The sequence below is a fragment of the Triturus cristatus genome, chromosome 4_1 (assembly GCF_964204655.1).
Source record: "Triturus cristatus chromosome 4_1, aTriCri1.1, whole genome shotgun sequence".
Lineage (NCBI taxonomy): Eukaryota > Metazoa > Chordata > Amphibia > Caudata > Salamandridae > Triturus > Triturus cristatus.
The window spans coordinates 984,917,988-985,055,021 of NC_140585.1; the positions used below are offsets into that span (position 1 = coordinate 984,917,988).

The 137,034-nt window shown below is 44.2% G+C and overlaps 1 long non-coding RNA gene across 1 annotated transcript; it reads right to left on the reverse strand.

The window, feature by feature from the left end:
• Positions 1 to 23,003: 23,003 nt before the first annotated feature.
• On the reverse strand, positions 23,004 to 113,315 carry LOC146855949 (uncharacterized). Its single transcript, XR_014980889.1, has 3 exons — positions 113,260 to 113,315; positions 36,827 to 36,915; positions 23,004 to 23,236 (listed from the first exon to the last, which is right to left on the reverse strand). It is a non-coding gene; the product is annotated as an uncharacterized LOC146855949 (long non-coding RNA).
• Between the last annotated feature and the right edge of the window lie 23,719 nt (positions 113,316 to 137,034).

Here is a 137,034-nt window from a genome sequence, read left to right on the forward strand (position 1 = left end):
ACCGCCCTGAAACTCAGGCAAGTCCACCACTGATAGAGGACAGGGAGTTATATGAGTATTGCTTATTTCCGTAATAATGTCTTTGACCTTAGCTAGAAAGAAGTCCTGTACGTTTGCACAGTCAGCCTGATTAGTGACCGTCCTTTGTTCTTTCATGTGACTCAACTCCTTGAGTACGTTAAAGATCTCTTTCTGAGTGTCTGTAGCCTCCCTAATCCTCACTTCATAGTACACAGATTTAGATCTGATGATTGATGCTTTATAGAGGGCTAGTTTTGCCTTATATGTCTCCTGGGATTCTAGGTCGTATGATTTCAGCCAGTGCCTTTCGCATTGACGGAGAGCTTGTTTTTCCCCTCTTAGTTCTTGTGTGTACCATGGGGCACCCTTCATACTGTTTGTTATCCTTTCCCTTCGGTCAGGAGCCACCAAATCAAAGGCTGTCCTTAACCCGGATGAGAATTTCTCGGACACCAGGTCCGATCCCAGGACTGTGATCCTGAATGTACTGTCTCATTTCGTACTTCCCTCAGCTTGGTGCCCTCTATCTTGCGCGAATTCTGTACCCCCCTCCACACTGGGGGTAAGTGTGTAGGGCGACTACCTACAGGGAATTCGAAGCTGATCATATAGTGGTCTGACCAGCTACATGGTCTGCACTCTGTATGTAACTTAGCTGATGACGTGGTCCAGATAAGGTCTAAAGTATGACCTTTCTCGTGAGTGGGGGACTCCACAATTTGTTGCAGCCCCAGCATGGTCATAGCTTCTCCAAACGTACTCTTGGTATCAGATCCCAATGGTAGTTAAAGTCTTCTAATACCAGAATCTGTTGGTATCTTGAGCACAGATCACTAACCACTTTGTGGAACAGATCATTAAATAGCGGGGTTGGCCGAGGGGGGCGGTATACCACTACCACTATCAGGCAGGATCATTTGAGCCCGATCTTAATCCCCAGTACCTCTGCCCCATCTAGGCTATCCTCAACTAATATCTCGGTGGTGAGTGTCCTGTGGCTAAATACTACGACTCCGCCCCCTCTTTTATTCCCCTGCCGGTTGTACATCAAGGCGTCATAATCTGGGGGGATGGAGGCCACTGCATCTGGACCAGAGGTCTACTCTAACCATGTCTCCATTAATGCGAGGAAATCAAGCTCCTTTTCCCGGAGCAGCATAAATATTTCTAAATTGTGCTTTTGAAGGGACCGAGTGTTCAGCAAAGCTGCCTTTAAGCCAAAGGGCGCCTCTAACCCCGTGTCGGTAGCCCTCTCAGGCAGCACACCGCTCCTCGGTGGGTCTCCGATGTCCACTTGCAGATTATCTAAACGGAGCCTCTCTACCAGAGAGTCCGACAAGACCGGCGTGTGGGGTACACTTTTTAATTTCCTGAGTTCTTCCATTGACTAAACCACTTTTTGACAAGGGTTCCTGGCCCCTAGTCCCTGTCGGGCGCGGACGGACGCAGAAGGGCTTGCCTTAGGTTAGTGTATGTTAACTATATTATACTGTACCCGAGCTTTAAACCTTATACCACCCTCTCGATCTAGCTTGCAGCAACCTGGCTGTGCATGTGAAGCAGATAGCATCAGAGGCCATGGGAAAGCACTGGTAAAGTGCACTCTCAGGGGTACCACCCACTGGCCTCTGGCAAACAGGAAAAGCGCCACTTAATGCCAGCCAGAGGGTTGATGTGGGAGATAAATAATATTGAATACGAAATATATATAGATGGGAGAAGGATATATTTAATATCCCTTATTTTTGGCTTTAAACAGACCAGTTCGAGACAGGCTCAATTTAACTTGATCTGTTTTTGGAGTATCCGAGAGAAAGGTCATAGGCTGTGTTTGTGTACATGACTGGAATTATGAGTAGATCCTTTGGGAGTTCAAGGAAAAGACTGGCCATTAAGTCAGATTTTCATAAATCTGAGAGTGCGCACCTCCTTATTAATATTAAGCGGATTAGACGCACTACCGGTGCGAAGCGTTTTACAATAGTAAATCGGTCTGAATTTCCTGTAACGCCAATAGCTGTATTTGTTCATTATTTCGCTCTCTTTATTCTGTGTGTGGTTCTTTTATTGGTTTAATAGATTATAGACATGCTGAATAAAACATTTCCTAAAATGTATAAAGCCACAGTAGGTTGGTCAATGCGTACATAAAAATTATTTTAAATGATAAAATCCCGCTCCTAAGAACGATTATCATATTAGTAAGCGTAAAATTCATGTGGGGTCATCAGGCATTTCATTGTTCACAAATAGACAAGACTGCATTCAAATGTGGCTACCTTATCGCTTCCCAATGCGAGATCCAAGCGCAGGGCGATGCAGTTCCAACTCCACCTGTGTGCCAGTGGAAAGCCGCTTCATAGAATCCACAAACTCATTCGACAAAGTGGAAGGAGGAAAATCGTGTACATCAATGACTGCTTGGTGGGGGGAAATGCCTGGAAAGCACGTCTAATCATTAATATCCAGACATACTAACAGTACAATATACCTACTCCGGTGGTTTGTCCACGTGATAAACAACTGATCTGAGCACGCGGCATGACTGAAAAACACATGACACTTTTATTTAACCTTATTTTCCTGGTGGGGAAATTTTTTAAAGCCCAAAAAGAAACATTTCCCTTACATTTTTGTGAAATGTGTGGTTGTACTCTTTCCTATCCCAGCTTGAAAATGACTTCCTTCTGCTTTTTTAAGGACTATTGCTCCTGGTTGCAGATGGGCCTTGACAACGTTAGTTAATAAACTAACACGTTTGTGGGTATTTACAAATTTTGTCTGGCAAACCACCCAGAAACACCCCTTTCTTGGGTGGGAGATTTACCCCAACAGTGAATCTGTACATCTGCCAGATTAAGTGTGGGAATAAATGCGGTCTGCAGGTGAAGGCAATGGGCATCCCCACAAATCTATTAGATATCTTAGTGCGGTTACACTTTGAAAATTATGCTCAAGTTAGGTGGGGTGCCAGTGGCCAACTGACCGAGCCCTTTAGTATCCAATGTGGAGCAAGGCAAGGCTGTGTCCTTGCCCGACACTATTCTCACTATGCATTAATGGGCTGGTTGAGAAGTTAGATAGGGATGGGTGTGACTCCCCCAAAGTGGATGGCCAGAGGGTGCCTGTATTCCTTTTTGCCGATGAAACCTTTTCACTTTACTGGGGGTTGACAACAGCTGTTATAAAAGTGTAATGACTTCTGTGTTGAGAGAGGTCTAGAGCTGAACAGTTCAAAGACTAAAGTTATGTTGTTTCAGTCTGCGTTCCATAAAAAGCAGAAAATACGATGTATGAGGGAAATAACCCAATTGAACAGGTATTATCTTTTGACCACCTAGGAGTAAGACTTACACCAAATTTAAATTGGGTTTCCCAAATTTAAAAACCTCACACTCTACAAATCCACCATACGTTGATCATAGCTAAGATCCACAGATGGTCAACATCTAAGAGGGTGGCACCTGCACTTGAGATATATAATATAAAGGCCCTAGGGGCCTTTGGGGGTGAGCGAACACTAAGGACCCTATTATGAGTCTGGCGGTCCTCGGACTGCCAGACTCGTGGTGGTGCGGCAGATCCAGCCACCGCCACACCGGTGATCGATCTGCCTGATTACGACTCGGGCAGTTGGCCTGCACTGGGATTGCTAGGAAAACGACATTCCATGGCATAGGAGCGGCGGTCAGAGGCTGCAATATGCTTAGTGGGTCCGCCACGGTCCTGCAAAGCATATTACGAGTTTCTTCTCCGCTAGAGTTTTCATGGTGGTTCCTCTACCATGAAAACTCTGGTGGAGAGGAAACAAAAGGGGCCCTACAGGGTCCCCCTGTGCCTCAAACATATGTGGATGCACACACGGGGCATAACATGTGCCCCCCTGTGTGCATGCACATAAGAACCCGCACGGCATTGACTTTTGAGTCCATGCCGTGCAGGTACCATGTAGTGAGGTCCCATTGCTGTGCCTTTGTTAATGGTGCCACTACCTTTAAAAGAGGCACGGCTATGGACTGCCACGCCGCCCACCTGCCAGACTACTCAAAAGTCTTAATCTGGTGGGCGGGCGATGTGAGCTTTGGCGGAGCGGTGGCACGGCGGTTCTCACCGCTGTGCCACCGCTCTGCCAAAAACTCATAATTAGGCCCTAAGAGTTTGTCAGCATTTGAAAATAAGTTAATTAGATCTCTCCTGGGTCTCCCATTTAGTACTCCAATGATCTCAATATGCTTGGATTTGGCTCAAAGGGGTACATCTCAGCAGACAGATTTTAGACTTTTGACCTTCTGGTATCATCTGTGGACTTCACCAACTCTAGAGCCAGGTGGGTCTTCCAGATCTTTTGTCTTCGACATATGTAAGGAAAATTCAGTGGCTGACGTGTTAAAACATTATTGGAAAAACTGAACATGGAGAAATTTTGGGCTTTCCCCTTAGAGATATGTGCCACCTCAAAAACAGGACTAAAATAAATTTATTGGGCGTATGTAGCTGTTCAAACAGTGGCCCAGTGCAGAGGAACATTATCATTGGACTTCGTAGATGTAAAACCATGTATTTTATACCAAACCACAAATGACGGAATTATTCCTCCTCTTGCACATAAATTGTATCTCCAGTTCGGATACAAGACTCTCCTAACAAAGGGGCTCAGTACGATGTCGGGCGTAAAGCCTCTGCCTGACATTGTCTCGGATTCGGGACCGACCGACTTGTGATTGGCGGTCCTGACTGCCGGATTACGATGCGACCAAACACTGTTCAGTTGGATTCCTATTGTTTCCTATGGAAGTGCGTGTTATGCCTGAGACTCTCCATAGATTTCAAACATCTTGAGAAAGTTTGGCCTCCAATGTGCACGTTCCAAAACAAATGTTCTCATTGAATACAATGAAAATTTTTATTTGGGTACATACACACCATAGACCCAATAAGAAATTCAGAAAGCACAGAAAGTAGAGTTTGCCTTTTTCCTCATAATCATCTTAGGGACATATGTACATGGAGGTAACGCAGCATTAGCGGCACTTTTCCGACGGTTTTGCGACGAGATTTCTATCACCTTATGTACAAGCTGCCGCTGACCTCTGTTGGCGGATGTTTTCCGGTGAAAATGTCCATTATAAAGATCGCCACTTCTGTTAGCGATAAGGACATGCAAGGGAGGCGTTCCCGAGCAAAAACGCCTCCTAACACTACTTAGCAATATGTAAAAGGGGATTCCTTAAGTTTGGAGGACCAGAAAAACTGCCTCTAACTGCAGTTAGAGGCAATTTTTTAAGACCAGAAAATAGCTGGTCTTAGAAATGGAGATAACCCTTGGTGCCTCAATTCAGCAGGTTTTGTTGCTGGACCGCGCTGCAAGCAAAGTTGCTGCGCTGCCCTGCGACAAAACTACGGGGCAGGACAGCGCACCATCAATAAGATAGTACACATTCCTGGGCCTCACTCATGAAAAGTGTTGCAGCGCTGTGACAAGACAGTGTTGCAACGCTTTCACTACCCCCTTCTTGCGACACCACGGATGCGCTGTATTTACTGGACAGCGCGCCATAACGCAAGTCATGACAGATGCGTCTGGAATCCAGACATATCTGTCTGCGCTAAAGTCACCTATTGCTGCAGTCACATCATAACCATGATGCAACTCCAGCAATGCATGGGGCCAGCTGATCCCTGTGGCACTGTGTCACCCTTACACCTGCCATCATGCAGGAGTAAGGTATTGACGCAGTGCCGGTTTTGAGGAGTGCCCGGGTGTCGGCGCTGTTGGAGATCCTTCTGTGGTGGTTGCACGCTGTGGTGTCATCGTCTGTAAGCGTTGGCGGAGTGGTGGTGCTGAGGGAGTTGATGAGAAGTACTTTGGTGGCGTTGATCCAGCTGCAAGGGGGGCGATGACGGCGGTTTTGTACAGTGGGCATGGTGAAGGCAAAATGCATACAATGATGGTTGGTCCAGGAGAGTCCAGTGGTGTGGCTGTAGTTGAAGGTCCCGATGGGGAAGGAGACATGCTCGACCGTGTGTCCTGCAATGTGGCTTGCTGCACTGACTAGCTGCTTGAGTCTGATGTTGAGGAGCTACTCCAGGAGGGCGTAGTGTTCTGGTCACTGGGGTTGTCCAGGTGGGACTTGAGTTTGCCGAGTAGGATGTCGTCAGTGGATGGGAGAGCCTGGTGTGCAATGAGGTCTACAATGGTATCGGAGAATGGGTGTCCATGGCCTGGGGGGCCTGCAGACGAGGGTGCTGCAGAGGATGGGGTTGGGGTTGGTCCGGATCTAGAAGTTGAGGTGTTCCATGGTCACCGTTGGGTCATTAGAGTGCATGGTCAGTCGGAGTGTGCTTCTGTAGATGATGGCAATGCCTCCTTCTGGATGGTCAGGGTCGTCCTTGCGGGTGATTTAGTAGCTGTCAGTGATGGCGATTGCGATGTCCGGTCTGGAGCAGATGTTGGTCCTGGCAAGCGATGTGGCATCCAGGATTGATGGCGAGGTGGGTGCTTGCGCCGTAGGGGTGGAGTGTCCAAGAGGAAGGGTCTTTGGTGCTGAGCACGGTCCAGGGGCAGACAGACGCAGACGGGCTTGCCTATTGAGACGTCCATTACAACACAGGCATTACATCGTAATGCCTTTAGAACAAAAATCCAACAACGCAGGTGCCTTTACATCGCATTCCATTACAGCGCATTGTGAGGTCAGTAATGGGGTATTTTTAATTTTTAGGGTAGGTATGGGTTTCGGGTGTCGGAGATGAAATGTGGGGTGTATTATGGGGTAAATGTGGAAATTTGAGGTGTGTTTTGGTGTCAATCATGAAAATTGGGGTGTGCATTTGGGTCAATTATGAAAATTGGGGGGTGTATTTGGGTCAAATATGATATTTGGGGTGTGCATTTGGGTCAAAGATGAAAACTTAGGTATGCATTTGGGTCAAATATGAAAACAGGCGTGTGCGTTTGGGTCAAATATGATTTTTATGGTGTGTTTTGGGGGCTCAAAGATGAATTTTAGGGTTCAGGGTTTGCTTTGGGGTTCAAGGGTCAGTGTTAGGGTTGCACCCACTGAAGTGGGAATAGTAATGTTTACATCTCCGCAATCCATCACCTTCCCTACTGTTGCAATATGCCTAGTATTAGTATGCATTGTAATGGAATGAGATATAATGGTATGCGTCGTAACTCCATATATACCTTTGGCATACCAGTGGTACACCTGCATTCACAGCGGCCGCCATTAAGAAGTGCTGCGGGGGGGACAGGACAGCTGGGAGGTGGGAACGCCGGAAAGAGCACTGGATGGGGCGTGGACGCGGGGGGGTGTGTGAGCGGGTGTTGTAAATATTTAAATGAGAGAAATCTTACCTCGATGTCGGGTCCCGTGTCTTCGTTGCTCCTGCTCTCCTGAGTCTGCTTCCAGGAACAGAAAATAGGCTGCCAGGCTCCCTCCCCTAAGCCAATGACAATGCTGCAATGCAGCATTGGGATTGGTCATGGGCGCCAGGACGAGGCATTCAGCCAGCGACTGGAGGTGAGGGCATGTTCTCCATGCAGGCTGTAATGCAGCCTGCATTGCAAACAGGACAGTGCGCATGACTGCTTTGTGCGGCATGAGCGGGCCGATCAAACAGTCACAGCGCACTTGAGTGGGCATGCCACTCCGCCCCTGTCCTGCATCGTGAGTGGAGCAGCCCTACCCACCCTCCCGCCCGCAAAGGAAACATGGCACGATAACATCAGGAAGTTATCATCATGTGATGATTGTTACTCTTCTTGCACTACTTGGAAGCAGTGGTGCGATGCTCTTCTGCCTTAGCGGATAAGCCAACACTGGGGGTGCATCATTTATTGGTGCTAGGCCTGGGCGACTCAACCCCCGGGCCTCCTACGCTACGTGTCCCACCTTCTCCTTACCTGGACATTGACAACGTGGCGCAATCCACTAAACTCTCTCCAAATGTGTGACTCACCCAGCAGGAGCCTCAGCCAGGTGAGATTTCACAAGCGTGGGTACAGCAGTCGCCGCCAAGTCTGCTGCTGAACCTCCTCATGCAGTTGATGCAGCAGGGCCCCCTTAGGTGTGAACTTGCAGTGCTCCTGCAATACAAGTTTGGCGCAGCTCAGGGGCCTCACCCTCCACAGTGTCCGGCCAGCACAACCTCATCCGGCCTGTGATGCAAAGAGGTGCCGCCCACCGTTGGTGATCCTCTATGTGCACCCCGGTCTAGTGGTGGATCGTAGCATGCAATGCAGACCTCCCTACGTTGGTGTGCAGGAGCGCCTCTACCATTCACAGCTCCAAGTGGCGCAAGGCGGTCTTCTCAACCAGGTCAGCAACGTGCCTCCATGCGACCGTCCAGACTTCACCACCAGGTACGGGCAAACGCCGTGCCTCAATTTCTACCACCACAGCTCCTCCGCATCCCACTCCAGGCTCCAGATGCAGATCCAGCGAGGCATCCAGGCTCCAGATGCAGGTCCAGCAAGGCATCCAGGCTCCAGACGCAGGTCCAGTGACGCATCCAGGCTCCAGGCACAGGTCCAGCGACGCATCCAGGCTCTCATCCTGGTCATCCTGAATGTTGGGTGGCTTGAGGGGGTTGTTGATGTGTGCTTCACTTGGCCCTGGCTGCTCCATTCTTCTTTCATTGTTTTTTGCCCATTTTCTATTGGAGGTTGACTGATAGGCAATTTTTTCCATTAGAGGCAAAATAACTCACGTTGGGCTGACTAATGTGCGTTTTTTTGCTGCTAATGGGCCTTTCGTTGGTTTTCGCCCGCTAACGCCGGAATTCCTTTCGCCATCACGCTAGTGTTAGCGGCAGTTTTCACTGCTGATCCCTGAGGCTATCGCCTTGTAGCGACGTCTTGTACATACGTCGCTAACAAGGCGATAGTTTTCAGCAGTACACAGCAGTAAGAAAACTGCTGCTAACTAGCGTTAGCGATAGTTTTCGCCAGTCTTTGTACATATGCCCCATTGACTATAAACACAATTGCAGGCAATAATACTGCTGCCAAAACGACAGACTATACACATAGATCTGCCGCCTCTAGTAATTTCTGATTCCTCTCAGTTTTGGTATACATATCACTATCACTTCTAAAGTAAGATACCGCAATGCACTCAATTTACCTAAACCAGGCCACAAGTCCCAGAATGCATGTGAAATGGAAGCCTAAGACTGGAAATATGCTGTCCTCAAGACATTGAGTTAAGTGCTAATCCTACATTTGATAATGAGGAGCACCTGTTTTCGAATTATGGAAAATAGTTGAAGGCTGGGAATTTTCTACTGGTTGGATGGTTGACTCCACACATTGTTTCTGGAACGTTTATTGGGCCATCTAACAAAGACAATGTTGGACAATAACTCTCTTCTTCAGTGTAAGTAACAAACGAATTAAATTGTGCTCCTGCAAAGGCACCAAATATAAGTAACTTTAAAAAAACAATGTAACGCTTTATGCCAGGCTTCTGCTGTTTCTAAGGCCCTCATTTCAAGCTGCCTGGTGAATGGCGATATGTGCAGTAAAACAGGAATGTCTCATACAGGACAAACAACACTCATGCAGAAAAAGTTCAAACGCCATAAGATAATGCGTTTGGAGTGGTATGGACAGGGCGTCCCTTATGAGTGTTACAACTTTTGCATTAATGCCAAAGCAACGAATGACTTGGAGAGCGAACTTATTCGGACCCATGCAATACTAAACGTAGGAGTCCAACAGGATAAGCCGACAGCATCAGCTCGGGCACCGTGAGAGGAAGGAAGACCTAAGTAGGTGAGGTAAGGTCTCTCAAAGCCAGTTTCTACCAAGAGAATAGGACATTGGGCAGGAAGAGAAGAGCATTGCTGGGCAAAATAGTCTAAGGGGCATATTATCAAGACAGGCAATAAAATTATCGCCGCTTTAGCGGCGGAAAACTGCCGCTAAAACGGCGATAATGGGCTTGATAATATGCTCTATGAAATTCCAATTGAATCCCATGTTAGATGTGAAGAAAACGGCGATATTGCCCTTGATAATATGCCCCGTGAGACGTTCTATAGAGGAGAGAAATCCTTGCTAAGACCTACTACTAATTTATTCAAGCCAGTTCTACTCCACAAGGCTGTAATTTGTTGATGTTTCTTTTAACAACTATCTTGTTTAAAAAAACAAAATCATGAGTGCCCACGATATAATGGTCTGCGGTTATACTTAACAGCAACTAGGCAGCATGGGCAACATGCACCTAGCTTTTTAGTTGTTGCGAATCGGGCAGTTTTCGACCTAACAAAAAGAGCCTTTTTGTATGTATGGAACCCTGTTTTGCAATTCGGTAACCTATTACTGAATCGCAAAATGGGTTAGCAATTCAGTATTAGCAAGGGGTGTGTTAAGGGTGTCCCTTCCTAACAGAGACTCGCAGTGCTATGTACGAATGCTTTGCAACTGAAATGCAGTCGCAAAACATTTGCATGTTGCCACCTACTATAAGTAGGTGGTAACCCAATAGTAAACAGGAAGGGGTCCCAAGTTAGTTGGCTTGGGTGATAGCTCTTGAGAAGTAATACATTCACTAATTTGTTAGGTCCAGGCAACGATTCCAGTAATTTAAACCTGAGTTCAACCCTTGATAGCCATGGCACATTGCAGACAGGCTCAACTTCGAGCAATTGTGTAAGGCATTTACAAGCAGCTAAAACAATTAAAAAGTCAAAAACACAACAAACTAGGAGGCGTGGCCAAGATGGCGGAGTGCTCGGACGCACTGTTCTCGAGCTCTGCTCCCGCCGGGCCTACCAGCACCATCAACAGCATCCCCAGCACCCGGCTGCCCCGCTGAGGACTCACCGGCAGGTCTGGAGCCAAGGGACACTGGCAGCGTGGCACCTTTTATCTCCGAACAGCCTAACACAGAGAACATCGGAGCACCCAAGGCTGGAGTGTGGCGGACGGGGCCACGCTGGGTCTGACGCTCGCCCCACCGGCCGGACTTTTGCGGCTGAAGGCCGGCACACCCTCAGGGGACTCGAGTGTGGTGCCTCCCCCCAGCTGCAAGCTCGGCGACGCATCGTTCCTGGCCCCCGCCTGGGGTCCTACTGCAGGGCGGTGACCCAGGCGCTAGAGAGGTCGGAGACACGTTGTGCGGCCTTCCTGGCCAGAATCCCTACGTGAGCTGCGGGCTCGGCGGCGGAAACCCACGACTGCCAGAGCGACGCTACATGGCACCAGACTTGGGCAGAGGGAGCCTTGACAGCACTGGCGGGACTATGCCCGGACATCGGAGCTACCAGGGCTGAGGTGAGGCGGTTGGTGCTGCGCTGGGCCTGACGCGTGCCCCAGCAGTGGGCCTCCTACGGCTGGTGAATCAACACATCTCCTGGTGGCACAGGTGTGGCTCCCCTCTGCTGCTGCATCGGCGATCCATGCTCCCGGCCCCCGCCCGGGGTCCTGTTGATGGACGGTGACCCAGACCCTGACGCAGGAGAGGCCTGAGGCTGGTGGTGTGGCCTACCCAGCCAGACTTTATACACGAGCCCACGGGCTCAGCAGCAACACAGGACTGGGCCAAAGGAAGGGTGCGAGACTCAGGACTGCACAGCAACGCTGCTTGCTGCCCGGCCCTGGGCCGGAGGAGGCTTCGATGGCACCCGATTGCCCGCGGCGGCCTACGCGGGACCGATACCCCCACTGGACTTCTGTGGGCAGACTGTGACTGAGGTGAGGTGGTGCGCATTCTCGGGGACCGGGGTGTCTCTTGGGCCCTTGCACCGGTGGGGTGTTGGTACCTGCCCCCACCCACCCTCCCTGTGGTATCCTCCTGGTCCTCTGGCGGGCGGTTCCCTGTGGGACCTGGTACGGCCCCCCGAGTGCTGACGTCGGAGGCCAGTATGTGCACAGGTGTGGAGGCGCACCCGGGGGGGGGTCAGCTTGCAGTTGTCTCCGCATGGTGTCCGGGGCACCAGCTTGCTAGCTAATTGACATCTTACCGCGGGGCTTGGGAGAGATCCGGTGACACCTCTGGGACTGCCGGCGTCCATCGCACCTTAATTCCACATCTGACAGACTCTGTTTATGGGGCTTTCCGTGAGCCTCTAAGCCCAACTGGTATTGGTCCTCACTGCCTAACGCCTGGTAGACATCTAAGCCCGCCATTGAGGCCCCGTCTGTATCATACTTTTGCAGGGCGCTGTGGCCCTCTGACGGAGATCCTGGAGGTGGGCGACAGTCTCACCGGTGCTGCCCGGCAGTTTTCGACCTAACAAAAAGCGCCTTTTTGTATGTATGGAACCCTGTTTTGCAATTCGGAAACCTATTACTGAATCGCAAAATGGGTTAGCAATTCAGTATTAGCAAGGGGTGTGTTAAGGGTGTCCCTTCCTAACAGAGACTTGCAAAGCTATGTACGAATGTTTTGCAACTGAAATGCAGTCGCAAAACATTTGCATGTTACCACCTACTATAAGTAGGTGGTAACCCAATAGTAAACAGGAAGGGGTCCCTAGAGGAAAAATATAGAAAAATAGTTTTTCCATCAGAAAAAAGGAAAAGTAGTGCACAATTAAAAAGTTGTGTGCATCAGAGGTTGGCTGCCTGAGCTGGCAACCAGCAGTGGGTTGGCACCCAGCAGCAGGCTGGTCGCAGGGCTTGTCTAAAGCACCCTACAGCGGGTTACTCATTAGGCTTTGTGATAGGCCAGGGCCAGCTCAGCCACTGCCATTGCACACAAATGAAGGCTGTGGGCAAAGGGCGCTTGCCTCTGAGGGTTGGGTGCTGGGCCTGGTCGAAGGCCACGCCTAGCAGCAAACCCCTGCTGTGCATGGCCAAAGTCCACATGTAGCAGGTGTTGGCGGCTCACACCAGATTGGACACTGGTCTATGCCAAAGGTCAGGCTTTCTGGCCAAGGCCCACTGCATATGACTAAAGGCCAAGCATGGTAGAGGTTTATTGATCATGATGGGTTGTGTGCTGGGCCTTACTAAAGGCTACGGCTTACACAAAAAAGTGACGCACTGTCGAAGACCACATTCAGCAGTAGTTGACAGGTTGCACTGGGCAGGTTACAGGTCCTGGCTGTAGGCTGGCAAGGGAATTATAAAAAAAACCTGAGAAATACGAATTTAAAAACAAAGTTATGGTTCTGGCTCTAATACATGCAAAACTACTGAAATTGTCCAGTTATAGTTAGCAATGCACAAAATGCACCCCATAACTCACTCCACCCACCATGCTGAAGACACTGCTTTATCAATACAATAGGAAAATAAGAAAGAGCATTTAGAGAAAAGCAAGGTGTGTGGTGTGAGCTGAGGCAACCCTCTGCTAGGTGCCAACCCCTGCTGCATGACTTTTAGCCTTGCACACCATGGAATGTCTGCAGGGCCTGGCCAAAGAACCAGTGCTCAACCTGGTATGAATGCACAACCCCAGCTGTACATGGTCTCTGGCCCTGTGCAGAGGGGTTGGTCACAAGACTTGGCCAACCACTAGGCCGTTCAACCAACCCATTGTGGAGGGAACAATCTGCAATTTGAATAATAGCAATGCAAACAAATGCAATGCTCCTGAATTCGCCCTTTTATGTAACAGGTGCAAAATAAATGTCATAAACGATCCTTCAGGTCAGATTACGTATCATTTTTACAGTAACACTATCAAAGAGACAACTTATGAGTATATTATAATCAATTGGTTTGAAAGTGTCATTGGCCCTAAGACCAACTCTTTGTTGTTAGTGATAGTGGCTGCCACAGAATTGTCTCTGTTTTGCCAAACCTCTCAGAGGCTTCGGGTGCATGGACCCACCTTTGTGTCAAAGGATCTGAAATGGATGAGAAGAAGAGGTACCCTCATCCAATCACATTACTTTATTTTGAAACTTTGTGGCATGAGCTGTTCTCAAACGTAGGTATGCATATTATCAATTCACAAATCTCTAACTTTTACCACTTTCAAGTCTACCTAACAAAAATATTTATAGATAAAAAACCATAACTACTCTATTAAGTAAACCCTCCCATGTGCTTATAATTACTAAAAGTTAACGTTTTGAAAAATTAAACTGACACATGAAACATGGTTGCCATCAGTTGAGTGATCACATGCCATTGCAACCAGATGTATTATTCTGCTGGATTTCTCATGGACTTTCTTTTAAGCTCACACTGGCAGATGTTTTAGAGCGAGAGCAAAAATGTATTTGGCAAAATATTAAGATAATCAGTACCATTCTCCAGATGTTTTCTATCTAATTACAGTGATAAATGCCTTTTTTTTTAGTTTTGAAATCTCACCCAGCTACATCCTTTATTTTGCTATCTGAACTCAACATGGGATGGCTTCGCATTACATTGGTGTGGAACCGGTGCAATTCAGCAGTCAGCACCAATGTTTACTCTACCTCATCAGTGGAAAAATAATAGTTTCCCTTACTCACAATTACAAACAGTACATTTTCATTAACAGGAAAGAGTTGGTGAAAATGTCATGGAAAAAACCTAAGTGGCACCGGTGCAAACACATTGAATCCAGTCTGTTGGTTTAATCAATCAACAGTAAAAGTGTAGCAAAGAGAAGAGCACTGTACAAAAATAAAAGTAACATCCAGACAAGGGCATTGATGTTGAAGTCGTCATTAAATTACAATCCCTGTGCAAGCACCCATTAGTGCAGGGATCACAATTAGAAGCAGTGTGATGTTTATCAGAACTGGTAATTTCCCTCAGATTTTTCAACAATAACTCATTGGGTAATTCAATGGCAACCTGAAAGAAAGTGAATTGTTAGTTGGCTTGGGTGATAGCTCTTGAGAAGTATTACATTCACTAATTTGATAGGTCCAGGCAACGATTTCAGTAATTTAAACCTGAGTTCAACCCTTGATAGCCATGGCACATTGCAGACAGGCTCAACTTCGAGGAATTGTGTAAGGCATTTACAAGCAGCAAAAACAATTAAAAAGTCAAAAACACAACACACTAGTAGGCGTGGCCAAGATGGCAGAGTGCTCGGATGCACTGTTCTCGAGCTCCGCTCCCGCCGGGCCTACCAGCACCATCAACAGCATCCCCAGCACCCGGCTGCCCCGCTGAGGACTCACCGGCAGGTCTGGAGCCAAGGGACACTGGCAGCGTGGCGCCTTTCATCTCCGAACGGCCTAACACAGAGAACATCGGAGCTCCCAAGGCTGCAGTGTGGCAGACGGGGCCATGCTGGGTCTGACGCTCGCCCCAGCGGCCAGACTTTTGAGGCTGAAGGCCGGCACAGCCTCAGGGGACTCAAGTGTGGTGCCTCCCCCCGGCTGCAAGCTCAGCGATGCCCAGGGTCCTACTGCAGGGCGGTGACCCAGACGCTAGAGAGGCCGGAGACACGTTGTGCAGCCTTCCTGGCCGGAATCCCTACGTGAGCCGGCGGGCTCGGCGGCGGAGCTTAATTGGGCCCGGAGGCGGTTACGAGACCCACGACTGCCAGAGCGACACTACATGGCACCGGACTTGGGCCGAGAGAGCCTTGACAGCACTGGCGGGACTATGCCCGGACATCGGAGCTACCAGGGCTGAGGTGAGGTGGTTGGTGCTGCGCTGGGCCTGACGCATGCCCCAGCAGTGGGCCTCCTACGGCTGGTGAATCAACACATCTCCTGGTGGCACAGGTGTGGTCCCCCTCCGCTGCTGCATCGGCGATCCACGCTTCCTGCCCCCGCCCGGGGTCCTGTTGATGGGCGGTGACCCAGACCCTGACTCAGGAGAGGTCTGAGGCTGGTGGTGTGGCCTACCCGGCCGGACTTTATACGCGAGCCAGTGGGCTCAGAAGCAACACAGGACTGGGCCAAAGGAAGGGTGCGAGACTCGGGACTGCGCAGCGACGCTGCTTGGTGCCAAACCCGGGCCGGAGGAGGCTTCGATGGCACCTGAATGCCCGTGGCGGCCGACGCGGGACCGATGCCCCCACTGGACTTCTGTGGGCAGACTGTGACTGAGGTGAGGGGGGTGCGCATGCTCGGGGACCGGGGCGTCTCTTGGGCCCTTGCACCGGTGGGGTGTTGGTACCGGCCCCCACCCTCCTCTCGGTGGTGTCCTCCTGGTCCTCTGGCGGGCGGTACCCGGTTGGACCTGGTACGGCCCCCCCGAGTGCTGACTGCATGCGCACAGGTATGGAGGCGCACCCGGGGGGGTCAGCTTGCAGTTGTCTCCGAATGGTGTCCGGGGAGCCATCTTGCTAGCTAATTGACATCTTACCGCGGGGCTTGGGAGAGATCCGGTGACACCTCTGGGACTGCCGGCGTCCATCGCACCTTCATTCCACGTCTGACAGACCCTGTTTATGGGGCTTTCCATGAGCCTCTAAGCCCATCTGGTATTGGTCCTCACTGCCTAACGCCTGGTAGACATCAAAGCCCGCCATTTAGGCCCCGTCTGTATCATACTTCTGCGGGGCGCTGTGGCCCTCTGACGGAGATCCTGGAGGTGGGCGACGGTCTCACCGGTGATGCCTGGCCTCCCTCACTGCTTTCCCCCTCCTCAGACTGGTGCGGTTGGCCCCCAACCTAGACCACTGTGATGGCAGTCGCCAAGGCCAAGAAATACTGGTCTGTCTGAGACCTCCTCCTCAAATCAGCCGGGGATGCTTCGGCCCTACCTCAACAGCGGGCAGCACCGGCCCGGACTCGTCGGTTACCAGGGAGTTTCTGGAGGCACTGTTCCCCTTCCAAAGGGAGAATATCCTGCCCATCAAAACTGATCTAAAGGCCGACCTGTGAGAGGTGCACAGGGACGTCGATGCCGTGGGGGAGCGTGTGGCCTCTCTGGAAGATTCGGCGACCGCCAGGGACGAGGAGGTAGCGGCACTCCAACAAGAGGTCTTACGGCTCTGTGAACAACACTTGGACCTCCAGGCACATGCCGAAGACCTGGAGAAGAGGTCCAGAAGGAACAAAGTTTGCATCCGAGTGGTCCGTACCGGGCGGAGAGAGACGACCTCTCGAGCTATCTCTAGGACCTCTTCTGCACGATCCGGAATGCCCCGGATGGCTCCACCATCAAGATCGACCAATGCCACTGTGTGGGCCTGCTGCGGCGGCCAAATCGCCCTCCTGCAGACATATTGGTGTGTGTCCATGACTTCAAAGTAAAGGAGGAGATTCTCAGGGTGGCCCGTTCGTCCCAGCCACTACACTTCCGAGACCACTCTCCCCAATTGTATCAGGACCTGGCTGCCAGTACCCTGCAGAAGAGCCGGGAGTTTTGCCCCATCACCAATCACCTGCGCTCTCAGAATATCTCATATGCATGGGATCACCCTTTCCGTCTCATTTTCTGCTCCAATGGGGGCCTACACCAGGTGTCCTCCCTGACCGACGCTTGCAAAGTCCTGGATCACAATATAGACTACCTGCCCTCTCTACCAGATGCCCTGGGGCCGGGCTCACAGCGGCTTCACGGGCCCGAGGGAACAAGGGTGTGAACTGCCTTTGCCCTGACTCCGCCACAATCAACAAGGAGCGGTCCGCCGTACTGCGGACCCTGCCCGGTGTGAAGGGGGACAGCATAGACTCTAACGATTGATGCTGACTGTTTGTGGGGTTGCATTACTCTCCTAGGCCTGGCAGGATTGGGGGACTTCCCTCGCCTTTTCTTCTGATAGGTGCGTGCCCACTCTCTTGGTTGACTCCAACATTCCCTAACCAATCTCAGGATGGACTTCACGAACTTGCTCAGGTTATTGTTTTGTTGTTTCATGTTTTGTTCTCTTTCTTCTGGGGTGGGTGGGGTCCTCTCTCCGGTGAGCTTTTTCTTTACTGCCTTTTTGTCAAGCCGTGCCTCTGCGTTCCCGTCCCAGGGCCCTTCCTCGACCCTTGTTTCTCAGCGCGCTTCCAGCGACCTCAGCTTCTGCTCTAGATGAGCCGTCTTTCACAAATGGAGGTCAAGGCATTTAGCTCGAGGCCTTAATAATCCTACTAAGCGAAAAGCGGTCCTCTCGCTACTCGAACACTCGGGGGATGTATGGCTCCTTCAGGAGACACACCTCCTACATAGTGACACACACCGTATGCAACACAGGGAATTCCCTCTACAGTTTTGGTCCTCTGAGAGAAATAAACGAGGTGGAGTGGCCATTCTACTCTCAAAGCGCTTTAAGGAGTCAGTGGTGGGTTCTGTTGCGGAGATCAAGGGGCGTCTACTAGCGCTGCGATTCAAGGTGGGGTCCTCTCATATAACTATTGCCTCCATCTATTCCCCCAATGACCACCAGGAGAAATTTCTGCACTGGCCGAAGTCCTCTATACACCTGATTCCATGGTGGTAGTGGGCGGCGACCTTAATATAGTTATGGATGCAGGGCAAGATCAGTCAGGCTCAAGGTCGGGGACATGGGAGCCTTATTGGTGAGGGGTGGTGCGTGGTTGAGTGACGGGGGCTTAGAGACGCCTGGCAGAGCCTACACCCAGATACACAAGATTACTCCTACTCCTCAACCGCCCACAAGACCTAAACCAGACTGGACCACTTCCTCGACACCCAGGCCGCTTTGGCTTGCACCTTAGACTCCACCATTGAAGCCCGCTCCCTCTCTGACAATGCACATATCACCTTGACTCTGTGCTTCCCAACCTCACAAACACCTGCCTCACAATGGCGCTTAAGGGACTCGCTGCTCCGATAACCGGCGATAGTGGACGAGATTCGATGTTGCTTGACCGACTACCTGGTGCTTAATGATAATGACACAAGGCCACTGTCTTCAGTGTGGGAGGCCCTCAAGCCGGTTACGAAAGGGGCCTTCATCGCCAAAACGGTAGGCCTGGGCGGTAAATTCCGTTCCACTTGCGGAATTTGCAGAATTTGGGTAATTTCGATTCTGCGGAGAATGCAGAATTGCCCAAAATTCTGCGTTCCTCGGCTTTGTGGAATTGTTTTCTTGTTCACGTTTTCAAAATGTGTGTTCGGGAGATATTTCCCCCCAAGCACGCAAACAGCGTTCGCGAACAGGAAAAAAGCATTGTGATCAAGCAATTCCGCGTCTTTGCAGAATTTCTGCGTGCGCATGAAATTTTTTTTACCATTTTGCGGAGCTTTGCATAGCGCGACTACGCAAATTCCGCCCACCCCTAAAAAACGTCCTATGAAAATAAGATGCGTCGGACCAAGCATGTGGAATTGAAGGCTAGAGTAAGGGAACTGAAAACCATTCATAAGCGTACTGGGTCCCCCAGAATTTGGCGCCAACTTGAGAGGGAGCGCCTTCAGCTGAGGCGCTTAGATCTGGACAGAGCTGAGCACGTTGTAGTCCGGCTGAAGCATAAATATTATTTCGGCTCTAACAAAGGTGGTCACCTGTTGGCCCACTGTCTCCGCGGTCAACGTGCTGCGCAGGCTATCAAAGCGATACAGCGAGAGAGCAGGCCCTCAGTTACAGAGGACTCCGGGATCGTAAGGCCTTTCGTTCATTTTATGAATCCCTACACTCCGCTGTCTCCCCAGACTTGGCGGATCCCGGCGAGTATCTTCCTGAAGCGGCGGTCACCCCTCTTCCACCCACCAAAGCGGAAGGGCTGAAGGCCCCATACGCGTGGAGGGGGGGATCTCTGCCATCACTCGCCTGAAGCACCTGAAGGCGCCAGGTCCTGACGGTTTTAGCGCAATTTTTTATAAGACTTTCTGCGTCGAGCTGGACCCCCTGCTCACCCGCTTATTCAATTCTTTTGCGGACACGGGCTCTCTCACCGCCTCCGTGCTGCAGGCTACTATCTCAGTCATCCCCAAACCGGGGAAACACCCGGAACTTTGCAGCTCTTATCGGCCTATTTCCTTGCTGAATATTGATGCAAAGCTATTCTCCAGCATACTGGCCCATAGACTGAACCCTCTCATGCCTTGCTTGATCGACCCGGATCAGTCTGGCTTCATACCAGGTCAGCAATGCTGGGACAATACCAAACAGGTTTGTCACTTGATTGACAAAGTGCGACGCCCTAAGGAAGAGGCTCTTCTCTTGGAGCTTGACGCAGAGAAGGCCTTTGACCGTGTGCACTGGCCGTACCTCTTCGCCACCTTTGAATGCTTTGGACCTGGGGTCAGGTTCCGAAAGTGGGTAGCGAGCATATCTAACGCTCCTTCAGTGGCAGTGAGAGACAACGGTTTGCTCTCGAGCACTTTCCCAATGGGGAGGGGGACCAGGCAGGGCTGCCCTCTCTCCCCCTTACTTTTCGCTCTGTATATGGAGCCTTTCGCTCAACGACTTTGAGACAACCCGTCTGCACACAGTATCCTGTTTAGGTCAGACCGCCATCTCATTAGTCTTTACGCGGACAACGTCATTTTCTCAATGGCCCACCCCCTTACCTCACTGCCAGCGATAGTGGAGGATTTACATGCCTTCAGCCGGGTCTCCGGCTTCAAATTAAATATGCAGAAGTCCCAAGTGCTCAATCTCACCGCAGCGCAAGTGACAGTCAACACCTTACAGACACACTTTGCCTTCGATTGGGGGACAGAGGGTATCCCTTACCATGGGTTGGACCTTTTCAAGAGCCTGGATAAGACTGCAGAGGTGAATTACACGACCCTCCTCTCACAAATCCACAAAGACGTGACATGTTGGCGGCGCTTGCCTTTGTCATTTTTTGTGAGGCTGGCTGCTGTTAAAATAAACATACTTCCTCGGGCCTTATATCTCTTTCAGACGATCCCCCTACAGCCACCGTCGCACTCACTTCAACACATACAAGCTGAGATCAAACGCTTCGTCTGGGGCCCGATTCCTCCTCGCTTACGGAAGTCCCTGTTGCAACGCCCTAAAAAGAAGGGTGGCCTCGCACTGCCCAGCATTGCCCGCTATTTTCAGGCCTCACTATTGCGGTACCTCGTGGAGTGGAATCGCCCCATGACAGAGAAGCATTGGGTCTTCATGGACCAGACAGTGGCGGGTCACCATATCTGGAGGGAAGCCTGGTTGCCGTGGTCCCCCGTGCATTGGGACTATACTCCTCACCGGTCACTCGCCCTACTCTGCCCGTTTGGGATAGGGTTTCCATGAGGGCCAATCTCACCACTTTCCCCACACCAATGACTCTGATCTTCTTAAACCCTGATTTCCCACCCGGAATGGACAAGGGGGTTGGCCAGCGGTGGTTGGAGCGTGGATGCAAACGACTGGGACACCTATTTGACATACAGGGCCACATCCCTTTCAAAGAGCTTCAAGACTACAGCCTTATTGATTCAGATCTCTTTTTGCATACACAAATGATGCACTGGGTCTCCAGCACCATAACATGACCGTTGGCCATTAGACCGATGAAGCCGTTCCAGAAATGGCTTCTGTACAAAAAAGATGATCACAAACTTATCTCCGAAATATACTCACTACTCTCCATGAACACTGAGAAGATACGCTAGGCAGGTCAGAGGCGCTGGGAGGCTGAGCTGGGTCGCACATTGTCAGAAAAGGAGTAGGAAGATATATTCTATAGAGCCCACCACACCGCACACTCCATGGGACCCACTGAAACTGCATTTAAAATTGTATCCTACTGGTATCTAACCCTGGCCCACCTAGCCAAGTGACACCCTCACTGCGACGGTCTTTGTTGGCGTGGTTGTGGTAGCCTTGGCACCCTCCTTCACCTTCTGTGGAAATGTCCGAAGCTTACGAGATATTGGGAGAGAGTACTTGATGACATAGATAGGGCCTTTAACACCACAATTCCTAGGCTTCCCGCTCTTAGACTTACACTCTTAGGACAGCCCAACGCCCTGACCTTCCCCTTGAGATCTAACAGAGGCAAACAGATGGCACTTGCACTGAATGCTGCTCACCGGGTACTGTTAACCGGGTAGAAATCAGACAGGATCCCGGAGCATACGCAATGGCTGCATCAACTATGGTACCTTTTAGGTATGGAGAGGCTGTTGATGGCTACACTTGGGAATAACTCGGAATATGCAAAGATCTGGGCCCCCTTATTTCCATTTTATCCACTGAATTCAGGGAGTTGTCCAGTCCTAACTATCTCCGAATATTGAATCTGATCCCCGAAAGTGGAGGGGACACATAAGTCACATTAGCTGTGAGAGAATCCATGACCCTTTCTAACACTGGGGGTTCTCATACCCCTTAGTTTTCAGGCCAGATTGTCTTTTTTTGTTATTAGTTTCGCTCACTGGAGAGGGACGGGGTGGGGGTGGGTTTACGAGGGTTCTTCTTCTCGATGTTCTTTTGGTTTTTCTTAACTGCAGACCCAATAGCACTTCACGATTTGTTGCAAAACTTTGGTGGGCTTCTGCGTTCACTACCCGCAGCGCACTGGACAATGCTACTATGCACTCAATGTGATCGTTAGGCCTACCAGTTATCTTCCTTTACCAACGCGGCCGGCCCGGCATGGGTTGTAGGCAACATGCTGTGTATCTCGATCTCATTGCCTGCCCTCCTAGCTTGTCACTGTCTCTGCCAGTCCGCTGGGCTGTAGGCGACACTGTGCTGTATTTTCCAACTTTGTGCTCTGCTAATAAAAACCGATTTAATATTAAAAACACAACACACAAAAAACTCCAATCTAGAACCACAGAGTACAATGTAACAAAATTACACCATCAAAGCAAAAATCCAATAAGGGGAACTCGACATATGAATTTTGAAAGATTTAAAGCATAAAGTGGCTAGAAAAAGTAAAGAGCTAATCAGTAACCACTGTTCATGTTTGACCAGAATGTAAGCTATTTCAGTTCAACTGCAATGGACATTGAGCATGGATACACCAAGCAGGTTCATCCCAGTCCAAGATTTTTCCTTCTGACATTGAAATGGCAGTTCATTTCCTTCAACAGGGCAAGGTTGCAAGCTGTAATTTTGGACCCAGAGAGCTGTTGAACAGATTCCCACTGAAGTTATTGTCTTTGGTGAGAAAATTCCCCCAGCTTTTCAGAGATTGTAGGAGAAGTCCAGTTAGACACAAAAGTCCCATCACCTCTAGGACGGACAGCACATGGGGGTCAGGACTCTCCAGCAGAGGCCAACAGCAGGGTCCAGTCCAGGTCCAGTTGGTCAGGTTGACACTTGAGGAAAAAGGCTTCCTGCAGCTTGTTATGTCTCATAGCCAGACAGTAGGCCAAACAGCTGACCCTTGAAGTCCATGTCTTTGACTTGGGTACATGTGGGAATAGGTCTCCTCACAAGTTTCAAACAGCAGGTGCAGTCCTTCTTCAGTTCTTCCTTGGGTCCTGAAACTATTGAAAAAAGGGTTACTTGTGTGTCACATCTATGGTTGGCACTAGTTATTAGGTGGGGCCAACTCTTGGCTCTTCCCTAACCAAAAGTGTTCAGGGGAATCTAGGTTTTGCAGCAGTTCCTGTTTTTCCTACTGCAAACAATCCCACAGTGCACCTTACTCATAGAAAAAAAATGGGAAACCCCTTTCTCTCTTGTGCAAAGACAGCGCCTCCACCCAGAGGTGTGTCAAGAGAAATGAATAAACCCCTCCCCCTTTGTGGTCACTCAAAACTTCTTCTGGAGGGTGGCTTTCCACCTGCTAGTTTGAGAGCCAGTCTTTTGGGGGGATTATGGTTTGGATTTCCTAGGTCTTACCTTACATTTATTTGTGAAAGCTATGATCCATTACAAGTTAATGAAAGTCCTGCAGCCTTTGTAACTGATCTTCCCATAAGGGGAAGAATAATATTTTCCCACACCCAGGCCAGTGTTTCTACACTGAAAGCAGTGTTCACACATTCTTTAAGGTCAAGGACTGACTGTGGCTCGGCAGCTGCTGGCAAGCTATTGCAAATTATACTTTAGGAGCTTCAGGCTGGAAAAAGAAAACTTTCTAAAAGTTACTTTTCCTCAATATTTAAGAAACACATCTGATTTCACAATTGAACCATATTTGTATTACAGAATAAACATAGTGGCTAAATAATCTTTCTAGATGGTCTTAAATCTGAGATAGCACCATGAATATTTTAAAGTGTACTCTATTTTTCTCATAGTATAGCCAGAACTTTCCACTCTGAAAATTGTTTTTAGGAGCATGTCACTTCAGGTACATTGTGACTTTAAAGGTCTACACAGTCAACATTTTAATAACATGCAGCCTACCTGCTGTAAAGAATTGTAATTATATTAATAAACACACATTCACAGATTTATTACTAAAGGGCAAAGGTCAAATTATTACCACTGTACAGTGAAATTATACTGGTATTCTAAAAGGTCATTCCATGATTTATGAGCAATGTATGAGAAGGCTCAACCTCCAACTCTAGTTCTGCGTATGTGTGGGGTGTGTGTGAGTAGGAGTCCGGCTGTTCTGAGGTGTCTGGCTGATTGATGGAAGGAGATGCAATTGTTCAGGTAGTCCAGTACTGGGTTCTGTAGTGCTTTGAATGTGTGGGTGAGAGGTTTGTACTGAGCATGCTTGTAAATTGGTAGCCAGCAAAGCTCTGTGAGGTCAAGTGTGATATGGGTCCTACATAGAAGTTTAAGGATGAGACTGCTTGCTATGTTCTGGATGGTTTGCAGTCATCAGGTGAGTTGATATCAGATTACATGCTGTTCCAGTAGTCCAGCCTAATGCTGATTAGGACTTGGTTGGTGGCTTTTCAGGTGTTGCTCAGGAGCCATTTGAAGATACTCCTCAGCACCCTCAGAAAGTGGAAGCAGGAAGCTGTGATGGGGTTGACTTGTGCAAGCACTTGCAGCTTGTAGTAAGTGATGATCCTGAGGTTCCTAACAAGAGCACTTTGGGTGGGTGTGGGTGCTAGGTTAGTTGGCCACCAGGTGGAGTGCTAGGACGAGGCATTTTTTTCTGAAGATCACTACTTCTGTCTTGTCTGTGTTGATCATGAGACAGTTGGACTTTATCCAGTTGGTGACCTCAGTCATGCACGCTGTGAACATGTTCAGTGTATCAGGGGATTTGTTCTAGAGGAACAGTATGAGTTGTGTCATAGGCTTATGAGAGGATGTTGAGTTTGTGGGTGCGTATGATGTTGGTTGGTGGAGTCATATGGGAGTGTGCCTAAACTTACATAATTGTGTGTAGTGTGATCAAGCAGAATTGGCCAAAAAGTATGCAAGATGCCACAGAATTGCATAAGAAAAGTAATTCTGTATTTGGTGCTATTTTCTTAGTACAAAAATGCCCCTTTGTGCCTTCAATGGACGGGAGGATGCATTTTGCGCTAAAAATAATGCTAAATGCAACAGAACATGAATATACTAGGGCAGTGGTCTTCAAGCGTTTTAATGCGCACACCACCCAGTGAAAAAAAAATCATCAGGCCCCTCTCAGAATTTTTCACAATTATACTATTAAATTGGCAATGTTTAAATATGTCAAGACTTATTTAAACATTGCATTTAAGATCTGTTACCGTTTGACAAAATGTACCGAAATGCAGGATTGCCACACATGCTATTCTGGTCAGGCAGGCCTTACTAATGTTTACAAGTACCCACAGTGTGATTATTAGAAATTGGGGTGGAGCTTTTGAACAATATTTGAAGTACCTTCTCTTTTGACACATACTTCCAGCTAGGATATAAATAACAAAAGATGTTGGTGAAGGCCCATTACAAAAATTCTTACTGCCGCTCATTTGTTTCTGCTTAAAACAAAGCTTTGTTATCAGCATAATGCTTCTTTTGGTCAGAGCCTGGTGCCCCCCACCCGAGATCACTTGGGGCACCCTAGTGGGGCCCGCCCCCAGCTTGAAGACTCCTGGCCTAGCGGTAGGATTTTCCCCAACACACAACTGGCATTCAGCGCTAGTTTCTTTGCACAAAATGCACCCTCATTTCTATAATGGATGCAAAGATGCATTTTCGATGAGAAATTAGTGCATAGCAGCATGAGCAGCCACTCACACTCTCTGAATGTGCTCAGACTGTAGGATTTTTCCCCCACAATTATTCTTGATAACGCAAACTGGCATAAATCGCATTATTATTAGTAATTCCCTGTTAAAGAGTAATGTGGAATTGCCAGCATTTAAGAAGTATTGAAGAGGTTGGGGCTGAGGGAGAAATCATGAGGCACTTTACATAATGGTTTTCAGGATTCTAAGGTGTATGTTGTTGGTCTGGCTGTTTTAGTTATTTCTGACAAAAAGTGGCAGATACATTGGAGAGCTGGTCATTGAATGCAGATCTTGTGTAAATATGGGGTGGGGTGTGATAACGTCTCAGTGATTGCCGAGAGGTCCAGAAGGATGGGGCTGTGATCTCTCCTCTTTCTAGGATCATGTGCATGTCGTCTTTAGAGTTTGTGTGCTGTGGTTGGGTGTGAATCCATACTGGATGCTGTCTAGGAGCTGGTTGTTGACAGGGTGATTGGTGAGGCATCTGTTGATGTTTTTCTCTAAAATCTTGGCAGGGCATGGCAGGAGGGAAATTGGTCAGTAGTTTGTGAGCTTGGAAGTGTCTGTTGAGGGTTGCTTGAGCTGGGCAGTGACTGTGGCGTGCTTCCAAGCTTCCAGGAAGGTGACCTAATTGATGATGGTGTTGAGCATAAGGGTGAGGGTTTCGCTGGTGCAGTGAGTCACTTGTTGAAGGTGTGGTGGAGCAGAGAAGTGACAGGGCCTTGGAGTGAATGGACTTCATGGTGGTGGCTGTTTTGTTTATGGTGATGGCAACTCAGAAGGTCAGGGGTCCTGGTTACAGGTCAAAGCTGCTTTTTATGGATGGGATCTTGTCGCAGAGGAGGTCCGATAAATTGTTGCAGAGGTCTTGAGAGGGGGTGATGTTGTTAGAGGTGGCTGCAGGTGTGGTGAACTCTTTGACAATGGCAAATATTTCCATGGTGTTGCTGGTGCTGGTTTTGAGGCAGTCTGCGAGGGCTGTGAATTTTGTTTTCTGTAATTGCTGCTGGTCACAACTCAGGGCGGATTTGAACAAGACTTTGTCCGTGGGGGGTCATATTTCATTCTCCAGTTGCACTCCAGTTGCTTACAGTTCTGTTTTGTCAGCCTAGATTCTTCTGTGTACCAACTGATTTTAGTATGAGTTATTGCTGCTTTGCCACACTTGAGGGAGTGCGAAAAGTGGTGATCCAGTTGTTGAAGTTTTTGATGTCTTCTATCAGGTTGCTCGTTGGTTTGGGTTGGTGCAGGGAGAGTGTAGAAGTCCATTACACTGTTTACTGATACACAGGGACATAACTCTCCTACCAGTCAAAAGGCCTCTTCGATTTGACCATATTCCACAAATTTAACCACATGCATCCTGGTTTTAGGTAAAAAATATTTTTTAAAACAAATATACTTGAAAACATACCATGCATACGCAACATTTTTAGATATGCAGCATGTTAAATTATATTTATTTCCATTTTTCTGGAAGAAGAGGATCATCATGAACCACACGAGCTTTGTCTCTCATAAGCCATGGCCCTTCCTCACACTTAAAATTGCATATTACACTCTGCATGTTTGCATATATTCAATATTGACTCGACAAAACAAGAGTTAAAGTTGAAGTGTGATTAGCTTTGGTTATAACATGTTAACATAGATTATGAACTTCACATGTCATCAGTCATGACATGTTAAATGAAGTCACTGCTGATGACTGGAACGTCAGCACTCATGACATCTTTTATGATGTCACTGATCACAACATTCATGATACTGCTTTGACATTATTTTAATGTTTTAAATGAGTAGAATGATGAAGTTTCATATTCATATTAAATAAAAAATTTTAAAAACCCAATGAGTTGTTTTGGATATGCTTACCGTTTTAATTAGATTATTTATAAAAAGTAAGGAATATATTTTTATTGGTTATGTATGTTTAGTTTGCAATATAATACTGGCTCTCTTGTGCTTTAATAATAGTCATCTGTTAGTTTATTTGTAATATAGGTATTTGGTGGACTGCGTGTGAGTATGTACTGGGAAAAATTGGTTTGTGACACTACTTTTGTATATGTATAGTGATTTATAAGTGACTGTATATGACATGGTGACAGAATGTATATCTGTTAATGCTTATCATGGTCACCATTGTTTGTTGTTTTTATACTTATCAGTGTATGTGTGATTGTTGGATACTGCTACAATGTTTATTATATGGATGTTTTTCTAAATCATTGAAGATGGGTTGCAGTATGATACTGAGATTTTTTTGGAAACAGCAAGTGGTGCTATAACTATTTTTTATAGTGGAGGTGCTGGCCAAAGGCAGCATCTCACTTAGTTCAAAGGGTTTTTACCATTCATGGCACATTGAAAAAGGGACAGTAGAAACAGGCATACGCTATCAGTGGGTGATTTCCTTGTTTCCTGCCAACCAATGCTTCCCCTGATATTTTTGGAAAAATGGAGCCCAGTGATGTCCATTTCCCCTAAAAAAATATACATACAACACAGTATTGTTTTCTGACTTAGATAGTGCTTTCTCAGGTATCAATACGTGTTGCTGAACTCAAACACTAAGCAACAGTTCATCTATTGCCTTTCATGCACAGTATAAAAGGAGAGATAATAGTCACCAGGAGTAATGCATCTCATATTAAAACAATAACTCATAGCACACTGCGGAATTGTATATTTCCCCTTAGAATATTGTGGCATGGGACGAGGACTCTCAGACTAGAGGACTCATCAAAGCAAAAGAATCTTGGTGCTGCGGAATGTGGTCTCAGATTATTAAAGAATACAATAAAGTAATCATCGTAATTATCCACTGTACTAAAAAAATACGTTTTATTTGCATATTTGCAGTACCAATCTCACACAATCAGCTGTAATTATGGCTGATCAACGACATTATCATGATTGAAATATCAACCTCTGCACATATATAGTCACTGTAGTATTGGCTCTGAAAATATCATCACAATGGAGGTAATAACAGTAAACCTGTGATTAAATTGACTATATTTTGTGGATCGATTTTTTGGGTACAATATATGAGCAGGGTGATATTTCCAGGAGCAATAATGTGACATATCACTGAAAATGTGCAGAATAACAGTGGTTAATTTGAGCCGTTTGTTTTCCAGTGTTCGGCACTGGCACTCAATTGTCAACGCGGTACAAAAGGGGTGGTGATGGACGGAGCATCAGAACCAATCAAACACTCACACCCAGTCAACAGATCTTCAGGTTTCCTTCGGTTTTTGCTTTGTTCACCATAAGTTGGCAGGGTATGCTCAGACGTGAGTCCCTTGCTCACTTTGCCACTGGATTCAAGCAAGCCTTGCTTGAAGACGGCTGAAATGCCAGAAACCGGTCCTAGGAAGCTTGTTTCCGGTCCAGGGAAGGCATGGCTTGGCAGTTCGGGCTGGACTGTTCCCATGAGGCACAGGGTCAGACTGATTTGCATATGGCCATGTCTGAACTGGGGTGGCAGAGTGGGCTAAAGAACGGTGATGGATTAAACCCAGATCAGTTGACTGGGGGTGAGTGCTTGCAATGTTCAACACTCCGTCCATCATTTCCTTTGGTTTTTGCTTTGTTCGCCATAAGTTGGCAGGGTATGCTCAGACGTGAGTCCCTTGCTCACTTTGCCACTGGATTCAAGCAAGCCTGGCTGAAGACAGCTGAAATGCCAGAAACCGGTCCTAGGGGGCTTGTTTCCGGTCCAGGGAAGACATGGCTTGGCAGTTCGGGCTGGACTGTTCCCATGAGGCACAGGGTCAGACTGATTTGCATATGGCCATGTCTGAACTGGGGTGGCAGAGTGGGCTAAAGAACGGTGATGGATTAAACCCAGATCAGTTTATTGGGGGTGAGTGCTTGCAATGTTCAACACTCCGTCCATCATTTCCTTTGGTTTTTGCTTTGTTCGCCATAAATTGGCAGGGTATGCTCAGACGTGAGTCCCTTGCTCACTTTGCCACTGGATTCAAGCAAGCCTGGCTGAAGACGGCTGAAATGCCAGAAACCGGTCCTAGGAAGCTTGTTTCCGGTCCAGGGAAGACATGGCTTGGCAGTTCGGGCTGGACTGTTCCCATGAGGCACAGGGTCAGACTGATTTGCATATGGCCATGTCTGAACTGGGGTGGCAGAGTGGGCTAAAGAACGGTGATGGATTAAACCCAGATCAGTTGACTGGGGGTGAGTGCTTGCAATGTTCAACACTCCGTCCATCATTTCCTTTGGTTTTTGCTTTGGTTGCCATAAGTTGGCAGGGTATGCTCAGACGTGAGTCCCTTGCTCACATTGCCACTGGATTCAAGCAAGCCTGGCTGAAGGCGGCTGAAATGCCAGAAACCGGTCCTAGGAAGCTTGTTTCCGGTCCAGGGAAGACATGGCTTGGCAGTTCGGGCTGGACTGTTCCCATGAGGCACAGGGTCAGACTGATTTGCATATGGCCATGTCTGAACTGGGGTGGCAGAGTGGGCTAAAGAACGGTGATGGATTAAACCCAGATCAGTTGACTGGGGGTGAGTGCTTGCAATGTTCAACACTCCGTCCATCATTTCCTTTGGTTTTTGCTTTGTTCGCCATAAGTTGGCAGGGTATGCTCAGACGTGAGTCCCTTGCTCACTTTGCCACTGGATTCAAGCAAGCCTGGCTGAAGACGGCTGAAATGCCAGAAACCGGTCCTAGGAAGCTTGTTTCCGGTCCAGGGAAGACATGGCTTGGCAGTTTGGGCTGGACTGTTCCCATGAGGCACAGGGTCAGACTGATTTGCATATGGCCATGTCTGAACTGGGGTGGCAGAGTGGGCTAAAGAACGGTGATGGATTAAACCCAGATCAGTTGACTGGGGGTGAGTGCTTGCAATGTTCAACACTCCATCCATCATTTCCTTTGGTTTTTGCTTTGTTCGCCATAAGTTGGCAGGGTATGCTCAGACGTGAGTCCCTTGCTCACTTTGCCACTGGATTCAAGCAAGCCTGGCTGAAGACGGCTGAAATGCCAGAAACCGGTCCTAGGAAGCTTGTTTCCGGTCCAGGGAATGCATGGCTTGGCAGTTCGGGCTGGACTGTTCCCATGAGGCACAGGGTCAGACTGATTTGCATATGGCCATGTCTGAACTGGGGTGGCAGAGTGGGCTAAAGAACGGTGATGGATTAAACCCAGATCAGTTGACTGGGGGTGAGTGCTTGCAATGTTCAACACTCCGTCCATCATTTCCTTTGGTTTTTACTTATTTGTCAACACCTGGACTCATGACAGTCTGCCACAAGGTGGCACTGTCAGTTGAATTTAGAGATGAACACAACTGCTGTTTACCAATTCAATAAGTTCAATACACAATAAAAATGTCCAATACCTACCACTCTGGTCGTTTTTATAGCTTTGAGGGTCTGGAATTGTTACGCGTTTATGAATGTGATGATTAGTAGTTGGTTGGTCCTGTCATTGGCAGCTCTGACAGAGGCAATGGATGGTGCAAGATGCAGTGGCCTCCTGAAGAGGGCCCTATTGGCATACACACCATAAGCGTTGTGAAACACACGCTCCTGATAATTGCTATTTTTATAACCACAGTACATGCCTCACTGTTGCAAAATGAGCTCTGCCCATTTAATACGCCCTGATTATTTGCTTTTTGGATGCCCATGTTTTGGACTTTTTGCTGCAGATTTCACTATGAGTCTCCCACAGTAATTATATGGCAAATGGACTGTGCATGTTTGCTACCAGAGTCCGCCTTTTAAGGTAAGGGTACTGAAACATAGCTAGGATAAGGAACACTTGACTGGTTACACATGAACACATGTACACACATGTGTGCGCATGTGCACAGATTGCCATTTTAGATAACCGTGGTGCGCAGCTTGGTAAATGCACACTGGTAGCTTGGCGCGGGGGGGTACACTGCAGGGTTAGAAATTGACCTGGAAGAGGCCTCATAATATTAGTGACCACTTTTAGATAAAGTCAGTGTGATTTACTGTTTTGTCTGCAGTACAATCTATTAGGTACATATGGGGAAATCTGCTTTAGAGTGTAGTTTAGCTTCCTTGAAATTGGTGTGGGAAAGGTTCACTCAGTTTATATACGCAGGTCCCAAGACCATACATGTACATCTCATTGATCATCCATATGTGTCATATTTCTCTGGCTCAGCTCAAGACCAGAGCCTAGGCCTTTTATCATCCTGCTGGGCCAAGCTCAATACATTTCTCCCCAGCGAGGAAACAAGGTAGCCCCACACAAAAGGAGCAATAACAGTACTTCCCTCAGCTCCTGAGGAGGAAGGGGTGGGGATGAATATCTGCATCTGTTAAACAGATGTCACATTGTACCAGGGCTGGGGCATCCCAGGCCCACTGAACTAAAGAGGAAGCTCAGACAACTGGAGCCACCATAGGAGGGGGATCCTTGTTGACCTTTTGGTGGGAAATGCCCCGGCAGTGACGTCAGCATGGGGCAGAGCTGAGACCCCAAGAGCAAATGTGACTAATGACTCCTGGATGAAACCATCTTGAACTGTCCCAGCATGTTGTGCAGGAGTGTTGGGACAGGGATGGAGAGGTGACGGGCCCCCTAAGATTGTCCAGGGGTGCCTGGCTTTCTAAAACCTTCCACTCCTTTTTAAAAACTCTTGCACAAGCGAGAGAAAGAGCTGTTGCTCCTTTTTCTGCTTTTTGCTGATGGACCCTGGGACTGCGACAGCTATGGACAAAAGGACCAAGAACTCTGCCCCAATAGACTCCCAGACTTGTGGGTCTCTCCAAGGGCCAGTGAGGCAGGCCCCTTATGTCCCCTGAGGACCATTTGGATAAAAGAACTAGAATTCTGCACCCAGCCAAAAAGTCCTAGAGAAACTCTGGTGCAGGGAGCCAATGGAACCATCCCTCTGCAACTTATGCCGCCTTGGCGGCCAGGAGGTCTGCTGGAACAGCTCCTGGTGGCTAGAGTGCACCACCAGGAGTAAAATGAGCGAGGATCATCCCAATCTGCCCAACAGGGACTGAATAATGGCCTTTTGTGACCTGTGACATTTCCTGAGTTACAGAGCATGTGAGTCTCCATCACATTTCCTAAAAATACCCCCAGTGTTGGCCAGGGCCTGGGGGTTAGCACGAGAAGATTCTTCCTTAAATTGGGAACAGTCCAGCCCGAAATGCCAAGCCACATCTTCCCTGAACCAGAAACAAGCATCATGAGTGTCTGAAAAGTTTCAGCACTCCGTCCATCATCTCCTTGTGTTTGCTTTCTTCGCCCTAAGTTGGCAGGGTGTCCCCAGACGTGGGTCCCTTGCTTACTTTGCCACTGGATTCAAGCTATCCTGGCTGATGAGGGGTGTTACCCCAAAACCGGTCCCAGGATGCTTGTTTCCAGTTCAAGGAAGACCCGGCTTGGCAGTTCAGGCTGGACTGTTCCCATGAGGCATAGGGTCAAGACTGATTTGCATTTAGCTGGGTCTGAACTAAGGTGGCAAAGTGAGCTAAAGAGCGATGAGTAGACCCAGATCTGTGAGTAGGGGAAAATGAAAAGTTTCAACGCTCCGTCCATCATCTCCTTTTGTTTACTTTGTCCCTTATGCATGACCAAAGTCACAAAGAAAAGATACAGCGATGAATTTTTAATTGTTTATTGAAAAGATCTAATCTTTGTAAATAAAGTGTGAACTATGATTATAAAAAATATAAAACACATCTATGTTATAAGCATTATTAGAATAATTAAAAACATAAACAATTCAACCACGTTAATTGTTCATAATGTTACTATGATTACTCCTATCTATTTCTAATGCCTCTAGACTAAAGAGAGGATGTAGGTGGTACCCATCTGCCAGCCCTATTGGAATGACTAAACGTCATAGCTTAGAACTGAATGTCGAGAAGCCGGCCTTTGTGCATTAACAAATGCACTCCATCTCGAGTGTGCAAGCCTGCACACTCCTTCTTGCACAACTATCTTCCTTCTCAGGATGAAGGTCGGGGACACCTGAACCACATTTCAGTCACGGCTCACAATCAGCGTTCCATGATGACTCAGGCGGGACTTGCACCTCTCACCAACTTCAGCTTGGATGTTGTTTTTATAATAAAATGGCAAGCTTATGACACTGTGCCAGACGTACACAAAAACTTTTTATTTAGACTGCAGAAGAAGAGCTGTCCCCTACGAGCACAAAAAATAAAACAATGCATAATGTTCTGAATTGTGCATCCCTGGAACTAAATGTGCAGACTACAAGGCAATACTGACTATCAAGAATAAATGCTTGCATAGCACATTATCACAATCGGAAAAACATGTGTAAACCACCATTAACAAACAATGCTAAGTTAAAATGGAAAAGATAAAATGGAGACTAAATGTAATCTATATAACAATGTCATCTATCTCCCTTATGAACCTATTTGTAAATGAATGTGTAGTATTTAGCAGTGTGTAGGTAAAAAATGTACTTTTCCTATTTTTCTAAAGAAAAAGCACTGACTGAACAATCACTTATTGAGTGTTAATATTGCGTCCAGTGAAGGGTGCTTACTAGTCCACAGCACCTCCTCTGAGTAAGTAGGTCTTGGACTATTCTGCTTTGCTACCCTGAGAGTCAAGTGCTACAATGGGTTGCGTGGTTCCCAGTAAGGGAAACTTGTGGACCCATTACTTGCGCAGGCCTCACATCCTGCAAAAGTAATAACCCAATTTCATACACACATGCTCAGAAAACTTGAGAGAATGCACCAGGTAGCTCTGTATTTTTGTCCAATATATCCACAATTGGAAGCAGGCTTTTATCATTCTGAATGGGGCTGTCCAGGGAGGACTGAATACTGGAAGTTGGTATCCAGCAATCAGTCTGAAATGACCGGTAAAACAGAACTAATGCACTATAATTTTTGCCTCTTCGGGGTAATGGCAAGAATAACTATAACAAAGAAAAATAAGTCTTGCTGTAAACTTTTAGATCTGGCATTGTAACTGGCCAAACAACTAATTGCCATCTATTGGAAACCGACTGTGGCCCCCACCCTCAAATGCTGGTCAGCTGACGTACAAAAATGGGCACAAAAAGAAAATGTGAAAGTAAGAATATTCTAGCTAAGCAAAAAACTCATAGATTTTTAGACTTGGGATGATTGTCAGGAAGCTGTGTATGCCAAACAAGATGATAATAATAGTAAAACACCACAATAGATTGCACATGACTAGAACATACCTGAAATTCAGTTAAGGAAAGCAGCCTCTTGTATATTTAAAAAAAAATACAATTGCATACTGATAATATAATGTAATGAGTTGTCTTCAGGCTGCCCCCTTTTGCTCCTGTTCCTCTTCTAAGTGTCTTTCCCTTCCAACTTTCAATAAATGCAAAATGAATCATATCCCATTGGTGTACATATTAAAGGTGGGTGAAACTTGAGTAATTATGTGGGGAAACAACCAGTACAACACAGTCATTACAACACACTACCTTTACAACACAGTCATTACAAGGCTAAATCCTTTACATCACATGGCATTACAACGAATGTCACTACAACGCATGCCATTACAAATCATGCCACTACAACGCATGCCATAACAACGCATTATAAGGTAATTAATGGGAAACAGTAATTTTTACCCCTTAACTATCCAACACTTACCCTTCTGTTGCACTCACTGGAGTGGGAATAGTAATTTTTACCTCTACACTATCCAACACTTACCCTACTTTTGCACTCACTGGAGTGGAAATAGTAATTTTTACCCCTACACTATCCAACACTTGCACTACTGTTGCCCTAAAAGTATTATGCATTGTAATGGTATGCTTTGTAATGGTATGCGTGTAATGGAATGCGTTGTAAGTGTAGTTTCTAAAAATGCATTGTGATGGCATGCGTTTTAATGGATGTTGCGATGTAAAAAACGCTTTGTAAATGTTTGCGTTGTAACGTGTCCTATTCAATTATGTGAAGTGTAATAATGCGGAATTACCTAAGAATTGTGCAAGATTACACTTGAATTACACAGGAAGAGTAATTTTTCATGTAGCTCTATTTCTTAGCACAAAAATGTCCCCTCATGTCTACAATGGGCATTAGGATACAGTTTGCTCTCAAAAAGAGCACTAAATGCAACAGAACATGAATAGCAAGAGTGAGCACCCGGGAGCGCTCTCTAACTGCACTCTTTGGGTGAAATGGCCCCCAACTTACTACAAGAATTTAGCGCTATTTTCTTAGCGCAAAATGAACCCTCACATTCAAAATGGACACAAGGATGCATTTTGAGATACGAAACAGTGCTAAAAGCAGCAGAACACGAAGGTGAGGGGGAGTGGCTACTTCCGCTCACTAAATGTGTTCTCGCAGAAGAATTTATTACCCCCCAAATTATTCTCAATTACATAGACATGAGTAATCACTTAATTATCTGTAATTCCAAAGAGTAACGTGGAAGTACCGAAATTACTCAGATTACTTCTGTGTAATCAAAACACTGCCCAGGCCTAGTACATAAGCCAAAGTGACTTGTTATCCTTTGATCACAATTACATCTCTTTAGTCAATGTAGTTTCTGTAGATGTCACTATTGGCTACTGTTGATACCGCATATGAACAAATGGAGATGAAATGATGCCCAATGATTATGTGAAGCTTCCATTGTACTATTGATGGCATGCCTGAAGTGTGTCTCATAATAATCCTAAATGACAGTAAAAAAGCAAATATAAAAAGAATCTTCCTGTTTCGAAATTATGAATATAACATTGCGAAGTTCGGAATCAGATAATGTATACAGACCCAGAGTGTTCGACTTTTGATAAAACAGTGAACCAACCCATGGTGAGCCTTTACCTTGACAGATAATAACATGACTCACTTTTCGGTTTTCCCTTAACATGCAGGCTTAATTAGAGTTCTCCTATAAATTTCCAGCATCACAAAAAAGTTAAAAAGTTACTCATACCGTCTGATGCTTGCATTTTCAGTACATTTCCAACTGTCTTGGGCCTCCCGAAACTTTTAGGGATACTCCTGAGAATCTGCGATTGTCAACTGGGTAAAAATGTTCATAAACAGAAAGGTAAATAAGTAAATTTCCGGGAAGGGAAATCTCACAATGAGGTGCAATATTAATTTTATCTTTTTTGTTTTTTTTACTCAAGGAAAACATGTTTCACTACAAGAAAACGTTTCATATGAACACCACACATTTTTAGGTATTTACAACATCCCTCAATTCCATCATGAAAACTGTATTACTCCTACCCTTGACTGGAGTATATCATAGCCTGTTTTCATGATGTGAAATCGGTTTGTGAATGCTAAAAACGTTTGAGTTTCTAGATGTTCAATACCCATTATGGAACACTCATAACCTCTTCCTTTATTTTCAACCATCTAACAGTTTTCCTGTAATGACAGTTGAGTATTAAAAGGTAGCATGGTCTTAATTTATCCAGTACAGGCTATAGGTACTTGTATGTTTTGATTTTTCTATCATTTCTAGCCATGTGTTTACAATGAAAATGCTAATCAAAATATTTATATTAAAAAGAAGAGAAAACATATTTCATTTACACTTTGATGAGCGTTGTACTTTTTAAAATATTTGTAAATGGAATAATAGATGAAGCACAGTATTTTTACATATTTGTGGTTTTTATGTTCAAAGAATTTTTATTTAAGTTTTGCAACCAGAGTTGTACAGTGGTAAAAGGAAATAATTGTACAGACAGAAAGGAGAGTTACATTGATGAGGAGAGGAAAAGGTTGTGCACAAAATGAGACATAATTCGGCTATGCAATTGATACGTATCATTTCTCTGGTTCAGAATAATGTACAGAAGAAGTAGGCATGAATATAATATTTGATACATAGGAGGAATTTACATTTCTGGAAAAGTCTTACATTCATGGCCTTCCTATATGTAAAACAATCTGATACTAATAAACAAAAGATTAAGTTTCAGCGTGAATAAGCAATACATTAATTCTGTACAAGAGCATGAATAAGATGTGCACAGGTGTGAATAGAAAATAGTGTTTGTCTCACGTGAGTGGGGGAAGATGGTTATCAGGGTGACCTTGGGAAACGGTAACATGTAGGCGGACATGTATTTTATCTGCTGTGAAAGGAGCTCTCTCAGAGGGGAGATCATGGAGGTTTGTGCGGAAAGGCACATCACCCAGCGCCCTCCATACTGAACAACGAGGGGTTCTCCACGGTGACAGCTGTAGTGCAATGTTGTGTTTTAAGAAACATTTCACATAACGTTCGTGTTTGGCACCTGTGCTCCAGACAGCATAACTAGGTCTGTTCTGTCAGCTAATCATACATTTAGATAACAAAATAATTTGCATTTTTGGTTGGAAATTGTTTTGTGTTTACTTTTCATTTATATCTGCTAATAGACAGAGCCGCAATGTTTTGACCCATTGTTCTGGTGTTTCTTTGTTATATCAAGAGTGCTGCAACAGCCCCACACTCTTCTAGCACAGCCCCACTCCAATACTTCCAGCGTCGCTGTTTACAACAGTTGTATAAGATATTATAGTGTTTGTTTCATCTTGTGAGGTAAGGTGGTGAGGTAATGGGTGTCTTTGTCTAAGTTGTTTCTTTTATGTGGCTAATGAAAATTGTAGTGTAACTCAATATTGTTGTATGTTTTTGTAAACATTGTTTTTTGATTGAAGTGGGTTAATAGGTGAAGTAGTGTTAGGTTTCTGTAGTAGTGGTTACAGCCTTATTACATGGTGTGGTCAAAACACATATATGTAGATTAACACTTCTACGAGTGTATCATTAGTTGTAACACGACTTTGAGAAAAACTCTTAGTAAATATTAATCTAATTACCAATATTTGTATTTAAAGGGAAATGAGCAGAGTATTGGTGCCAAAGAATGATGTCACAGTGAAGTCTTCAGTGATTTAATTTGAGGTGTTCTAAGTGATTTCATCAATTATGTCATTTAACAAGTGCAGTTTGTTTCGTTGCTGCTTATTTGATAGCACCTTCAAAGTACTAAATTTACAATGATCCAATAATCCTGCTCTTCCGATATTAAAAGTGGCGATACAGTGATGCAAGGGGCTTGTAAATAAGCCCCAACATGTGCTTTTTCTTGTTACTTGAGTCAAGCTCATGTTGCACCAATGTATTGTGTTAGATGACATTTTAGCATGGTGAGGTTTTGCTCTTAAGTATTTTTCAGCTCTGCATTGTTAAAGATAAGTTTTATTACTGTTTGGTGATCTTGCAATTGTTGCACTCACGGAGCTACAGGACATAGAGTACCTGATTTTTTTGTGTGTGTGTCCTTACTCGGTAGCAGTTGTCTTCACTTTGTTTAATTGCTTGTTCAAATGTTGAAGTTCTGCTTGAGCGAGTCCAGCACATGTAGTTAGTCAGTTATTTGGGTATGGCCGGGCAATAATGCTTCAAACACTGACTGGTCATTGCCAAAAGCCCACTTACAACATAGCACATGTTCATGTACTTTCATTGGAAAACAGTCATGTTTGAAAAATGCTTGCTCTAGAGGTAGATTTTTGGGGTGATTTAAGGGTTGCCTGCGGCCTAGTGGTTAACGTCTTGGACTTGCATTCCAAAGCTCGGGGTGCAAACCCTGGTGTCTACGGTCATGTGCCTGTTGTAAATGTTTGGTATATTACAGATGGGTATATGTGAATGTTAAAAAGGAAATATTATTGTGTTTATGTCTTTTAACAACTGTGATAGTTGAAGAAGAAATAGAGCAGATCATTATATTTTTGTTGGGGTACAATTCTCTGTGTGGTGAGCATGTTCTCACGAGGACTGAGAGCAACAATGATAATATCAACAAAGAATACGAGGAGGGTGTAGGGTTTAAAAAGCATCTGTGTGATTTCCAGGATAATTCTGTTTTAAAATCAATCAACGTTGGTCTCTACTGCCTTTAAAAATGGGTCTAATGATATTAGTAGTACAGTGGCAACAGCTATATCTCCTTTTGTGTCTGCACCGAATAGGGGGCAATAGATCAATAGAAAATAAACATAGGCTGATGCCAGAAAATCCCCAGGGCGGCAGTGAACATTTTATGGATTTCAATTCCGCAGTACGGCTAGGACTTGCTACAGCAAGGCCCTATTGTGGGTTCATTAGCCTAGCAATATGATACCATATGTTGAGCTAAATGATCACTTTACAGAGGATTTGTATGAAAATGATATAGCCTGTGTTGATGATGATGCCCCCAGCCTGTCCCTATAAAAAAAAAGTGGCTGATAAAAAGCAGACAGACTGTTGAAACACCCATATTCCACTGAATAGTTTACTCCACTGTTTGTGAATGAGTATGTAAAGTTGAGAAGTAGAGTTTTAATTGACATTGCCACAAGATCCAATATGAGGGCAGAATGCTACAGACTAGTCATTTTGGAACAGTGATGCTTGTTTTGGACACTAAAATTGTCACTTTCTTGAGTAGGGGTGTTAAAGATCTCAGGTGGAGCCTGGTCGTCATGCCATGATAAAACTTGGACACCTCAAGTCCACTGACACACATTCTGTGCTTAGCTGACCAAGCTAAATTACAAGAGAGGCACTAGACCAGGAAGGCAGTATGTATGTTGGTAATACAACTGTTGGGCTGTCTTATAAGAGATGCAAATACCTTTCACTTAGTATTGAAACAAATTTGGGAGAATTGGTTAAATCCGAAGTATGAGTAAACAACCAAGGGTGTTTGTTTGGTGATGACTTCATTAGGGAGTTATTTGTATGTGCAAGCATTTGCTTCACTGGATAGAGCTCACTGATGAGGGTGTTTAGTCGGGTCTCTTTTAGGGCCAGCAGATACAGGAGTTGCTTCACTGGCCATTCCTACTACTTCAGGCCCTACTTCAACCAACAGCATTACCAGTATACCAGGCCAAAGTTCATCCCACAGAGAAGAAAGGGAGAAAATGTTGGCATCAGTGCAGGGCAAGCAATGAGAGGGGTATTTTAAGGTAAGAGTACTTTACTCCCCCCCGGTGAAGGTTGGGGGGAGGTTTGCCCTTTTTGGAAAACAATGTGTGTTGATTTCAAGTGATCCTTGGGTTTTGTGAACAGTCAAGGTGTTTCAAATAGAGGTTTATGCCACTCCAGTTCAGATTGCATTTATGACTTCAATTCAGTTTTCCCAGGAAGGGATGGAGTGGGGTTGATTACGTTTGAGAGTTGATTTCATTTGATAGTAAAGAAATGGCTCCTGAAAGTGGCTACAGGGATTTGTTAGCATTACATTTTAGCTCAAAAGGAAAACAAGTTCCAGCCAGTAGTGAACCTGAGAGATTTCAATACATGTGTCCTTTATCGCAATTTTAAAATAGAAACGGTTGCCAGTGACAGAAATATTCTCCTTCTTGGGGACTAGATGAGGTGTTTGGAGTTGGAGGATGCTTATTTGACAGCAGCAATTTGTCACTGTTGGAAATGGCCCTTACTGCAGGGCCACCCCAAAACGTTTTTCCTTCCACCTCCCCATTTTGCTGAATTTGTTTTTGTTGGATGTAGGACTCTGTGCACTTTACCACTGCTAATCAGTGCTAAAGTGCTCTCTCCTTAACAGATGGTAGAATTAGCTTATTGCCAATTGGCATATTTAATTCACTTATAAGTACCTAGTAATGTGCACTACCTCTGCCAGCACCTGTAATTTAAATGCTACCAGTGGGCTTCAGCACTGATTATACCACCCACTTAAGTAGTCAATGGTCTCAGGCCTGCCACTGCAGAGCCTTTATGTGCAGTTGTAAACTGCCATGTTAACCTGGCAAACTAAACCTCTTGCCAGGCCCAAACCTTCCTTTTTAATACATACAAGTATACTAGGTTGGGCGCTAGACAGCCCAGAGGTTAGAGTGCAGTGCATTTAAAAGCAGGACATGTAACTTTAGGTTTAACATGTTCTGGTATTGAAAACCCCTGAATTTTATTTTTCACTACTATAAGGCCTATATCTCCTGTAGGCTAATATTGGGATTATCTTATTACATTGTATAAGCATTATTTCAAAATAGGAAGATATGATTGGTTCATGTTTGGTGTTTCTGGAATGCTCATTTAAAATCCTAACTTATGGTGAAGTTGGATTTTGAATTGCAATTCGGAAAATGGCACTTTTAGAAAGTTATTGAGCAAGGGCGACGTCTCGCCCCAAACCAAACGCACTGCGAAGTTGTGCCTGTTATGGCAGTCAGAAAATTCTTTCAAATTTGTCAATGTAATCCTTTTAATCCGAACACTTAACTGACTTCTTTTTAGATCGTGTCAATGTTGTGTACATCCACACGTGGAGTGGAATGCCAATTTACTATTTTCTAATGTTAATGGTGGGCCATCCGAACCTCTTCCAAAAACACGAATGACGCAAATTCATCCAAGGCAGTAGTTTATTTATATAAAAACCCAATGCATTTCGGGCAAAAGTTTCCCTTCGTCAGGGGTCACTGTAATAACAAACAAAACAGTAATCAATATCAGTTTGAACCGTAATTAAAATTAGTATAACATTCCTGAACAAAGGTCAATATTTTGTATTTGTAACTACATTTATATGATGTCATACATGTTTATCCCCCTAAGAATCCCTCAGATGTTATTCTATAAATCGAAACACTTGAATTCTGTTTGCAACGTGAATTATTCCCAATGTATAATTAGCGTAACCTCCTTATGGACCCATAAACAAATGTGGGACATAAAAAATGAATCTGAGAATTTGAACCCTTCATTCCTCGTTAGGCTAGTACTTCTGTGCCCCAGTGAACTCAAACTTCTATCTCCCTTCTCTTAACATGATCTAGCCACCTTTCACTTGATGTTAATCTAGCAGAACCTTCCTGTCATCCTACAAGTAACTGAGCTTGCGTTATATGTCGCCTCACACTATCGCTTTTCTCGTGCATGCATCACCGCACTATGGCGTGTCTCTCTCTCCTGGCTTAAATATCCCTTATTTACTTAATACCTCAACTTGGTGCTCATGTGTCTCCCAAACCAAATACACCGCTCCGTACCTGCCATAAACGTAAAAAGTGGCCCTCTTCGTGTCCCGTCCATCGGAACGTACGCTCCCCTCGAGGCTGTAATCAACGAACAATCATTCCCTCCCACCTGAAATCTGTATTTAACCACTCGTTCCTGTCTCTCATTACTCCCTATTGGTTCACAATCTCCACCCTTCCCGCCATCCTGGTAACGATTATAACAAACAACATGCAAAAAACTCCATTTCCCACAATGCCACACAATGTTTGGTAAGAAAATGTCCACTTGTCGTTTCTTAATAGTTCATATAAAATACCCTCATTCGGATGTCTGTTTACTGAAGTGATGTGTTATTCAGTGCAAATAAAGGTTTCTTGAGGTTATTCCAAACAAATAAAATGCCAACTTGTGTGATGAACCACGGTGTCTCGCCACGTGTGGATTCCAACGACGTTAATGAATTTTAATTTTTCTTCTATCTTAGTCTGCGGTGCTATCCCGACGTGACAACAAAGGAGAAGCTACGTTAAAATTGAGTGCAACCCACATCCTAATCTTTCTTGTTGAATTTACTGCCTCACGTCGGGATAGCACCGCAGACTAAGATAGAAGAAAAATTTAAATTCATTAACGTCGTTGGAATCCACACGTGGCGAGACACCGTGGTTCATCACACAAGTTGGCATTTTATTTGTTTGGAATAACCTCAAGAAACCTTTATTTGCACTGAATAACACATCACTTCAGTAAACAGACATCCGAATGAGGGTATTTTAAATGAACTATTAAGAAACGACAAGTGGACATTTTCTTACCAAACATTGTGTGGCATTGTGGGAAATGAAGTTTTTTGCATGTTTGTTATAATCGTTACCAAGATGGCGGGAAGCGTGGAGATTGTGAACCAATAGGGAGTAATGAGAGACAGGAACGAGTGGTTAAATACAGATTTCAGGTGGGAGGGAATGATTGTTCGTTGATTACAGCCTCGAGGGGAGCGTACGTTCCGATGGACGGGACACGAAGAGGGCCACTTTTTACGTTTATGGCAGGTACGGAGCGGTGTATTTGGTTTGGGAGACACATGAGCACCAAGTTGAGGTATTAAGTAAATAAGGGATATTTAAGCCAGGAGAGAGAGACACGCCTTAGTGCGGTGATGCATGCACGAGAAAAGCGATAGTGTGAGGCGACATATAACGCAAGCTCAGTTACTTGTAGGATGACAGGAAGGTTCTGCTAGATTAACATCAAGTGAAAGGTGGCTAGATCATGTTAAGAGAAGGGAGATAGAAGTTTGAGTTCACTGGGGCACAGAAGTACTAGCCTAACGAGGAATGAAGGGTTCAAATTCTCAGATTCATTTTTTATGTCCCACATTTGTTTATGGGTCCATAAGGAGGTTACGCTAATTATACATTGGGAATAATCCACGTTGCAAACAGAATTCAAGTGTTTCGATTTATAGATTAACATCTGAGGGATTCTTAGGGGGATAAACATGTATGACATCATATAAATGTAGTTACAAATACAAAATATTGACCTTTGTTCAGGAATGTTATACTAATTTTAATTACGGTTCAAACTGATATTGATTACTGTTTTGTTTGTTATTACAGTGACCCCTGACGAAGGGCAACTTTTGCCCGAAATGCATTGGGTTTTTATATAAATAAACTACTGCCTTGGATGAATTTGCGTCATTCGTGTTTTTGGAAGAGGTTCGGATGGCCCACCATTAACATTAGAAAATAGTAAATTGGCATTCCACTCCACGTGTGGATGTACACAACATTGAGACGATCTAAAAAGAAGTCAGTTAAGTGTTCGGATTAAAAGGATTACATTGACAAATTTGAAAGAATTTTCTGACTGCCATAACAGGCACAACTTCGCAGTGCGTGTGGTTTGGGGCGAGACGTCGCCCTTGCTCAATGACTATTATTCCAGTTGCTACTTAGGCAGGGCAACTACCAATCAGCACGCATTCTTTGACAACAAAGGAGAAGCTACGTTAAAATTGAGTGCAACCCACATCCTAATCTTTCTTGTTGAATTTACTTTTAGAAAGTTGGCATTTTCTTACCTTAGCCATTTGGTGCCTGCAACCTGTCTCTGATCACATGCCTGGGTGTATTTGGCAGACGGCCATTATATATTACACCTAGACAGCCACACACAATGGGAGCTTGGGTGTGACTAAGTGGGCTATCCTCACAGGACGGGAGGGAGGAGGTGGACCGAACCTCACTTACACCTGAATAGACTGTGTCCTGTCCCTACACAAAGGGCTGCCTACTCCCAGTAGTTAGTCTGGAGCCAGGATTGGCAGATCAGGACATGCCTTTAGAAGTTTATCCCCACTTCAAAGGCACATCGATGTATAAAAGAAGGACCTCAGACACCACCACTTCAGTACACCTCTGGACTGGTGGATACTTTGCCAGGAAGAAGGACTGCTGTGCTGCTGAAAAGACTGCCACTCTGATGAATTCCTATTCTGCTGTACTCAAGCTTTGCTGTGCTGATCTGCTGCCTGCTGTCCTCTTGTTTGGGTGAGAGGACTGGACCTGCATCCCTTGTACCCAGAACCCAGAGTGACTCAAATGGCTAGCTGGTTGGCCTCCTGATCTGAAGCCTCAGGGACATACCAGGCTTCCAAGAACCTTGCTTCTGCACCTGGACTCTTCCATCTGTGAGTCTAACCTGCCAAGTCGTACCACCCCAGTCCTGGACCTTTGGAAGTGGGCCTATGTTGCTTACCAGTGGAACTGGCACATCTTCTCTTTTGAGTGGGCCATCGTCAAGCCAAATCGATGAATACTCGAGCAGAATCGACGCATCGCTGCTGCTGCATGTATTAGGTCCGGCGCAGAGTGTCTACAATGGACCACCCCCCACCACCACCAGCTTTTTCATGACGGGCTCACCCCGGTGGGGAAACTAATAATATGCTTGTCGGGACTGCACCAGTCCCACTCAGCATATTACATAGCCCCTCTGCCGTGCTAGAATAAGGAAATAGCGGTTCCTGGGTGCAGGCGGCGGTCCACTGACGGGACGACAGTGAAAGTCAAAATACAGAAGATGGTGGACCGCCACTGCTGCGCCACCGTGCGTGTGGCGGTCACAAGACCGCCGCACTCGTAATCAGGCCCTTTGTTCAGTTGGCCTAGCTTGGTCCCTGTAGGTGGCACATGCTCCGTTGCAGTCAGCCTGAACTTATTATTTTGTCCCAGTCGGGCATGGCCAGATTTTCCTTGTTGTCCATATGCGCTTTTTGGCGCTATTTCAACTTAATATTTTGAAATTCATATTTTTCCAGTTTAACTGATTGGATTTCTGTTAGTTTGGTCTTGTTTTGATTATTAAAATCTACTCTATTGTTCTAAACCTGGTGTGCTGTTTTCACTGTTTAATTGTTTGAAGTGTTGCACAAATACTTTACACTTTGCCTACAAGTTAAGCCAGACGGCTCGGTGCTAAGCTACGAAACGGTGAGTACATGTTAATTTGGGGTTGCTTGTGCCTTACCTTGACTAGGATTGTGGTTGCTGCTTGACCAAGGCTCACCCCCCAGTTAACCAAAATCCCAATTTTTAACACCATAACACAGAATACTTAGGTTTAGGAGGATTTGCATTTTTAATTCACTTCCCAACCTGCAAAACAAAAGGGTGTTTTGCTTAGAGCCAAGTGTGAAACTTATTTGTGCAACATTTCGAACAGTAAAACTGTGAAAACACTACACTAAAATCTCACACTAAGTCAGAACAATATATCAAACTCTAATAATCAAATTAGTAGAACTAGAGATATTGATTTTTAAAGTTCATAGTGAAAAATAGCACCAAAATTGACAATGCACTATTGGGGATATTTGGTTGCGCCGGACTGGGACATTTTCAAAAGTCCAGGCTGACCACGATAGAGCTTGAGGCAGCTACAGGGACCCAGTTTGGCCCACTGAATAGTTCAATTAAATCAAGGTTGCAGAGTGTTGCCTAGATCAGCGTCAAAGATATGTTGCACAATAGGAGGTGAGGCATTGGTTCCGAGATGCATAGAGACTGCGGTCTGATGCCCTGTTGCATCGATGTTGAGGATCCTGTCAGTGGGGCTTGTGATGTGAAGGCTGGTGTTGAGGATGAAAGACACAACAAAGGCAATGCATCAATTCTGATGAGCAGGGAAGCTGGGGGCAGAGTTCCATTGGCATCATTGAGGTTGCCATCAACTAGAGATGTGAGGAACTTGCGCCAGATGAAGCATCGCACAGTGGCAGTTCTGAAGGCAATTTGTTAGTCTTAAATGAGGGAATCAGAGGCGATGTGAGTCTTTTGTGATGGGTTCAATACATGCAGCAACAGTAATGCGTCGGTACTGCTTGGGAGATGCACCGCTCAGCTGAGGAGATGCTTTGGTTCCACAAAGGGATGTGCTGTGCTGTGCAGCAGAGAAGATGAGTTGGTTCCGCTGGCAGGCACCTTATGCCCACTTAAAGAGTCAAGGACTAGGGTGGCACCACGTGGCAGAGTAGATTCACGATGGCACATTCCAGGTGCAGGGGTTTGAAGCCTGTTATGTCCCTGAGACTTCAGATCAGGAGGCCAACCAGCTAGCCTCTGGAGTCACTCTGGGTTCTGGATTCAAGAGATGCAGGTCCAGTCCTTAACACCCAGGGCAAGAAGGCAGCAGATCAGCGCAGAAAGCAGGAGGCCAGCAGGGTACAGTTCAGAAGAGGGCAGTCCTTCAGCAGCACGGCAGTCCTGCTTCCTGGCAGAGTATCCACATGTCCTGAAGTGGTGGTGTCTGAGGTCCAGTACTTATACCTAGTGGTGCCTTTGAAATGGGGGAGACTTCAAAGACATGCCTTTGAAGTGCACACAGGTCCTCCCTTCTTGCCCTAGCTCCAGACTCACTACAGAGGGTTATGCAGCCCTTTGTGTGTGAACAGGAAACAGCCTATTCAGGTGTAAGTGAGGCTGTGCTCAGCTCCTCTCTCCTATCCTGTCAGAGCTGGCCCATTGAGACACACGGAAAGCCCAACTACACCCAGTCATGTGATCAGAGACAGGATACAGACACCATATTGCTAAAGAAAGAAAATGCCAACTTTAGAAAAGTTGAGTTTTCAGAATTTTTATTTCAAATCCTACTTCACCATAAATTTGGATTTTAAATTGTGATTCCTTAGACACCAGTCTTGAAGGGTTTATCTCTTCCCATTCGGAAATGACACTTATAAAATGTAAATGGGTAATCTCATTGTTTGCCTATGGAAGAGATATGCCTTGGAGTAGAAAGTAAGTAAAAAATATATTGTTTTAGATCAATTAAAACCATTACAAAAATACATGTTAAAAAGACTTCATACGTAATAAGACAAGAGAAGTGTGATTCTAAAAACTTAAAAGTCTCTGATTAAAAGGTGCTCTTATTCAACTTCTTATGTAGAGGTTCCAAGGTCTGTGCTCTAAGTTTCCGATTATGTAGATTAAAGCTTCCTTATGTGGTTCTTGTATTTATTCGTGGCACTGCTCTCCCTTACTTTGATTCTACTAGTAACAGGTATTTCACTAGCTTCCTGTTTAGCTGCGGGTCCTTGGAGTCAAAGCATGCAATCACAGCCTGTCTCGGGGTTCAAATCCCTCATTCATTAAAATGGGCTTTAAGTAATCCTGTCCTTTCCTCCTTTAGTTTGGTACAGGAGCAGATTATATGTTGCATGTCTTCAGTGCTGTTCCCACATAATCTGCATGTGTTTCCACATTTCTCCCTCTGCCAAGGTGGAAGTTGCGGGATGGCTGGCAAAATTCCAAGCCTGTATTTTAAAAATTGTTCTTTGGTCTTCCTGGAGTACTCCAGATTGAAGTATGACTGTGGCCCAAGTGATATGTATCGCTCAGAGTCATCCAGGCGTGTCTCCTGCGGGCAAAGGCCGCTTTATCTTTGACAAGGGTGATTTTTTTGATTACTTTTTTTACTGCTTGCTTAAAGAGCATGTGGGTAATTTGAGTTTCTCATAGGTTGACTAGCCTGGTAGTAGCAAGTGAGGTCTCCAAGTACTTCCTGGCTGGTGAGTTGGGTGTGTTAGAGAATTCTTGACAGAGCTGATGGTTCCACGTGTTCTTAATTTTGTGCCAGCACATTATGTATGAACCGAGTCTTTCCAAGAGTTGTTTAGTTAGGCCAAACTCCAGGCTTATCTGTGCAGGTGAGGCGTAGGTTGGAAGGCTAAACATAACTCTATAGGCCTTGGCCATGGTGGTGTCCAACAGTTTTGCATCCCTGCCTCTCAATGCCTCGCTGCCATAGGGGATGGTGGGTAGGATTTTGGCTTGGGCGACCCGGAGGAGGGGTGAGAAGATAGGCCCTGTAAGCTTTGTTTTTAACTGTCTTAGTGTTATTGCTATTGTCATCCCCTTCCCCCTGATAGCCTCAAGTTGGTTAGCGAACTGACCACCCTCATCGATGGTTACGCCTAAGTATTTGTAAGCAGGGGTGTTTGCAATTGTAGATTTTTTCAAGTACTAAGAGTGGAACCGTCGTTTGCCGTTTATTGTCAAAGTTTATGTGTTTTTTCTTATGTTCACTTCTAAGTAGTTTTCTGTAGTGTACTCATTAATTTTATTGAGCAAGCGTTGCAATCCGACTTGAGTGTGGCTTATTAGGACAACATCGTCGGTGTATGAGATACTCGAAATAGCTGTGCCTCCAAGCCGTGAGGCATGCTCATTGAAGGTACCGAGGGCTGATGTCATATCCTCTGTATACAGGTTGAACAGCGTTGGCGCAAGCACGCATCCCTGTTTGAACTCTTTGGTGGTTGGTATACACCTTGAAAGATGAGAGCCGTTACCTAGTTTTACCTGTATCCATGTGTTGGAATGGAGGTGTATTAAAAGATTCAAAAGAGCTGACAGAATTTCCCAAGAGGCCAACTTTCTCCACAGTCTTGCTCGGTTCACATTGTTGAAGGCTGCCTTGAAGTCAATGAAACAAAAGTGGATCCCCTGTTTGGATGATTTCGCCTTGTCAATAAGCAGTGACATGGTTAGTATATTGGTTGAAGTTCCTGTGAGGGGGGATTATTTCCTTCTCTTTTGCCCAGTCTTGGAGCTCTGTGAGTGAGGTACCAGTGAAATATTTTGCCTTTATGTCTAATAGTGCAATAAGATGATAGTTGTTTGGTGAGTGTTTGTCGCCGGCCTTGACAACTGGAGAAATTATGGAACCCTTCCATGAAGCGGGTAGGAGTCCGGACTGTCTGACGGTGTGAAAGAGAGGGGCCAGTATTTCTGACCAGTACTCAGGGTCTTGTTTAAAGAGAGCTGGTGGAATCCCGTTAGGCCCCAGGGCCCCTTCTCTCCTTCCTTTTGAGATTTGTTTTTTAATTGTTGTCACTTTGTTTCCCTTTGCCTCTTCCTCTAGGTTCCTTTCAGGTTGTATTTGATGGACCAGCTGGTTATCAAGAATTGCTTGTTGACTAGATGTTTGCTGATTAAAATGGGATTCTAGAAAAGTTGTGCATGAGTTCTCTGTAATATACGATATAAGTCCTCCCTGTGCGGGTTGTAAAACTTTGTTGACAGTGGCCCAGAAACACTTGCTGTTTGTTGCTTGGGAGTCGTGCTAGAGTTTTACACAAAATGCATTTTCATTGGTCCTTTTGATATCCCACTTGAGTTTTTGGGTTTGCGCTTTCCTTTGGCGGAGTTGGTGGTTTAGGCCCACGTCCCCAGGGTGAAGACTCAGCTCTCTAAAAAGTGTGTTTACCAATTTTTTTAGCGATTTTAGTTCAGTTCGCTGTGCTCTAGTGGCCATCCCCTCAACTGTTGGATCACTTGAAGGGGTATATCTGGCTATAGTTGAAAAGGAACTTGCAAGTGTAACTGTGAAGGTTTCCCAGGAACAGATCGGGGTGGCACTGAAATTAGTATGATCACGTAGCAGTATTTTTGCAGCCAGGAGCACCTCCCCAGAATGTACAAGAGAGGACTTGATTCATTTAAAGTTGATTGTGTGGCATGCATGCCTGCCCACTGGATTACGCGTCAGTTTGTGCGGGAAGGCTTGGATTGAGACTTCCTGGGGCTGGTGATCGCTGTCCCCTTTGTCTCCTAAGCAAAATCCTGATACGAATTAGAAGAGTAAAAGGGAGACTAAAGTATAATCTATGATGGAGTTTGCAGTTTCTGAGTAGAACAAAGCGGCCGGACGGGAGTCATCAGTAAATCTTCGGTTCAAAACCCTTAGATTGATGTGCTCCAGATCTTTTAGCAACTCTTTCCCTACCTTGGTTGGTCTGCCATAATTGCCTTTATTTTGGGTTGGTATGTTCCAGTAGAAAGTCTGGGCCTGTATGTCATCGTTTGACGATGTGCCTAGGATTTACAGGTTTAATTTCCCGGAGAGGATGAGGTTGATGGCATTCTGAGAGCTAAAGATAGTGAGCAGATGATCGATTAGTTGTTTTGACTCTTGTTTTTTCCGTCTCAGATTTATATTATATGTATTGTCCACTAGCACCTCGTCTTTAGAGCCACTAAGGTTTAGGTGGATCTTGACTGAGTTTACTGATGGCAGTGGAGATTGAATTTCTTGTGCAATATCAAATTTTGTTATGGATATGTAGGTGGCTAGGCCCCCAGATAGGTGACCGTATTTGGATTTTCTCAGTGCTGGAGTATGGATGTATATGTACCCCTTTAGTTGATATAGATCCACTGTCCATGTTTCCTGCAAAAGGACAATGTCAAAGGTTTTTAAGTATGCAAGAAATTCAGCATTGGCTACCTTACTGTTCACCCCATGGATGTTCCATGAGCATAGTCTCAAGAGTTGTTTTGTCATAATTTTCCCGGATGTTGAGTACGTTTTTTTGTAATTGCGTCGGTCCGGTTATGTTGATAGTTCTGAGAATCTGGATGTTTACAGGAAGCGTTGGATGATGGTGATTGTGGCCTGGTTGGGTGCCCAGTGCCTGCTCCCTTTGTGGTGACCGGCCTAAAGCTGCCCTAAGCAACAAAGATGTTTTTTCTCTGTTGCCGGTAGTTCTCTGCTGCTTGCTGGCAAGTAGTGGGAGAGGGTATACAGTGTTTCAATACTGTGAGATTTGTATGCCCCAACACTTTCTTTGCAATGTTTGTTGAGCCCCAGGTGGACTTGGTGGATTCCCTACCCTGGGCCCTGTCTGCCTTTATAAATTCTATGGTGAGAACATCGGTTGTGTTGATGTCTCTTAAGATTGGTATTGTGGCCAGTAGTTTGGGAATGTTCCCTCTGTTCAGGATGTCACAGATCCCTTTGGAGTCGTACTCTGTGGTGAAGAGAGTGATACTGGAACTTGTTTGCTGCCCGACTGGGAGGATGTTCCCCTGGATAATTTTGCACAAAGAGAGAGGAGTGTTGCCAGATTGGCCCGTTATAGTTATTAGACTTTCGACATTTGCGACGACAAAGACCCCAGAAGTCTTCTGAGACGATTTCTCTGTTTCTGGTTTGATGTTGAGATAAGGGGATGTCTGAGTTCCCCGTTGCCGTTGTTAGAGTTCCACGGGGCATTCCCTGTGCTGTGTCTGGCGCCCGATTGTCACCGTCGTTTTCTCTTTTCTTTGTCTTTGTTAATAGAATTAATGACTGGATGGGGCTGGGCACTGGGGGCTCATTTACCATAGTTAATATGTTATTCTGACTGTTCTGTGGTTGCGGTGGGGTTACGTTGGGGATAACCCTGTCCTATGAGTTTGCCCCATGTTCCTTCTGGTTTTTGTTTGGTGCCCGCATCTGCTTCGGTTCCTGCATGGTAGGTGTCTCCCTTTCTTCTATTGTCGATAGGAATCGGCTGTGGTTACTGTCTTGCTGAGTCTGTATGGCTGTGTTCTTGGTGACTAATTTGCCTTTTGAGCAGTTCAGTGCGTCCGTGTCAACCCGGCAGGACGCTGTTGCCGCTTGAACCGCATTTGAAGTTTCCGTTGGCTGATTAGTTGTTTTGTTTGCTTTTGTTTCATGTTCTATTATCGCCTGTGGTTGTTTTTTTATGTCAAAGAGAGGGTATACTGTTCTGTGACTGGTGATTGTAGTTTTGTTGCGGCCATTCCTCTGGAGTTGGCATCATTGTTTAGCTTTTTGAGCTGTAGTTAGTGCCTTTTGGGGCAGGTTTGTCACAGCGGCCGAGCTGCCCCATGGGCCCCTCTCTGGCATTGTCGATATATGGTTTTTAACAGCAGGGACCTTCATGGTTGAATTCTTAGGTGCTATGTTTTCAGAATTAACAGTGTCTTTTTTGTTACGTTGTGCCCTTGGATAGCCCTCTAGAAGTGACACAATTGAGGGAAGTGAAGACAATTTGTCAATAATAGGACCACAGCTGCAGCTCAGTTTGGCCTCCTTTTGGGCTCTGCTGATTGGTGAGTTTAATTCCCCCAATTTTTCATCCATCCCCCTGCAAGAAGAGCCAAGGTGTCAAGTAGACAATTGCAAGTCCTTTTTGTCAGACTGGTAAAGCAGGGCGTAAACAGTTCTTTACATGGTGTTTAGTAAGGTGTCCCAGGTGTTGGAAACTCGGCTTGTCAAGTCCGTGATGAGGGTTCTGGGACTGTAACAAGAAGAGGGTGAAGTCTTGGCTGCAATGTGGGCCTGGCATTGTTCTGTGGCTGCACTACTTGTGTGCAGGGAGGATTTTTTAAGGGTGTCCAAGGTGTAGGAGGCAACTAGATTGGCCCACTCCTGCGATCCTGGATAAGATAAAGCGTCGTGCTCACCTCCTCGGGCTTCTGGGTTTTCTTCTTGAGTGACTACATCCTCTCCCCTCTTGGCATCTGAGAGGTTCATTACAGCCTTGTTTGTTGGCATCTGTGGGTGCCTGACTGGAGAGTATTTTTGGAGATATAATAAGGGTGGCGGATTCAGTTGTAATTCGCTAGAGATGTTGTGTACTGGCCCTTTCTCCATACCGGCAAGTCTCAGTGCTGTTTGAATTCCTGTGTGCTTGTCAAGGCCATAGACTGTGGTTCCCAATTGTATGGGATCTTAGGGTACTACCCCATCCTTGCTTTCGCTGGGTTGGGTGGACAAATGAGCTAGAGAGTCTGGCACATGGGGCAGCTGCCTGGAAGGTGAATTAGAAGAAACTTGAGCGACTTGAGTTGGAGAGTTAACTCCCTCTGCCTCTACCTCTTCCTCTGCTCTCATGTGTGAGTTGGCAATGTTGTGTTCATTAAAATCAGTAAGTTCTGGTGTCTTTTCCGGTGATTGTAGGGAAGCCACAGGTTGATCCGTGGGAGGTGAGGCGCTGGCTTGTGCAGCAGCCAGTTTAGTGATTGCCTTTAGCGGGAGAAGTAGATTCTGGAGGCCCTGGGTTTCGTGCCTGGAAGAGAATATGGAAGAGGCTGAATCTTAAAGGAAGAACAATTTAGAGTACATTTTTGGTTGAAATAAATGTGATGCAGGCCTTCCCCCTGAAGAACTGCTGTCTCCAGTGGCCGCTTGTAACTGCAATTGTGGCTCTTGTAACTGCGGAACTGAGCCAGAGGGAATTGCCTCTGCTGTATCCGCTAGGCCCTCTGAGGAGGTCGCTGGGTCGGGTTTGGTTACCCTGGTGCTCCCTATCCGTTTTGATTTCCGCAACGGGGCAAGCGCTTGACTCCTATTCCTTCCTGACTTTATAGCAATAATAGTGCTGGACTTCCTCTGGTCTGGGAGGCTGAGGCTTGATTTCCTGTAAGCACCTGGCTTGGTGCCGGTTTTCCTTTCTTTTTTCGTTTTCTGACAGCTCAGATGTACCTGCTGGTAAGGTGACCAGAGGACCAGTGGGTGAGTGCCTGGGATTAGATTAGCTGTCACTTGCTTGAAGAGATGGTCATTTCTATCCAATTGAATGTTTATGGTAAATTATATCAGAAGTGTTATACATATATACACAAAATATTTCTTACTTAGAAATCTAGTGAAAGGATTATTGGGGCAGTATAAATTTACTGATTTCTGGAATACTGATGTGGAGAGATTTGCACATTAAAGATCAGAGGTTTTGGATTCGACGCCCTTGCGACCTCCTCCTTCTTCCTTTCCCCCTGCCGTAGAGCTCCCTGGGCACTCCCTGCCGGGCCTGCTGTGTACTCCCACCCTTCTGACAACCTGCTGGCACCAGTGATGGCGGAACAGCTGGGGTCCTGATGCCGCTTTGGGGTATGCAGTCACAGGGGAGATGGCCTGGTGAGCTGGGCTCACGAATGGATCCGCAAGCGGCACCCAAACTAGTTGGGTCGCTTCCGCGGGTCCACTGGGCTCACACTCAGCTGCCGCCTGCTATTGGCGGCAGCACTCATCACCATCCTTACCTCCTTGGCACCAATCTTGCCGCCTCAATATCCCATGAGAGCTGTGCTGTACCGGGGCCCCGGGTAGAGGTCCCGAGATCAGGGGCGGAGGTGAAAGCTCAGCTTGGCTGCTTCACTCGGCTCGGGTCAGCGGTCGGCGCGGTTGCATTTGGCGTGTGACATCACCAGCAAAAGACCTTGGAGTAGTGAAAAATTATTTAGAGAATCTTTCACCATCAGGACATGTAAAAATTAAAAGTACATGTCTTGGCTTTTAAATGCATTGCACCCAGCTCTTTGCATTGTCCAGGGCCTTCCTAATATGTGACATATATGTATAAAAAGGAAATGTTATGGCTTGGCAAAAGTTTCATTTTGCCAGGAAGACATGGCAGTGTAAACTGCACACACAGGCTGTGCAATGGCAGGCCTGAGACATGGTTAAAGGGCTATTTTTTAATGTATGTTTTTATTGGCATTTAAACAAATAACAGTTCTAAATCATAGGAAATATAAGCAAACGGTCCAATCCAAGTAATCCTAGAATTTCAAATGTTTCCAAAGCCATTCTTAGCATGTTAAATAGCAACAAATAAGCAATACTAGATCAAAAGAGTGAAAGAACCCCCCCTGCTCAGTGCATTCGATAAGGTGGTGCTGAAAGGGCACTTGTCTCACAAGCAAGCAGCGATAGGCTGCTCCTTTACTTAGTGCTCAGCCAAGGTGCCAACTTATAGCCATTTAACAGGGCCACCACCGCCCCCCTTCCCATAAATGTCAGGGGCTCTCTTATCAGTACAGACTCCTCATCTTTGCCGCTCGCCTCTGTGGTGGTGGTGACGTGGCCTCTGTCCGTAAGATTATGAATTATAGCTTCCCACACCAGAAGGGTTAAAGGGCTACTTAAGTGGGTCGGACCATTAGTACTGCAGACCCCCTGGTCCCATTCAATTTACAAGCCCTCGGTACATGTATTAACAATTTATTAGGGATCTACAAGAAAATTAAATGTGCCAACTGGTCATTAACCAATCTTACCATGTTTAGGAGAGAGAGCACAAGCACTTTAGCAATTGATAGCAGTGGTAATGTGCGCTGAGTCCTGAAAGACAAAAAGTTGGGAGGAAGACCACCCTAAGGCTGTCAGGTCTAACATATGGGATGTGAATTTGGTGCTACAAATATTCAAATTATGGGAGTATAATAATAATCTTTCTTGGAAGTTATTATCTGGCAAACTGGATATGATACTATATCTAGTTTCATTTAGGGGGTCTCTAATATTAGACCTCGTCATTTCTCTCCAAGTGGGGGTCCACTTTACTAAAAGAAAGCATACCGAGAATGCCTCTACCTCTGTAGAGTTTCTTTCATTCCCCTTGCACCCTACGTTATGTCTTGTAAAGAGCCTTAAAGCATTAATTAAAGGTGACTGGGTCTCTTAGAATCTCTGCCACCAAGTTATCGATTCCATTACATAAACTATTCACTCCAGTGTGAGCAACTACAGCAGATGGGTTGAGAGGGTGATAGCCCTTGTGGGGGTGGATACAGGGCATTTTGAGGTTCACTTAGCCTGTGGTGCTTTGGCATCGAAAGCTTTTTTGGCAGGGGGTTAGATTAGAGGATATCCTTAAATCGGCAGATTGGTCTAGAGTGTCAATGTTTATGGCATTTTATTGTAAGTCTGTTCAGCATATGACAATGATATTTGGTATTATGCTTAAAGGTTGTATAATATGAGCATCCCAACTTGTAATAAAATAGCAGATTTTCCAGGGCCAGTTAGTGATGTTGAGTCCTGATTTTCTTGCATGCAAAGGAAGCGAATATAATACCCTTGCTAAAATGTATACCTGCTCTGATTATGGTGGTGCTATGTTATTTATGATTATCTCTAATGCCAATATCAAACAATCAGACAACAGTCTGAGACATCAGGTGTTGACATGGTTAATGGAAGACACTCCTTTTGGAAGGAGGACATTTTCCACATGGAGGATCATCAAGGAAAAGAGTTTGGCTAATTATGGGATTTCTGTTCCTTTTTGTACTATTTAGATTTTTTAATGAGCATTGAATTTCAAATCAAATGTTGTTTGGACTACCTCTATTTTCTTTATATTGTTACTTCCTGCCCAGGAGAGCAGGATTATGTGAAATGTAGTGATTTGAAGTTTCTATTCAATAAATAGGAAGGAAAGAAATTGCATAATATTCACCTCCTTCGTCTTTAATAAAATCAGGACTCTCCTTCACCAACTAGCTAAAAGAATCGGCAATTTTCTTTGTTTTTAGATATTGTTTTGTAACTCTGAAATTACTTTTAGTGATGTTTTTCCAGCAAAACGTTGAGTTTTTTTTTCAAATTAACGTTAAGGAATAATAACCAAAGTTAAGCGTTACTTAATTTACTATTTTACTTCTTCAGGGAATGTTTGCTTTTTTAAATCATATGCCACTTCCTAGAGCTCCCTGCACCCAATTCAGCATGCTCAGCCAACTTCCACTCTACAGGCCCTTTGGCGATGTACGGTGGGGGTGGCCAAGAGGACCTGATTTGAAAAAAAACAGATTAAGGATTTGCAGATTCAGCAGGATGCCCAACAAGGATTACGAGTTTCTTTTGGGTCCTGCACCTGAGACAGAGGTCAGGGGATTCTATCTCTTTGTGGCTCTTTTCAGAAGTGTTTATGTTGGTGCTGCTGATAAAACTGTTCAACAGGTTAGTTATTCGTATTCCTAGCTAAAACACAATGCATTAACGAGATTCTGCTTAGATTTCCATTGCCCTAAATCATCATAATACCAAGCATTTCACAGACAGTAGGTGAGGCTTTGACAGGTGTACAATGGTTATAATTTGATTGTTGCCGTTTTGCGAATACATGTGCACATCCAAAAAACTATTGGTAAACAATACATGATAATGAAGTGCATTCCTTTTCAGGCAGCTGTTCACAAGTTATCAGTCAGAATGCCATCACAAAGTGCTAAATTAGTTGATGGTGCACTGTATCAAATTTGAGTGAGCACTTTTTTGTGCGAGTGGATACTTCGTTAGGAGACATATTTTTTTTAAGTGGAATTTTCTTGAAAACATAAGTTTAGTGAGACAGCTAAATCTAATTCCAGGCCGGACTTAATAATTCAAATATTTCTGCCAGTGTTCACACTTTTATTTCCACTTTCTCATGGGTCTGCCAATGTAAGAATTCCATGCAGTGTTATAAACCAGTGGGAGTGCACCTTTTACATAACTCACCTCTTGTTAGAATGAAAATGTTTTTGCTGTGTTGAATATGTATGGTTCTATGTAAGTTAGCATTCGCTGCACCATTTTATGTTTGGCAGCCTTTTTGAACCATGATCCAAACTAATCTTTCCCTTCCTGAGAAAACAGCTTTTGGTAAGTCTCATTTCTCCAAGGTTGGGCCTTGGTTTATTCTTTCCTCATGAATACACTGTTCTTATTAGCGCATACCTTTCCCACTAGCTAGAGACCTTCTCCCACTAGTCTAGCGGTGGGCACAGCCGGAGTGACCTTGAGTTGTAGATAGTGTGTGCAAGGCCTCAGATTCGAAACTTATCCTTCTGTACTTCCTTGTGTAGCTGCATCTGCCTGGAAAATTCCATTGTGGGCGTGCGTTCATTGGTTCTGAATCATACACAATGTATCACCATGTTTGCTGATGTCCGTCCCTCTGCAGCAATCCTAAGAGACTGGGCAGACTGGGCACCGCTCCAGTGTATCTGAATAAACATATATTGGTTTGTATTCTCTACTGTCTGTCCCACTCATCTTTTGTATGGAAGGCTGAGAGGTGTTCGCGAGTGACCCGGGTGACCCTAATCAGGTCACTTCCTTCAGTTGGCGCCCAAACAGGGACTCCATTTGGTGAGTGACCCATCCCCTCCTGAGGATGGGTGGGGAGGTCGAGGCCATCGTTGGATCGGATGGACGAATCAGGGATCCCTGCACAAGATAGTTCCTGTACTCGCAGCTGCCCCTTCTGTCCCGCCGAATGGTGCCTCGTCAAGCAGTCATCCCGACTGGGGTCCTGAACTGTGAAACACTTGGATCTGACCATTTGGTCTGAAGAGTCGGTTGTGGAGAATACATTTGTGTCATCTGCATACCTCAGGTGAGTTTGTTTTGGTTCTTTGGGGATATGGTACCATTTTGTTTTGTATTTGGTACGGTCTGAGGACTGATTTGGGTGAAAAGTGTTTGCAAATACTTTGGCAGGCATAAGTAGTGAATTTGTTTTCTTTTGAGAAGGTCTGGAATAAGTAAGCTGGTTTCTTTGTGTTGTTGTTGTTTTTCTTCCGATGCTCGACTGGAGGAAAGTCAGCCAGCGCCTCTGGAAGGCACTCGGAATGTATGTGAAGCATGGCCTTGGCCCTATTATGTTTAGTACGCTATAGCACAAATATATGAGTAACAATGGCGAGTTGCAGTGGCCTTTGACAGGCACTTTTGATGAGCAAAAGATCGAGTATTTACAAGAACAGTTGTTTAAGAAAAGAAGTAGACAGTCTATGTTTGATTCCCTTAGAACGTGGCAAAAAGCAGCTAAACAGAGGCAAATGAAAGTAGAGAAAGAGGCCCGGAAAGGTAGAATGCAAACGATGACTCAGAAGGCCGTAGCATATGACAGGGAAAAGCAGCAGAAGGGTATTGAAAGTGAAGATAGAAGGTTTTGATTACAGATTGATAAATCTAATGTGGCCAAGAAGAAAATAATACTTTTGTGGGAGACTTGCTAAATACTCAACCCCCACCTCTATATGGCCCGCAGAGGATATATCCCGCTATTCCTTCACAGTCCCAGCCATCCTTTCCTTCTGTCTCTGCTCTTTCTACTCCTGCTACTGTTAATCAGATTCCTTTGGCCACGGCACCTCCTGTCTTTTCTTTGTTCTCGTCAGCTGTGGCAACTATGACTGTAAGTACTCCTGCCACCCCTATTGTTTCAGCGTCCATTTCGCCAGCTCTTACAACTGGGACCCAGGCAGCAGCGACGTTAGTGCCTGTTACTTCCGTTGCTACTCCCACTCTGTTTTTTTCTGAGTAGTGGGACATCAGTACGTGGATTTGAGGATAGAGACTGGGCGAAATTTAAGGAACGTATGGGGCCATTAGTACGATCTGATGTGGGAGATGAAGAGAAAAATGTAATAGCTAATCAGGCTGCCCAGTGGGCTCGTGATCCCATTTACAATGTGGAGGATGTTTGGGGAACAATGCGAGATTTTGAGCCCTTTATACAGCAGCACGATCTTAAGCACATGTCGGCAACTTTGATTGGTCTTTGGCAGCAATGTTTTGAATCAGAAGCACCTAAAATTTTACATGATATTAAAGATCATGTGTATGTTAGTGACTAGAGCCCAGAACAAGTTTTCAGTAATGTCATGACAATAATAGCCCATAGGGGAAGATTGCATGAGAACAGTACCAAGACGGTGACTTAGTTTCCGATGCAGGAGGTTCATCCAATATACCACCCAGAATTACCAGAAGTGCAAGATGGCTGTGGTATTGTTATAAGGGCAAGAGAAGCAGCTCGTTTTCAGGAACAATAGGTCTACACTCTATACTAGGAAGAACCCAACTGAATATTATAAAGAATTGAGTGAAGCCGCCTCCTCCACTATGACTCTGGCTGATATGGAAATGTTTATTGGTCTGCTTGTTCCGGTTGATATTTGGAGACAGATGCATTCTCAAGATGCTGTTGCAGAGTTGGGGGGTACGTGGGACCAAATTAAAGCATGGGAAATGGAATGGAAGCCAGGTAATAAGCCTAGAACAGAGATGGTATGCAGACATAATATCCAGTTTTTATTATCGACCTACACTAATATCGAGTTTTAAATATTGTAGGGACAGAATATCGAAGTCAAGAATATCGGTGACCAGAATATCGACCTTAAGGTAAGTAATATTGTTTTTTTTATATCGAAGTAAGTAATATTGAAGTAAGAAATATTGTTAGCAAAAATATTGTTGTTAATAATATCAATATTTATATTAGTGTTACGTATTTTAGCATGTATTTTATATGTATGTGTTTAACATTTTTTGCAATGTTTTTTAATTATTTTTAAATATATGTATTAAATGTTTTCAAATTAGTAATTGTTTTTTAAGTAAAATTTGCGTTTTAGTATCAGAGCGGGTTGTGGATTTATAGGGGAATAGGGTGGGAACTAACTTAATTATAATTAATTAATTAATATGTTGTATTTATTTTCATTGATTATTAATGTATTGTTAATTAATTATTAATTGGCAATTAATTTGTATTAATTGATTAATTTATAATTATATTAATTATAATTAATGTATTATTATTTTTATGTATTGTTATTGTTTATTAATGTATTGTTAATTAATTATTAATTGGTAATTAAATGTATTAATTGATTAATTGATAATTAAATTAATTTGTTATTTTTTATGTGTAGCTGGTTGTGGGTTTATAGGGGGATAGGGTGGGAAGTAATTTACTAGAATTAATTACATTTATATTTTTATTAATTGGTATTGGTTATTAATTTATTGTTAATTAAATATTAATTGTTAATTAATTTTGTATTAATTGATCATTAAATTAAGGTGCCGATTCCGATCCTGTAAAACCCGGGTACAAATGGTCGTACGGAGCATTTTCTCCGTACGACTCGTACCCGGGAATTCCATCGTACAAACCAGCAAGTACGATTCGTACAGAAATACCATTTCCGTACGATTCGTAAAAAACACCGTACGGCTAAAAAATACATACAATTCCGATCCTGGACCGCGCGGACGCGACGTCCGCACGGAGTCAGGCAGCGTTTTACGGACCAGCAAGTACGATTCGTACCCACAGCACTCCGCACGGCTATATTTTTACGGGAGCCAAAACGTGCCGGAAAAGCTAAGTACGCCGCGATGCACGAGGAAAAGGGGGCCTGCTACGCAACGTACATGCCATCACCCACATCGTACGTGTCATCATGTACGGTGCGTACCCCAACATTGCATATGTACGGACCGTACCCCCCACCCCCAGTATGTACGGTCCGTACCCCCAGCCCCGTATGTACATTGTACGCGCCGTACCCCCACCCCAGCCCCGTATGTACGTGCCGTACCCCCAGCCCCGTATGTACGCCCTGTACCCCCAGCCCCGTAAGTACGCGCCGTACCCCCACCCCAGCCCCGGATGTATGCACCGTACCACAAGCCCCGTATGTACGCGCCGTACCCCCAGCGTGTAGCGCTCGTACATACGGGGCTGGGGGTACGGCGCGTACTTCCAGGGCTGGGGGTACGGCACGCATATACGGGGCTGGGGTGGGGGTATGGCGCGTACATACGGGGCTGGGGTGGGGGGGAAGTACGACTCATACCCTGGGCACAAGTGTACCCGGGGTAGGATTCGTACACAGTTCGCTCCGTACGGGACGTTTTCCATACGCTTGTGCATTCGGAACACTGGTACGGATCGGACTTGTGCGCTCGGACTTCAGCTTTACGACTCGTACGTAAAACTGTCCGGGGACGTCTCGTAGACTTTTCCCGAGGCGATTCGTATGTATTTTTCCTGTACCAATCGTACTTCACCGTTTGTACGGTACTTGTACGATTCGTACATAAAAAATACGGATACGAGTCGTACGGGAAAAAAAAATACAGGATCGGAATCGGCCCCTAATTGTGTTATTTTTTTATGTGTAGCGGGTTGTTGGTTATTAGAAGAATAGGGTGGGAAGCAATTTATTATAATTAAGTTAATTTTAATTTTTGTTAATTGGTATTGATTATTAATTTATTGATATTTAATTATTAATTGGTAATTATTTTTTAATAATTGATTAATTGATAATTTAATTAATTGTGTTTTTTGTATATGTAGCGGGATGTGCGTTTATAGGGGAATAGGGTGGGAAGTAATTTACTGTTATTTAAGTAAATAGTCATTTAATTTTATTGGTATTTATTATTAATTTGTTTGTTAATTATAAATATGTTATTTATTTTACAAAAAATTTATAATTAGTAAGTATGTTAATTTAACTCCTACGCTATCCTACATTTTCCACATTGTTACACTCACAACACTTTCCCTACGGTTGCACTCACTGGAGTGGAAATAGTAATTTTTACCCCTGCGCTATCCAACACTTTCCCTACTGTTGCACTCACTGGAGTGGGAATAGTAATTTTAACTCCTACGCTATCCAACACTTTCCCTACTGTTGCACTCACTGGAGTGGGAATAGTAATTTTTACCCCTGCGCTATCCAACATTTTCCCTGCTGTTGCACTGTTTGGAGATGGAATAGTAATTTTATTCCCTCCGCTATCTAATATTTTTTGTATTATTTTAGTTAATTTAGTATATAATTAATTTTAAAAATATTAAAAATAATCTTTTTTTTAATTTGTTATATATATTTATTTAATTTTTATTTATATTATTGTTTTATATGTAGAGATGTATTTGTAATTTATAAGATATTTTTTAACAATTTATACGTTATTAAAATAATTAGTAAAAAATATTATTAAGTAAGTATATATATTATATATTATGAAAAGAGCTTTCACTTTCCAATAGTCTACAGGAAAAAGAACGGCACTCAGCAGGGTTTTGAAGTTTGCTGGAAGTAGTTTTTTCCACCAGTATCAGTAAATGTGTCTACGTGTTTCGGCAGATTAACTATGTTTATTTTAATTATATGTACTATTTACTTTATTTTACATTATTTTTGTAACTTAAAAAAAAGATATTTTTAGCAACGATATTTTTGACATTGATATTATTTTTTCGATATTTTTGTACTTACCATAATGTAGATAGGATGTCGATATTCTTGACTTCGATATTTTTGCTTTGATATTTCTGTAGGTCGATATTCTGACTCTCGATATCCTGTCAGTGATTCAGCAGAGATACTTGCTTTGCCAGGCCGTATCATTACGAATATGCATTCTCTTATTCCACCGAGAAAGGTTGATTGGGACAAGTCAACGGCTTGTCGACAAAAGAAGTTCGGTTGGTTGTTAATTGATTTATTTCTAATGTGCTTCCTGCGATTGCGGCACAATTGCAGTCTCCCAAAAGCACCTAGTCCACCTCTTCCCCTTCTATTATTTTGAATATGGCACAGTATTATGAGCATAGGGATAATGTGGAAAAGGAGAAGAAAGAGAAAAAGCATAAGGATTTAAAGACAAAGGTGTTGTTACAACAGGCTTTAAGAGGGAATGGTAGAGGAGGTGTTGGTTTGGCCCAACAGCTTCCACGCACAAGTAGGCAGCCAAACGCTACGCCTCTGGGTCCTAATCATTGTGCGTATTGTAAAGAAGAGGGACAATGGTGTAGCGAGTGTCCTGTGCTTTTGCAGAAGGTGGCGGTCCCTAGATGATGAGATTCTCATGGAAGGGGTCGTGGAGCTGGTGGGGCAGACAGAGCTCAGAACGCTGCAGCGTCAGAGGTTCGTTCTGATAATAATTACTTTGACGACCCTCGGGATGGACAGTACTACCACAATGATTATGATGTGGAAGAAGTGACAGGAATGTCTTACAGCTAGGACAGCCAGGGACAGAGTGGGGGACCAGTTTGGATACCTGTAGACCAGTGTGGTCCTTATGTAACAGCAGAATTGCAAGGTTCATCTAAGGAATTTTTGGTGGACACAGGTACGACCAAAAGTTCTGTTTCTCAAAATATGGACCCTGGGGCGGCTCTGTCTGGCCATAATAATGTTTCGGTAGGTTTCTCTGATCAAAAGATGTGCCACTCTGAATCAAACCATATTACTGTCCCTCCCTTCTGAAAATGATGAGATTGATAAGCATGACTGTATCTTCCGGAAAGAAGAAGAGACAAAACGGCGGGTTGACTTAACCGATGGTCCCTTATCTGAACCCACAAGGGGAACTATATGTCGATGGCTCTTGTTTTAAATTAGCAGATGGCACTACAACAGCTGCATATGCTATTACTACGCTGCATATAGTAGTTGAGACATCACAAGTCAATCGCCCAATCTGCAGAGCTTGTTGCCCTAATACAGGCTTGCGAATTGAGTGAGGGATTGGTTGTCAATATTTATACTGACAGCCAATATGCCTTCGGAGTCGCTCATACTTTTGGGTGACTCTGGGTGGAGAGAGGGTTTCTTACTTCCCATGGCACCAAAATCCAGCACGGGCACCTCATATTGTGACTTCTGTCTGCTTTGATACTTCTTAAGAAATTGACAATTGTGAAGTGTAGTGCTCACCAGAAAGTCACTGATGATGTCGGTAGGGGAAACGCTTTTGCAGACCAGACAGCTAAGGAAACGGCCCAGACTAAAATGAAAAGAATGTTTGGAGCAGGTCCCACTAGGTGGGTGCCTGAAGTCACCATGTTTGAAGATACTTTTGAGAATGTGTAGGAGATACAAAGTGAGGCCATATCAGAAGAGTTAGCAGAGTGGCAAGAAAGTTAATGATGAGGGATGTTAGATTGACAAGTCAGGCAAGCAGAGATGGATGTTGCCAGATGCATATGTTCTCCCTGTAGTTACAATGGCCCATGGCCCAGTCCATATTAGTGCTAAGGGTATTTGCATGGCAGAGTGATAACATTTTGAAGACTGTTGTACATTTAGTGAAATATTGTACGGTGGGCATGATACACAATCCAGGAAAAGGTACTCCTACCCCACCCGGCAATTTTGCACCCCCCACTTTCCCTTTTGTGGTCCTTCAGATGGATTATACTGAGTTAGATAGGATCAATAACTTGAAGTACGTGTTGGTGGTTGTCTGTGCATTCAGTAAATGGGTTGAGGCTTCTCCCACTAAGGACAATGCAGCCATTACGAGGTACTCCTGGAGGAATTTGTTCCTCATTTAAGCTTGTCCCATTTTATTTGCAGTGATAACGGAAGTCATTTTAATGCCAAGGTCATTCAGTTAATTTGTGATGGTTTGCACATAAAACAGAAGTTTCATGTTGCAAATCACCCGCAGTCAGCAGGTTTGGTTGAGAAGAACAATGGTACTCTGAAACTGAAATTGGCAAAGCTTCAGGAGACAACAGGGTTACAGTGGCCAGATGCTTTACCATTAGCACTTTTGTTGACAAGAACAACAGCATATTCTAGGACAGGATTGTCAATGTACAAGGTTGTGTTTGGATGCCCGGCAAATGTCTGGGGAGTCCCGCATCCTCGGCGGTTCTCAGATATTGAATACCCTTTATTGATTGACTACCTTTGCCAGTTAAATGAAAATTTGCGTTCTATTCACCAACAGGCCCGCGAGTCCCTGCCTGCTACACCCAAGGGACCCAGACATGACGTCCAGCCTGGGGACTTTGTGTTACTCTGGAACTTCCAGTGAAAGAAGAGTTTGGAGTCGCGTTGGAAGGGCCCGGAACAGGTCCTTCTGGCGACCCGCACAGCCATCAAGGTCACTGGCCGAAAGTATTGGGTGCATGGCACTCATTGCAAAATGGTGCCTCTGCCTTTGCCTTATGGCTAATGGATCAAGGATGGCGTAGGGGATTCTGAGTGTGAGACGGTGCCTCCCCATTACTGAGGCCAAGCTGACCTGGAGCCAAATGGATGCAGAAAACGAGGAATAGTGCACAAAAGGAGAAGTGAGATTAGACAGGGATGGACTGTGCAGTTAGGCTGTGCCTTGCTGTAGTACCAATGGAGTTAGTTTAGGGTGAAGTGAGATCTGTGCACTGTTTTGACATTTGATAGGATCGATTGAACGTACTCCCTTGGAGGGGGGTACATTATCCTGATTGGAGTGGGATACATCAAGAGCTTAGGACAGAGCAAGCTCCACCGCCGGTGCTCAAAAGCTCCAACGTTTGATGAACAGTAGGAGCATGTACCAGTGAGGCTCTGACAGACACAGGAAACACGTACCTTTACTATAATTTTTGTTGCATTTCTTTCCTTACTTGATAATGCATCCCTTTGGTCGGCCTATTGATGAGGAGGAACAACCATTTACATCACCGCATTTAACACGGGGTTGGTCGACAAAGAGGAAAATAGTTTGCATATTAATTGTTGTGATTGCACTAGTGACAATATTTGGAATATTTTGGTCTCTAGAGGAGAAATTTCCTGTACATCCCTTGGTAGGTATAACCCCCACTCCCCCTGAACAAAGTTTTGCTACTCTAGCCCCACACAAAGCAGTACACAGGCCGTCTTACATGGACAATGTATATACATGAATGTTGCATCATGCTCATTATGTGTCCAATACAACTAATTGTTGGGTTTGTGGGTTGCTCCCTTCACTCACTCATTAGAGTGACAATCTGTTGCCTATGCCACTGTCATATATTGGCAGCTGTGAGGGTTGGTATGAACTGTTTCGGCTGGTGTACTTCCAATTTCATCTTTCCACTTTGGATATAACATCCACTGATACTCACACTGCGAATTAATATTTACGCTTCTATCAAGGGTTTACCCCGATGGGACCGGCAGGACAAGGGACTCTAGGGATAATGTTCTCAAAGTCTTATTTGGACACGTATCATAGAGTAAAAGACAATGCCTGGTTTCAAGTGGAAATGGTTGATTTCCACTGGTTTAGGACCTCTGAGTACTTCCAATCCTTCTAAGGTCGAAATCTTACCATAGATAAACCAATACCTATGCCAGCGGTCAATAAGACAGCTCAATTTTGTGTCAGGAGACTGGGGAGATAAAAGTGGGTAAGATTAAATGTAATTTCACCTCCAAGCTGAATACGACTAATAGTCCGCCTTTGATTCTACCTGATAATGTCTATTTTGTCTGTGGGCCACAGGCTCACGTTTGGCTCCAGAGGGGATGGTCAGGCACATGTTATCTCTCTAACTTTTTCCCCCTCTATATGTTGCCCCATCACATTATCACAAAACTCATTGGATGCAACATAGAAGTGCATTCCTGGCTTGAGTAAAAAGTGTTGTTAACACAAAGGATATAGATCAGACAGACACCACCGCACAGCAATTTGGAGACGCTGTGAAGGGCCTGCTACCTTTTTGGGGCACCATGGCTAATAGCCTTCAAGTTCGTCAGTTAACTAGAGTTGTGGAAGCGGTTATTAATACAACTGCTGGGATAATGACGAATGCCACAGCTGAGCACCAGGCTACAAGATTAGTCACTTTGCAGAACAGGATGGTTCTAGACGTATCCTTGCAGATCGGGAACGGGCCTGTTGAGTCATAGGCAGCAGCTGTTGTGTTTGCATACCTGATAACGCTCTCAATGTTTATTCAGCTATACAGAAATTACATAGGATATCGGCTGAGATACACCAAGAAGAAGGTACCTGGACACTGTTGTGGTTGTCAAACACGTTAATATCTTAGGGCTGGAAGATACTCACTTTCTTGGCTGTGGTTGCTGATATTTTCTTTACCTGTTTCTGTATACACTGTCTCCCAGCTTGTTGCACCCATTGCGTCAATGTTCTCATCCCCAAACAGAAAATATCAGTTCATGATACTAATGCAGCGTTTATACTACAAAAGGATATTGATGATTTGATGCAAATAAATGAGGGTATTGTTGAGACTTACTGAATATATGAACTACTCATCATAGTGATGTTTCTTGTTGTTGCAAATGTTATACTTTCCTTGACAACAACATAACATGGTTAGCGCATGCTAAAAGGAGGGTCTGTGAGAATGAATTTTTTTTCGCTGTGTTGATTATGTATTGTTCTATGTAAGTTAGCATTCGCTGCACCTTTTTATGTTTGCCTGCCATTTTGAACCATGATCGAACTAATCTTTCCCTTCCTGAGAAAACAGCTTTTGGTAAGTCTTGTTTCTTCCAGGTTGGTCCTTGTTTTATTCTTTCCTAATGAATACACTGTTCTTATTAGCCATTCCATTCAACAAACTTTAATTTGGTCATTGTGGACCATCAAAAGTAAATGGTACAAATACATACGTAGGTCAATTTGAGCAATATTACAAATTCATCAACAACAGATTATAAAACATAGCCACAATGCATTTTTAGTTAGTCACAACAACAATTGAGAATAAAGATAATTAAAAGCAAGTAAAACATTTTTTCAAAAGTTAATAAAGGTTCAAATGAGACAAAGTACAAAGAGAAATATTTATGGCTGCTGTGGTGAATTTAACAAGACCCTATGCCCATGCCACATAGAATTGAGGAATCGGGGACGTGGCAAAAACTGTGGGGGTGAGTGTCAGATCTCAGTATTCTATACGCCTCCGAACAATGCCTGCTGCCCAGATTTCTACAAAGTAGTACGAGCCAACGCCATCGGGCTATTTTATAGCCAGGGCAAAAGAAGAGAACATGAATGTCGGACTCGTCAGGGCTATTGCAAGCAGGACACCCAAGGGAAGGAGCATTTGACCATTTGTTCGTGAATGCATGAATCGGCAGGGTCCCTATTCTAAACTGGATATATAGTTTCCTTGCCATGGAAGGCTGTATATCGTCAAGAAAAGGCTCAAGGAGGTACTGAGCTTTCATATTAAGGACGTCAGCCGTTAGGTGCCCAAGTTTAGTGTTCCCCTGTATATCAGCTAGTCTGAGTGATCTATAGGCTCTTACTAGTTCTAGTCGTGGAATTGTCAGGGACACTTCCTCAGGGTTGCTCCATAGGTTAGGTATGCCTTGTCTAAGGCATACGTCTTTTATATATGCAAACCATGGTAATTTCCCTGCCCCTGGGAGTCCCATAATCCCCTTAAGTTCAGACTGGTAGACTGCTAATTCGGGGGTCGCCCACAGTCTACGCCAAAAGGTCAATTGTCTGAGTCCAATCTCCTCTGCAATAGGTTTAATTCCTAAATCCAGGTGCAGGGGGATGAGAGGAGTGCTTGGTGGTAGGCCCAAGTGCTTTTTCATAAATTGATTCTCTATTTTGGCCAGCCTGCTAGAGGGACGGTGACCCCATAGTTCCGCCCCATACATTACAGCACTCCTAACTTGTACTTTATATATCTCAGCCACCGGGCCAGGCGGTTTATATGAGGAGTTCCTAAAGGTTTTAGCGATTCCCCCAACCATCTGTGCTAGCTTCAAGCATGCTTTGCCTAGTTGCGGGCCCCATTCGAAGGTTTCGGACAACGTAACACCAAGGTAGTCAAAGGCAGTCACCCTCTCTGACAGGGTGCCGTTTAAGGAGGGGTTTGGACGAGATGTTTTGGCTGGCTTAAAGACCGTAAATTTTGTCTTTGATGTGTTAATCTCCAGCCCCCTGTTTTTACAAAATAAAGAGACACTGTCCAGAATTCTTTGGATGCCCATAGGGGACTTAGATAACAACAATGTGTCACCCGCAAACATCATTGCTGGCAATCAATCAATCACTCAATGAATCAATGAATCAATCAGGCGTTTCTTAAGTGCGACTACTCACCCCTAAGGATCTCAAGGTGCTGGGGGGGTTAGCAGGCTCCAGTCCATCAAGCGGGGGGGGGTCTGTCGAAGAGTCAGGTTTTGAGGTTTCTTGCAAAGATGGGGAGCCATGTTGTCTGTCTGAGGTGGATCGGCAGGGTGTTCCAGGCTCGGGCCGCGAGAAAGGAGAAGGAGCGGCCTCCCGATCTGGTCTTTCTGGTGCAGGGGACCACAGAGTAGGAGAGCTGGGCAGATCGTAGGGTCCTCTGGGGTGTGTGGAATTTGAGTCGGCTGTTCAGGTATGCTGGTCCGGTGTCGTGGAGGGCCTTGTGGGCGTGGGTGAGCATCTTGAAGGTGACTCTAGCTTCGATGGGGAGCCAGTGGAGTGTGCGCAGGTGCTGGGAGATGTGGCAGTGTCTTGGCAGGTCGAGGACCAGTCTTGCGGCACCGTTCTGGATGTTCTGTAGATTGCGAGTGAGGTTTTTGTTTATTCCAGCGTAGAGTGCGTTGCCGTAGTCAAGTCTGCCGGTGACCAGGGCGTGAGTGACAGTCTTTCTCTGTTCAACGGGGATCCATTTGAAGGTCTTACGTGGGAGGCGGAGGGTGTGGAAGCAGGAGGATGAGACGGAGTTGATCTGGCGGTCCATTTTGAGCTCGGAGTCCAGGAAAATTCCCAGGTTGCGTGTGTGGTCTGTGGGGGTGGACGGGCTTCTGAGGGCGGGGGCCACCAGGTGTCATTCCATGCGTCGGGGTTTGGGCCCATGATGAGTACTTCTGTTTTGTTGGTGTTTAGTTGTAGGCAGATGTTATTCATCCATTTGGCGATGGCTTCCATGCCTTCTCGTAAATTGTGTCTGGCAGTATTGGGTTCGTTGGATAGGGAGAGGATGAGTTGGGTGTCATCTGCGTATGACACAATGTTGGGTCCGTAGGTTCTGACGATGGGGGCGAGCGGAGTCATGTAGACGTTGAAGAGTGTAGGGCTGAGAGAGGACCCCTGGGGGACTCCGCAGGTGGTAGGTGTATGGTCGGAGAGGAAAGGGGGGAGTCTGACCCACTGCGTTCTGCCAGAGAGAAATGAGCAAATCCAGTTGAGGGCCTTGTCTTGGATCCCTGCGTCGTGGAGTCTGCGTATTAGGGTGCAGTGACAGACTGTATAGAATGCCGCTGGTAGGTCGAGGAGGATGAGGGCTGCTGTTTCTCTTTTGTCCAGTAGGGTGCGGATGTCGTCTGTTGCAGCGAGAAGTGTGGTTTCTGTACTGTGGTTTTTTCTGAAGCCAGATTGAGAGGAGTCGAGGATGTTGTGCTCTTTGATGAATGTGGCCAGTTGGCTGTTGATGGCTTTCTCAATGACTTTTGCTGGGAACGGGAGCAGGGAGATGGGTCCGTAGCTTTTGAGGTCGGTGGGGTCCGCTGAGGGTTTCTTCAAGAGGGGGTTGACCTCGGCGTGTTTCCAGTCGTCCAGGAGCGGTTGATGGTGTGGCAGAGCATGGGTGCGAAGGTATTGGCAACTCTGTTGAAAATGTGGTGGGAGCAGGGGTCCATGGGGGCCCCGGAGTGGATTGACTTCATCGTCTTCAGTGTGTCTTCAGTGGTGAGGGCTGTCCAGTTGTCGATCGCTGGCTTCAGGGTGTCGGGGTGGTTGGTGGAGGTTCAGTGTGTTGGTTGTCTTTGTTGAAGTTGTCGTTGATGCTCTTGATTTTGTGGTGGAAAAAGGTGCTGAGTTTGTCGCAGAGGTCTTGTGAGGGAGGAATGTCAGTGGACTCGCTGGTGGGTTGGGCGAACTCATTGATGATGTTGAAGAGTTCTTTGCAGTTGTGTGCTTGAGTGGAGATTCTGTCATCAATTGCTTTTTTCCTCATTTTTCTGATGAGTTAGTGGTGAGCGTAGGTGGAGGCTCTGAAGTTGTTGTAGACTTCTGTGGATTTGGTATTCCTCCAGGCCTTTTCTAGGTGGCAGCAAGACCATCTGGACTCTCAAAGTATGGTGGTAAACCATCTGGCTTTCTTGGCGTGGGTGTTGTTGTTTTTCTTGAGGGGGCTATGGTGTTGGCACTGTCGGAGATCCATCTGTGCAGGGTTCGGGCTGCGTTGTTGGGGTCGTCGTTTTCCGCAATGGTTGGGGTGGAGTTGCTGAGTGATGAGGTTAGCTGGTCGTCGGTGATGCTGGTCCAGTTTCTTCGTGAGACCAGGTGCAGGTGTCTGTGGATGGTGGGTGTTCTGAGGGTGAAGTGGACGCATCAATGATCAGTCCATGGGAGTTCGGTGGTGTGGCTGAAGGTGATGGAGTTACCTTTGTAAAGAGGGGGTCGAGGGTGTGTCCTGCTGAGTGCTTGGGTTCGGTCACGATCTGGCAGAGTCCAATGTCATGGAGGTTGTCCAGGAGGGATGTGGTGCTGGGGTCCAGTTGGTTGTCGAGGTGGAAGTTGAGGTTTCCCAGTAGGGTGTAGTTGGTGGACGTGATGGCATGCGGGGAGATGATGTCCGTGATGGAGTTGGCGAAAAGTCCGCGGGGTCCAGGGGGTCGGTGGATGTGGGTTCCTCGGAGGGTGGTGGTAGGGCTGGCCAGTATCTTGAAGTGAAGGTGATCCATCAGGTCTGTGGGCTCCTCAGGGAGTGTGCTCAGGCAGAGGTTGGATTTGTGGACGATGGCCATTCCTCTTCCTGGGCGGGTGGGGCAGTCCTTCCTGGAGATCTTGTATCCTCGGGGAATGGTGACAGCGATGTCTGGTCCCGAGGTGGTGTTGGTCCATGTTTCTGTAAAGAACGCATCTTACCATGCACCAGCTGTGGGGCGTCGTTGTCCACTACCTCATTTAATTGAGCCACCAAAGCATTGATAAAGAGACAAGACAGGGTAGTGGCCAGCATTCACCCCTGCCTTACTCCTCTGTTGACTGGGAAGCGGGGGGTCAAATCCCCAGATTTCCCGTACCTTACTTGGGCAAAATTACCTGCATGCAGTCGCATGATTAATAACAACCGGTAAGGTGGGATACCCAATTGTTCAAGAACCTCCCACAGTTTGGCTCGGGGGACCAAGTCAAAGGCTGATTTAAGATCAACGAATATCAAATAAAGGCTGCCACCCTCTATTGACAACGTCTTCCAATATAATAATTGGAGCCTGAAGATTTGGTCAATAGTGGAGATATTCTTCCGAAAACCAGCTTGATACGCATTCAGAATTTCACGCTCTTCCATCCAAGAGTGGAGACGCTCGAGGAGAATCCTAGCAAACAATTTCTGGGTGACGTCAATCAGGCTGATCAGCCTATAGTTGGTGGGCAGGAGAGGTGAACCCTACTTAAAAACTGGGAAAATTTCAACCCCTAACCAGGTGTCCGGGATCTTCATGCCATTCAGAATGGCATTAAATATTGCCCAAAGATAGGGTCCCCAAATGTTTGGTTCCTCCCGAAACAAGTCCCCAAGGATCTTGTTTAGTCCGGGGGCCTTTCCAAGGGGAAGCTTCCTGATTGCATTTAAAACTTCTGTTAAAGTAAACCCTTGGGGGTCTTCAAGGAAAATCCCTGGGATTGCTAAAAATGTTTCATCTTTGGGTTCTGTGGCTTCCTCAGTGGAATACAGAGCTTGAAAGTGAGACTTCCATGCGGCTGCAGCAATATTTGGCTCTAAGGCTGAGTTCACTATACGACTATCTGTATTCACTAGTGACCAGAATGTCTTCATGTCCCTATTAGAAAGTGCTGTTTTAATGGTATCCCATCTTTCAAGCTCCCAGTTCTTCTTAGCTAACTTGATACTATCTCGATAGAGGGCCCTATTTAATTTGATTAAGGATCTATCCTTACTTTTGATGGCAACTATGAGGGCACCCTTTGCCTTACGACAAGAATTGTTGAACCAAGTTTGTTTGGCACCCTAATTCACCACAGAATGAATCAGAGGATTAAAAATATTAGTCAGGCTAGTTAACAATTCTACGTGCAGAGCCTCAAGTCTACTGATGGTTTGAGGAGAGTTAAGTGACATGGCAGCCTCCTCCATTTCCATTAAGGGCAAAATAGTTAGAGAATATAATGTGGCTGCCTTATCTGGTGTCTGCTTGAGGGTTCCCCATCTGATTTCCTTCTTTTGTTAGCAAGTGTTAAATTGATAACTACAGTGGTACCAATGGCCGTGGGATTGTAGAATTCTGGATGCTCCAACTCCAGTATCAGGGCTTTGTGATCACTGTCAAGTCTCGGCATGACAGCTAAGTTCACAACCCACTGCCATATGCTTGTTTCCACTAGAATATAATCCAACAGAGAGGATTGTCCTGTTCTATTAAAGGTTACCTTCCCTGGCTGGTCTGACTTGGTACGGCTGTTGCACACCCTCAGAGAATGGGTTAGTGTTACTGCATTTATCTGGAGTACCAGGGTGGTTCAGGCCTTTACCGGTGGAATTTGAGGATCAGGAGTTAGCCAAAGACAATCCTCATCGTGAGGGGGAGCATCAGTGGGGGCAGCGAGGGGCTCATATTGACAATTAAAATCTCCCCATATAATCAGCCTTGCATTCAAGGGTGCTGATTCAATAAATGTGTTTAATAGATCTATGGTCGGGGATTCCTGTGCGATGCTTACAGGACAGGAATAAATGTTAATGAAGGCTAATTTAATCCTGGAGGAAAAGGTGAGTACAATACACTGGATGTCGTCAGATGGGGTGTTCAAATGCTCAACGGTACAATCCAAGTGAGTAGCATCCCAAGTGCATAAGCCCCCCGAGGGTCTACCTCTTCCCCCTGTTGTAGCCAGCATAAAGGGGTACTCCTAGCTGAGCTAGAAGTTAAAAAGTCCGGAGAAGTTAGAGGTGAGTTATTAGGCAAATCTACACCAATCCTCTCATAATCTGAGGCTGCCTATTGGGATTTAAGTTGTTGGTCCCCTGGTTCATCTCCATTGCTACTGAGGATATACTGAGTCTTCAGCCACTAATGCTCACCCCTGGTTCCCTCTTGGCCCTCCAAATCCCGGGGCAGCGAGTGTGACCACCTTGCAGCACGAGTCAATCCACCTCCTCAAGGGCCTCAAATCTGTTTGCTACTGGGATGTTAAAGAGAGGTCTAAGGGGTTGGCCTGCTATTGGATGGAATTGAAACCTATTTGTTGGGGCCCTAGAGATTGGAGTCCCAGATAAGGTGTTGGAATAGAAAAAATCCAGAGTATGAGCTTGGACCCCTGTACACGGTGCATGGGGATGGGCAATCTGGCCTGCTAAGGTTTGTACAGTCAGGGAATTACTAAAGTTAATGACTATGCAGTATCCTTGCATTGATTTTGGATTTTTACCCACCCACCCAACTTCGAACCATTAACATTTCTCCAGCCCTGTCATAGGAGTATTGCTTGTGCCTGGTTAGCCAAAAAAGGCACTTGTTCCTTAGGTCCAGCTGTGTTTCTTTCTGGCCATTTTTAATCTCGGGTACACCTGTTAGTACGATAAGATAAGGGAGTGAGGCAGGGGGTAAATGTATGGTCGGTGTAGTCAATAGTACTGGTCCTGTGTCCTCTGCCTCTACAGAGTCTGGCCTTTCCCTGCCTACCCTGTGCTCTTTGTGGGTGGGCCTTCTTCTTTGTAGGTCCTCCTTGTTGGGAGCAGAGTAGTTGCTCCCTTTCACATTGGTAAGGCTCCTAGGGACAGTTCTCAGATCTTGGGCTGGATGGATGCCAGGCTTTTCTGAATGGGACAGAGTATTATCAGCTGGCACGGTACTAAGAGCCTCTGCTCTGCCGGCACTCGTTTGGACAGAGGAGGATACAGCCCTCGGAGGTCCACGCTTGCCTGGAGAGGATTGGCCTACACTATCCGTCTGGGAACAACAATCTTTCCACTTCCCTAAAGCAGGGGCAGTGCTGTCAGGGGGATTGGCCTTACTGCCCTGCCTGGTTAGTTGACCTGTGCCTAGGTGGTTGAGTAGGAGCGCAAGCTCTTTCTTTACAATAGCTCTCATCTGGGTCTCTAACTCCACTATCAAATTCCTCACCCAAGAAGGACAGTCAGAAGCTAATTGAGGGTTAGTGAGAGGTTCAGTCACTCTCCCAGTGCTAGCTAGTTCTTATTCACTGCGTATTAATTCTGGGGTTTTCCTTCTCTTAGTTCCTGCCCCAGGTACAGTTTTACGTCTAACAGTCTTAGATGAGCTAGTGGTGGTGCCACCTCTACGTGTTACTGGCTTCACTGGCAGTTGTTGTGGTGATGGGGAGAGTGACTCGTTTGTTCCAGACAAGGATTCTGTTAACCCAGATGCAGAACCAGGAATTATTGGTTGAGAGATGAATGGCTCAGGCCCCTGACTGAATATGTCTGGAGTTAAAGACAGGCGCCTCTTTGTCAACTCTATTTCAGTCGATTACACCCCAATAGCCCTCTGGAGCATCCTGTCTATTGAGGTTTGGGGCAAAGGAGCCGGAATAGGCACCTGAGGATGTTTTTTTACTGCACAAATACGCTTACCCATGTTTGAATCAAGGAAGGGTAGAAAACCACCTCACCCCCAATGTAAGCCTGAAAGGAGTAGAGTGGACTTGCTCACAAGACTAGAATTACAATTAGAGAGGGGGATAGGTAAAATACAATCTTGTAGGCCGGTTAAACAAAAGACACTAAAAACTTGTGAGAAGGAGGATATCAAGGGGTCAATAAACACAAGAAGGAAATGACTCAGCCGATGACCAACATAATATGAAGCTTGGACGAGTTCCACAAATTGTTCTTATGGGTCACTGGGTTGCAGGTTTCCTGGTTCCGCCACCAGGTCCTAGAGGTAAATAGGGGGAATGTACTGGCATTCAGCAAAATAGTCTGAGAATACAGGGTGAAAACAATTGGATTAGAGGTCCCAGAGAAGTCTTACCAGCTTAAGGGAGACGATGAGTCAGAAACCAAGGTGGGTGGCCCTGCCTCTTCCTGGCAAAAACGGGCAATGGATAGGCATTCCATTGGCCCGGGCTCTGCACCGTGAGGTGCGAGGCAGGGCTTTAAGCATGATGGTGATGCCTCCCCCTCGAGTACGGCGGCAGGAAAGGAACCAGTTGCACCCTGGGACTTGTGATCCCACCAGAGTTAGGTGCGGGCTCAGGGAATGCGGGCGGCGGAGGAGAGGTGCTCCCTGGGACTTCGGTCTCACCAGGGTGATGACAAGATTCCAGAAATGCCCCCAACGACAGCCTGACGTAGGTTCCAGCAACCAGATGGTCACAGCAGCATCACTGATAGTACAAACACAGCAGGAACACAGATTATACCATTCCTCTACCCATGCACTACTTACTCTTACCTATATATTTAGAGGCAAAAGCAAAAGAATGCACCAGGAGAAGGTGGGTAAACCAGGGAAGAGAAAAATCGGTGGTGGGGACTACCACTACTATGCTCCCCTGTCTGGCTGATGATTAGTCCCAGGTCAAGTACTGGTAGCCCAGTAAGAGCAACACTTAATCCATAGAGGGTGGACAAAGGCAAACAAAGTTCAATATCCGTAGTGAAGTAATACAAAGTTTGTATTCTTGGTAATCACTGTTCTTGGTAATCACTGTTCCACCAATTCCGCTGGAAAAAAACCTTAACGGTAAAAAGCCCGCACTTCCTAGTCACAAAATAATGAATCCCTTTGCTTAAAAGATAAGTTATGTTGTGCTCCGTGAAGAACACCAAAAAACCCACAATGAGGTAGAGAGGGCACAAAACGTCCAATGACGTTCCCACTAGATAGAGGCCTTCTACCACTAGTCTAGGGGTGGGCATGGATGGGGTGACCTTGAGTAGTACATAGTGTGTGCCCGGCCTCAGGATCGAAACATATTCTTCTGTACTTCTTTGTGTAGCTGCATTTGCCTGGAAAATTCCGTTGTGGGTGGGCCTTCATTGGCTCTGAATCGTAGATAATGTATCACCATGTTTGCTGATGTCCGTCCCTCTGCAGCAATCCTAACAAACTGGGCAGACCGGGCTCCGCTCCAATGTATCTGAATAAACATATATTGGTTTGTATTCTCTACTGTCTGACCGACTCTTCATTTGTATGAAAGGCTGAGAGGTGGTTGCGAGTGACCCGGGTGACCCTAATCGGGTCACTTCGTTCACTCTGACAATCCTCCATAAACAATCGCATTCCCTAAGCCACCATGAGCTGCATAAGAGGTCAATGCTGTGCTTCCTCGTTGGTGTAATTTTCAGTTAACCCCCCCAAAGAACTTACAACTAACAAACTCCATGGCTGCGTATGTCCACATCATGCAATTTTGCAAGCACAATCATTTTCTATACTTCTGAATTAATAGAGCCTCTGCAGTTAGAGTTTGAAGGGCTGGCTTTAGCGCTGGTGGTGCCTACCATGGCAATTTCAATTCGCGCCCCCATAATGGCCTCCTTTTCCATGGCTTCCCTCATCCTTTTACCACCCCTCTCTCAAATTAATTTACTTTGTTGTAGCGCTACGCATCCCAATGTAGTGTCAGAATCTTTTACATCACATACACATTATACAGAGATAATGAATCATACAAGTGTTTAAATCACTGTCTAGGAAATGAGGGCTACACTGTGTAGGAAGGAGTCTCATATCATTCAGACAGTCAGGCATTATATGTTAAGAATTTAAAAGTTAGTGCAGTGATTGGGGTTGTTTGCACTAATAAGAATGTATTACTGCATTAAGGAACCCTTTCTAGCAACCGTAGAATAAGCAAGAATTGAGAAAAAAAATAAGTTCTAAACCTATGCCTTGAAGTTTGCATTCAGCTGTTTGGTGCTGGCTCCTAACTCTGTGTGCTGCAGTAGAGGGATAGAAATGTATTAATCGGAGGTACAAAAAGCAATTCTGAGATCTGAGGGATGAACGTTGTGCCTCACAGCAGGAATATTAACTCCCCTTGCTTATGATGAGTCAAAACTGGGACTAGGCTCACACCTCTCCAGAAAGTACATTAATCACCATGGTTATCTTGACATATTTATTGTTATCCTCAGAATTGCTGGTCACAAAAAGAATTCTGCGGCAGGTGCCTTTAACCTTCTAAGATATTTTGAAAAACAGCCCCCACCACGAGCTTCACGCACAAGGCCTTGGCTCCAGTCGCACCACCCTGAAGGAGGCACTGGGGTTTGCGGCTCAGGCAATGAATGCTATTTCTGTCGCATCGCCCCTTAGTTCTAAACTAATCATTCAATGCTCAAAGACTGGCTTGTTCCCTTTCATCTTCCGCCGCACATTGAAGAAAAACTGCAGCTGCCGATTCCATGTATATTAACTTTCAATTGTTGTTTTTTTTTTTACAAATTTTTCAGCTAAAACAGAGAATGTTAATAAACCGTGTGACTCACTAGCCAGGAAGGATTTCATGTGTCCCATATCTGGGAAAAAAACCTGGCTGTTGTCCTGTCACTGCTATCCCAGACGAAAATGATATCCGGGATGGGATTCCGAAAAAATGCATGTCTGTCCTTCACTTGATGGTTTCAAATGCAGATCATGTATCATTTGACGCTCTGTGGAGTATTTATAGAGTCGGCTTCAAACAAATTGATAAATTAGATTCTGTTTAGCAAGGAGAATATCAAAGGGCAAGAGGCAGTTAGAACAGATAAAGACCACGACTTCTTAGCAGCTAAGTACAGTTATGAACACTCAAACAATTTATATTTTTACTATAAATCAGATTTGTTCCTGAAAAGTAGGAGGCAACCCAATGTTATCCCATAGGAGAAATTGGCCTTGCAGTAGTGAAAAACGAAAGGAAGGGCTTTAGGGTACAAGGACATGAAAAACTTAAAGGTGCATGCCTCGTTTTTTTAAAATACAAGGCATCCTGTCCTCTGGGTTGTGTGGGGCCTACCTTGGGGGTAGATTAGATGTATTAAGGGGGAAGGCAGGTTGAAAGGGCAGTTTCTACAAGTCAAAATTAACATTAACATTTTAAAACCTGTTCACACTGGCTACAATGGCAGGCCTGGGACATGTTTGGAAGGCTAATAATGTGGGTGGCACATTAAGAGTTGCAGGCCCACTGGAAGCATTTAATTTACAGGCCCTGGGTACAGTCAGTACCAAAAACTAAATTCAATTTGTCAACTGGGTGTAGGAGAGAGAGCACAAACACTTTAGCACTAGTTTGCAGTGGTAAAGTGCACAGAGTTCTAAGGCGAGCAAAAACGAAGACAGCAAAAACAGGAGCATTGAAGGGAAAAAGTTGAGTGTAACCTCACCAAAGATGTCAGGTCCAACAAACCATCTGTATCTATTAATTATTTCATTATGTTATCTAAAAATTAAAACAATAAAAAATAAATTATTTCCGTCCTTCTCATCTCCCCTCTCTCTCACTCTAATCCTTTCTGACTACTATGAACTCCCAAACATTAATCTCAAACTTTCACGCCTCCTTTTTATGTTGAGCATTCTAGACCTGTCCTAATTTCTTATGTTGGGTTAAAGCCATCCTCCTGCTTTTGATTTGTTTGTATCCATGCCCTTAAAAAATCCTTGCTTGCCTGTGGTCAGGCCTGCCTCTTCGTCCCTCCTTTTTCGCTTCCGTTCCTCACATGCAGCAGGGACTAAGTAATGTCTCATCACACTACAGTTCTTTGTCTGTTCTCTGGGGGACTACTTTTTTTCTTGTTTGCCTGTGTGGAGTTTCGGTACCATAGCTTTAAATATAGTTTCCCTCCCCCCCACATCCTCCTAATTCCACAGTTGCATTGTGGGTATGTCTTTCGCCATGCCTCCCTCTTTGTTAGTTATATTTTATGGGTTTTTAGTAATTTTCGCTGTCAACCGTCATTTGGGCTTTTTTTAATAGGATGTGAGTTGGTTTTGGGCTTCATTTTAATGAGAATTGGACTTGTTCTTTTGTTGCTTCTGATATTAAACTGTTGTAAAACTGGCAAGGAAGAATGTGCGAGGCTATACCGGAAACTTTACTGTATCATTTGTTGTGCTGAGATAAAGAGTCAGGAAACGCGGTTTAAACTGTGCAACCCCAGTGGCCTAATGACCTAATGGCTAAGGCATTGGCCTCCTAAGCCAGTGGTTGTGGGTTCAAGTTTCATCTGGGGTGGATCATGGTCATTTTTCCTGCTTTTGCCTGGACCGAAGCATTATTGATCTACTGACTCACACTTACCATCACAGGGGGCACAATTGAAGGTCTAAATAGAGAAATTATATAGTTAAGCGTTACTAGGTTTGACTGGGAGAGATGTATTTGCACGAGAGGGAATAGTGTATTTCGAACTTCTACAAATCCAAATAATGAATGGTTGTACTATAGAGTTTTATGGTGATTCCTTCAGAGATGTGTTGGTGAGATGGCCGTAAAACGCAGTTCGCACACAATTTATGTGAACTTCCGCATAGGCTGAGCCCCGCAATGCTCTTACTTTGTAACCTTTGAATTACATTCCACTCAGTATATTTACAAGATGGAAGTGTGCTGGAGAGAAAAATAACACTGACACCAGTGAGGAGCTGTGCGCTGGCGCAGCAGTTCCTACTATAGGAAGTGCCATGGCAGAGACGTTATTCTGTGTAGCCCCAGTGGCCTAATGGATAAGGCACTGGCTTTTTCCGCCAGGGGTTGTGGGATCAAGTCCCATCTGAGATGGAGATTGAAAAGAGTTTTTTTGTTGTTGTCAAGTATCCTATTTTTGTTTGAATCTTCAGTCTCCAGTCTCCAGTCTCCAGTCTCATGCAGCGTGATGGATCCGATCTTCAGTCTCATGCACTGCAATGTGATGGATTCGTTAACCGGTTTCAGTAAATTCTACTGACTGTACAAAAACAACTCCTGTGTATGATTCTATAAACTATAATGTTGTCCATGCCTAATAGTAACCTAGGCCCCCCAAAGAGTGCATATAACAAGTGACTTGCCTGTTAGTTTACTAACGCGATTTGTGTCAGTGTGGGTGGAAGGAAGCATGAATGTTTCTTAAATTCATGTTAAAAAAATATCACTTAAAAAGAATCACTTCTCAAGGCACTGAAATAATCCGATGTAGGGAGGTGAAACGGTTCTGCATGTTAATAAATACACTTTTAGTATTTGGAAGCAACTTTATCATATTTTCATAGGTTTGCTGAAATAGGTCTTTAAAAATAAAAGTGTTCCTAAAGTTAAGTGGTGCAGGAAATCTTATCACTTCCTTTCTATAACTTCAATTAACCTGAAACAAATGCTTGCACATTTATTCAACAAATTTTTAATGTTAGAACTGATTAGAGTTAACAGTACCCCAGTGCTGCTGTTGAGCACTTTAATGTTCACCATATGTGCTGGCTTCCCCTTAATCCTCTCACTCTCCTGCACGTGTAGTGCTCACTATCCTTTGTGATTCTTTGTGCCCCTAGTATTCATGGATCTATGTGTGCTTCTCCATGCCAACCACATAACTTCAATCCCTCCCCCAACACACGTTTTCCAATTAAAACCTTATAATAAAAAACAACACACAACAGTTATGAGGTACATTGATGTTGTGAGAAACATTGATTCATGTGCCAAGCACACATGGGACCTGGTGTGAGACCCCCATTTCATAAATGTCTCATGCCTACTGCAAGCCTGCAACTGTTTTTGCAGCATTGTTAAAAGACTGTGTCTGGCTGCACTGAGCTCATGACGCCATATTACATAGTGTGTTTTGTGTATACGGTGAGCACATGATACCAACTGTGCAGGATTAGGCCAATAAACTTTCCACAGGCTTTAAGTCTGCTAAATCTGATGGTAGCAGCAATATGAAGTCTCATCTAAGATACCATCACTCCTACTGGAAACACAGGTCACATAGACCACTACACGTAAATGGTTAAACTGAAGAGTCTGTTATGTCCAACATGTTGATCATGTCTGTTAATGCCCAAGGGGCGGGAGAGAAGAAGGGGAGGAGAATTACTGATATTGAGTAGCAAGCAAAAGACCCAAGCACATGTGTAATAGCTTTAACTCTTGGAAATGCGAGACCTATTTGCATTGCCAATGCTTGTTGGTAATGCCGCCAAACTAACAAGCACAAACGACCGCTACTAACAAAAAACGTACTACGTCCACTTTCAAATATATTCCTATCATGCTATCCCTCCTCCGAATTCCCATTTTTAAATCAATTACTAACATTGTAGCCATACCGCAAATTCAACTAAACACACATGACATCAAGAGCACAAACCTAACACAACTAATGCACAAGACAAAGAAAGGAAAAAAATGGTGCTAATCTACTAATCTTGGGTTCCGGTGTAACGTGCTACTCGCCAAATAGCACTTCAATGCCTTGTCAGAGACCAGAAGTGCAGTATAGATATATTCACAATTTACCATAAAAAATACAAGGGAGCACATTCAGAGTCTTGTGATTTGCAGACTTTACAACTGTTTAAGGAAACTTTTTATAGTCCAACAATAAACTAATGCTTAGGCACACAATGACCTAGAGTATACATCTATATTTGTTTATTTATAATGAATACTTTGTGATGGAATCTACTTCTTGGTAAGAAAAACATGAATGATCGTGAAAGTGAAAAGGTATATATCGCAGTAGTTGTCATTGTAGTTGTAATTGTCATTCTTACATATTCTTCATGAAAGGTGTCACTGCTGCTTTATCATGGACTGCAAACCACAGACAGAGAGCAAAGCAGCCAAGCAACCTCTTTTGGCGAAATCATTACTCTGACAAAACACCGGAGCCTCGATTATGAGGTGGGCAGAGCAGAATACCCAAGAGTACTGGCCTGGTATTCCCAAACGTGAATATTCCAGGTGCGGGATTACCAGACCTGATTTTAACAGGCAATAAAAAAGAAATGGGAGTGGGTTACATTATATCCCAGACCCGGTCAGCAGCCCCCAGCCAAAAGGGAGCAAAGGTGACATTCTGCCCTACCCTCCTTCACTCTCCGAGCACCATTCTTTCCCCACACAGAAGTCCTGCACACATTTACCACCTGGTCAGGGCATTTTGTAAATATGTCCTTTAAAAAAGTTGAAATAGGTAATACTATATGGAATACCATCATCTAAAATTTTCCTGAAATTATACCTAATTACTCAAAAGAAAACTGCGCAAAAATCACACATCTGTAGGTGTTACTGTAGGGTATCAGTAATTATGGGTCTGGAGTTTGAACACTGGCAGCACAGCGCAACTGGTAATTGGGGCCTAAAATGTAAAATCCATCTTCTTGATGACCATTCAATCACATGCTTGTCTCATTTTCATGGTATACCACTTTTTTACTCACTCCAGATCAGATGTCTCTCTTCAGGGTCACCCCAAAGTTTTGCCTTTTGCACTCCACTTCTTGCCAAATTAATTTTTTGCTGGCTTTAGGATTCTGTGCACTTTACCACTGCAAACTAGTGCAAAAGTGCATGCGCACTCTCCTTTAAACATGGTAAGATTGGCTTACACCTGTTTGGCATATCTAATTTACTTATCAGTCCCTTGTAGAGTAGTATACCATATACCCATGGCCTGTAAATTAAATGCTATTAGCACCTATTGCGCCACCCAGTGAAGCAGCTCCTTAAAACATGTGCCATTGTAACTTGAAGGCAGTTTTCAACTGCCGATTCGACTTGGCAATATAACTCCCTTGCCAAGTCATAAACTCCCCTTCTATTGCATATAAGTCAATCTTAAGGTAGGGTCTGGGAAGTTCATAGGGCAGGGTACATTGTAATTGAAAGGTTGGACATGTACTTCTAAGTTTTGCATGTCCTGGTGATGAAAAACTCCTAAATGTGTTTTTCAGTACTGTCCCATAGGATAACATTGGGTTGCCTTACTACATTTAATAAATGATAATGTTTGATTGGAACCAGGTAAGCACTTCATGTTTGCTATCTATGAAATTGTAACGAAAAGTCCTCTTTAATGGTAAAAAATCAGATTTGAAGTTGCCATTTTGAAAATGGCACTTTTAGAAAGTTGTATATACAATAAATATTGTGCGTGCACAGCTAGAATTCTTCTGAAAAGGTTATCAAATTTTCCGTGCTCCATGGGTGTCACTTTCTGAACCAGAGTGTATCGATAAATGAACTGAAATGCATCCCCATTAACGTGGGGTATGTCCCCTGGGCACTGATCAATAATCCTTGTGTGAGGCTCCATATGTTCAATGAAAACAATAATCCAAAAATGTTCCAAGTCCATGCATCAATTGTAAATCACAAATTATGAATCTTCACATATCCCAATGCATTTCGACCAACAAGGCCTTCATCTGGGGATAATCTGGAAAAGTAGAAAGGCGCATTTCAATATACAAGGGCCATGGGGTCGTAATGGTAATGTGCGCATAAACGGTGAGTAGTGAAATATACACGCGTGATTTAAAAATAGTGTATACACCATGTGAAATCTAGGTGAAATGAGATAATACAACTTTAAATAAATGACACAGATGCCCGTGTCGTCTGCTGTTCTGAAGGTAAAATAAACGAAACAATCAATTCTCGAGTGAGCACGATAAAAATAAATGAATGCAAGTCAATAAGTGCGATAATCCAATAACACCAAGAGTGATAGTCAAAGGATTCTGAAAGTGAAATAATCGAAGAAAAAATTCTCAAGTGGACGCATAAAAATAAATGAGTGCAAGTCAAAGCATGCTCAAATGACAAGATTACTTACTTATGAAACTAAATGCGCGTATATAAAGGTCATGGCGCGAACTGCGTTGTTGGTGAGTAAATGAAAAGTGCTCCGTGCTTTGGTTTGAGAGCCATGAACGAAAACTCATGGAAATAAGAATAGGACTAATAGGTATGCGGAAGTTATCAACAATGACAAAGGACTGGTGCTGTAAAACGGTGAAATTAGTGGAGAACCCAATAGAAAAAGGACGGCCATAATGTCCCTGTGTTGTTAAATAGCACCGTCACGGTGCGTGAAGATAATAATGTTAGGATATACAATACAAACTATAGTCATGAGTTGTGCAAGAAAACATATATGTGTATTAATAAACAACATAATCTCTAAGGTTAAAAAATGAATAATGAATGACATAAAAAACTAATCAAAGAAAGAGTATAGAAGAAAGAATAGCCAAAAAGTCAAAAAAGAATTTAAGGGATGATAATGAGGTAACATATATAACATGAAATTTTAAACGAGGTTACAAGAATGTAATAAATCCAATAAGAGATAAATCATAGATAACATTTAAACTCCATGCATTCATTCATCCCATGGGGTTTCATAGAGTTTAGGAGACAAATTCAATGGTTTCACGGTGTAGTAGATAATTGGGATTATCTCTTTTTTTCACATCTGACAATAGTTTCCAACACGCAAAATTTAAGTTGGCTGATGTTATGTCTAGCTTCTAAGAAGTGGCTAGCTACTGTCGATTTCATTTGTTTGGTTCTGATATTACTTTTGTGTTCATTTATATGTGTTTTTATCTTCGTTTCGGTTTGCCCTTCTTAAGTTTTTCCACAGGGGCATTTTAATAGGTACACCAAATTCGATGTGTCACATGTAGTTGTCACTTTTAATTTGATTCTGTGTCCCTTCATGGGATGTGTTATGTAGGGACCGGTTATGATGTTGTGACAATTATTGCAATTCCAGCATGCTACAGTTCCTTTGTGAGTGGTTTGGCCCGGTTGACTGATGGGATGTTTGATGATCTCCCCCAAGTTCTTCCCCCTGGTGTAAGCAAAGATAGGTTCCTGTTCAAATATATGATTAAAGTCTGGTTCCAACTGTAATATCAACCAGTGTTTTTTGATGATTCTTTTGAAGGGACCACTCATAGTATAAAATTTGGAAACCACAGTCATGCGGTTTTGTGCAGGTTTCTCTTTTGGTATTAACAGTTCATTCCTGGTTTTGAGTGTACAGCGAGTTTGAGCTTGAATCAGTATATGTTCCAGATAACCACGTTCCTTGAATCGATGTAACATGTCATTAATGCGTTCAATGCCAGTTTCTGGATTTAATACAATTCTTTTCACCCTTAATAGATGTGTGTAAGGCATGTGATGTTTCAGTGACTGTTGATGGAAACTTCCATATAAGAGGGTATTGTTTCTATCCGTTTCTTTTCTGTAAGGATCTGTCTCAAAACCTGTGGAGGTCTTTGTAATTCTTACATGCAAGAAGTTGATTGACTGTTCCTGAACCTCATGTGTAAATTGAATCCTTATGTCTACCTGATTGAGTTTATCAAGTTGCTCAGTGAGTTCTGTGACTGACCCATTCCATAAAATGAAAATATCATCGATAAATCTCACAAATATCTTGAGATGTGCTCTCCATTCTAGTACTGACAAAATGTATTTCTCTACATAGCAACCGATAAAGTTATTAGCGTATGTTGGGGCCGCACAATTGCCCATTGAAGTTCCGGTCTTCTGTAAGAACCAATCATTTTTCCATTTAAAACAGCTGTGTAGTAGAGTGAATTGTAACAGTTCCATAAGAAAGATTTTCACATCATCTTTGTGGTCAGTGTGTAGCAAAGCATGTTCCGTGGCTTCTATGCCCAATAGATGTGGGATGGATGTTTATAAGGATTTAACATCAACCGTGCATAATACAACTGTTTCATTTTCACTGATAGAAATTTGATTGATTTTGTTCAAAAAGTCAGTTGTGTCTTTAATTAATGTTCTCATTTTGGTTACATAAGGTTTCAGATAACGGTCTAAGTACTTGCCTACTGGTTCATGAATACTACCTCTTGTCAACACTATTGGGCGGAATGGTGGATTGAAAAGGTCTTTATGTATTTTTGGCAGCAACTGACTTTTTGATCCAGTGTGGGGATCCAGGGGTCACCCCTTCACATGCATGCACAGTCCGCGGTGCACCGAGGCGAGCCCGTGACAGGAGGCGCCCTTTTCCGAGACGTGCCTTTTTCATCAACGGGATCCTATGTATGCTCTGTACAACAGGTTCCCATTCACTTCAATGGGGCTCCGAGTGACCCGAGTTCGTCAGCGCTGAATTGCATCGTACTCGGAGCCAAGCAGCCCGAGTCGCTCGGAAAGCTCTATGGGTGCAGGTTGGCCGTACGGCTTTCCCAGCTAAATCAGATTTGGGCCCTAAATTAAAAAAATTAGATTAACATTTAATGGTATGGCTAAAGATTAGTCTACAGAGCAAGTTATTAGTATCCTCAAATTAATTAGGAAGCAATTGGGCACTGAAATACAGTACCTACCATAACAGTCATAAACAGGGCAATTCACAAAGGTAACTTACACTTGTGAGTAATTTACATGTGTAATTTACACTTACACTTGTGAGTAACTTTAATACTGTTGGCTAGTCACAAAATCTGAGCGTAAACTTGCTCAAAAGTGTTGACTTACACGCCTCCACCTCGGGTGGAAACAAATTGATGAGTGTAATTGTCAACTGCCGCAAAATAAATAGCAGTAACTCCTACACTACCCAAGGCCAACTAATGAAACTGCAGCACACTTCCATGGAAAATAATTGAGAAAGGGGCTTAAAATAAAACCCCCTAGGGATTAATGTTAGCTTGAATTAAATCATTTAAAATAGTTTAAAATATAAAAACCAATATTTTAACAACCTTTTTTGAACTTATAGTTAATGCAACATTGCTTTTTACTAGAATATGATGAAACTACTTTTTATTTATTCTACACATCACTTTTAATAATTATTAATGCCTAACAAAAATGCAGTTTTCTAACTTAATGTTAACTTCAGAAAAATCATTTTAACTGCATCTAAAAATATATAACTTACGATTTTAAAGTTTTTTCTACATTTAAAATAAATATATACAATTAATTTAAAATGATATTAAATATCCAAGTATTTTGACTAATTTATTATGAGGATTTAATTTTCCCTTAAATTTTCCACACCGTAAAACATAGGGAAAATCAAAAAAGGTTTCTTCAAATAAAAAATAACAAAAATATTTTTATGATAAATATTAAAGTACATTGATTTTATATATCTCATTTAATTGCAGAACAAAGCAAAACAGTACTGTTAACTTAATTCTAATTGTTTTATTATGTGTAATTAATTATTACAAGTGAGGTATGGACTTAATTAAAAGTAATGTATTTATATTCTAATAAAAATTGATTTAAGAATTTAAAATTAAAAACATGTTGATAACATATTTCATATACTAGAAAATAACATTAAAATGAATAATACATATTTTGCATGTTTTGCTATTTTTACGGTCAACATGTTTCGAGCTATATGTGGCCTTAGAAGGAGATCCAAATCGCTTCTTCAGGACCGAAGGAAGGTGAGTGACAGACAGGAAAGGTAATCAGGTGGATCGGCCCTACTTCTATGGGAGAACCTTCCCGAGTGCCCCTACTGATCTCATGAGGTCCTGACTCTAATATTAAGGGAAACGCTACTCCCTTCTACAAACTTGGTGGCACTGGTTAGTTCAGGCCGCCACTGATACTAAAATTGACCTTCCTTTGGTCCTGAAGAAGCGCTTTGGATCTCCTTCTGAGGCCACATACAGCTCGAAACATGTTGACCATTATATATGTCCATTAGGGACATATACCCAGCTACAGAGGAACATAATATCCCCTAGAGCAGCACTACACACTTTGTTTTAACAATGACAGAGGGATCACCCTAATAAATAGTGCCCACTCTCCCTTCAGTCATTTTTTAACACACCACTTTAGACTTCACTGCCACTTCACACCCACGCACCCAAACGGCTTCTCATCAAAAGATATCCGATACAGAGACCCTTCGGGGGACCCGTAGGGCATTGCAGCACCGGCCCAACGAGGAGCAAAGCCCAAAAGATGAAGCATGACATCCTTTGGGGTGTGTGAGGACATTATGGTGAGGACACACTGTCTCCCACAGACGGAGTAGCACACGAAAAAAAGTTTCTTCCTCTTTCATCCTCTACAAGGAACAGTGACTCCCTTTGTGTACAAGTTACTTTTTGGGAGCAAGGGTCACTGGACCTAATAATCAGCTCCTAGTGTCTCCCCTCTCTATAAATGGGATATTTTGAACACCATACTGTCAAAATATTAGCTTTGTTTAACAATTTATAAGGAGCACATATTAAATCAGATCACATACACGGGTCATTGCCTTCTTTGCCATTTCTGATTATTTTAAACCTCAGTCAGTTTTTTTTCATCTTAGTGGAAAGTTTAAGCAATTATTTTCCAGTTGCACTTCTTGTCGCATTAGAGAATAATAAAACTATTGAGATACCAAAATAACATTCGATATCATATCATAATAGTAAGGGCATATTACGCAAATGGTCAACTATATAACAGATAATGTCAAATAATAGGGCTCAAATAGAGGAGTGCCTGAAGATCACTATCAACCCAAATCATATGCTTCTGGCCTTTGCTGACATAACTGGGTCCATTAATGTAGCACTACAGAGGGGTGGGAGACCAACAACACCAAGAGCCTTTAAATGGTTGGAAAACAATTGCATACGGACACACACGAATCTCATAATGGCCCTGAAACAAACGCCAACGGACAAGATGTTAGTCCGAAGTTCTTGACATCTATATAAACACATGCTAGTCATAAATTGACCATCAGACCGGAGCCTGCGAGACACTCCATGAAGCAAGTTCTAAGAAGGACTCTAGACTCTTATGGAAGATTGTAACCCTTTTTTCATGGTAATCATAATAGCCGTATTGATGTTCTTATCTCCCCCGAGAGATGGGTTGAGAACTTTTCTACAGTATATAGAAGTGAGGGGTGTCCTCTGGGTCCTCGGTGTCAGTGGACCTTTGCTGGGATGCATCTGTGGGGTGCCTGGCACCACCAACTTATGAAAAAGTTAGAAAAGCCCTAGGCCAAACTGTCGGTAATAGCATCGGGTCAGGATGGTTTCCCGACTGATATTTTCTTGGCGAACCTTGATCTCTGGGCCCCAGTCTTAACTAACATCTTGGGCTGTATAGCCCACATTGGCCTGCCTAAATCTTGGACCAATGTGACAATAGTACTGATTTTTAAGAAAGGGGACAGGGCGGACCCCTAGTGCTACCGACCAATCCCGCTGATTGACTGCGCTTGCAAGATAATGGGTAAAGTCTTATTGGACCGACTTGAAACCTGGGTAATTGAGAGGGTAAACTATCGGACATCCAATATGACTTCAGAAGAGGCCTAAGAATGTTTGAGCACTGTCTTAATCTACACTTGCTCATAAGTAAATATACGCTAGCAAAGAAAGGATCACTTTACATGGGATTCATGGACTTAACATAAGGCTTTGATTGGGTAGACAGAGGGAAAATCTGGCCACAAATGTAAGCCATGGGCATAGATCCACCACTGGTTTATTATGTAACTGGTAGAGTGAGATATGGAGCAGATGGGAAACTTTCCACTCCCACAAAAATGCACTGTGGAGTTCAACAAGGGTGTGTGTTAGCCCTGTTTCTATTCTGCCAATACATTAACTACCTTGAGAACCATCTAGGTCGAGGGCAGGCTGATGTTCCGAGGGTGGACGTTAGAAGTTTGCCAGCATTACTCTATGCTGATGATTGTTTTTTGATGTCCAGGACTGGGGTGGGTTTGCAATTACTTTAAAGCAGATTTAATGATTTCATGCACGATCTCGGATTAAAGACCAATATGGCCAAGTCTTCTGTTATGGTTGTTAGACGGACTCCTCGCCCACTAAAAACCTGTTTCATTAATAGTGATAAAGTACTTTATATGCCAACCTTTTCTAGGTATACCTTTTGATCAGAAAGGTACATGGAGTCACCTTGCGAATGTTAAGAATAGCTCCTTTGATTGTAACATGGCGACAGGTTTGCAAGGAAGTTGGGTCACAAGCATTTAGACTCCTTAATTAGCATCTATAAAGCCTGCAGCTGTGCTGCCATTTTGTATGGGGTTGGAGTTTGGTGCTTCGGTAACTTAACGTGCTTCCAGATAGCAGAAAATCTTTTTCTCAGACGTCTCTTGGCTGTTCCTGGCAGCCTGACATCTCTCTTATGTCACAGGGAGCTAGGTTTAATCCCGCGAATGCATTGTGTAAAGATTGCCCCGATAATGTTGTGGCATTCGGTGTGGGTAAAAGAAAAGCCCACGCTTAATCGCGCAATAAAATTAAATTACCTTAGTCTAGAATGCACACAAGAGATTCCTTGGTTTGGGCACATCAAGAAAATGCTAGAACGAGTAGGTAGAGGGCAATGTCTTAGCACTCCTGAAACAATGGTAAATATATCCAAACAGCAGCTGAAAAAGGATTTGTTAACATGTTAAAACTAGAAAATGAGCATGTTAAAGCTGGGTAAGATGAAAGTCCAGGAGTATTTGCCACTGGTCTGCACTGATGAAATGGAATCTTATTTGCTGTTCCCCCTAAGTCATATGGCAAGATTTCATTTGGTCTGATTTAGGTTCAGTATAACCCATTTTCTAGTTTCCTATCCCCTTAAGGCGTATTATAACACTGAGCTTCAATTATGCCTGTGCGATTCAGTGTTAAAACAATATATGGTGTCTTTTTTATTCTTCTGTCAGCTTTATGTAGGGCCACTGTTACATTTTATCATCCCACTTTTAAAAACTTTGAATATAAGGACATGTAGACCGGCTCTGTACTACATACAGCTACTGCAAAATTTGACAGATGATTCATAATTTTATTTCCTCAGCAGTGAGTTTGCGTGATTTAGTTGGAAAATGATCGACACGCAGCTTTTTCGTCAGTTAATGAATGACATCTTTTTATTTATAACGCATTTCTTTAACTTGTTTTTTTTAACTGTGTCGCAATGAGTCTATATGATGTCTATTGATTTATGGGGACTTTCCGATGAATTGAACAAGACTGATATCTAAGAAAGTTCCCCTTTTGACATTGATTTTAATACGCTTTTACTATATCGATTTGTATGCACTTTGGCACACAAGCACTTTGCCCACTGATTCCATTTGATAAAATTACCATGAATTGCCTTTTTGCTTGTTTTACCCACACACAGTGATGATTATTGTTCTTATCTGCATTTTAACCGTATGTTGATGTACTCTTTTATGGTTACGGCAATACCGAATAAAGAATATTTTGACTTAACTCAAGCAATCTTTACTCCAGCTCTAATTGGAACACCTTTGCCTATGTCTTCTCTTACAGCCTCACCAACTCTATCCCTAACAGTAATGCAAATCCTGGTTAACCTAACTCTTTGACAATTACATACAAGTTACCTAATACAACCCTAAGTGCCTCACAAATCCCATTATTACCCCATGCATTTTCACTACCTATTGCTACTGTTTTTGCAAGTTACATTTTTTTACTATTTTGTGCTTATTTTGTTGCCTTCATTTGAATTTCATTCTAAGTTGTTTTAAATATTTTACTGCAATCCTGTTCTACAGTGTACCTATGACTGATGTCAAAAGGGACAAATGCATCGAGGTGGGGTTAGTTTTGACATGCTAGGCACTGGAGGCATCAATTTTGTGACAAATGGCTGGTTAGAAATCGAATCATATCTTTGGGGGTTTCACTCTGTCATACAGAGTACAAGTGAAGATCCAGGGGTATATTTACAAAGTGATAACGCCAGCAGAACGTCACTTTTGGTCGCGTTCTGATGGCGCTATGCCCTACTCCATATTTACAAAGAGGAGCTTGGCAACCTTAAGAAACTTAACACCACTGTGTAAATACAGCCCCTTTGCAAGCATCACTTTGCGTGAAAGGGGTGTGCAATGGGTGTTGCTGTGGACATTCCACCGCAACACACATTGCATTTTGACGCTGCCCCAGATTTACAAGGATGTGTTAATCTCAGGCAGCGCCAAAAACTAACGTCATGCAATAGCAGACACTAGAAAGAGGAAAATGCCATTAATGATTGTTTATGTGCAGTAAGGCAACCCTTGCTGCACATAAGCAATCATTAAATAATGGTGATTTGCTACTTCTATGTGTGCTACAGAATGCAGCACACATATAAGTAAGCAATTGACATTTTTGATTGTTTATGTGCAGGAAGGCACACATTCCTTATGTCAACAATAATTTGCTGCAACACAGGCCCCCTTGCATCATGGTGCAAGGGTGCCTGCTTTCGCGCTAGGCAGTTAATTTTAGGGCTAGCGCTAGGGAAAACACAGGGGTGCGGTGTATTGTTGTAAACTGCGCATCCCTGTGTTTTAGAAATGTCGGAGCACAGCACTGCCAAATTTGTCTCAGCTCTGCACTCCAACATTTCCTTGTAAATATGCCCCTCAGTGTGGGGATTTTTGCCAAATCAGAATGAAAACGAGTTGATAAGAGGGTTATGAGAGATCAGAAGCTGTGAGGACAGAGGGCCACCCTGTGTTCACCCCAAAGTTCATCAGAATAGACTTTGCTTGTTCAATTTCAATGTCAGTTGCTACTGAAAGCACAAGTATATACATGCTCTTTTATAGAATTTACATACTACAGGGTGTGGTATTAACTACAGGTAGCAGTGAAATTGTTGCTATGGTTTCATGTATTGTGCAAGGTGCGCAGGCATGATCTTGACAGTCCTTGACCCGATACGCCGCCCACTCTCTGTCTTATTTTGAGACTTGCATGTATCTTCCTAGTTGTGTGGATCTCTGGGTATCTAGACCCTCGTAAATGGCCCTCTTTCTATTGACACAGCTCTAGAGTAGAATAGCTATCCTGAAGCTAACTAGACTCCGGGGAGCCGCTTACGTGACCCCTTGCTATTGATAAAGTCACCTCACAACCCTCAGCACTTAGCGTTACCCCACTATAATGTTACGAGAGCAATACCGCTTAGTATGCTATGTGTGATGAGTTTTAATATTAAACAGACCTGAAGGCAGGGGCATGTAAAACAGGACTAGTAGGGTCAGATCAATATCAGATTTACAGAGTAGCCATATAAGATAGTTTTGGGTACACGGAAACCAATTCCATATCATTCACAGTCACTGGTTGTCAAGCCCCTTGCGACATCTTTAAGACTCTATTGCGTCACTTCTGTGACGCAGCGGTGTCGTTAACAATGTGCCATAATGCAACATCTTTACAACGTGACACATCTAATGAGATGCGTCATATTGTAAAGCCCTGCGCTACATTATACCTGTGTCCGGTATAATGTATGCAGGGTGGGCGTTCCGTCGCAAGGATGCCTCATAAAAGTGACGCAGTGAAATCTAGAAGGTTTCACCGAGTCGCTTTTACAACCCTGCTGCATCAAAACCTTACGCCTGCTTGAAGGTGGCGTAAGGAGTGACACAGCATGTTAGGTATAGGCCACCCCTGAGCATTGCTGGAATTGCGTCGCGCTTGCGACATGACTCCAACAATGCGCTGCCCTTACGACAAAAGATGCGACATGCACCTGACTATCCTTGCGCCACAGTGCGACGCATCCGTGGTGGCGCAAGGGTAGTTTTATGTGTTGCATCTTTACTGGCGCATCCCTGCTAATATGCAGAGATACGCCAGTGCTTACAAATCTGCCCCTTCGGCTTTTCACAAACAGTTTTGAACAAATAAATACTGCATGCAATGAATTAACTTGATATAAATCCTGATTTGTCTTGACAAGTTAAACTCTCTTTAATCATTAACATCAAAGACTATTTATAGCCACAGATATTCTTTGTTTGAGGATGTTTTCTTTCAGGCTCAGAAGCTGAGCCAGCCAAGAGAGCAAATTGAGCCAAAACCTCAAATAAAGAAGAGATGCACGATTTCCCAGATGGATTTTTTATTAAAGGCATATATCAATAAAATAAACTTCTTTCGAATTACAGGTAGGAAGAAAGAGAATGTTCATAAACAGAATGCCTTCAATATAGAAAGAAATAATACATTTTGGAGAAGTTCAGAAATGTATAAACAATTTAAAGTTCTTCACAGTTCCCATGAATATTTTACATTTGTCTATTTTGCTTCCTTGTTCGAAATAGTTTCAACTTGATGGCAGACTGACTAGAAAAGAGTGGATTAGACACAAGTCAGACACCAAGCAATTCATTATTCAACTGCGTTTTTTGTGTAGCATTTCACACTAATAAATCAGGGGCCGTGTTACACGTTGTCATTGTTTGTGCCGGGCGCACCTTTTAAAAAGTGTGTTGGGCACAAACAATGACAATGCACCCTATTACGATGTATGAGCTGCCCCAGGGCAGCCGTCAACTCACTCTGACCTAGGGGAAGTGCATTCATGTGAAAACACGCAGTGGCTGCTGGCCGCTGCTCCGAGTTTTCACTATGCAGGCGGCAACCCGCCTGCACTTTTAAAGGGGATTAGAGATCCCCTTGCAGGCGGGTGCAGTCAGTGACAGCACCTGCCTGCACGGTGATGTCTGGGGATCCATAGGACCCCCTTTCCCCCCTCCAGAGGGCTGCTCTCAGGGGACGCACTCACAGTACGCCACCTAAAAAGTGGAGAGCACCCCCTGAGAGCTTTTTTGCTGCTGTGCCAGCGTCTGTAATATGGTGCGAGTGCAGAGGCAAAGGAATGTCCTCATTTGCATAGGGTGCACTCCTATGCAAATGAGGGAACACCCCCTGAAGGTATCACTAGCACTTTAAGTGTGCCAGTGCTGTTGGTATTGCAGAAGGGGATGCACAAGCATCTGTGCCCCTTTCTGTAATACTGAAGTGGGCACAAATGCCCGTTGCACCCCCGGGGCACTTATTGTAATACATTTTTACTTAATTACATTTACTTTGATTACTGTAACTATCTAATTTAACAAGAGGCACCTGGAGCCATGTATTCCAACATGAAACAGGAGTATGGAGCTAGGCACTGTAAAATGATTCCAGAGGTGGCTCAGAAGGGAATCTAGTTCTAGGGATTTGAATGGCATCCGCTGCTGGACTTGGATCATTGTCTAATCACGGGTACTATGGGACATGGCTTTGCGGTTCTTTCAGGTGGACAGAGGGAGTTTCTCTTCTGGTTGTGGCCATTTATTTCTCTTTATTTAGGTGTTGCTATGAATCGTTAGTGGTTTTGTTGGTGGCCATTTTTGCTTTCAGGTTGGAAGCCCTATTCCACTCTTCTCAATTTAGTGCATCTTGACATTGTCCCCTGGAACTGATGAGGGGTCTATTTTCCTCTCTATCCATATGTCCCAGTGGCCAGGGTCTCAGGAGTGGCAGGTACAAAACACATTTTCTGTCAGACATTTACACCTTCCTAGAAGAAGGGGAGGGTTTAATAAAAGAAACATACTTTTAAAAATGTCTCCCACCCTAAAGAACCCAATAATAAAATCAATGATAGTCGGCTGTAAACTTATTTTGGTGGTAGCCTGGTACTCTCACAAATTAACCAACACGATTATTATAAAAAAATTAAAAAAATACTAACATTTAATAAGGCCTTCGGAGAAGTGTTGTGTAGATCAGTGCTAAAAGCCTACAAAGCAGTGATCCCTCCGCAACTCCAATACAGAGCTGAATTGCTATATATCAGTGGTAAAAACATGTGGGATGCAGAGGAGGGGAAATGTCTGAAGTATTCACTGTCACTTCCCAATTCAGCCATGATGCAATCAATAAGATTAGAGATGGGCATGATTTCATGGAATATTATGGCCGCAAAAGCCCTAATAAGATTCCGGGGGAAACTGAGTGGGGAGAATGGACAGAAAATTTCTCAGTGGTGCAAGAATGAAATTCTGCAGAGCGAACTAAAATGGGCAAAAAAGGTTAGGTCTAACCTGGCTGCCTTTTGCACTGCTATGAAGGTAAAGCAGCTCCCATAGACATTACAAATAGAAATCTCCAAGAGTCAATTAGAGCCACTAGGCACAGAATTGTCCAACGAAAGTGACTACCAATACTTAAAAGAGAAAAAATCTGTACACTTTGGGGCCGATTCCGATACCCGGTGGGACAGCTGTCCGTAGCCTTACCGTGCGACCGACACGTCCCTGGAGCCGGTCCGTCCTGTAGAGTAAGTACGATGCGCACAACTGCCAAAAACCCGACCGACACGTAGGCTGTGATTGAAGCTCCATTCTCCATCCGAGCCGTAACTCCTAACGCTGAACCAAGTCGCCCGGAAGCAGTATCCATAGCAGTTTCCGGCATGACAAGTACGATGCGTACTTCCTACGCGCCAGTCAGCTCGCCATGTACGGGACGTCACAGCATCCGGAAATCATGCATATCAGCTACGATTAGTGCCACAACTCACTACACAGCTACTAGACAGACCAGCTTGCAGTGGGTGCGAGACGGAGCAACAAGCAGCGTGTACGACACGAACACATCATGAATCCCATCGCGCAGGTCATACCAGTACTCTACATCTATGTTCGGCTCAGGATCCAACGCCGACGGCGCAGGCGGTAAGTCAGACACCTACCACATAAACAAATGACACGTACCCGCAAAATGGCACACACACACAGGGGATCCACATCCTGGCCACTAACAACAGCCCACCATAGGGGTTGCATGGCCAGCACCACTAACACCCCCAGCCATAGGCCTTATGTTGCCCATAACTACTGCCACCCCCACCCATAGGGACTATGTTGCCCATCACTACTGCCACCCCCAGCCATAGGGCTTATGTTGCCCATCACCCCTGCCACCCACACCCATAGGGGACCTGTTGCCCATCACTACTGCCAGCCCCACCCATGGGGGACCTGTTGCCCATCACTACTGCCACCCCCACCCATAGGGACTATGTTGTCCATCACCCCTGCCACCCCCAGCCATAGGGCTTATGTTGCCCATCACTACTGCCACCCCCAGCCATAGGATGGGTGATGCGCAACACATCCCGCATACTCCAACATCAGGTCTGTCAGCAAAATACATCCCCCCTAACATCATGACAACAGTGTAGTCTGTGACAAATGCCCACAACAGTGATAAGGACATCGAACATACAATGCAACTAACAGCACATGTGTGACCAACACATGACTGTGACATACACAAGGCAAGCATCACCATAGCACTGTGGCAATGTAAAAAGAACATCCCCTCACTGTGTACAACAGAAGTTAAGTGGGGGCTTCCTAAATGCAGCAGATGTTGAGCATTTTGGTGATGGGGACTAAACCCCCTCTCATCACAGTGACCAAAAGGTAAGTGTCATCATGGTCAAAGCTGCAAATAACAAATAGCAGGTATGATCCCTGCTCCCAACACATTAAACACTTCTGGGGCAAACTAGTGGTTGTGTCCCATTCCCACAGAGATGTGGTGAGGCTAACAGTGCTGTGAAAACATAACACACTCTCGGTCATGTGCAGACAAGCACCACACATGGGGGCTGACAATGCATACAGTGTACAATGACACAAGAGCAGAAGTGACCATCACCAAGCATGCACACATCTCGAAAATAGACACACTAATCAAAACAACATGTGTAGACTGTAGGTGTCAGCTCACAAACACACATTCCATGCCAGCAATGGCACCTAACAACCCGGATGAATGTTACGTTATGCTATGTTATGTTAATCGGGTTTATAAAGCGCCTGGTTACACTGAACAGTGTGTCCCCGCGCTGCGATGCACGTCGCACTGATGATCACGGAGACCTATCCAGGCGGGAACAGGTGAGTTTTCAGTTTCTTCCTAAACATGCCCTTAAAGGGTTCCAGCCGAAGGCTCTCGGGGAGTTTGTTCCATAGTTGGGCCGCCAGAAAACGGAAGGAGCGACCACCCATCCTAGCTCTCTTCACAGCCGGGACGCGTACCAATCCCCTCCCCTCAGACCTCAGGTGGCGGGTTGGAATGTAGGGGGTAAGGAGGTTCAACAAATAAGCAGGAGAGGTTCCCTGGATAATGCGATGACACACACACAACGTTTTAAACCAGACTCGTTCTCGTATAGGCAGCCAGTGAAGAGAGGCAAGAGCCGGTTTAGAGGCAGTTCTCCTCGGGCGTATCAGGATCAGGATGTGCACAATGATGTGATATGACTCACAGAGACAGCAGGCAAAATCACAGAAACACCACCCAGACAAAGACCCACAACAGCAATACCAATGCACTGGTGCAGATGCACAAACACACACAGGCAACCTCACACTGCACATCTGACACAGCATGTGTGTGTGTGTCACAGTATCCCCAGGCAACTACACAAAACATGAGGGGGGCTGAACCACAGAGACACAGATGTGGACACGGTGCCACACAAATGTAAATCATCATTAGGACACCCTCAGTGGGCAATCAGGCATTGGGAGATGAGAAGGAGCACAACAGACACATGTGACACAAGCTGGATTTAACACAAACTTACACAGCAAGAGACTGACACACAACACCACTACCCCCAGGGACCAGACATTGGGGTGACACAAGCATGCATGACATCTCCACTGTGATGACAAAGGCAGATGTCGTACAAACTGGGAAAACTAGACATGTGTCCTGTGCCACAAACGTACATCATACACAAACACAAATCGCTCAGCATGGCCCCTCATCCATGGACAAACGGGAGCTAGGGGACCATCCACGCAAACATTTACATCAGTCCACCCTCAACACCACACACACTGAACTGCAACAATGTGTATCTGTGAAGCCCACATGGACAGGTGACATTGCACATGCACCCATGACAAACACAGGAATGTTGGGAGGAACTAAGGTGCACAAACACATCACACAAGGACCGTTTACAACACTGGGGAATGACAGACATACTGCACAGTATGCGGTACATGGCCATGACCTCAAAGCTCATGTAACCTTCAGAATCCCTGCCACAGTCCCAGGACAATGCAGAAGCCAAGGAGAACCACAAGGCACACATGCTGACACCTGCCAGCATCGCAGCCATGAACCCGACAAGTGGGAGCAGTCACACACACATACAGATGTCTCAATCACTGAAAGGTACCACCTAGGGCCAAATACATGATTTAGCAAATAAACAGGTGCCTTGGGGAACCCTGACTGTGTCCCATCTGTGTCTGACAACATCATCACCACTCAGAACTGACAAATCCCAATGATGATACACCAATTAACAGTAGTGTGTCATGCACCCACACATCTGGTAGCCCATCGGAAAAGTAATGGGATGAACCCAGTATAAAGCAGCAAGCATCAACAACAGGAACATATCAAGGGAACACTGTCTGTGTATGAACAGGGATGTGGACACACACACATGCTCATACAACACACACCATGGGCCCAGGCCATGTCACTGGACAACACACTTACTTGAGAGGACCCAACTCCTGTGGAAGCCCAGCTGTGCTAAACATATTCCCCGCACGTCTCACTCATGTCTGCAGAACACTTGGTCAGTCAGCATTCAGTTACCACACAATGAAGGCTCTGGTCACAACAGCCTGGGTATGGGAGTCTCCTCTAAGTCATCTGCACAATCCCAAAACATATGTCTAGCAAGTTGCACAGAGGACCCAGTTGCTCCCATACCAATTATGCCCACACCTGTAGGTCCAGTGTTGAGGAGCACAAAGTCTGTTGAAGTGCCAAATTGGACAATGGGAAGCACATCATATGTGCAGGGGTGCAAGCCAGAGATGTGACCATGCAAATGAAATGTTCACAGAGATGTCCACAAATAGTTGATCCTGACACACCCAGGTAGCTGCAAAGGATGACATGGATACCCACCAGAATAGGATACATATCTCATGGACCACAGGGAGTATCTCACAGCAACACATCAGAATTCAACATTGGAAACCAAGCATCACGGGTGCAAGGGCATGTTAAATATCATCAACATAATGTACAGCTAAATCAAGTTCACAGGGATAAAGAAAAAAGCTTTATTCAGCATATTAAAAGTTAAACGTCTGTTCAAACAAAAGGCCAAAGGCCAGTCCATGTCCAAATGCCAAGGAGTGAAGAGAGTGACAACTGTCACACCTTGCTTGCCTGCACTGCTAAGGACCAGGGTCATTCCCTCGGAGGGGCATACATGGGGGCAGGCCAGGCACCGCAGGTGGAGGCAGTGAAGGGGTGGTGGATGCAGGCGAGACACTTGCAACCGCAGTGGAGCTGACTGAAGTGGTGGGTGCTGTCACAACTGTGGGGCATAAGTCAGATGGGGTGGGTGCCTGCACAACTCCAGTGGGCAGGTCAGATGGAGTGGATTGGGTCACCACTGCAGTGCCCAAGTCAGGCGAGGTGGTCATGGACTCCAATGCAGTGCCTACATCCATTTGAGTGGAAGGGGGGCAGGTGAGGTCGGCAGGGCAAGGGGGACACGGTTCCCGCATCAGTGGCACTAACCGTCTGACCAGGTGTGGAGGAGCAAGTGGTGGAGGGGAGGGCCTTAGCATTTTGGGGATGGTGTAGGGGAACCCGGTGCAGGGAGTGGCAGGGGAACCTCTGAAGTGGTGGCCTGGGGGATGGAGGATGGATACTTTGCCTTGGAGCTGCGTGGTGGCGGGGGGTCTTGCTTGTCTTGCGCCGGGGGGACTTGCGGGTGGGGGTCTCTGTCTGACTGCACCTAGGGGAGGGTGTCCGGGCGTGAGGGGCACTCCCCTCTGTGTGTGGGGACTTCCTCTTCCCCTTGTAATCAGGATCTGCTGGGTCGGTGGGGAAGAGGCCAAGGTCACAGAGGAAGAGCTTCTGGGGAGATGGGGTTGCAGGTGATGCAAGGGAAGGGGGTTGGGAGGGAGAGGCCTCGGAGGACTGCGGAGTGGTTGTGGATGACTGTGTGTGTGTCAGCAAACCAGCCCCTGTGAGTGTATATTCAGTCCCCTGCACTTGCTTGTGTGCACGTCTAGACCTTGGTTTGGGTGTTTGTGTGCTTGGGACAGGTAGGCTGCTAGGAATCGTGGGTGGTGCAGGGGTAGGAGGGGTGCGGGACTGTTGGAAGAGGGACACTGTTGCCGTCAGGGAGGAGTCCACGGACTAATTGGTCCTACATGGATCTGTTGAAGTAAGTCCACAGACTCCTCACTCAGGGCAGCAGGGGACACAGGGGCAGGGGGTGCGGTGCAGGGCACGAAGGAGACATGCTCACAAACACGGGAGCCCACAGGGACCTCTGGGATGGGAGCCGATGGGAGGGTGGTGGTGGTGGTGGTGGTGGTGGCGGTGGCGGGAACAGCCTCACTAGCTGGGGTTTGGTGGCTGCTGACACCCGCCTCCACAAGGGAGCAATCCTCAGATCTGCTGTGGCCCTCAGCTGGGGGGAATGGTGCTGACGACTCCTCTGTGTGGCTCCACTCGCCATCCGTGCCGCTGGGTCCACCCGACTCCTCTCCTTCTGTCCCTGTAGGGCTCTGTGGCTCCTCCTGGTCCATGGAGCTGTCCCCTCCTGTGGCCGTGGATGTATCTGGATAGTAATAGGAAGTAAGAGAACAACATCAGTCACCTGCACCGACAGCACACACCACAGTGAGTACATCACATCACAGGGCAAGCCCTGGCATCATCAGCTGAACACAGCTCAAAGTGCCAACACTGTTTAGGATAAGACAATTGTCATTCTCAACATCAACCATGGCACACATATCCCTCCTTGACTTTCACACATATGTCTGTTGCATGTTGGATGCTAACACCCCAATGTGCCAACATGCACCACCCACACATTAGTTTACATGCAAGTGAACATGTAGGGGTATGTCACTATACACACAGCACATCTCTTGCTACTGAATCAGTACAGGTGTCCGGATGAAGGGATGGGAAGAGACTCATTTCACATGCTTGTGATGCATGCCAGCAACACACACTATGATGTTCTCATGTCCTGATGGGCAATGCCACAATGGTGTGCATGGTGCACACTTGAACACAATGCAGGATCACTCATAGCAAGTTAAATGCCATGGCACTGGGATGCCCTGAGTCAACACTGTCTCCTGTCACAGGGGCAGGGCATCCAGACAACAACAATATGCACTGACTCACAATCCTAGCTCAGGGGTAAAGCTAACTCTGCAGATGACCGGCACACTTGCCCATCCCATGCAAACAACATGTCCAGGAGCCAGAAGACCCCCCATCATGCAAATCAGACATCTGAGTCTCTGCAAACACAAATCCCTGTACATTAACACGTCACAGTCTGCCATGCATGTACCCCAGCTGCCTGAAGGACACAGTTGCATACACCATTGTGCGCTCTCAGATGATCACACACCTATATGTCACACAGGTTTTGTCTCTCACAGTCACATCTCAGATGTCATGCTGACCCTCTTAATCATGGACACCCCAGTTGTACGTAACAACAAGCCACATTCTAATGACACAGAGGCAGACACCTGAGGGCACATGTCACTAAGCACAACCTGTAATTTCATACACAGGAGTGGGATTACAGAGTGTTTCTAAATGCCCTTGAGGAGGCATGACTGGCAAGGTCTACATGAAACAGTGTTTGACCCTGGACAGTAGTCAGGTGGCTAAGCAAGTGTGACATACTCGATATACATGCTCCAGAAGCCCAAAAATTGGAGTCCCCTGCTGCATGGGTTTGTTTGGAATACCCCAGCCATATGTTGCGAGTCAGACCAGCAATTGGAACACATCTCAAGGGCACACTCATATCACATGTCAGATCTCAGGCATTGTGTAAACAATTGACCCACCCATGAAACACACAACAGAGTCACGGGAACAGATGCTGACCGGTAGCTGAAGCATAGCTGACTGCAGGGACACAGTGCCCTAGTGACACAAGCAACAGACTGTAGGGGCCACACCTGTCTTACAGATGAGGAGGGTGCATCACACAATTGAGGGACATGAGTATTGGACTACAAGACCTACGTAATGTGGAAGTGTGACAAGGCCAAAAGACTGCTATTAGCATGTCAGACATAGTACACAGATCAGGCATGGACTTACCCCCTTCCTGCTGCTGTCTGGCCTTCAGCAGCCTAGCCAGGTCCGGGAAGACCACCGCCAGTATACGGAGCATGTGGGGAGTCAGGGTCCGGTGTCCACCCCTCCTGCGTGGAGGTGACAGCTTCAGCTGGACTCTAGCTATCCTCCGGGTCAAGCCCCAAACGGCCTGCCACCTCTTCTGGCAGTTGCGGATCCGGCGCTTGTAGACCCCCACTGAACGAACAGCCCGGGCGATGGTCAGCCAGATCTCCTGCTTCTGGTGGGCATCAACCTGTGAGGATGACAAAGTGAAAAGTACATTAACACACATGCCCCAGATTTGTGCAGCACACATTTGGATAGACATGTCATCATTACAAAGGGAAATGAATTATACAGGGAGTGCAACCATGGGGAAGGACACATCACCTGCATGTCTGACATGTTAACAATGCCTGGATAGTTTAAGCTTGCACTAATGCACTTTAGCAGCAGGAAACCTATTCAGTACATGTACCTACACACTTTGGGGGATGAAAGTAGTCACTGAGATTGCTTGCCACTGGTGTACACACTGCTAGTCCTGCTAGTCAGACAACATGCATAATTAGGAAGGCAGTGGACTGCACACTCACCTGCTCCCCTGGTTTCCCATAGAGCTTGCTGTACTTTGGAAGGAGCCCGTCCAGCAGGGCCTGGTTCTCCTCCTCAGTGAAGGCTGGGGCCCTCTCCAGAATACGTGCCATAGCAGGAGCCAGAGGATGCAGAGACAGCAGCATGCACATCACCATGACTCACCTTACGTTGGTCACATTGTTGCAGTATTTGGCATGCACTGTGTTGTGTAGCAGATTGACATCTCCCTGAACATGACAAGTTGGAATCACAACAGAGGCAAGTATGGTGTACTGGTGAGTTTATTTGCAAACATGTGTGAGGGAAGTGCACAGGATGGTGGGAGCTGTACATTGGTTTGGGAATCTAAAGTTCACATTGGAGTTGGAAGTGCTGGTAGTTGAAATGTCCAGAGTAGAGTCCACAGTCATCTGCTACATTGACCCAACATGAACCCTCCATGTCATGTGGGCGAGTTGTGTGCGATTGGACAAGGTGAACGGGTTGCGCACCATGGACATTGTCCAGAACAGGTTTAGAGTCCCTGGGGGATGTGCTGGGTCATCCTTCTTCGGTCAACCCCTCTTCTTCCGGGGGGGGGGGGGGATCATCATGTGCAGGCCTCTGCAGTGCAGGAGACTCTCCGCCAGAGTCGTCCTCCCTCCCTGTGGCGCTGGCAGATGGTGTTGCGACAGATGTTGTGGCCACACAGGGGGATGTGGACAGGTTGGTGTTGATCGGGCGGAGGCATTGGAGTATGTCCCGATCCACCGCAGTAATGTCATTCCACTTCGCCTCCATGCGGGCATGGTGGGCGACCTGCTCATGTTACATGTCCTTGAGGATCCCCACTACCTGGCCAAATCCTCCGGTGCTATCCTGGTGCGCACCTAGGATGCATGCCAGGTGGGGGTCATCATGCAGTCCAGAACACTCTGCAAGGCGCGCCCTGTGCCTCCCACCGCTCCCAGCACCCTTCTCCACATGGGCAGGACCAGTGGCGGGACGCACAGGTGACACTGGGACCCCTTGGTTGGTGTTGCTGGTGGTGTTTGCTGTAGCTTGCGGGGGGTCCTGTGTCCCTGTGCTGTGGGTGTTGATTGGCCTTGTTCTGTCCATGTTGGTAGGGGTGCCCTGTCGGTGTCCAGATGCTGGAGGCGTGGGTACAGGGGGGCAGACGTTGATGCTGCTGGTGCGGCATGATGGCTCACACCGGAGGGGCCAGGTTGGTCGTCGTCATCCGAAGAGGACAGAGAAAGAATCAGACCAGAGAGCTCAGTGTCTGCCAGAGTTTGGGACTGGGTATCCTCATCATTTGGTGCTGGGTGCCCAGCACCACCTGTGTTTGGAAGAGACACACAATGTGAGTTATGTTTCTACATGCATCAATGGTTCACAAACATGACATTTTCTACTTTTCGAACAGATGCCTGCATGTACACTGCTTTTTCCCTGCTTGTCACGGACAGAGTTTGATATTGTTGTTGGCCATTTCCCAGCATGGCCTTGTGCTCCCCACGACAGAGCCCAGTGTCAGACATCTTGTCAGTCCCTTCCCACTCCCTGTGAGACGAGTATGGTTCAGTTTGAGCTTGCAGGGCCATGTGGGTGGGTGTAGATTGTCTGTGACTGCGACTCCCATCATACTCTTGGCTACACCCCCTTCCCAGCATCCCCATACTTCCTCCCTCTTGGCTCTGCTTCCCTGTGAGGGGGTGTGACAGCAATGGCAAGATGGCTGACTGTGTAGTCCTGGTGTTTGTTGTTGGCCATTTCCCAGCATGGCCTTGTGCTCCCCACGACAGCGCCCAGTGTCAGACATCTTGTCAGTCCTTTCCCACTCCCTGTGAGGCGAGTATGGTTCAGTGTGAGCTTGCTGGGACATGTGGGTGGGTGTAGATTGTCTGTGACTGCAACTCCCATCATACTCTTGGCTACACCCCCTTCCCAGCATGCCCATACTTCCTCCCTCTTGACTCTGCTTCCCTGTGAGGGGATGTGACAGCAGTGGCAAGGTGACTGACTTTGAAATCCTGGTGTTTGTTTGGCTACAAGTCCCAAGTGAGCCCCTGTGCTTCACACAGCAGCACCCAGTACGCGGTATCTTTTGCTGATATTTCAATGAGGTGTGTGTCAATGCATTGTATCCGGTGAGTTGTGTGGGGTTTGTGTTGAGGGGGGGTGTCTCCACATGCTGGTAAGTATGGTCAGGGCTGTCAGTCCTCCTTCCCATCATGAAACGTGCTGCCATTGTAGGGTGTGCAAGTTGTCTTTCAGGATGTCAGTCAGTGGTGTCCTGCCTCTGATTTGCACACAACCCATAGCAGGGCCTTGTGCTCCCCACAGCAGGACCCAGTGTCAGCCATCTTGTCAGTCATTTTCCACTCCCTGTGATGTGGGCATGTTTCAGAGAGGTCTTGATGGGCCAATCAGGAGGGCGGGGGGCATTATCTGTGACTACAGACCCCATCATGCTTTTGGATACACTCACTTCAGCTGCATCCCCATTATTCCTTCCTGACAGTCCGCTGCACTGTGAGGTGGTGTGTTTGTGGTGGCAAACTGTCTGGCAGTGTCTATGTGGCTTGGTGCCACTGTCTTGCTCTATTTGTTTGTAGGTTGGTGCATGTCATGACACAGTCCCCAGTCACTATGAGATGGCAGGTATTGTGTGTGTCTGACTGGCATACACATCTTGATTATCTATTGGTTAGTGTAGCTTTGCTTGCGGTGCATGGTTTCACTGTCCCCTTGCCACACAATCTTGGGTATGTTGTTTGTGTACTCACCAGGCTCTGGGGTGTGTGTTAGGCCATGGACGCTCTCTGGTGGTAGGATGTCCCACACCTTCTCCTCCCAGGCCCTGAAGTATACTGGTTTGGCAGGAGGGCCACCGCCGGTGCACTGACTCAGGGCGTAATCTTTTTCGATGAGTTTCTTGACCCTCCTGTGCATGTCATACCACCTGTTCTGGATGTCGTCCTTTGTGCGCCTTGCTGGTGCTTGTGCGTTCACCTTGTCCACAATCCTCGCCCACATCTTGGTTTTCTGTGAGATGGGGGTCCTTTGAACCAATGTACCAAACAAATGTGGCTCTACTGGGATGATCTCGTCTACCAGCACTTCTAGCTCACTATCTGTGAAGTTTGGATTCTTCTTTGGAGGCATGGTGATGGGTGGTGGTGGTGAGTAATGTGTGTGTGAGGGTGCAAGTGATGGTGGTTTGGTGTTGGTTTTGCTGTGTGTCTGTGTGTGTGCTTTTGTATGAGGTGCTGATGGTGTGTGAGTTGTGTGATATGTGAGTTGTGAGTGTGTCTGTGGTTGCTGTGTACTGGTGTTTGCTGCTGGCTGTGTCTCCTGTTTGCAAGGGATGATGGCAGTGATTGTAGTTTTTTATATAGTTGGAGTTGTGGGTGTGTCTTTGTCCCATTTTTTTTTTTGTATTTATTGGCTTTGTCATTGCTTGTTTGGTCCTTTTTTTGTCTTTTTTCCTTTGTGTTTTGTAGGCATGAAGGAGACGTTCATGTGACGGAAACGGACGCTGCTATTGTCTCGTGCGGGCTTCTCCGCCTCGTTCACGCTGCCTGTCTTCTGTGTTTGGTACGCGTCATTCGCGGCGGGCTCTATTGCTTGTGTGCCGGGTTGTCTGTGCGTGTCCGTCGTGCAGCTTGGTCTCTGTGCGAGTCGGTCTGGTTTTACACGCATTGCATAGTACTGCGCTAATCGTACATCGCGGGTACGGGTCGGTCGGGTTCATTCTGGGTTCGTGTCGGTCGGTGAAAATCGCGTCGGTTTTCCGGTCGGATCACTATTTTCCCAACGGCTCGGTCGTACGGCTTGTATTCCGTACGTGTCGTTTGTAATTCACACGTGTTGCATCGTACTGCACGGGTCGTAAGGCGATGGTTCGTGTCCGTTGGTATTCGGTCCGGGTCCGTGTCGGTCGGTTTGTTTTGCGACCGGAATCGGAATCGGCCCCAAAGTAGTTAAGCCTTTGAAAACTTTAATGTTAGTTCCCCCATTACTTGGTGCATGTCAAAAGATCTTCCTGACAGCTATTTGTCTTTAAAAAAAAAAATAGTGGATTTTGGAACCAAGACAAAAAGAATGTAGATTTTACTCACTGAAAACATAATATTCTATTGCAAACCCCCATTCATACAGTGCATATGCAGAGAATTATACTAGTTTTATCATGGAGGATTCCCCGCATCAGGATGGAGTTTTTGCAATTGCAGAAACTTCATCCTTGAAGAGAAATATATCTACTATCTTGAATTAGACTAACGTCAACTGGCATGCAGTTCCTGGTTTGGAGGCAAGTAAAAGAAGACAAGAAAGCGGAGAAATAATATTAACATGGGTCCGCAGGCCCTGATAAAGCTGTCGCTATCATCACAGCAGTGAAACGTGTTGGCCAGCCATAAAATCTAGGTCAAACACATGACATAGTGTTTTTATCCACATGGCAGGTGAAAAACATAATAAATGACCATTGACCACTTGTGACACATTCTTAAACTTTCCTTTTGTCAGGCTACTACTGTCTTGCAAATGAGAGAACCGACTGGACAGGTGGACTAACATACAAAGGAACAGACACAGTGACGAGTTGGCGGATTGTTGAGTCCCCCTCCTTACTTCCAGAAACAGGAGCCTACTTATTATGACTAGCCTGGGGCATTTAAAGCAGTGGGAAGTCTCCTTTTACAATAAGATGATTATGTCATCAAAGACATACAACTCTGACTGTAGGTTAGGGTCTAAATCTTTAAAATTGAATAGAACTATCTCTAGGCTGAAGATATAGAGTGCGTCAACTGATGAAATCCGCTTTGTTTGCACTATATGAATGGGGTTTTGTAATTAGAGTTTGTATTTGGGTGGAGGGTGCCCCATTCTTTTCCCTCTAAATTGCTATGTATTGCTAAGAACGAAAACATAATTAAACTACAAAGAAATTCAGCTAGAGGATGAGCAATGCTAAGATGTTTTCTCTAAAACAGCCCAACATTTTAAGAAGGCAAGAGTATGGCCTGCCATTTGTAGCGCTGTACCAGGAATCTAGGATCGCTTTAGCTCAATGAGCCTCATCAACCTGTTACCAATATAGCTATGATTTTAGCCGCACAGAAAAATATAACAAAAATATAACAAAATTAGCCCGGAATTTACAATTTTGCGGGAAACCCATTAGTAAAACAAACAATGGGAAAAATGCTCCAGAGTTAAATAAATGACGCAATATGTGCATTAACCTATATTTAGCAAGGTGCCACTCGGGTAAAATGGCTGAGGCTGGATTTTCAGTTCAAAGGTAACAGCAAATTGCCAAATGCTGGCATTACAAAAAGGGACCCTCAAACGGGCACAGTAGGGGTATAGGGCACAAAACAAAACCAGCAATTAGTTCACACATCATTGGCCCATGGGACGGAAACCCCTCTGAAGACAGACGGTTGTCACAGCGAAGGATGCTGTTCCTAACAGCAGAAGTGAGAAGTATTTGCAAGCCCTGGGCAGCTTCAGAGTCGGTATACTTTTGCAGACAACGAACACGAGTTGGCCACTTAATTCACCACAAAAGGAAACGAGATGGGCTCGGGCACAATGGAATGCCTGTAGGAATGGCAGTCTGTTTTTTTTTCTAACCATGTATAATGGGGGAGTGTGTCACAGAAGTGACTCGCCCTTTCAACAGACTGGCAAGTCTCAGATTACAGTGCAGCTCCCTGAACACAAGTGCCTCTGAGCGCTGCCACGTCAGCGCTACAAAACACAGCCGGCACTATGTGCTCTCTCACAAATGCAGGGTTCAGACTGAATTGGAGCTGCTGTTCAATATTCATGAGCAGCTTCACTTCCTAGGAGGCAGAATGGCTTAACGAGCAGAAAAGTGGATGTCATGAATAGACGTCAACAGTGACCTGTTATTTACACGTGTTGTTTACCGCCTCCCGGGATGCCCCCTTTCAAGGTGCCTCTCATATTTAAATATTATCCCCACCCAACGGAGCTTGCAACAGCCGTCACTTTAAAAGCAGGACCGGCAGGCTTCGAGTCACACTTCAACTTAACTTTTAATTTCTACTCAGTGGGACGCTTCTCCACGACCCCAAAAGTAAATCTATTCATCTTACTAAAGTGAAGGTTCGCTTCCATATGTTCAACTTACCCTCAAACAAGCCGTGGACTGAGAAAAACCAGAAACTATGCATGCTTCTTTAGGAGCATCCTGTCCAGGCGGAAACTTAAAACAAGCGCGGCTCAAGGCCGCGAAAGTGAAACAGTACTCCGGGTTAAAAAGTGGGAGGGGTGGGGGGAGTGCGATTCCCTTGCGGGAGCGAGCGCAATAATTGCTAACATATGGCGCCGCTGCTCGCTCCCGCAAGGGAATCACCAAACGTGCACGCGTTACCATTGAAAGCAATGCAACACTTGCACATTTTTGCCTGCGAAGATGTGCAGATTACAAAAGGTCTTTTTCCTAAGCAGCGCATGAGCGCTGCGTAGGCGAGACCTAAAAAACAGCTGTATGTAATGATGTATGTGTACCATACAGATCACATAATTGTATTTAATGTGCACAAAGATCATGTAGTTACTTCCAATCAATTCTCAACCTACCATCGTAATAAATCTAGCACAGTGAGCTATGAAGTGCTATGAAAGAGCTGCATCTAAACTGCATAGTACAGGTTCGAAAGTTATGTTTTCCCCTGTCTTTCATTATCCTAATGTTTCTAAGATAGGTTTGTTTGTGTAGAGATACATTCTTATTAGTAAATCCAATCATTGTGTTGCGTTATGAATCCTGAGTTTGTGCTTCTGCAGATCAAGCACTCTTAAAAATGCCTGCCAGTTTGGATGACATGGTCAGGCTCGCTTGCTCCGTTCTCCCGCTACGCACCATGGTGGAGGGGGGGGGGGGAGCCTGTTGTGACAAAATTTGCCAGGGCTACTTTGGATTCCCAGTCCGGCCCCGCTTGGAGGCTTTAATCAAACCATGCCCTCTGCAACTGACTTTGGGAGAGGAGGTGCCACTCATTTATTGACGAGGGAATCATGTTCTGTTCTAGTGTATTAGAATGAATGTCTAGATTAACACGTTTTCTTTTCATTTACGCTGCAACCCAGTATTGAACTCTTTAGAGGAGAAAAGGATGGCTCAAACTGTGACAATACATATTTAATGTTCATACTCACAGATGCATTCCTTCCAGGCAAGGAACCACGTTAATTAAACCTCCTGTCCGTTCGGCTCCTCAAATCCATCTTTAGCAAATGATTAACAGCACGCTCTCATTTAGCACACAGCTCCTCTCTATGACATCTCCTCCGACGACCCCTGTGTTCAGATCAGCATGTTCTCTGCTCTCTTAACCAGCTTATCGCCTTGTTCCAGCCGGCAGAAAACAAGCCCGCACATTCACACAATTCCGGCGGCCCCGCTGCGGGAGCGCGTGCCTGTTGGCGCTCTCTCGGTGACCAGCACCTGCTTTGTATTCCTTCCAGTCACTTCACCAGCCTAAGCTTACATATTTTGGATGCAGCTCCGATCTTTTATTTGCAACCTTTGCGAGAGATGCACAGCTTTCACACATTTTCGTGACATTCATGCACAAACGATTTCCGCCTTTAACTTTAACACTGCAAAGTAATTTTACATGAGATACATTTTGCAAAAATAATAATATCCGTATTACATTTGAGTTCAAAATATCACATTGATCTTCTGGCATCTGTAAATGATCAGTACCACGAGTATCGGTAAATCCAGGATGCATGAATAGGTTGGTTGGGGGTAGGTAGGTGGGGGTCACAGCAATGTTGAAATATTGGCATGCGAAAATATCACATCCAGGATATCAACTACAACTATGCCGTTAAGATAAGCAGATGCGCAGTTAAAAAGAGTACATCTATACTTCCCTAGATATACGTACAGGGAAACAACCTTCACAACGCAGGCATTACATCGCAACATCCTTTACATCGCATGACATTACAATGCAGCCATTACATCGCATGACACTACAACGCATTTCATTACAACGCATGTCACTGCAACGCAGGCATAACATCGCAAGTCATTACAACGCATACTATTACAACGCATATTACCATTACACTATCCAACACTTACCCTACTGTTGCACTCACTGGAGTTAGAATAGTAATTTTTACCCCTACACTATACAACACTTACCCTACTGTTGCACTCACTGGAGTTAGAATAGTAATTTTTACCCCTACACTATCCAACACTTACCCTACTGTTGCACTCACTGGAGTTAGAATAGTAGTTATTGACCCTAAACTATCCAACACTTACCTTAAATGTGATGTAGTGGTATGCGTTGTAATGGTATGATGCGATGTAATGGAATGCGTTGTAAAGGTAGTTTTTAAAAATGTGATGTAGTGGTATGCGATGTAAAAGAATGCGTTGTAGAGGATGTTGCGATGTAAAAAATGCATTGTAAATGCATGCATTGTAACGTCATACATTCATACGTACAATGTGGATATGGTAGTCGATATTCTAGTTGCATGTTTGCAGATAGTTATTTTGTGACAGAACTGCCAAAGTATTGTAACTGAGCGGCCCCAGAGAAAAGGGAATTTACCACAGAAACTGGTGTCACCACACCTGATTCTTGTGATAGCTCTAGAGGGCATGTTTATTAGAAAATGCCGCAGCGTGAAGCAATGCCACATTTGGCAGTGTCGAGATGTGTCGTATTTACTACAATACAGTGCACCCGTGAGTTTTCCCTAGTGTCGGCGCTAAAATTAGCCGCCTAGCCCCAGCGCAGGCTGCCTGCCTGATTGTTTACGTGCGGTAAGGTGTCCCTTCCTGCACATAAACAATCATAGTGGCTATTTGTTACTTCTAAGTGTGCTGCATTCTACACATAGAAGTAGCAAATCGTCATTATTTAATGATTGTTTATGTGCAGGAAGGGACACCTTCTCAACAATCATTAATGGCTTTTTGCTCTTTCTATGTGTGCTGCAGTACTCATAGAAAAAGCAAAAACGAGGAGAAATGGAACCATTTTTCCTCATGTGCCATTCTAACACCTGCTCTTCCATGGAATTTCATTTTTGGCACTAACCACAGAGTTACACCTTCTTGAAAATCAGTGGCAGCATCAAAAAGCAATGGGTGTTGCATTGGAATGACCAGGGAAACACTATCGCCACTTTGTAAATATCGAAAAGGGTGCTTTGCCACTGGAACGTCAAAAATAGTGATGGTCCGGTGGCAATAAGGGCATGTAAATATGTCCCTAGCTTTCAGCTGGGAAATACCACCAGTGTGAGAAATTCACTTTTGCTGCAATTCCTAATTAGGCCGGTAACTTCTTATACTGGCCATAACAGAAATATTGGCCCACTTGTAATGTGGACCTAGGAGTTCTCACGTGGTATAACATTACACCTAAGGTTCTTCCGAAAGGAAAACTCGCAGAGAAGAAGTCTGTAAAAAAGTTCCAGATTGGCTTGGTTCACTGTGAAAACAGCCCAACTACAGAATGAAAATGAAATCACAATGCACTTAGAAATTCTTGGGCAAAGGAGGAAGTTAACCAGGCAATTTCACCAGCAAAAACTTTCCGCGCCCCAGGCATTTTTTGCTCTTGTAATTACTAAATTGAGATTTAGGAAGGCTGAGTTGATTGAATGGTCTTGAAGGTTATGCAAGACAATTTAAAGTTGATTCTGGCTTCAAGGGGAGTCCACTAAGGTTAGTTTTTTTCGAACTTGGGGGGGGTGTTAAAGTTTTCTTGTACCTGATACCAGTCTAGCTGCTGAAAGTACTATCGCAGTTAAAATCATTACTTGATCTCTCATACTCTGCCTCGATGCTGCAATAGCAAGGCTCATCATACGTACATTTTGCACTAGTGCAAACATGCAGTAAATTCTTTTCTGCACCTTTTTGCAGATTGCTGACAAGGGAATAAAGCAAATACATTTTCTCTTCTCTAACTCTGAAATGGAAAACAATAAACAAAGTTTGCTCTATTACTGAAAGCACTAAACATTACCACCTCGTAAGTCTTCCTTGCCACCAGAGTTTACGAAGTGAGCTTTAGCTCCACCCACCAGAACCCTCCAAAGCAAATTAGCATCCCATGCCTCCCATCCCTCCCCAACATGGCCGACCCCTGTCACCCTTGACCCAGTATAAGCGGAGGGTCGACCCACACCACTTCCTGTTTTCTTTGTTCTGAGCTGCTGATTCTTCCAGAGCACGTTTTAGGTAAGTGAGGGCGAAGTCCTGCTCTAGCAGGTCCCACGGCCCTGGGGGTGAGGCCCTGCCCTAGCGGACTCCCTATCTGAGTTCCCCTCCCTTCCCCCCCTTGTGGCTGCCGGCTGGTGGCTGTGGACTTTCTCCGGGCCCTTCTTTGCTGCGGCTGCCCTGCTCTAGCGGGCACTGGCGAATAGGGCTCTGAATGTGCTTGGAGTTCTACCGTTGGTGCTTCTCAGCACTTGCGGGCTCACCTGGATTTGCCCACTGTACGTGGTTGGGCGGTGCTGGTTTTGTTCCTCCTGGGCTTGGCTCTGCTGCAGGTTGTCACGAGCTTGCGGCGTTGTATTGCTAGCCAACGGCTGCTGTGCATAGCCTCCTCTTCTTGGTCTGTTGTCTGCATTTCTGCCTCCACGCCATCTCTTGACGGGGTCGTGGGGCACGGGACGCTTTCCCCCGCATCTCCCGGTTGTGGCGGTTGGACGACGGCAGTTCTTGCTGCCTCTGGGCTTCCTCCGTGTGTTCTGGTGGGTTGAGCCTTCGGGGGGGGGCGGCGCCTTCAGTGACTCCTGGGCCTGTTGCACGTCGGCCCTTTTTTGCCATCTTGTCGTGGTACCTGAAGGGGTTAGTCATTTTGTCTGGGAGTGGATTTGGCATGCCTGTTGCTTGTTGTCTTGAACGGCTGGCACTTCTTCCCCTCCTGGTTCGTGAACGCCTGTAGTTGCGAGGGTGCTTGCGTGGTTTCCGACTGTGGTCAGCTTCCCGCTCTGTTCCCTCTCCCGTCTGTCGTTTTTTTTGGGTCACTATTGCCTGGTGGTTGCGGCACTGTTGCTTTCTGGGAGTTTGGGGTTTGCACCCTCATGGCTAGGTTGGGTGGCTCCGTAGGCTTCTGCTTTCACTGCTGCTGCCGGTGTTTGACCTCATGAGCACAGGTTCAGATCCCGGCTGGTCCTCTTTGCCTTTCATCCTTCTGTGGTTGATTTTGTGTTTCCCATTGTGTTGGATCACATAGAAAATGATGCCTATGTCATGTTACTGGGATAAATGTCAAGTTGAGGATGTGGCAGTCCCTGATGCTGGGATTCTGTGTTCCTTTCATGGTGTTTCACTATTGTGGGTTCTCTGTCCATGCTGCTGGCACTGTTACTCCCTTTGGGTTTGGGTTTTCTCCCTCGCTGTCTGGTCTGGTGGCTCAGTGGCCTCTGGCGTTCCCTGCGGCAGCCTGTGTTTGTCCGTTTGGATCCCAGCTGGTCCGCTTTACCTTTCTCCTTCCGGGGTTGACTTACTGTGTGCTGTTTTGTTGGATTACTATTGTGCACTTCTGCTATTCTGCGCCGGGTTGCTTTGAGGTATGCGTGTTTACATTCTGAATTATCCATCAATATAATCATCAGTGGGTTGTGCTGAACCTTGATGCTGCGCATTTTATGTGGGGATTTCGTCCCTTCTCTGGGGCGGACAGGTTTTCTATGTATTGGCATTTAATTGTGTAGTATTGCGGGCCGTGGCTACGTTTTTATTTGCTGTATTTGTCCCTGCCTGCTTGTTCCCTTTTCCTGGCTTTTTGCCTTCAGCTTATTCACCCTGTAGACTCCTGTTCTCGTATGCTCTCTGATGTTGGACAGAGTCTGGCCTGGTTAGGGCCTGATTGGGAGACCGCCTGGGGTTTCCAGTTACTTTTGTCCTCATGCTTGTCTGATGGGGAAGGCTGCTGTTGGCGCAGGTCCTTCCATTCCCTGACTGCTTCTATGGTCACCATGTGGGCTTTTTGCTTCTGCTTCCGCTCCTGGAGGGCTTGCCTTTTATGGCCGGGGTCTTGGCCACGGCCACCCTTTCTAGGCCTACTCCCGGCTTGGCGGACGGCTTCTGTGCCCGCTTCCGAGTCTGGCTTCTCCTCGGTTCCCTGCTGTTGGGGTTCACTGCCTGTTTTGTGTCTGGATATGTGCTCTTCCGGTTCTGGGCGCTCCCCCTTGGGTTTTCCTCTGCCCCACTGGATTTCGTGTTGGGGTTGGCTGCCTTGGTCAGGTTCCTCCGTGGGGAGTGCTTTCGGGTGTTTTTGTGATTTATTGACTGGAGGTGCTCTGACTCGTCTTTCTCTTTGGGGCTCTTCTCAACAGGTGGGTCTATGTGCTACTGGGCCGTCTTGTGTTCCGGTTCGTCCTGGGCCGTCTTGGGTTCCGGTTCGTCGTCATGTGATCCCGGCTAGGTCCCGTGGTTGGGGGTGCTGCTGTTGCTTTCTACAGTTGTCTGTTGCTCCCCTGGGCTCGTCTTTCTCTGTTCGCATCGGTGTGCCTTCTCTTGTCCCGGTGGTCTCCTTGTCCCTCAGATTCCGTTCTGCCGGTTGTTATGTCACCGCGGGTTTGGTGCGTTCTGGGTTGTGGTAGGTGGTGTCCATTTTTCTTCCCCTTCTTCTGGGTCACAGGTCGGGCGCACGGCTCCCTTCCCGCCCTCTCTGCGGGTGCGGCCTGCGTTCTTCCTTTTCTGGTTTCCCCTTCCCTGGTAGTTGTGGCCTTTGCCGGCCTTTGGGGCGTACTTGATTTCCCGGTCTGTGCTGGGTCGGTTGTTCCCCCTGCTGGCAGGTTTATCATCCCGCCTTTGTTGGCCGTTCCTTTGGTTTATCTGGGGTTGGGAGTTTCTTGTTTCTGGGCCAGACGGTTTCCTTCTGCCTCGTTCTCCTGTTGTGGTGCTGGGTTCGCTCCCTTTGGCTGTTTGGCACGGTTGTTCTGTCCTTGGCTGGGGTGATGGGGTTGTCACTCATGGCAGTTTCTCTCCCGGGGTCGGCGTGCTGCTTGGGCTTTCTAGGGTGCAGGATTTTTCCTCCCTTGTCTTCTATCTCCCTGCGGGCGGCTGTGTCCCTTTTGTTCAGGGCCTGGTTTGGGTCCCCGGTGGTGGCTGTGTTTGTTTACTCGGTTCACTGCTCATTTGCCTCTCTTCTGTTCTCTCCACCCGTGTTCGGTGGCTGGTGGTGCAGTCTTACCATTAGCCGGGCTCCAGGCTTTGTGCTTTTCCTCCGTTTCCTTGCTTCCACGGGTTCTGGGCTTGTTGGCCTGGACGGGGCGTTTGTTCTGTTGGTGGTGCTTGCCTGGGTTCGTCTCCCTTGGTGTCCTCTGCTGTGGGAGTTGGTTGTCCGGGGGTGCTGGGCTTTCCCGGTTCTTCCTTCCCCTTGCAGGGCCCTCCGCTTCCTAGGGGAATTCTACGTCATCTTCTTCGGCCCTGGCTCTTGTGTGTTTGTGCCTGCTGGCTCGAGGTTGCTCCCTGGGGGTGGTGGTGGTGTTGCTTTGGGGCTCTTTTCACCTGGCAGTTGAGTTTTCTCTCGCCTTTGGTGTATTTCTGTGGCCCCGTGGTGGGGTGCACTTTCCTTGCTGGTGGCTTTACCTTGGGCCTGGTTCCTTCTGTTCTTCCGGCTCATTCGGCAGCCTTGCAGACTTTCCCTTGCATCTGTTGGCCAGTTTGGATCCTTAGGTGGCCGGGTTGCCTCGGAGTTGTTTTCTGTGGCCTCTTTTGGCTATTTGCCTTGTGCCATCCTGAGTTCTTCCATTGGTGTTGCGATCCCTTACGGGGGGTCCGTTTAAGCCGCTGAACTCCATGGCCTGCCTGTTTCTCACCATGTTGGTGGTTTTTGGGTAGTCTTCATGTTTGCAGGTCGGATTGGGGTTCTTGTCTTCTTTCTGTGCTCTCCTCCGTTCCTGCAGTTCATGCTGGATCATTTGTATTGCGTCTGCCCTCGGTCCCCTCGGTTGTCTGCTTGGCCCAGAGGGTTTTGTTTCCTTCTTCCCTCCGATCATTGGATTTGGGGTGGATTCTGCTCTCTCGATGTTGGTGGTCCGACGTGCAGTGTTGCTGTGTTTGGGTCGGATTGCGTTTTTTTGATGCTGTGTCATCTTGTTTGTCACTTTGGTGGTGTTGCCCTCTTTCCTTCGGTTCCGTAGGCTAGGGCTGTTTCTTCCTTCTCGCTTTTGGGGTGTCCGTCGGGTGGTCCTGGTTTCCTTGGTCCGTACTGCTTCTTTTTGTTGTTGTGCCAGTTTGTTTGTTGCTTTTGGCACCGTCCGGTCTGGTCGGCGGGCCTTCTATGTCCACTGTTGGGTCCTGGATTGGATGGGTTCTCTTGCTGGCCTACGTCTCTCCGGGGCATTGTTTGTCGGCCCTGATTCAGGGTCGGTCCACCCAGAGGCTCTGTGTTTTGGGCTTCTTTCACGGGGTGTTCTCTCTGGGTGATTGTCAGGGCGCGGCCTGGTCCTCTCCACTTGGGTCATTTCCGGGTCTCGGGGCTGGTTCTTCCAGCTCGTGTTTGCCTGTCTATTGGGTGGTTTCGTCCATTCGTCAGTGTTGTTTAGTTTTGCCATGGTTCTGTGGCATCTCCTTCTTCTCAGTGGTTTCTTGTGAGTTTCCATGTAGCCGCTTGGCTTGGGTATGTGCTCACTTCGTAAACTCTGGTGGCAAGGAAGACTTACGAGGTGGTAATGCCCCAGTTACTTACCGGTAATCTTCATTACTCTGAGTATAGTCTTCCTCGCCAAATGAGTTCCCATCCCTCCCTCCCTATTTGGCTATCAGCTTCATGGGATTCAGGCTTGGTAATTCTACAGGAAGTGGTGTGGGTCTACCCTCCCCTTATACTGGGTCATGGGTGACAGGGGTCGGCCATGTTGGGGAGGGATGGGAGGCATGGGATGCTAATGTGCTTTGGAGGGTTCTGGTGGGTGGAGGTAAAGCTCTCTTCGTAAACTCATGTGGCAAGGAAGACTATACTCGGAGTAATGAAGACTACCGGTAAGTAACCGGGGCATGAGTATTGGTCTTGGTACTTTTTGCAGGGACATCCCCAAACTTTTTGCCTTCGCCATCTTGTTTTCTGAGCCCTTTTTTGTTGGCTTTTAGGACTCTGTATATTTTACCACTGCTAACCAGTGCTAAAGTGCTTGTGCTCTCTTCTTTAAACATGGTGAAATTGGCTTACACCCAACTGGCACACCTAATTTATTTGTAAGTCCCTAGTAAAATGAGACTACATGTACCCACTCCCTGTAAATTAAATGCTACCAGTGGCTCTGCAGCACTGATTGTGCCAATCAATGATGTAGCCCTTAAAACATGTCTCACATGTGCCATTGGAGCCTCTGTGTGCAGTTTCAAAATGCCATTTCGATCACCTTCCTTTTTAATACACATAAGTCACCCTAGGGAAGGCCCAAAAACAGTTTAGTTTTCCCTCTATTTTAGGATTACACTGGGTTAGCTTACAACACTTAATAAGTGATAACTTTTAATTGGGAGCAGACAGGAATAACTAGTTTGGTGTGTCAAAAAGTTTAATGGTTGGATTTTAGGACATAATTCTAAAATTGACACTTTTAGAATGCTGCCATTTTATTGCCCCAACCATTTGGTACCCACAGCCTGCATCCTGGGTCATATAACTAGGTTTAGCAGGCAGTGTGTCTTTGTGAATTACTTCCTGGCAGTGAGACAAAGGAGCATATGTGTTGGCAGGCTGGACCATCTCTGCCTTGATGAGGGGGAGGAGTTGTCACCTAACACACCTGCTCATCACAAAGGCTCTGCCTAAGCACACTTACAAAGGGTTTAAAAATAGTCTATTGTGACCCCAAGCAAGCTAGGGGCCATGGCATGGAGGCAGGAAATTCCAAACACCTCTGAGGGTGAAAAGCTCCAGAACCTTCTCTTACTTCAAAGTAGACAACAGGTATAAATATTGGACCCTAAGACCCAACTCTTCAGTGCACCTCTGGACTTGTGGAAGACTCAAAAGGACTGCTGTGCTCCTCTGCAAGAAGGATTGCTACTCTGCTGCTGTGCTGCTTGAATGAAACGACTAGACTTGAACCAAAGACCATCAGAGTAACTTCAAGGACTAGTTGGCTGGCCTCCTAATCATAGTCTCAGGGACATAAAAGGCTCTATTCACCTTAACCCAAGAACCTGTAGTCTGTCTGCTGTTGTGAGCCCTACCACCAAGTGGTGCCACACGAATCACTGACACAATATCGAAAGACAAAAAATCGACCTACAAATATATCGATACAAAATAATCGATCACATTATTATCGACATCATATACTTATTTAAAACATTACAAAAATATCGAACACACAATTTCGAACTACATAAATATAGGTACACAAAATATCGGCAACACAAATATCGAAATCCTAAAATATCGATGCTCAATAATATACATATACTTCATAACAAAATATCGTAAACTAAAATATCGACCACTAAAATATCTCCATTTTACTAATATCGACTATATAACATTTAATGAAAACCTAAAATCAAACTACATAAACACCAAATAATGTCTTTTATCTCTACACAAAATTATTATTAAACAATTATATATTTACTACATTTAAAAATGGATTTAAATAATTAACTCTTTACTAAAACATTATTAACAACATTCCTACATTAAACAACTATATTATTAAATTATACTTTATCAATTCATGCATCCAATACATAATATAATGTTTAGAAAAATACATATAGAATAATACACCACAAAACCACTAATTAGCGTTTTCCTTATTAGGAAACTAACTACCAGAAAAAAAAAAAAAAAATTCGAACTAACCAATAAAAACACTCCGAATTCAAACTGACCAATAAAACACATATTACAACATCCAAAGCACTATAAAAAGAAGTTCAACTTCATTCACAGTCCAAAACCAAAAAAACGAAATTGAATGAAGAGGAAAATCGACTGGATTGCAACTACAGATATAAGAAAATCAACATACAGGAAATGTTTAAAACTATCAAAAGTAAGTTAACTATATTATTCTCATGAAGACTCAAATAGAATAAATTGTAATTACAATATACATACACTATAAATAAATTAATGTCTTCTTTCTATTTCATGTTTTCACTACAGGAAACTCCAAAAGAAACTAAGAAAATACAGAACAGCACCAAAAAAGATACAACTAAAAAGTAAGTATTTCACAACCAAAAATCAACTAATAGATTAAAATACCACCCTAATTAAATCCCAATTGCAAATCCCCTAACCATTCCCTATAAAAATATAGAAACAATTATTACAACACATTTCCTTTTCTTTTCCAGACAAAGAAAATACTAGAGGAAAATCCCACAAATAAAGAATCAGGAGCATTCTACTCAAACACATCAAAACCAACGTTGTAAGTATATAGTAACTAAATCTTGTTTTTTTCTACTGAAAATTAATATAACATCATATATAATAACTATAATATATATTTTTCATAGATAAAGCTACATCAAAATGACTGAAGGAGCTGAATTCATAACAAGCCAGAAGGGAAAAATGTTACTATGCTATATGGGGTACACTTACACACAGGAAAAAGTGTATGGTTTAAAAGTTAACTGGAAATGCACTAAATACTACTCTAATAAGTGCTATGGGCGTGCTACAACACGACAAACAACAGTACTATACACTAGAGAACATAACCACCCACCAAACATTACTGAAATCGAAGTCAGATCTGCTTTAGAAACTATAAAGGAAGCTAGCACAAGTTCTCAAAAACCTACCAGTGTAATTTTAAAAGAGCAGCTTCCCAAAATTCCTAAAACTGCTACTACACAAATGCCATCTGTAACTTCACTCAAAAGAACTATTGCACGTACTAAAAAAACCACTACTACTTCAACCCCAATTCCTCACACATACAGTGAAGTTATTCTAAGTCCAGAACAAAGTATAACTTTCAACAAAGAACCATTTGTCATTTTTGATAATAAAAACAATGACAAAAGAATAATAATATTTGGAACAGCTAAAAATCTCTGTAAACTACAAGAATCACATAACTGGATGATGGATGGGACTTTTACCATATGTCCCAAACCATTTTTCCAACTATATACAATACATGTCATATATCACAATTGCAATATACCATTAATTTACACATTATTACCAAACAAACATAACTCCACATACACTGAACTATTAAATATAATAAAACAAAAAACAAATGACTTTTCCCCACAAAAAATAATCCTAGATTTTGAACATGCAATGATTAATTCTATATTAAAAACACACCCCCATACCTCCATACAAGGCTGTTACTATCATTTTAATCAATGCCTATGGAGACACATGCAAAAATCAGCCCTAAGCATTGAATATGCAACTAATTCATCTTTTGCATATCAAATAAAAAAACTCATAGCACTAGCTTATGTACCTGACACAGACGTAACAGAACATTACAACATTTTAATAGACAGCGCCTTCTACAAACAAAATGAAGAAAAACTAAGTTCACTATTGGACTATTTCGAAGATACATGGGTCGGCAGACTACATAGATCTGGCCACAGAAGAAACCCTAAATTCTTAATTCCCTGGTGGAACGTATACAGAAGCACCTTAAATGGAGAATCCAAAACTAATAACGCAGTTGAAGGATGGCATAACGCCTTCCTACAATCAACAGGCAGAACAAAACCAACACTAGAAAGATTTATATCATGCCTACAAAAAGAACAGAGTTATCAAGAGTTCCGAATGGAACAATCCATAACTCAGCTAACTCCAAAAACCTCAAAACAAACTAAACAAATGTATAAATATCTAGAGCAACAAGTAAAATTGTACCCTACTACCAAAGGCCTAGAATACCTAAACATCATAGCTAAAACACTTCTTTAAAGTACAAATACAAATAAATGACTAATTACCCATTTTCAATAATATCAAACACATAAAATATATGTATCTTATTACAAAAATAATTACTGTGTGTAACATATTTATACATATTGTCAAAAATATATTAACACACATTAATAATATTTGTAATAAAATAAAAATGAACAATAATATTAAACAATACCCACCCACAAGAAATAATAATAAATTAACTTACCACGTTTATTCCAAAGTCTGAAAAATCCATTTCCTGCTTACACAATCCAAACATTAAAAAAATGGTTCCCAAAAAAAAATGCAAAAATACAACTGGCGATTAAATCCATAAGCCATTCACCAAATATCCTTCGAAAATCCATGAAAAACCCGAAAATAGCTAAAAATATTAAAAAACGATCCATGAAAACCGAAACATTTAAAGTAGTGTAAAAACCATATTGTTCAATAAAACGAACACACACTTCTTTAAAAAAAAAAAAGAGTCCATCCGAAACGAATAACCTAGAAAAGAAATAGTAAAAACAAAGCAACTGACATTCCCACCCACATAAAACAACACATAAACACGTACTAACAATAATACTAGATTTAAAACACTTCTAAATATACATTAAACACCTTAAACCTAACTTGCGAAACATGCCTACACATCGTTAAAAACACGTAAAAACACAACACGCAACTCTAACACATAACATTTCCAAATATAACTAATATATGTACAGCTACACTAAACATTATCTAACTAGGCTCAAAAGTAAATTTAAAACCATCTAAAACACATAAAACAAACCTTACCTTTCACGACGCGAAGTAACTCCCAACCGCGAGCTTCCCTTCAAACCAAATGACCCAAAACAACATTACCCGGTTACAAAATAGAGTGTCCAAAACATAATAAAACATTTAACTATACTAAAAAGCCCTAAATAAATCAGGTAAAACAGTAAATTCACACACAAATATTTTATATTATTTAGTAAAAATATACCTATTTTTTTAATTTACCTACAAATTGTCAACAAATGTTCCTAATTTGTAAAATTATATTAATAAATATTTTAAAATTTAAAATATTTATTATTATAATTTCTAAAAAGATAATACTACAGAACAATGTATGAAAAATTGTTAAATTTTTTTTTGCATAAATGCTAAAATTTTATTTATGTTAAAAAGATGTTTGTTTCGAAAACATTGTAAAAATAATTAATATTAATATTTTACATATTAATATTAATAAAAAAGGTATAACATGTTTGTACTACAAATATTAAAATGTTTATATATGAAAATATTTGTTAAAAGTTTTGTATAAAGATTTACAAAACCTATTGCTATGTTAATTTTAATTTAAAACACTACATTGTACAACATTATTAATAATCTTTATAATTTACTTAAAAATGTTTGAAAATATACTTAATGTACATCAAATTTGTTCTGACCTATATTCAATATGTTTGAATGTAATTACAATGTAAATAATACTATTTCTGAATGATCTTACTCAAATGAATAAACAATAACAAATTTAAAAAACTACAATAAAAACCATGTTCTTGTCTTATGAATTGTGTTTCTCTGATTATTAATATTAATCTTCTATTATGAATATTTAACATATAGAATAATTATTTTATAAAAAATTACAAATCAATCAATATTATAAAATTACAGAATGCCATTACCCATTATTCCAATACAAAATATTCATATATTTTTCCTAATAATAATATTAAATATTCCAAACATATCAAATTAAAAGGTTACATGTATATATTATCCTAAACTATAAATATAGAATTAATTACTACAAATCCAATATATAAACATACAATACAAATAATATTCACTTAAATATATTTTTATAACTACTATATCAATGTAATTTAATTAAATTAAATACCAGACAGATTAGAGTAGTTGCTGGACACTGACCATAAACAATTTACTATTCCCACTCCACTCTATAATAAATAAAAGTAGATGCTTGACACTGACCATAAATAATTTACTATTCCCACTCCAGTCTATAATAAATTAGAGTAGGTGCTGGACACTAACCATAAATAATTTACTATTCCCACTCCAGTATATAAAAAATTAGAGTAGGTGCTGGACAGTGACCATAAATAATTTACTATTCCCACTCCAGTCTATAATAAATTAGAGTAGGTGCTGGACACTAACCATAAATAATTTACTATTCCCACTCCAGTCTATAATAAATTAGAGTAGGTGCTGGACACTGACCATAAATAATTTACTATTCCCACTCCAGTCTATAAAAAATTAGAGTAGGTGCTGGACAGTGACCATCAATAATTTACTATTCCCACTCCAGTCTATAATAAAATAGAGTAGGTGCTGGACACTAACCATAAAAAATTTACTATTCCCACTCCAGTCTATAATAAATTAGAGTATGTGCTGGACACTGACCATAAATAATTTACTATTCCCACTCCAGTCTATAAAAAATTAGAGTAGGTGCTGGACAGTGACCATAAATAATTTACTATTCCCACTCCAGTCTATAATAAATTAGAGTAGGTGCTGGACACTGACCATAACTAATTTACTATTCCCACTCCAGTCTATAATAAATTAGAGTAGGTGCTGGACAGTGACCATAAATAATTTACTATTCCCACTCCAGTCTATAAAAAATTACAGTAGGTGCTGGACAGTGACCATAAATAATTTACTATTCCCACTCCAGTCTATAATAAATTAGAGTAGGTGCTGGACAGTGACCATAAATAATTTACTATTCCCACTCCAGTCTATAAAAAATTACAGTAGGTGCTGGACAGTGACCATAAATAATTTACTATTCCCACTCCAGTCTATAATAAATTAGAGTAGGTGCTGGACAGTGACCATAAATAATTTACTATTCCCACTCCAGTCTATAAAAAATTACAGTAGGTGCTGGACAGTGACCATAAATAATTTACTATTCCCACTCCAGTCTATAATAAATTAGAGTAGGTGCTGGACACTAACCATAACTAATTTACTATTCCCACTCCAGTCTATAATAAATTAGAGTAGGTGCTGTACACTGACCATAACTAATTTACTATTCCCACTCCAGTCTATAATAAATTAGAGTATGTGCTGGACACTGACCATAATTAATTTACTATTCCCACTCCAGTCTATAATAAATTAGAGTAGGTGCTGGACACTAACCATAAAAAATTTACTATTCCCACTCCAGTCTACAATAAATTAGAGTATGTGCTGGACACTGACCATAACTAATTTACTATTCCCACTCCAGTCTATAATAAATTAGAGTAGGTGCTGGACACTGACCATAAATAATTTACTATTCCCACTCCAGTCTATAATACATTTGAGTAGGTGCTGGACAGTGACCATAAATAATTTACTATTCCCACTCCAGTCTATAAAAAATTACAGTAGGTGCTGGACAGTGACCATAAATAATTTACTATTCCCACTCCAATCTATATTGAATTAGGATTACTATATATGTTAGATTTTTTCAAACAATTACTAATTTGTAAACACTACCCACCCTTATCCCCTATAAATCCTACATCACTCTTATTAAATGAATTATCTTCTTAAAATTGTTAAATGTTAATTAAAATAACATTTCTAAATGGAAATAATTTTTTATGAATAATAAAATTTTGATATATTTATAAAACACTCCCCACCCTTATCCCCTATAACCCCAAAATACCACTTATGAAATTTTTTTTATTATTAAAAATATTAAAATTTACTTTTATTAAGAAATTAGAACTTTGCATTATATTTTTCAAAAATAAAATATTACATATATTTTGAATGCACTCCCCACCCTTATCCCCTATAACCCCCAATTCCCACTTATGAAATTTATTGTATTAGTAATTTATTTAATTTTAATTTTTAAACTCAAAAATTAAATTTCTATTTTTTTTTTATAAAATATTAAATATTTCTCAAAAACACTCCCCACCCTTATCCCCTATAACCCCAAAATCCCACTTATTAAATGTATTTTATTAGTAAAATGTTTAATTGTAAATTTTAATACAAAATTTTAAATGTAAATTTTTTTGAATTCAATATTAAATAATAAATATATATCTAAAACACTCCCCAGCCTTATCCCCTTTAACCCCAAAATCCCACGTATTACATTTATTTTCTTATTACAATTTTCACATGTAAAATTTTAAAACTAATTTGAAATGTTTTTATTTCTAAATATAATATTTCAAAATTTATATCATAAATTATTAAATTTTATTACTAAAATTTTTAATTTTAAATTTTCATACCAAATTTGAAATTTTTTTTTTTAATTAAATATTAAATATTAAATATATATCTAATACACTCCCCACCCTTATCCCCTATAACCCCAAAATCCCACTGATTACATTTATTTTATTATTACAATTTTCACATTTAAAATTTAAAAACACATTTGAATTTTTTTATTTTTTTTTAAATATAATATTTCTAAATTTATATCCTAAAATATTAAATTTAATATTTATTTCCAAAACACTCCCCACCCTTAACCCCTATATACACAACATCCCACTAACAATATTTTTTTTCATTATTAAAATTTAAATATTACTATTTTGTTCAAAATTTAAATTCAAATTATACAAATATTTATTAAAATATTTTATTTCTAATATATATTTTTAAAACACTCCCCACCCTTATCCCCTATAAACCCAACATCCCGCTCCTAAAATTATATATCCAAATTTAAAAAATTATATTAATAATAGTTAAATAATTATATCCTAAAATATTAAATATAATATTTATTTCCAAAATACTCCCCACCCTTAACCCCTATATACACAACATCCCACTAAAAAATTTTTTTTTCACAATTAAATTTTAAATAATTGAATTTTGTTCAAAATTTAAATTTAAATTCTACAAAAATTTATTAAAATATTTTATTTCAAATATATTTTTTTAAAACACTCCCCACCCTTATCCCCTATAAACCCAACATCCCGCTCCTAAAATTATATATCAAAATTTAAAAAATTATATTAATAGAAAGAAAATTGTTATTTTTAATACACTTAAATAAACATTTGCTGACACTTCTAAACAATAATTTTTTACAAATCACAAAGTGACTTAATACTATACTTTTTCGATATTTTTACTACACGATATTATGTCTTTCGATATACTATACCTCGATATTTTACTACACATCACAATCTCGACATTTTTTACATCGATATTGTTGACAGAGATATATTGTTCCATCGATATTTTGACTTCGATATTTCTGTATATCGATATTACATTTCCGATATTTTGTCTACTCACCGTGCCACACCAGTCCTAGACACTTGGAAGTGGGCCTGAATGTCAACCCTTCTGTAGTCCTGTGTACAAAGCCAACACAATGCTACACATTTCCTTGTAGTTGCATCAGAACTGCCGCAGCACAACAAATCCCGAAGCCAGATTTTTTATTGCCATCCACAGTCTCCTCTGAACCGCCGTTTTGTGGCGCAACCTCCACCCAGGCCTTTGCATCACATGCTCTTCGTCGGTTGCATCCTCAACGATGCAGGACTCCGCATCGCAGCCCAGCAGCTACTTCGGAAATGCCAGGGCACAACACATCTTTGACACAGTACTTCACATCGCAAAACCCCTTGACGACGGCATGCTCAAGATGACGCAGGACTCTGCATTGCAGCTCCTCAGAAACACTGCTGCACAATGCAATCTCAGCGTGGGATCTCTTGGCACACTGCAACCCAGGATTTAAAGTACTTTTGTTCAGAAGGCCTAACTTGGTCCCTGTATCCCGCCCACGCTCCATCGCGGTCAGCATTTTCATTTGCATATCTTCATTTCTACTGACTAGTTTTTTGTTTTGGTGTCAAATAATTGTTTTAATTCTACTTTATTTTTCTGAATTGATGTGGGATTTTCCTTGTGTTGTGATTTCACTTAATTACTTTTTGAAGTGCTGCATATATACATTACACATTGCCTCTAAGTTAAGTCTGACTGCTTGTGCCAACCTACCAGAGGGTTAAGTACAGGTTAATTTGGTGTTTGCTTGTGAATTTACCCACACATAAATTGTAGTTATGCTTGAGTAGAATCCCCCCCCCCAAACCAGTAACATAATTTTCAACAATATGGGAATGCCTGTTTTGGAACACATTGGGGCCAGATTTAGAGTCTGGTGGACAATTTACTCCATTGCAACAGCAGCGGGGTATCCTACCTACCAAGCTCTTGGTTTACCTGCCCTATTTTAAGTCATGTGGAACACCAGGTTTATTTTTATTTTTTTTAAACAAACTTTATTAGGTCACAGAACAAAATGCAGTCAATCCCCGTCCCCCATAGTGCTCCCCCCAGCCAAATCAGGACATCTTGCAATAATCACCCCAGCACATAAGCTACATCTGTACAGCATTCACCCCAATAATGTCCGTGCTACTAGGTAGTGCATCCACAGGAGTAATCCACCATGAGTGTGCGAGACAGCCAAAATACCCCCCACCCCATCTCCCAACATCCCCCCAACGAGCCCCTCCTCCCTACCCACCCACCCAAGCATGTCGCCCGTACCTATCAGAAGTACATGTACATCAAAACCTCAGTCACCACCCGTCGAGTCCGCCTCCCGGCAATCCCAACAGACAGTACCGCAAGAGCAGAGGGGGGAAGCCCTGTATAGTGCACTCAAGGAACCGGGGTGGAACACCAGGTTTATGCCGATGGTGTAAAATGTATTCCATCAGTGTAAATCTTCCTCCAGTGGTCCTTAGGTAAGGGGAGCAGCTGTCATGTACATATTTTGCAGTGGCGTGCAAATGGGTGGTGGGTGGGTGAGCGCATGCAGGCAAGGTGAGTGACTCCAAATAAAAAAGAAATTAATTAATTTACCTTGCTTGCTGCAGGTCCAGAGTCCTACTCGCTTCTGTACCTCGGCTACGAGTGCTCCTGCTCCAGCCAATTCCATTAACTAATCCTGGTGCTACTTTCATGCTGGTAACAAGCATGAGCTAAGTGCCAGGATTGGTTGGAGCTGGCTGGATGCTCTTTCAGGCCCTGGAGGCCTGGGCTTGGTCTCCACTAAGCTGTCAAGGGGCCTGATTATGGGTTCAGTGGTCCATCTGATCGGGCGAACCCGTGGTGGAGATGGAGTGGCAGTTGGGATCCTGTGGTATGACTGACATTTTAGAAGTACGGCGGCCGCACTGTTTTCGGACTGCCGCAGCCATCTGGGACATGAATCCCTGGTGGTGGAAAGGCAATGTGAGGCTGCAATATGGCTTTGTGGTGGTGCTGCAGCACCGCCAAGCATATTACAGGTTTCCTCACTTTGACCTTATCAGCGGTGGGGAGCCCCCATGGAAATGGTGGCGGTGAGTTAACTCTGGGGGCCATCACAAGGCCCCCTTGTGCAGAGGGGTGCATGCAGGTGGGCTCATGTAGTGCCCTCCTGTATGTGTGCACCCATGTTCCTGCACAAAACAAAATGCACGACATTGTGCATTTTGGTCCGTGCAGGAACGAGCTTTGGTGCTCCCATTGCACTGCCTTTTTGAAAAGAGCCACTGTGGGAATGCCAAAGGACCACCAGCCAGACCACGAGGAAGCTCGTAATCTGGCAGGTGGACAGTGGCCCTGTTTGACAGTGTGGGAGAGGGCTGTGGCGTGGCAGTCTGCTCCCACACTTGCAAACTTGTAATCAGGTGCTAGAACATCTGGGTGGAGAGATGCAAAGAGTGCATGCCACTTTGGCTGCAGCTAGAGAGCTGGTCAAACTGACATGTGTACTTTGGAGCCTCCAGCTAAATCTTCCAGTGGTCTATGCTGCCGATCGGCAGCAGAGGAGGACACGCCCCCATTTCTCCCAGCTCGGGGTAAGCTGGCGGCAGCAGCGTCCTGCATGAAAAATAAAATGGCAATGAAATCATTTTATTGCCATTTTATTTTTTCACGTTTAGCACGGCTGCAGTGGGTGTGGAGGGTGATGCTCCCCCCTCCCTCATGCAGAAATCACCGCTGTGAGGAAGTATGGGTCATCAGAGTAAGCCATCTGACTGTCTATCCAATTTATAGTGGGTGGTCAGATGGCTTTCTCTTTTATACTGCCTGTCACCCCCCAGAAATAGAGTTCATACAAACACTTAGGGCCTCATTTACAATAAATGATGCAGCGATGCGCTGCAAGCCATTTTGCTACATCAAGCTTCTTCATTTTGAAAGCACAGAAATGCATCGTATTAACATTACGAAGTATCCATGTGCCTTCCGATGCGATGGTGTAAAATTTGCTGCCGTGCACCAGTGTAGGCACTCTTGCGTCATGTTGCAAGGGTGCCTGCGTTGCGGGGATGATTGTTTTTGTGCAGGAAGGGACACCATCCTGCACAAAAACAATCATTGATTGCATTTTACTCTTTCTATGCGTGCTGCAGAATGCAGCACGCATAGAAAGAGGGAAAAAAAGGAGATGTAAATGGATTTCTCCTCCTTGAGCCACTCCTACGCCTCCCCTGGGGTGGCATAGGATTCTGACGCATTCCCAGCATTACAAAACTTTGCAAATCTGGTTATGTGTCAGGTTCCATGGATGATGCATGGGAACACTCACAGCAGCACTCATGGAACACCCCTTTCACACAGAGTGATGAGTGAAAGAGACCCATATTTACAAGGACATGCAAAGTCACGCAGGGTGACTTTACGTGATCTTGTAAATATGGGCAGGCACACTGCACCACCGGTGTATGGAAAAAGTGACACACCAGCGGCACATTGATCTTCTAAATGAGACCCATGGTATTTTGCCACAAGGCCAGCAGAGAATTCTAACTGTGGCATCTGGACTAAAAGTAAGCTGGCAGATGTAAAGTTCTTTGCCACCCTGACTGCTTTTACTTCATCTGCCAAATTCTAAATCAAGTCATATTTGTATGTTGAGGCCACATTAGGATAGCAGGTCCTTCCTACAGAGTTACAAAGCACAAATGTCAATCTGCATAGTGGCTATGTACCAGATTCCTTTACCCCTGCTTTCTGGAGGCGAACAAGGCACAGAATTTACTGTGCTCAATGGTTACATCTCAGACAGGAAGGTTATTCCTACTAATAATCGAGTAAAGTCAGCTACTTTTATCCATCACTGCTAGTTTTCAAGTGAAGTCTGCTTGTTTTACAGCTTTACTTCTGTCCAGCAGTTACCAGCGTTTTACCACTTGTCCTTGATGGAGGGCACACGAGTAGCATGTTTAGATTGTAGGCTTTTTGTTAATCAATGGATGATGCACATGTGAGGATGCTAGAGTTGCTTTCTGATTGTATATCACGTGACTTCCCTTTATAAGGGGATACATTTAATAGCTGAAAGGTTAATTAGGGATTTCTGATTGTAGTCTTTTAAGCCTAAAATTCGATTAGGTCTGTACGCTGCAAGAGAGGACAGTGGGTTGTGTAGTTTTATGCTGCAGTGCATGATAAACGTGTGTGCAGCTTTGTGCTAGGTCAGAACTGGTAAACGTAGGGTGCTGGATTTAACATGTGAGTGACTATTTTGCGAGTGTGGTGGGGTGAATGTAACACGATTATTAGCAAAGCATTAAAAATGGATACTTGGAAATGGTTGCATGTGCAATTATTCCAGTTAAGTGTAACTAGTCTTTTCAAACATGCTGCTTCTGCTGTACCAATTCCTTGGACTTCATGCAAATATTGATTGTTCTGTTTTAGCTCTTCCAAAGAGAACACGTTTAAGGGAGGAGTGGGCTGATTTAATTTGCTGTGTCCTGTAATCCTGAGAAGGCTGCTAGGAAGCCATCTGTGGTAGCCTGGACTTGTCGCACAGACTGATATCTTGATGTTGGGTATTCCTTTGGGTGATTGATAGGAAGCCGATCCTGGGGTTACTTTTGGTGTGCGTTGTAGATGTTTTCTTGTACTAGAACCTCATCTTTCATGAGGGTAGGCGGCCCCTCTTGTGGGAGGTGCCCATGTTTTAATCAAAATGAGAACCCTGACGTTGCTCAGCAGCTTAAATCCACCTTTCCTACTATTTGACAGTATTCTTCTGTGAGGGTTTAAGGGCGGCTACGTCTGTGTAAATTCTCTCGGATGGTTTCAGGAGAGGGGTTTCTGCTGTGCTAGTCCAGTTCCCAGACCACCTGCGCCTTCTACTGTCACCCATTCCTGTGGGTTGTTGGGGTAAACAGACATAATATCAACAACAAAAAATATCGACTGGACAGAATATCGAGTTTTTAATATAGAATGGACAGAATATCGAATTGCCAAAATATAGTGGTGAAGAATATCGAAAATCAGGTAAGAAATATCGATGTAAATAATATAGAAGTAAGTAATCGACAGTCATAATATAGTTGTTAAAAATATCGATTTTTTTTTTATAGTGTTTTAAGTGTTAGTATATGTGTTAAAAGTATGTATAAATTTTGGAATGTATGTTTGAATATTTTTAAAGTAATGAATTTTATGTTATTTAATTTTTGTGTAATTTAATTCCGTAGCGGGTTGTGGGTTTATAGGGTATTAGGGTGGGAAGTAATTTAATTATAGTACATTAAATAATAATTTTTAGGAATTATTAATTATTCTTAATTTAATTTTGCGTTTTACTTCTGTAGCGGGTTGTGGGTTTATAGGGGAATAGGGTGGGAAGTAATTTAATTGTTATTAGATAATTATTAATTGGTATTGAAAATTAATTGGTTGTTGATTAATTATTTATTGTAAATAATTTGTATTAATTGGTAATTAATTTGTATTAATTGTTTAATTGATAATTATGTTAATTGTATTAATTTATTATTTGTAGTGGGTTGTGGGTTTATGGGGGAACATGGTGGGAAGTAATTTAATTGTAAATAATTAATTATTGAAATAATTTTTGTATATTGATAATTAATTTATTATTAATTAATTAATAATTGCTAGTATTTGTATTTATTAATTTTTGGTATTGAAAATTAATTGGTTGTTAATTAATTATTAATAGGTAATTAATAAAAAAAAATATTGGTATTTATAATTAATTATTAAATATTGCGTGATTGGTAATTAATGTTAATACATTTTTTGTTATTTATAATTAATTTATTTTTAACAAAATATTAAATTATTATTTTCCCTACTATTGCACTCACTGGAGTGGGAATAGTAAATTTTACCCCTACACTATCCAACGCTTTCCCTACTATTGCACTCACTGGAGTGGGAATAATCATTTTTACCCCTACGCTATCCAATGCTTTCCCTACTGTTGCACTCTTTGGAGTGGGAATAGGAATTTTTACCCCTATGCTATCCAACGCTTTCCCTACAGTTGCACTCACTGGAGTGGGAATAGTAAACTTTACCCTCCCGCTATCCAACGCTTTCCCTACTGTTGCACTCTCTGGAGTGGGAATAGTAATTTTTACCCCTACGCTATCCAACGCTTTCCCTACTGTTGCACTCTTTAGAGTGGGAATAGTAATTTTTACCCCTACGGCATCTGACGTTTTCCCTACTGTTGCACTCACTGGAGTGGGAATAGTAAATTTTGCCCTCCCGCTATCCAACGCTTTCCCTACTGTTGCACTCTCTGGAGTGGGAATAGTAATTTTTACCCCTACGCTATCCAACGCTTTCCCTACTGTTGCACTCTCTGGAGTGGGAATAGTAATTTTTACCCCTACTGTATCCAATGCTTTCCCTACTGTTGCACTCTCTGGAGTGGGAATAGTAATTTTTACCCTCCCGCTATCCAACGCTTTCCCTACTATTGCACTTACTGGAGTAGTAATAGTAAATTTTACCCGCCCGCTATCCTACGCAAAAAATATTGAATATTTTTAATTAATATTACGTTAATATATGTATTCTTTTTTTTTTTACTTACATTAATTATTTATTAATTTTAAAGTTATTTAAGTATTTTGAAGTATGTTGTATTTAATTATATGTAATATTTCATTAATTGTACATTACTTTTAAGACATTTAATATT